Source organism: Aythya fuligula, chromosome 8 (assembly GCF_009819795.1).
Source record: "Aythya fuligula isolate bAytFul2 chromosome 8, bAytFul2.pri, whole genome shotgun sequence".
NCBI classification, from domain to species: Eukaryota; Metazoa; Chordata; class Aves; order Anseriformes; family Anatidae; genus Aythya; species Aythya fuligula.
In genome coordinates this window covers 31842771-31950261 of record NC_045566.1, presented here as the reverse complement: position 1 = coordinate 31950261, position 107491 = coordinate 31842771, and the positions used below count along the sequence as shown (strand labels likewise).

The 107491-nt window shown below is 40.7% G+C and overlaps 1 protein-coding gene across 8 annotated transcripts; it reads right to left on the bottom strand.

Moving 5' to 3' along the window:
- Nucleotides 1-24913: 24913 nt before the first annotated feature.
- On the bottom strand, nt 24914-103332 carry ZNF644 (zinc finger protein 644). 8 transcript variants are annotated; one of them, XM_032192437.1, is made up of 11 exons: nt 103254-103332; nt 88872-88991; nt 76076-76209; nt 55644-55699; nt 43068-43140; nt 40336-42385; nt 39354-39909; nt 38574-39179; nt 35798-35920; nt 28302-28404; nt 24914-27832 (listed from the first exon to the last, which is right to left on the bottom strand). In XM_032192437.1, the coding sequence occupies exons 6-11, from the start codon at nt 42352-42354 to the stop codon at nt 27640-27642; spliced, it is 3600 nt and encodes a 1199-aa protein (XP_032048328.1). In that variant the 5' UTR covers nt 42355-42385; nt 43068-43140; nt 55644-55699; nt 76076-76209; nt 88872-88991; nt 103254-103332; the 3' UTR covers nt 24914-27639. The 8 variants fall into 8 exon arrangements, with proteins under 8 accessions (XP_032048328.1, XP_032048329.1, XP_032048331.1 ...); XM_032192438.1 differs by having other exon boundaries at nt 76091-76209; XM_032192440.1 differs by lacking the exon at nt 76076-76209.
- Nucleotides 103333-107491: the final 4159 nt, after the last annotated feature.

The following is a 107491-nucleotide window of genomic DNA, read 5'->3' as shown; positions in this document are numbered from 1 at the left end:
AGGAGTTGCCGAAATCCATTACCTCGAGGCCGGGTTTGAGAAGGGGCTGACCCCGTCCTGCCACAGGGGACAGACAGCGGCAACCGTGTACTAGGACATAAATAAATAACCCCTAGCCCTAGGGGATCAACAGATGCACTGCCCTGAGCAACGCGCCCCGCGCCGTCCCGCCGCACGTCGGGTGGGTCACTGAGGGTCCTCGGCGGGCGGTTTCAGAGAAGGGCTTTGAAAACCGCGGGCACCGGGGCTAAGCCCAGCCACGGGCAGCGGGCAGGGGCTGGAGCGACGCTGCCGGGCGCCCCTGTGGCGAGGCCGGGCTGGTGCCGGCCTCTGCCAGCGTCAAGTGCGACGCCCGGCCGCAAGCAAGGGGGAGCCGCGGCGCTGCAGCAGGGCTTGGAGGCTCCAAAATCCGCGCCTAGCAATCCCGAGTGATGTAAGCAAGGAGAAGTTGTCACGAAAATCAGGCTCATCTCCCAAACGGCGGTTACTTGCCACAACAAACCAGCTGGGGCAGGAGCAAAATTGCCGCCTGAACGCCCCCAGACCGGGACCCTGCCTGCAGGCACCTGCCCCGCGTGCCCCGGGCTTCAGCAGGAAACGCCACGGACCCATAACGCCGGGGGTCGGGCAGGAGACGGACCGGCTCCCGGGGCCTTTGGGGACAGCTCCCCGGCCGCCCCGAGGAGCCCCTGCCGGTCCCCACCCCCCTCCGGTGCGTGAGCCCCCCGCCCGGGGCCGGCTTTGGGGCCGGCTTTGCGGGCAGATCTCCGGGGACAGCACCTGTCCGACGGTAGGGACGTTGCTAGCTCCTCTGATTTCCCTGTGACAGCTCCAGCGCTGCCGGAGCCGGGGAAAGCAGCAAAATTAACATCACCGCCTTGGCCCCCCGCTCCCAGACAGTGCCGAGCGTCGGCACTCCCGAGGAGCGAGCGTTTACTTTTACAGTGCCGGCACTTGAGGGATATTTACAACAAACCAGACCGGATTCCTAAGGACGTTTTCTCTTCGAGCTGCTTTTTAAATATAGCAGCGGGCAGCCCACTGCACGGCACCGCCTGCGCTCCGGTGCGGGCACGGAAATTCAAAGTCAGGCTGGAGACCAGAGAGACAAAGACAAAATGTTTGTTAAAATTAAAACCGAACATAGAGTATATAACATCTGCATCTGCAGTAAGGTCACCCGAGCAGCGAGGGAGCCCGTCTATTCTTATTTTCAAAGAGCTGTCTTTTCCACGGGGATGGTTGTTTACCTCCTGACCCATCGATAGCCTATTAATACAATTTAATTCTGCAGTTGTTCCTGTTTAAGGAGTGTTTGGAGTGAATTGTTTCTTTTGTTTACGATCAAACAAACGAGCCCTGGTAATCTTATGTTTTATCTCCCTAACATATGGAAAAGCTATTTATCCTAGCCAATCACAATAAAGTGAAGAAAACCCCATTTTATGGAAAGGTATATATCACAAGTTTGTTCATCATTAAAGATATGATTACCAGTGAAAACCCTCCGAAAGTGGCACATTTATGATTCCAGGAACAGATGGGGACATCCATTTTCCTTGCAAATACTTTTGAAATTGCTCTACTGGTAGCAGTATAAAAATGATATACAGATGCCAGTGCCAACGAAGGCAGGACAAGAGGTCCAGATTTACACAGTAAAAGCTTCACATGCGCTCTGTCAGCTTTGATTGATCTGCGCTATACCTCAGAAACTTGTTGACTGGTAAAGGGAACAGCGCAAATAATTCACCGCAACAAGCCAGATAATTCACCCAGCCAATCGGTCTGCTCCACTTCTCCTGGCGGTGACATACGAGTCCTCCTCCGCACAGAGATGCATCATTCTACAGCCTGGCAGCGCTCGGTGTCGCGGCGGGGGTGGGGGGAGGCAGGCAAGAAGAGAAAGAAAGGGGGGCAAGGGAAGGAAGGGAGGGAGAAAGAAAGGTGGGAGCAGCGTACACAAAAGGAAAGGCGAGACAAGGAGAAGTTGGGTTTGGGTAATGGGCACAGCCATCTACCTTTTCCATGCTGAGCCCAGGCAAAGCCATTCAGCCCCAGTGGTCATTATCATATTGATTAAGTTCATCAGAGAGCAATTTTGGGTTTAACGCCAGCGGATTGGGAAGGGGAGCAAATAATTATCTAAGAAAAGCACAACATTCTTACCGCAGGGACGTTTCCCTGTTCCAGTTCATTGAGGGAGTTGATTAAGTTTAAATGAAGCAGACACTGGATAAAAGTAAGGGTATTGACCACTGGGCAGCGCGGGCTGCGCTTGAAAAGGCCTGATACATGCAGAAAAGCAAGATTTGCTAAATGCTCTAATCTTCAATCAAATCTTACATCAATACAGACAAAGTTTGGTAATGAGAGATTCAATGAAGCATGCGGGAGAAAGAATTAATCCTCTTGGTCTAAACTGGGTTCAACTTTGAAGCCTGCTCCGAAGGAAAGACAGTTATCTAAATGCTAAATAAGAAACTTATTGTACTTTTCTTGGCATGCTAATCTTTTGTCTATTTCATCTCTATTATTTGTATGCTTATAGACGGCAGTTGTCATGGTGATTATATCAAGCCACTTGTGTGCGGATGACTGCGAGGAATCAGGGTCTCCCCGCAGCCCCAGGCACAGCGCGGCGGGGCCACCCTCCCGTTCCCCCCCGCCCCCCCCCGCGCTGCCGTGCGCGCCCGCGGAGTGCCGCGGCTGGAAGGGGGAAGCGGTCCCCATCGCCTGACAGCGCCTGGCCCCCCCTCTCCTCTTTTCCCCCAAGATAACCCAAACCGGAGCCCATCAAGAGGTGCATTTTTTTTTTTTTTTTTTTTTTTGAGCTTGCCTTGATAAGCTTTTGATGTCACAAATCAAACACTCGCCAGGAGGTAGATAATGGGGAGTGTGATCTCCTCCATTTGTACGCAGACAGCGCTTTGGCACCGGCGCTGCCTTGAACCGGCGTCAAACCCCGCGGATGGCTGGACCCCGTCGCCGTCCCCGGGCCCCGCCGCTCCCCGGGGCTGGGCAGCCCCCGCCGCGGGGAATTAAGATTCATGACATGCAAACAGCGAGGTGAGCGCGCACTGCAGCCGCGAAAGGGTCGGAGGGAAGGAGGAAAGCGGCGCGGGGGGTAAGGAGGGAGAGAGCGCATGGGACCGCTCTGCCGCGCCTGCTGGCAGGCACCGGAACCGGGACAGCCCCCGGGGGGCTCAGGCACCTTAATACCCCTTCCGGCCCCGGAGGACCGGCAGATCTGCGTGGGTGCAGCAAAAAGGGGGGTTTCCCCGGGCTCCCCCGCGATGCAGTCATTGGAGCGCACAAGGGTGGCACCCGAGCTTTTATGCGTTTACAAAAGTTGTCAAATTAATGCCGGATTAGGACTCCCTTCAGGATTTGTGGGCTCTTCAGAGGCTGGGAGCTGCCCCTACATCCCGTCAGTGCTTATGAAAAGCTTAAAAAGTATAAAAGGGGGAGTGATCTTGAGAGAAAGTAACATGCATAACTCTTATTAAATGAGCAGCGAGCGGGGCTGTGAACTTGAATAACTGTTTGAACTTTAATTGTTCATTAACAGGATTTGCCCCCGACTGTGAATGTTATTACTTCTCTTAAAAGCGAGGTGCAAATGCAAAGCTATAATGAAAGAGCCTGGCAAAAAGTTAAACGCCCAGTAATTACACCAGCCTCACTGAAAACTTAAAGTAACACAAAAGTGGAGACATCGAGGTCGGCTGCTGCTCTCCCCGGCCCGGGCAGCGGCGGCCGCGCACCCGCAGCACCCCCGGGACCTCGCTCGCTGAATGCGTTCGAACAGCTTGGAAACGACTTTAAAACATTACAAATAATAACAGAAATAATAATAATAATAAAGATAAAAAAGTGTACTTCTGTTTTCCTCGGTGGCGGAATTCTGCTTTATGCTTCTAACTGTTTTAAATTTTGAGTGAAACGCGGTGTCTGAAGTCTGATCTAATCTGCATGTTTGTATCCTAAACAGGGCACATTAGCTCCTCTCTCCCCCTTCACACCGACAGTAGATAAAACTCTGGAGAACCGGAATAAAACAAACTGCTACTCCTCTCAGAAAGTATATGACTTTGTACTGATGCGTTTGCCAGTTAGCTCCGCATCGACTGCCTTTTCATCTGTCATTCCTTTCCTGTTTTTGTCAACTGACTCTGTTTTTTTTTTTTTTTTTTTTTTTTTTTAATAGACTCACTTGTCATCTGCATCCTTCCTCAACAGGAACATGCAGCCAGGTCGCAATTAAATATACAGATACACGAGCTGTTAGCAAGACTTCACCCTCGTAGCCGAATCTGAAAGCAGCCGAGCCGGGGAAATGATGACCCTGTCACTTATTCTTCAGACTTAAAATGCGCCCAAACTCGCCGGCAGAGCCCGCGGCTCTCGCTCGGGGGCTCTCTTTTGTCGGCGCCCCTCGCCCTGCCAACGGCGGCTCCGGGGCTCTCCTCTTCCTCTTCTTCCTCCTCCGGCAGAGATGGGAAGGGGCGAACCTGACCGCAGCGCTTCACTGTCACCTTTCGGAGCAGAAGAAAAGCAAGACAGCGCTACGCAGAGTGCGAATGAAAACCCAGTGCCAGTCTCAAAGGCTCTCCTGCTCCTACAACAGTGTACTCAGGAAAGGGATCGTGCTGTCTTAACGTTACTAAGCTGAACTGTTTCACTTACAGAGCTGTAAATAAAGATATAGCTTATTTTATAGATCTAATTATTCAGTTTTTACAATTTTTTCATCAGGAAAAAAACATAGTATTGATACCCAGAAAAAAAAAAAAAAAAAAAAAACAACCTTACGTACAAAAAAAATTACTTACAAAGTAAATTAATTTCTTCAGCTACGTTTGTCCGTCCCAGCCTGGACCATCAGAACTGACACCCGAGGGGAGGTCTGCAGACAAGGAAGCTTCCTCAGTGTGAGCTGAGCAGCCACGAATGCAGCCTGGGCTTGACTAAGAATACAGGAGGAGAGAGCCAGGAAGGGGACAGCATTTTACCGATCAGAATGATTGTACCAACTAGATTTTCTAACACCACTAGGTCCAAAGACAGGAGCATCTTAGCCAAAAAAATACCTGGGACGACACAGTGCATCTCCTGCCAGAATCAGGGCACAACTCACACACCTGTATTCTGTGCCATGTTTGGGTGGCCTTCAGCTTCCACCCTGCTGAGACCCCCCCACCACAAAAGCTCTGCACAAGCACTAAGATGGTCTTAAGAGTGTGCCTACAGGAAAAAACCCAGCCTTCTAACCAGGCAGAAAAAAGCATCGCTGGCAAGGATTGCTAACTAATGGCACGTCCAAGTTGTGACTTGCTGGTAAATAGCGACAGTGGCCATAGGAGAGCCACGCTGTGGCTTTGGTCCTGCCAAGCCCTCACCCCAGTATCGACTGCTGCTTCTCCGGTGAGACCGACTGAAGCGGCTTTTTTGTAGGATCAGGGCAGCGACTGCTCCTGTTGTGTTAGGTTCCCCCCATCTAACCTCTGGAGATCGCTTTACAGCCCAAGGGAACCGAACGCAGCACAGATAAATAACACCGGGGGTCGGGCAGACACTGATTAAATTGTTGAACTTCACCAAGCGGACTCGATTAACCGCAGACTTGGCGCTGGATGTCACCTTCAGACGAGCACCACCAGCCTGCACGTTCCTGCCGTAGCCCCCTGCACGCCGGCGGGGGGGATAATAAAATGGAGCCTGACCGAGCGCTCCGGGCGCGGAGGCGACGGAGGCTGCTCGGAAAGAAGCCGGCTACTGAAAAGCAGTTGCCCCGAGTGTCTGTCAGCGTCAAAAAAAAGAGATTTTTAAAAGGCGAGGGGCACCCGGCCAGGCGGAGGGATGCTTTGCCACTGCGGCCCAGCGCCCTTACTTCCCAGGACATCCCGAATTCTGCTTTGGACACAGGCTGGCAGATCAGCCTTCTGTATTTGGGATGGCTCATTTCGTGCCACCCGAACTGCAGGCTGCAAGGGCTGTAACAGCCGTTCCGCAGGCTGCACCTCGCTGCTATTAGCTCTCCCCGACGGCAGGGCTGGCAAATACCGGCTGGCAGCGCCGGCGCCGCGGCTTGGAGCCACCCAAGGTGTGCGAGTCGGCGTATCCCGAAATGAGGACATAGACACTGCGCCGCGCGCCTGGTATTGAGTCGTGAAACAGTCAGGAGTTAAAGTCTTGATACAGTGGGGAAAAAAAAAAAAAAAAAAAAAAAAAAAAAAAACACTAGCTAGAGTTTTAAAGCCGAGAAGCCCTCAGGCTGTAGGGAAATCATCGCTGTTGATTTCAGCCGGAGCATCTGTATTTCGGTGACAGCAGGATCACACGCACAAAAACACAAAACAAGAAGTAAAACTGTTTCCTCTTCTGCAGATAAAATAAAATAAAGGCGATTTTGCAGCTTGCTAGGGAGGCGTTTGCATGCCACCGTCCTGCCGGCAGCGGCTTGCCGTGACGCGGCGGCTCCCGGGAGCGGGACCGGCCGGGGCGGGGAGCGGGCAGCGGCCGCGCGTGAGCGGCGCCCCCTGACGGCCATGGTGGGAACTGCGCCCGCCTCTGCCATGTCGGGGCCGGGGCCCGGCGGGACGGAGAGGGATGGATGGATGGATCGGACGGGACGGGAAGAGATAAGATGGGATGGTCCCGCCCCGCTCGCCGAATCCATAATCAAGACCCCAATTTTGTCATTTGGAAATACTAATTATCTAATCACACCACACTATGGAGCGTACTTGTCTGCCCAATTAGCTAGGACAATTATTAAAATGCGGCGGCCTAATTACGTCTCAATTTAATGCTGGCAAACCCGTGTATAGAGCAGTAATTAAAACCCTCTCCTTGCCTCTGCCTTTAGGGCAGGGGTTGATTAGGACCTGTCAGGGGCTGTGCTGAACCAAAGCAGTCAGGCGTATTGTGCAACATGACCCCACATTGTTAAGTGTGTCAACATATTAACCTGAATTCCCTTCAGCCCACATAATCACATTCAGTGGGAGGAAGAAAAGGGCTAAAACATGAAGCATTTTATTAAAAAAAAAAAAAATCTTTTTAATTAATGCTGTAAGAGATCTGACGCATTTTGAGCTACTAAGTGCTGCAAGTCATGTAAGACTGGTGCTTCTAATTACCAGCAAAGCAAGGTTTGCCCTTCTCTGGTAAAAATACTTCCCTCTCCTCTCATTTAAAGAAAATAATCTTTCTTTTGGGTAGTGTGTTTTTTAAAAGCCAGTTAGTTGGCTTCCAGTGATAAAGTTGATTACCAGGTTTTTGTTTGATGATGGAACACAAGTGAATATAGACATATGCGAGAATCAAACAGAAGACTTGAGGCATAAATAAAACGGCCAGGATTTAACACTTGAAAGAAGTTAATAAATTTGAAAATTAAAAATCATAATATTGGGATAATTTCTAAGTATTTATTTTTTGCTCAGCACTCAAGTTTGATAGGAAGTCAGTGTTGAAACACAGGCAGGCAAGAGGGAGCATGAGCCCCATGGTCACATGTGTGCCCACAACCTGGCTGTGCCCTGTGCTTGCAGCAGCCCAGGGCCTGGCCTCCCCTAGCCATGGCCACCTCAGGAAGGCCCCACTGGACATGGCAGTAGTGGTGTTCCTGTTAGGATGTCCTTTTTTGGCTTGAAACACACTGTGCCAAGGGATTGGCTCCTTCTTCTCCAGTTTGCAAGCTCTCTGACATTTGGGGCTACAGAAACAAATGTTGTTTCCCTGGAAAAGAGGTGGCCCCTTCTCCAACTGCATGTGCCCTACATCTTGGAAGTGGCCCCTTCTGAGTCTCCTCAGATGGTGAACTGAAGTGCAAATCTGTGTTCTGACTTGTTCTCGTGGCTGTCAGCGTGTTTTCCTCTTGTCAGCAGCAATTGACTGGTCAGGTTCACCCTTGTACAGCAACTGTAACAGCTCATTGACAGACCAGTGACCCAGCCAGACCCGATAATGGAAAACTATTGATTTCTGTGGGCTCAGCAGATCTAAAATGAATGCCCAGTATAATGTCATCAGCTGTTTCTGACTCTGATAGAAAGACAAAGTATCAAAGACGTGCTGCCTATTCTGACAAGTTGCTCACCAAAAAAAAAATAGTGCCCAGAAGCAAATAAAGTGTCCTTTCTCAGTTTCTCCCCCTAGCAAACGGGGACCACTCGGTGTCTGCGTCAAGGCTGAGGAACCATGGTCCAGGTGTGCTGGGGACACTGGCTGCCCTTTCCAGTGAGCAGACTGTGACAGCCCCTTCAGACTTCCAACACCTGCCATGGAAGAACAACCGTGTGGGCACATGGCACAGCAGCCCTCACCCACCTGCCCAACTGCAGAGAGCAGGGAACGCAAGAGCAGGAAGGCTGCCAGGGGACATGGTGCTGCTCCTGCCTCCAGCAAAGCCAAAGACTTGAACAAGCCCGCAGCGCCTGAGCTGCGTGCACCCCGCTCCCATGCCATAACAAATAAGGCATAGGTTTAGAAGGAAGTTAGATGGTAATAAGTTCTGCTAATAAAAATCTGATAGAGATCAACACTTAAAGATTTGTGGGATTGTAACAGCTATTTGATATAAGGATCACTGTATTTAAGTTCAGCTAGGAAGAGGAACCAGTATGGCATCCTTCTCAAAAAGTGTTTAACTCCAGGGGACAAGGAAGCTTGCCAAGTTACTTTTTGGCCCCAGGGAACCCCATCCCAGAGCAGTGGCCTGTCTTTCCCACACAGATCGTTCCATCTGGGTAAAACAGCAGCCACAGATGTCCCTTGCAGCTAACCAAGCTCAGATCACAGCAGTACTTAGCAGAGCACAAAGTCATCGGGACACTCACCAGCACATGGTGGAAAGTCTAAATGGAACGAGGATCAGACAGATGCTGGCATCCCGTGTGACACCGCTACCTGCTGAGGATGTTTCAATGAGCCCCAGAGCCCTTGAGTGGGGCCTGGAGCTTTCCAGAACTCAGCACCTTCCAGATTAATGAATCTTCCTATAAGGCATGGGAGGAAAAAGCTGAGATAGCCCTGCAGATGCCAGCACTCACTCAATGCAAGATCCCATACCAGTGGAGATTGGAACAGCTTTGTGATCCTGGCAAAAAACTCAAGTGGCCTTAGAGGAAGTGTTTAGATTAATTATGAACAAACAGTCCATTTTATTAAAAACACCACACACAGCCCTTCCTCTATGTGTTTTCACCTTTTGTAGCTTTTTGCTGTGTGGCTTCTCCGTGTGCATACTTTGCGCCCCTCTCCCCATTGCTTTGTCCACTGCAGGCAGACATGTCCTGCCCGTACCTCTGGCAGCCAGCATGGCACAGCGTTGTACCGTGCACACATGTCAGGGGAGTGCCTGCATGGATTACTTGAGCATGACCACAGCTGAACACATTTCAGTTTCTGCATACGTTCATTTCCTATGTACGTTGCACTGCACAGCCTAGGCTCCCTCTCCTCCAGCTCCTGAATCCACCCACCTCCACTCAAGCTTTTATTTCGTGTTCAGTTTCCATATGGTCCTCTCCAGCATCCCTCTTCACAGTGTCCCCTCAAGGCCTGGTCCTGAGGGGGTGAGCATGCTGCACCTGAGAAGCATTAAGCACAGCTGTGCAAATTACAGACTACCCTCTGGGTTTTTGCCTTTTTAATGATCATTTTGAATTAAATGAAATGTAAACTCTCACAGGTTTCTGTTTTGTTTTTTCCTCCCAAACAAAACCACAGCACATTTCCCATTAATGAGAACAAGGAATGGAAACCCTTCCTACCTCCCTCACAGGGGAGTGTTTCAGAGCATCAGTAGCTCAGGGTGATGCTCAAATCAGATTGTCATCTCTGGAGAGTCTCAGGTCAGTTCTCAGCTCCTCTTCCTGCCCATTTATTTTACCCCCAAATCTTGTGTTAAGCCAAGTGGAGCTAACACCTACAACTCTGCTCACTTCCTAAGCACAAAGAACATGTTCAGGCCCTTGGACAGCAAGCTCCTGAGGCAGGGATTATGCTCTGTAGTATTACTGTTGTCATATTTTCCCTGCTGTAATGTTCCGAGCACATTTATGTCATTTATAAAATAAATTTTGCAGACATATTGAAATCCACAATGGCACAAAGAAAGGAGTAATAAAAGTAACCATGTACATTTGCTTCTGACAACAATGTTGGCTGTGACAAGCCACTCCTAATCAGCAAATAAGTAACATAAATGAAATAGAGTTCTGAACACTTAAAAGAGTAGGGAAGCTGCCCACAGTCCCCTTCCATAGCATAGACTTTATGGCTGCGTTCAGCTCTTCACCACCTGAGCTCTGATCCCCCTGTCCTCAGCACACCTCTCCTCATTCCGGTGAGCACGCACAACTGATGCTTGGTAGCTTTATCGTCTGTTGGCTTGTCCAGCCACAAAAACAAAACAAAACAAAACAAAACAAAAAAAAAAAAACCCACACATCTCAACACAGCAAACCCCTGCAAGCACTTGCCAAAATTAGCCACTGGAAAACTTTTATCAAGTCCTTGTCTGTTCTGGCTGGTTCCTAACCACACCTCCAGAAGTGCTCAGTATGGGATCAGAAAGGCATAAAACATAAAAGGAACATAGATTTCCACATTTTTACTAAAGTCCTCCTGAATCAGTGTACATATATATGTATATATTCCATAGCATTCAGTATTTCAGTAGTGTTGAGGTGCCTCTGTCCAGCCCCTCCTGTTCTCAGGGATGAGCCTATCTGGCAGCCTCAGCCATACAGCCTCCCAAGGGAGGACAGAGCCCACCAGGCTGGGCTGAGGTTTTGTAGGCCGCTGTCATCTGACAAAGCCCATCCTGTGGTTTTTAACATTTACAAATAGCTCTGTGCAAATAATTGATTCTCCTGTAGAGAAACTGAATGAAACTAAAATAAGCAAAAGAAAATCCAAATTCAGATCAATCTGAAATAATTTCCAGTTTTTGTTGCTGAAATAAGACAACCTCTGTAAATTTTGTATCGAGGAAGGTGTTTTGTTTCAGCCAATATGTTGCATTTGGGGCACTTGCAATACGAAAAAAAAAAAATCACAAAGGAAACAAGAGCTTAGATGCACCACAGCTGCTGTCATTCCCCTTTTATCCACTAACCCAGTAATTAGGGCACTGACCCAGGATGTGGGAGATCCATGTTCAGTCCCCTCACCGCCTGAAGGGATGTGAACCTCCTTCTCTCACCCCAAGAGCATGACGGGGAGGAAGAGCAGCTTTCTTTTGTCTCCTGGTGACTCTACTCCCTGCTGGACAGGTGCTCGGGCATTGGCTGGGCCATGGCTGCAGCTCAGGGCCACAGCCTGCACAGGGACAGATGAAACCCCAGGACTTGCCTGCCCCCGAGCTTTTGCCCTGTGTCTGGGCGAGCGCTGCATGCTCCATGGCTCAGCAGATCACAAGAGTTGCAGTAGCACTACACCAAGGTGTTTCAGGTGAATTCCTAACCAGGTCCCAGATGCGGCTGTCAATCCTATAAGGCAAAACCTGAGTTCTCCTTCCTAGACATGTCATAATCCCAGGGCTTTTCCCTGGTAAAGGAACAATGTACCAAAACCAACTGTTCAGGTAAATATTATATTTCTCTAAATAAAATTTTCCCCCACTTTTCTAACCACACTTTGCTACAATTTTTGGTTATTCCCCAATTTTTTTTATAATATATTTCCTGTGATGTTTCAAAAGACTGATGCTAAGAAGAATTTCCTGTTGCACAGTTACTACTTTTACGTTATTGTTTTTTGTACCTTTTAAACATAATTAATTTTATAAGCAGCCTGCACTAGCCCAGGAACTAGCTATACAACACTGAGTACAGAAATGAAATCTCACATCACCAGCCTTATGCATGGTGGCTCTTCACACAGCAGTTCATGCACTTAATTTTCATAAATGAATGAAATCAACTGAAGTTCTTTTTTCTGAGTTAGGAAAATCTGCCACTGCAATGATACATTTTTTTTGTTAACTACAAAATTAATCATTTTAATAATTACTATTTAAAATTATTTTCTACAGAAAAGAAAGTCCTACTTTACACAATTCTTGCTCTTTTTTTTTTTCCCCCTAGATGGTAAACAAATTATCTGGAATTTTTTTTATAAGCAGACTTTGGTTGCTGAACAGAAGTCTATAATCTCACAGTATTTGTGAATCTTTTATCACAGCAGACCTCAGGGGACTCCCCAGGCAAGTGGCCACATGAAGTCACCACTGGAGAAGGGGATTCTCCCATCCAAGTGTGAGGAGGACTCCTTTATAACAAACATTAAAAACCACTCTACTTTCATCTTGTGTTAAGAGCCTCTAGCACAGCATATTTATGGTATAATAAAACAGGGCTTCGGGCCTTTTATTCTCATATGCCAGTAACATTATTCTCCTATCATGCTTACACTAAATTACATAGTGTACAGAACATGTATCTACCTTCTCACAGCTAATAGTTTCAAACACGGTAAATGCAATAAACCTTCTGATACTGTTATCACACAAGAATTAAATCATGGCACAAAACTGGCTGAAAATAGCCCCACGACAACATCCATGTCCCCTCAGAAACTGCTAACCCACCTCATCCTGGCACGCTGCTCATGCAGCCGGTTTGTTCTCACTCAGTGCAAACTACTACCACTCTGATTATTACAATTTATTCACATTATCAAGAAGAAACTTAAAATGAAGTGCCCAGTACCAAAAGATATACAGACACAAAACTTGGGGGTTTCCCTTTGCACAGGGCTGGTGCTGCGAAGAGGCAGAGCAGGCAGCTGGCAGGAGCAGGGTGCTGGTAAGTGCAGCAACCACAGAGCCAATTGGGTGCTCCAACAAAGGACAAACTGTCTCCACAAGTAACACTCTCTCTCCTTTACACCGATTTTAGGAAGGATCAGAAACTTCGTAGTTGCTAGATTTAGAACTGGAAGCACTGAATGAATGACTTGTTCTGGGGAATAACATGAATCACAATCCACCAAGGTAACCTTAGACCTTTATCTCAAAAGTAATAAACATCTGGGAATATTATACCCACTCAAGCCATTGAAAAAAGGCTACTGCAAATTATTTGTATTTCATGTGCATGTGTATTTTTCATTGTTTCATTTCATTTTTGTATCAACCAAAAATATACTAAATGATATAGAAAAAGTAACTGCCTTTCTTCTCACAGTATTTTTGTACAGGAAATTAAAAAAACACCCAACAAAACAAAACACGCAAAGTCTCATGCTACCTATGCTACCTGAAGAGTTATAAATGGCTTTTTTTTGTTTGTTACTGAAGGCTGACAGCAATTGCAACCAAACAACACAGGGGCCCACAGCAGCCCGGTGCCCCCATGACACAGGTGCTTGCAGCCCTGTGCAGTGAGGTTACACACCCAGACATAGGCCAACAGCCTCCTGTGCCTGGGCAGAGGCCCACAGCCTCACACACCTACCCTGCCTCACGGGCAGCACAGGAGTGGTGCAAAACCAGCATGGAGCTGGGTCTAGTTCCTGAATTGCCCTCCCGATCAGGCCAAGGACAGGAGCACTGAGAAGCAAAGAGCAGAGCCCCCAGCATCCCCTCTCAGTGACCAAGGAGTGCCCACAGTTGAAGTGAAGCATAAAACATTGGTGTTTTTATGGGTTAGTGAAAATTCCCTGCTAAGAACTCCCCTATTTCTAACACCATATGGGGCACTTTAAATTTAGTCTCACTTGGAGCACCAGATGCTCTAATTACATCATCCTGGTCTTTTATAAGGTGTATTAGATAAACAAATGTTTTTATCTGTAATAAGTATTATCTTTGATTGTATCCATGATGGTTTCATTGCAAGGTTCAAGACTCCTCTTCAGCAGGCCTATTTGATGTTTTTACACCACTGAAGAGCCTCAGCGAGGAATTCCTAGGATGCGTTCACTGGTATCTGTTTATGAAAAGGCCCAGACACAGAAGACCATGAACACTTTGTGCTCATCTGCTCCATAAATTTTTCTGTAAGGCTTATTGTAAAAAACAGTAAATGACTTACAGCTGGTCAGCTGTTGCTTTCCATTTTCACTATTCTTGGCGAGGCCAGGAAGGGGACCAGTAAAACCGCTGTATTGGACTTTCGGAGGGCTGACTTTGAACTGCTCAGGACACTGGTTGGTGGAGTCCCTTGGGAGGCGGTTCTGAAGGGCAGAGGGGTCCAGGAAGGCTGGGCGCTCTTCAAGAGGGAAGTCTTAATGGCGCAGGAACAGTCTGTTCCCACGTGCCCAAAGACGAGCTGGCGGGGAAGAAGACCGGCCTGGCTCAACAGAGAATTGTGGCTTGATCTTAGGAGGAAAAAGAGGGTTTATAAGCTTTGGAAAAGTGGGCAGGCCACTAAGGAGGACTTTAAAGAAGTAGCGAGGCTGTGCAGGGACAAAATTAGGAAGGCCAAAGCTCATCTGGAGCTCAATCTGGCTACTGCCGTTAAAGATAACAAAAAACGTTTCTATAAATACATCAACACAAAAAGGAGGACTAAGGAGAATCTCCATCCTTTACTGGATGCGGGGGGAAACTTAGTTACAAGAGATGAGGAAAAGGCGGAGGTGCTCAATGCCTTCTTTGCCTCAGTCTTTAGCAGCAATACCGGATGTTCTCTGGATACTCAGTACCCTGAGCTGGTGGAAGGGGATGGGGAGCAGGAAGTGGCCCTCATTATCCATGAAGAACTGGTTGGTGACCTGCTACATCACTTGGATGTGCACAAGTCGATGGGGCCGGATGGGATCCACCCAAGGGTACTGAGGGAACTGGCAGAGGAGCTGGCCAAGCCACTGTCCATCATTTATCAACAGTCCTGGCTATCAGGGGAGGTCCCAATCGACTGGCGGCTAGCAAACGTGACGCCCATCTACAAGAAGGGCCGGAGGGCAGACCCGGGAAACTACAGGCCTGTCAGTTTGACCTCAGTGCCAGGAAAGCTCATGGAGCAGATCCTCCTGAGAGTCATCATGCAGCACTTGAAGGGGAAGCAGGCGAACAGGCCCAGTCAGCATGGGTTTATGAAAGGCAGGTCATGCCTGACGAACCTGATCTCCTTCTATGACAGAGTGACGCGCTGGGTGGATGAGGGAAAGGCTGTGGATGTGGTCTACCTTGACTTCAGCAAGGCTTTTGACACCGTCTCCCACAGCATTCTCCTCAAGAAACTGGCTGCTCTTGGCTTGGACTGGCGCACGCTTCATTGGGTTAGAAACTGGCTGGATAGCCGGGCCCAAAGAGTCGTGGTGAATGGAGCCAAGTCCAGTTGGAGGCCAGTCACTAGTGGCGTCCCCCAGGGCTCGGTGCTGGGGCCGGTCCTCTTAAATATCTTCATCGATGATCTGGACGAGGGCATCGAGTGCACCCTCAGTAAGTTCGCAGATGACACCAAGTTAGGTGCGTGTGTCAATCTGCTTGAGGGTAGGAAAGCTCTGCAGGAGGATCTGGATAGGCTGCACCGATGGGCTGAGGTCAACTGCATGAAGTTCAACAAGGCCAAGTGCCGGGTCCTGCACCTGGGGCGCAATAACCCCAAGCAGAGCTACAGGCTGGGAGAGGAATGGTTGGAAAGCTGCCAGGCAGAGAAGGACCTGGGAGTGATGGTGGATAGTCAGCTGAATATGAGCCAGCAGTGTGCTCAGGTGGCCAAGAAGGCCAACGGCATCCTGGCTTGTATCAGGAACAGTGTGACCAGCAGGGCTAGGGAGGTGATCGTCCCCCTGTACTCAGTTCTGGTGAGGCCGCACCTCGAGTACTGTGTTCAGTTTTGGGCCCCTCGCTACAAGAAGGACATCGAGGTGCTTGAGCGGGTGCAGAGAAGGGCGACAAAGCTGGTGAGGGGCCTGGAGAACAAGTCCTACGAGGAGCGGCTGAGGGAGCTGGGCTTGTTCAGCCTGGAGAAGAGGAGGCTCAAGGGCGACCTTATCGCTCTTTTTAGGTACCTCAAGGGAGGCTGTAGCGAGGTGGGGGTTGGCCTGTTCTCCCACGTGCCTGGTGACAGGACGAGGGGGAATGGGCTTAAGTTGAGCCAGGGGAGTTTTAGGTTAGATGTTAGGAAGAACTTCTTCACTGAAAGGGTTGTGAGGCACTGGAACAGGCTGCCCAGGGAAGTGGTGGAGTCACCATCCCTGGAAGTCTTCAAAAGACGTTTAGATGTAGAGCTTAGGGATATGGTTTAGTGGAGGGCTGTTAGCATTAGGTTGGAGGTTGGACTCGATGACCTTGAGGTCTCTTCCAACCTAGAAAATTCTGTGATTCTGTGATTTTCACTGCAATTGTTGCTGAAGGTGCTGCAGGTACAGCCCCTATCTGCATCACCTGGTTTGATACAATTCCTGCCCAAATTTCAGTACTGCATTCAAATGACTGTATCTGCATCATCCTCAATGATTCACTTTCTCTAGTCATATACAGGTGCTGGAAAGGGTTTTCAGCTCTAAAATTCTCTTATTGCAATATCACATCAAAGAAGCTTTTCCCTTATTTCTGATGGCATTTTTATACTCTGCCTGGGACAATTAGAAATTCAGTAGCCTGGAGACTGATTATCCAGCACTAACAAATTTTCATATTATCTTTTTTGTTGTTGTTCTTAGATCGTTATGTGTTTTCTTGCCTCCCTCTATCACCTTGGAATGCAAAGAAAACTTTTGAAGAGTACTTCTCTACTAACTTTCTTTAAGAACAGCAGCACTGATACCCAACGGGATGAGTGGCTGTTCAGATGTGACTGAACTCCATACAGAAGTATAAGACATGAAGCCAAGTATCTCCATCAGCTGAAGCATCCCATTCTGACACAGCATTAGCTTTCTCATTTACTCCAAATCAGACACAGCAGAGCTTAATTCACTCACCTGATTCCTCTCAGGATGCTGCCCATTTCAGAGCTTTCATTATGCTTGAAAGCCAACTTATGAAAACAGTAAAACATACTTTAAGTGAAAAAGCACAAGCTAAAATTGGGATCATTTTCTGAGTAGCAGCAGCAGCACTGACACCCATTAAGCTCCAGCAACTTCCATGTTTGTTCCAGAACAATTCATTTCAAAAAGTGGATTTGGGACAAACAAAAGGAAGACAATTACAACAACATATCTTCTGCTCTGCCAACATCACCAGTCTCAGAGAATTTCAGGTCCTTGTGTTTGCTCTGCCTACTGTTCCATTAGCACGATGGATAAACCTCCAGCCCACGGCATGGGTGTCACAGAATCTTCTAGCCATTGATCCTGTTTGACTGATAACTTCCCGAACTTAGTCATCAGAACTTCTTTTGGGGCTGAGACCCATTGCCTTTAGGAACTTCACACGGAGAAAGTGTTCAGTGCCTCATTCCATGGTGGGCAGGAAATGTTCTCAGCATAAACAAGGCAAAAAGAGACAAGCAAGCAGAAGAAAACACAAGCACGATGCATTTGGCATGCACAACAATTTTCAGGGTCATGTCTTTCACAGCAGAGCTGATCTTTCTAGAGAGCTCCAGTGTTAGCTATTATCTACTTTAGTGACGCATTTGTCTCTTTTTAGTTGAGTGTTTTCTGCAGCTCTGGTACCTCATTTGCCTTTAAATTGTGTCTTCCATCTCTGTAGTTTGTCCTTTACGCAAGCAAACACCTGAAATCCATCTACTTTCTGAGAAAATATTTAATATTTGGTATTTCTGTAAAGTATCTAATTATTTGTTTACTTCACAGAATAATTTTGACCAACAAGAACTGTGTGGCCCAAATAAAGCCTTACAACTAGAGCCTATATCATGCCTGTGTATTTATGGCATGCAAGATAAAAAAATAAAATAAAAATAAAAAATGGTACTATCAGGAGAAAGAGGTGTAAGGGGAAAATCCCCATCAGCAGCCAAGGCAGCAGTTGAAAACAAAACAAAACAAAAGAACAGAGTGAAGTAACTGCAATCAATTCTCAAAGAAGTTACCTGCTGGAAAGTGCACATGGTGGTTTAGGCAGAGACTTCAGAAAAGGAGCTGCCATACACGCAGTTAGTGATGAGCTCTGCTCAAGAATCAGCAGAAGGAAAATAAATTCATTTTTCTTTAAAGAACAGCAATGCACACCCACGTGGATGCAATGGAGTAGTGGCCATCCTGCACATCCTTGGCATTGCTAGGCCATCAGCCCCATGGCCACACATTTTACCTATACTAACCTCGTTGCCTAAATGCAGCACTTCTGTGCAGCCCGTGCCACCCAGTCAGCACCTTATCCTCTGCACCTGTGAGCAACAAAAACGTATGGGGGACATTTATAGGCATGTGTCCAAAACCCCCTGTCTTTGTTTTTAGTCTCTTTTAAATGACATACTTCCACATGAGGTAAAATTAGGCCATATTCAGGCTTTTGTTATGAAAAGATGATGTGCCTACATTTAAGCAAATTTGGTAGGTCCCGCTGGGGGATGTGTCATTCACTGAGCCATGCTCCCCAGGCCTGAGCCAGATGGTTGATGCAGAAGCCTCTTACAGGAATACATCTCTATAGAGGATGATGGTGCACTGTACTTGGTGACCAGGCTGTCACTGAATGCAACTCCGTCACGGTATTTAAATCACATTAAAGCTTCCTTTTATTCCATACCCCCTTGTGATTTTGTCTCGGTACATTCTAATTACCAGCCTTGCTGCAGCACACGCATATTCCACTGCTCACTGTCCATCAGACTTTATGGGAAATTATTTTGCACAAACTCAATGAAAATATTGCAAAGACGGCTCTCTCCTTTTCACCTTGCTTTTCTCATTCTATAGCATAAACTGTTTTATATAGTTTTGGTGGGGAGAGAGACAGCAAAATATTCATGTTTACATTAATTTTTAGAACCTGCAGATACACGTGTTAAGCCTTCCCAAAGTACTGGTTAATCGCTTTTTCTGTTTGCTTACTTAATAGCCAATCTTGACATATCAACATATTTTTCTGAAAGATGCCAGATGTCAGCTGTGTCTGTTTTTCAGAAATGCTACATTTCACATTCCTTATTCTCCAGCTATTAACTTCCCCAACAGACCATGTTAGAGGAGATGCACTTCTCTAATTTCTGATGTCTTGTACCATCTTTCTCTGAGCTGCATTTTCAGCAGCAGGCACAGTTTCTTCCTCTTGCCCAATACTCCCCAGCACTGACCAGGTCAGAGGCCATGTGGACTTTAATGATACCCTAACAGAGGAAGGCCCAGGACCTGGGCATCACTCAGCACCTCCACAGCAGCACCCTGCCATTTAGCCCCAGCTTTGCCATTTTCGATTTTCTAATTACAGCACCAACCTTACTTAAATGGGGATTTTGTACTATCTTGATTCTAAACCATGGCAAAATAGCCATGTGGTGAAAGCCTCTGTTCATGCTCTCTATCTCATTTGACCCAGCTCCTAGGCACAGGGCAGGAGACCGGTCCCATTCCCCATGCAGGCCAAGCCCAGCTCTGGGTAGGGAGGTCCTTCAGATCCATACCTCAAAGCTAGGCCCAAGGCCTCACCTTTGCAAGTCTGCCTGGAGTAAATGCAGACTTTCAATGGAGACCCTCCTAGAAAAAAATACACAACTTCCCTTGGGCAAGAGGGAGGGACTGTCAGAGACAGTCCAGGCATGGAAAGTCTAATGAAAGCAGGGAAAATGCTCAGATTTCTCTGGTGATAAATGAGCTGACGGAGACAGCAGTGATCGCTAGCACTGACTGCAGGCAGCTCGTGCTGCATCTGATTCAATTTTCAGGAACTGCTCAATTTGTTACTTTGATCCAAAAACAATCCGGGTTTTCCCTCCATGCTCAGCAACAGTAACTGGTACTGTGTACCATCACGCAGCTTCCTCAGCACAGTGCACAGCACACATTATAGCAGGGGCAACTGAAAACCAGGCCTTCCCCTTCTCCCCACACTGCATTAAATTATGCTCCAGGTGCTACGTCTTGCAGGAAATTACAGTAACCTGCAGGTTGCTGATTTTGTTTGCTGTTAACAGGGTGTGTGTGTGTGTGCTGCTCCTCAGATACTTCTGGCACATTTTTACATGTAAATCTGAAACCTCAGTTAAATTTCCTAAGAACTTCATGATATATATACTGCATTCATCATTTACTAAGAAAGGGTCTGAAATTTTTAATCTTGAATGTGTTTTCCCAGCTTTTAATACCTATCCCTGTTTCCCTTTGCTCACAGAAACTAACCAGCTGCTTGTTCACAAGAACCATTCAAGCAAATGCTCCATTTTCTAAATACTTCAATGTTTTCAGAAAGGCTGTCAGAAATAAATAAATACATAAATAAAATTGGATTATTGCTCTGTGTAATTTCCCTTCCAAAGTCACTTCAAAATCTAAACACCTCCCCCCCCCCCCAGCTAGTCTCTCCATGTACAATATATCAGAAATCAGACCACTAGATATGTCTTTAAGAATACTAAGCAATACTCTGGATGTACTCACACTGATATAGCTCGTAGGACTTTCTCTAAAAAAGCTTCAGCAGTGATAGCCAGTAGTAAAATCCTAAAGAACAAGACAGACGAAAGGTGGAGAAAAAAAAAATCAAATGTGGACATAAACAAAAATTTAAGAAAAGGAAAACAGAACCAGCCAGTAATGAAGATAACACAGTCAGGTGAGCAGCCCAGTGAAACGCACATAAGTATCATCCCCAGATGGGAACCCAGGCCTGAGGGCAAAGAAATGAATTTTGGCTCCTGGATGAACACTTCCACTCTGAGTTAGGAATCTTCGTTTCTGTATTCTTGGCCAGCTGAAGTCAGAAGGCACTGGTTTTAGTAGCAGAGGCTATTTTAGTTAGAAGGACAGGGTATAAAATGAGTGATGTTAAATAGTAAAGAGGAGAGAGGGTTATTTTTTTTTTTTTAGATGATGAATGGTAAACCCTGCAAGAGCAAAATCTGGAAGATTAAGATTTCAGTACCAAGTTTGTGACTGAGGCTGTACGTGGGAAGAGCAGCTCATGCTCACCCACACCACCAAGTGTCTGTGGATTTATAAACAGCACTTAAACAGCAACAGCAAACATACTCCAGATGGCAAAGGGCATGGGTGGCCTTCCAACACAAGAACTTGGATTTAAAGCCACTTTTCCCTGTCACTGCCTATTTAAGAGTCTGGAGTTAAAATTTATTCCTTGGATGCTGTAGCAAGGCTAACACATGTCCTAACCACCTCTGTGCCAGGAATACAAAGCACACCCCTGAAGACTGAGAGGCACGAGAAATGCAGCCATCAGCTGGATTTTGGAGACTGTCAACTGTGCATCAACCTGAGGTTTGGACTGTCTTTCCCTGCTTGCGATTTCTATTTCAACGTTCTTTTTTTCCTGCTTCTTTATCCAAATAAGGTTATTTTCTTTCTCCTACTTACACACAATTGTTTTTTTCATGGAAGACACAGATGAAAGAATTACTTCTTGTCAGCAAGATTACTACCTGGCTGACATGCAGTTCCTTATTTGGTTAAAACACAGGTTAATCGTGGTAGCTCGCATGCTGTTTTATCAATCACTGCCTTGCTGGAGCTGTCTCCAAGAGCACAATGGCATTCAGTGCTTCAGCGTTTGTTGCTACAGCAGTGGTGATGAATTTGGATGGCTTTCAGAGAGCTACAAGCATGATTCACAGCTGCTGCTGACTTAGATATACATAAGCAAATGTCTAAGCATGAAAAGGTTTGGAGTTTCTAATAAACAGATTCTGTGAAGTGGCAGACTACTGATACATAGAGGAACAGTCAGCAGAAAAATAACAAGCGTGTTTCATGTTGCAGGTCTCTGACAAAAGTGGAGTGATTATCATCATCATCACTGAACACACAAGCCTGAACTCTTGTGAGTTAAAAGTGAACTTCTAGGTGAAAATATAGGAGACAAATCTCCCCAGTGCTGCCATTTATACAAGGTGAGATGTACAAATATTTAGGAGGTCACGAGAAGGCTCCAGCCCCCCAGCTCCCCCGTGCAGTTGCTCAGGTGTAGGTGAGGGTTCTGTGCTGTTACTGCTTGTTTCTTGGGTTTTAAATTTGGAAAAAAAAAATGCACGGAGCCTGCCTGCCTGAGAAAAGCCTGTCTCTCAGGGCTTTTCAAAGAAACTGCTTTCACCACAAGAGCATTCCTACGAGGATGCACTTATTCTTTTTTTTTTTTTTTTTTTTTTTAATTTCTAGATGAATTAATAGCACATCAGTCCAGACAACAAATGCAAGCCATATTCCTAAGTAGTGCCACACTGCGCAGACCCACCTGCCCCATGTTCTGGCCCCGCAGAGCTGTCTGGGCTGGTGAAGCCAGCCAGAGGGGATACCCTGAAGGACAGGGCCACAGCCATACCACTGCACCCACACCAGCCACTTAGACCACACTTTCTTTCTACTTGTTAAGCCTAAGTTTTACAAAAAGGTTGATGCTGACTTACACTGCAATAGGGGAACGGGACACTAAAACTAGGATTTTTTTTCTTTTTGAACAACAGGTTGTCAGCCTATTGCCCACCTAGAGATGAGAACAAGCAATGCTAGGTTATTAATCCTTGAAACCCACTCTCCAGCTCTTTAAAAAAAGGAGGGGGAAGGGGAAGGTGGCTAAATGTGGTCAACTTCTACATTTTTGGTGTGGTGTGTACGTACATACGGTTGTGGTATGGCAATTAATCCTTCCATGGTACAGCTGAGGCTGAGAAGAAATGGAGAGGGCCCAGGGGCACACCAGAGGCGCTGACAGGGTTTTTCAGTGTATGCTGGGTCTAGGCCTCTCCAGAAACCTCCAGGCAAACTGATGCTGTAAGGGATACAGCAACAGCTTTAACCTGGGAAAGAAGGTATCAGCAAAACTAGAGGATACAAAACAAGATCTAGGGGGGCTATTTGCAGATGATAGCCATAGTTACTCATGAAATGATGAATTCAGCTTCAGACCTGGGCACCTGGCTCTGGTGATGTTCCCTACAACCCTCAGATCTCAGTCTACAACCCTGGCATGTAAACACCACCTCTCTCCCTCCCTCACCTGTTTGCATTTTTAGAAGGCCACGAGCATTAAGCCTTGACATTTGACCCATCCAGCAAAGCAGATCCAGGTAAGAGTGAAAGCCCTCAATCTAGCTGAAGCATGCTGTGTGGCTCACCTCAGGACAAGAAGAACACCAAGAAGCCTGCATTGTTAAAAAGGAACATTTTATTGCAAGATATTACAGACCTGGCACTACAGCCAAATTTTTTCCATTACATTGAAATTGCTACCCATATATCAGGCAACAGCACCTACAAAGCATGGCAGATTGAAATATCTGAACTCATCCTTTTAAAATAAATTCTGACCTAAACAGAAGCTTTTTAAAACACAAACCAAAACAAATTCAAGACTATATAAACCGACTTTTGAAATATGAAACTGGTGTTTTAGTATCTGGGACACTAACCATTGTGATAAAAAGTAAAGTTTGTTAATGGTATTACTTAAGAGATGAGGCTCCTTTCACAGCCCTTTTGATTTAGTGAAAAACAAGTATTTGTTATTCATTGATAATTTTTCCACATATTTTCCACCATTTTTTTTTTTCTTGCAGATTTTCTAAATCGGGTAGATTTAATGAATGAATAACCCTTTTAAAGTATTACTGACATGCAGGATAAACTTGAATGGGCCCAGAAAAAGCATTCATTTCAAAATAGCTTTGTAGGAACAGTCTCATTAAGCTGACATCTCCAAGCTTCAGATGTATGCACATCCTCTGAGCCTCAGGTCATGATTCACATTCTTCCTGTGATGCACTTACCTCTGAGACCTTGGTGGTTTTCCTGAGCATGACTGAAAAGGTAGGACTTTAAGCAGGCACATAGCTCAAACATGAAAAGTCTGGCCAAGGACATAAATCCCAACTGTCAAAATCCCTGTCTGTTGCACATTAGGTGCTCTCACTCCCAAGTAGTGTTATTGTCTTCTCTATGCTTTTTCTCCCATCAGGAAGAATCATCAGCTTAACCCTGACACCACTGAGGGGTAAGGTGAACCCCAAACAAGTAACTTTCATCTGCAGGCAGAGCTGGACTGCCTCAGCTTGTGGGTGCAGACCACCTAAAAGGAGTCACACACTCCGTATGAAGCAGCGCGTAGCAAACAGGACTGAATGCCTAGTGATGTTTTACTATCCACCTGCCTCCATATCCAGTTTTCCGTGCATACAGCCTAGCCACACTACCATTTGGCAGGTACTCCAAAATCACATTTCCAAAGTCCTACAAAGCTCTTTTAAACGAATGAAATGGTACTGGGATTAGAATATACAGGCAGTCATCTTACGAAGTGTGGGATTGGACTTTTACAGTTTCCTGGCTTAAGCATTCTGAAAATTTTCATAATTTTCCAGAGGCTGTTACTTGAAAGAGCTTTACCAGAAGGTATATTAGGTACTGGAAGAGAAGTGCAACTCCAGAACCATGGAAGATTGTGATAAGGAACCAAAACCAACTGAACAACCACAAAATCACTAAACCACTGCAGTCTTTAGTCTGAAGCAATACAGCCAAGGTGAGCAAAGGCACACTCATGCTTGTATGTGCAATTACAGAAGTCCAGCTCTTTAGCACAGACTGCCATAGACTCTCTATAGCCTAGCTGTAAAACCAAGACAGTAAGACCCAGTTATTGATTCCAAGGTATATGTGTGCCACACACATCTCAAAACATGAGATCTGTACAATAAAGTGACTGGCTTAATCAACTCTCTCCTCTACCCACTTAATTAGAACCTTCCTAATTCTGTTAAGGTGGGTTTATCTTCTAACAACAAAAGATGTGCATTTCCAAGCAATAGAAACCAAGAAAACAAATAGTCCCCCTTGAAGTCTAGAAGCTAAAGAAAAAGCTTAAAGTGGCTTTTTTTTTTTTTTTTTTTTTTTTTAATATCATTCAGTCCATATCAGCTAAATATGCAATTAATTTAATGATCAGAGGACTTCTAGGACTTCTCTCTATGTATTTCAAACTCTATTGGCAAGGTCCTGATGCAAGCAGGGCAGGAGCATTAACAAAAACCACACAGCTAACTACCTGGGCAGCTCCAATGATCACACTGAGAAAACCTGCCACTGAAAACAGCTGCTCCTAACCTAAGAGCATCATTTTAGAAACTAGCCAGGACCAGAGCTTCCTGCTTTTCAGGCACAACTTTACATTTTTGGTGTTACGACAAAATAGTTCACTATTGGGGCTTAAATAATTAAATAAAATTAACTAGGTTTACTATTATAAACCTAGTTTAATTCTTTTGCTACTGCTTTTGCTACTGTTTAATTCTTTTGCTACTGCTAAATTTTGCATGGTATGGCTTTGCCTTATAAACATTCTTAACATTAGATATAATTTGCACTTAATTGATTTTTTCATGTTAAACAGACATAGAATATGGTGCTCACAGGCACCTTTTTTGGTGATGAGTAAACAACCACTCTATTAAAGCACTATAAACTTTCAAGATGATCTGATCACTTCCCTCTATTCTCTGCTTTAACAACATGTTGCTGTAAATCTTCCAACTTTCACAGCATATTATAAAAAAAGTCCACAATCATCCACAAATTTAGAATTTTTTTACTTAGACTGTATACACATAATTCATCTGCAATACACTTCAACATTCTAGTTATCTTTCCTGAAATCTCAAACGTAATTTTATCCCCAGCCTTTAGATGTACTGATGTGTGCTTTCTGATTAAACAACAGTAGGAATACATTTGGACAATAATGCTTATGTTACCTGCAGGAACTTTCACAGTAAAACACCTGATAGCACTAATTTAATAATAACCTTAATAGATACTGGATGCCCTTGTCTCAGAACGCCATCCTGCACAACTGTTTATTTTTCTCATCTATTTTATCAGAATGTTAACAAGCCTTGTGTGTTAACCGCACACACACAGGAAGACAGACATTTATTCATATTTTCCACCAACCAAATGTAATATGTCTGAACACATCATTTTATTGCAAGTAAATGTATTTTTACTTAAGATCATGTGAGCATTTTAATCTCGTCAAGACAAATCAGTTTCACAAACTTAATTCACACAAAGCAAATAAACGCTTCACATTATAGACACGTAGATTTTCTTTAAACCTTTTTATTTAGAGATTTTTTCTGGTAAGGAGATATACCATAGGAAAGCAATTTCACTGGCAGTGAGGTATGTATATACTCTACCAAAATACTCCTCTTGTTTTAACTGCTTTTAACTTTATTTACATATAAAGAAAATATCAATGCATATCCTTGGCTTAACTACAGTATTAGTTACCCTATATGAGTAAAATGAAATGTTACTTGCATACAAAATTGATTTGTAGAGGAATCTGACTTATGATTTAAACAAAAATCGTTTTCTGAAGACAGCTTGAATGAACAAACACAATTCAGCATGACCAAGACACCTGCACCATATTTCCATCCTCACAGCACATTTATTTCAGTAATTCTGTAAGTAGGTCCTTAGCATGAGCATAGTGTTACAGTTTTCATACATATAATCACATCCAAAACAAGCTCTAAAATTTAAGTTGTAAACATTCTCTTCATATGTAGAAACATTTCCATCTGTGTTCAAATTTTCTAAAATGATCAATCTTTTAAACAGAATTATAAATGAAAAAGTCTACTCTAACCATGTAGTGAGCGATGCTTACTAGTACATTTCTACAGTGTTAAATAAAATAGTAGAGAGGCAAACTTCTGTAAGCATGTCAGACCTTAAGTAAATCATCATAAAGAAACAAACTTGTTAACAAGATGCTTTGTAATAAAGAAAGTTGGATTGAATCTACTATGATACAAAAACATAAGGGTAAATACCATCTTTGTTGACAAGTAGGAGGTAGCATGGATGCACCACTTTGTTGTCAGTGAGAAATGCAACTGAAGTAAAGAATATTTCCTTACCACAAATTTCCAGTATTATGTACATATTTATCTTAGAAATTTGTTTAAACAAGTTTCCCTCCACTTTTTAGTACAAAAAGCCTCATGTGATTTAAAAAAAACACTTACACACCTAGATAGAAGAGTACTAATTGCCCTATTTGAATGAAACAGTCTCTTGAACTATGAAGTACATGGTATTTAATGCCCTAATTTGAGTAAATTGTATTAGCAGTTCTTGGTATTATACAAAACACTACATACATACAAACAAAATATAATAATATCTTATTTTACTATGTAATTCTTTTTGGAATAAACAGAGCCTTGATTTGGGTAACACTGCAGAGAACATGTTTTTTTTGTTTTTATTAAAATCTGTCTTAAGTACCCATGTGCAACGATTTAAAAATGGCTGCCATACATGTAATGGTCTTGTATTGATAGTGAACACAGTAACTGACAAAAACATAATAAACCTTAAAAACACATCTTCCACCCTATATAAAATATAAAGACTACTTACTGTAACTGTTAAGTATTCAATTTATTTTGATGTTACTGTAATCCACTTCCTCTATTTTTGTCTTTAGGATTTATAAACATAATTTAGTGTAACAACTTATTTAAAAAAATGACGAAGTATTTCAAATTTACATCCAATTCAAATTTAAAATGTTTCCTTGTTCTATGATGCTGCTTCTGCCATCAGTAAAGAAAATGAAGTTTCAGTAATTGAAGCAGGTTTTTTAAGTAGCGATGTGACTTCAACCATGCCAGCTCCAGTCCGTGGAAGATTTGCGTTGACAATGTGTCGCTGCAAGTGCTTTATCCAGTCTTCTTGAACAGACAAAGGTCCTCGAAAGACCAGACCACAAAACCTACACAAATATTAAAATTATTCCATCAAGATATATCTAGCATTACTGAAAAATTACGGTCTTAATTTTTCTCAAAGTCTGCTTCTACATATTTTAGCCAAAAACTAGTAATTGTGTCCACTTATAGTAATCGCGAACACAAAACATCATGGTTCACACAACTTATACTCTTACATTCGTAACACTAGCAATAGTAATCTGTTCCTCTTAGGGTTTCTTTTGAAGAACAGAATACTACTTTAACATGACCAGTATGATTTTAGCTAGAGAAACAGGAGTTGGCAATCTAACAACTAAGCATGACTGATTCAAATCCTTTTCTAAATTAATGAAAATAATCACCTACTTTCCCTCCCCCCCTTATTCAATTTAATCACAAACACAGTACATGACAATCTTAAATATTCCTATAACTAAGATTAGTAAGCTCTTCAAAACATTTTATTTCCATTAAAATAACCCTATGTACCTGCATCTGAGTATGTAAACTTCATCAGCACTATGAGGTAATGGCAGCATTTTTTTCTTGCTTCCAGATCTTGACCTTGACTTCTTTTGCTTACAGTCTAAAGCTAAGAAGAGAGAAATTTCCACATATGAAAGTGATATTTCAGTCAGTGTTGAACAGAGATATTCAATATGTATCCCCCTAAAGAAGTGGTGAAAAGGTATCTACCTCCTTGTTATTGTACATTTAATTATAACAATTACAAAGCAATTATTGTGTGCTCTAAAAAAAATTACTGGTGAAACATCTGACATATTTGAAAAAAAAAAAAAAAAAAAACACACTGCACTTGCTCTTTTAAAGACTAGATAATTGACATTCAGCATTAAACTGTTGTCTTAGTACCAGCAGGCACCTACTAACTTATTGTGGAATTGCACAGAAACAAAGTACCATTGGAAATATCCTTTCATTCATAAAACACTGTCAAAATCCTGGAATTTGTTTTGCAATTCAAATAACATCGTAAGACCATTCATGCACAACCAGGCTGCACCTTCACAAAGTTGTAGCTTTCAGGTAACACAATCAAGAATTTCTAGTTTGAACAGAACACTTGTCATTTGTTTTCAACGAAGAAAAATAAAGTTTGTCTTTTTATATACTATACTAAGAATTTCAAACGAAGCTTCCTCCTCACTCCTCCCTGAACTCTAAAGCACCTTGTAAAAACTATTTATTGATCCTTTTCAGATGGAGATGGCATTAGAACAATCAACAGGGATGTCAAGGCCGTTCTTTAAATTCAGTCTGTTTGAAACATTATTTGGCAGTAACGTGTATGAACAGGAAGCACGAAGCACATAGAAAACAGTTTCAATTAGCATTAAGGTCTGCCTATACCTCCCATAAACAGATGCATCAGGAATCTGTACCAAAACCTGGAGATTCTAGGAAGCTGCCAGTTGGGGGATGAGGGGATTAAACTGCATTAATACTGTTATGGTGAAAACAGCTGATAAAGATCAAGAAAGACAAGAAGTTTGGGACTGCTCAAACTGAGAAGTGGATCTAGACACACTCTACTCCAAAACACAAGACATTGATGCTAAAACTACACAGAAACATGAAGGACAGTAACAAGGGGTATTGATACAAAAAAAAAAAATGTATGCTCTGCTACTAAGACATATTAACAGTAATATACAAAAGTTTTTAAACTTGTCTAAGTTTTGGCTCACATAACAGAACCACTAAGCATCCTGAAGCATAAGACATCGTCTGTGGGGCATAACATGGTGATTCGAAGAAATATGTCTTGATTGCATCCTTCATTTTTCTTATCTCCACCTAATGAGTACCTCTCAAACATGGCTTTAGCCCTGTAGCCAAACTTTGAACTTCTAAACATAGCAATCATTTTCCACTTCCAACTGCAGATTCAAGATTCTTACGGTACCTTGAAAAATTAGAATGATTTCTGGGGGCTTGAAGGAACCAGAGAACTAGCCAGACTGCAAACAAGTAGAAAGCAGACACCAATCTAAAGAAAATTCCTTCAGATCCCAGACAAAGCCATCATTATGAAGATGATCCTCAACAGTGTTTTTTTCCTGACAGTACCAAGGAAAGCAGTCTCAATACAAAGCCAGTAACTGAGATAGAGAAATGGCCAAGATAACTTCTGAAGAATTCAACAGGTAAGGCATTCTTACCGTTTTCATGCTCTCACCAAATGATATCCTTCATACAATTTGGAAGGAAAAAAGCTAACTATCTTTAAAAGCTTTAGGAATTACCTAAAGTAGTATTAATATTTCACATACTGCAACACCAGTAACATCACCAGAAATGTAAGCAGACAAAATACTGAAACCTAGACACCATTTCTCTGAAGAGAATTACTTGTATAAGCGAAGACTTAAAGCACTTGCTATAGCAAAAGCTTTGCTACTTCTGATTTTGCAGAACATCAGTGGTAGGTAGGAAACAAAGTCATGGTCTTATCTGAATGCAAACACATCCAAGTTGCACTTGATGTCTGTTAGCTGATTTCAGTTGATACAAATGAGTAAACCAAACAGTAGACAGCAGACTCCTTCTAGAGAAGCCCACAAGTACTTGAAACAAGAACTAGCTCATTTCCTTCATACTGGCAAATTTAAGACATTCATTCCCATCGAGAATTTTGATGCTGCTCACACGTATCCCAAGCATTTTCAGAGAGTCTTCTTATTAGACCTTTTTTAGTTTTCTGTAACAGAATCCTGAATAGTTTCAAACATTGGTCTAAAAATTTTGGGTAGACCTGTGCGGTGCCAGGAGTTGGACTTGATGATCCTTATAGGTCCCTTCCAACTTGGGATATTCTATGATTCTATGATTGGTATAACCTTCTAGGAAAAAAAAACAAACAAACTCTGAACAACTATGTAATCAAATTGACAGCAACACAGATAAACAGAAACTATCATAATATATCAACATAGGTAGTTTCTACTTCCTTGAAAAGTACATTTTTCCCAAGAACAATATGAAAACAAAGCAAAAAAACTACAGACATCTTCTCTAAGCCATTTGCCACAGATGCTCTAGATAGAGAAATCAAAAAACAATGAGCAGAAAATAACATGAGACATCAAGAAAAAGTCAGATTACTTGAAGAATGCACTGAGTGATTTAGACAAGATTGGAAGCAGAACATTTGCCCAGCAAGAAGCAGTTACAAAATATAAATACAAAAAATACCAAACCTGTGTTCTGCAAGGGTTATTTTTTGTTCCCTTTGTCTTTTGACCTAGTGAATATATTTCTTTACGTTTTAGGGAGCACAAAACAACACATTTTGAAGTTATTCCACTGAAGCAGAAAGGTGAGGAAAAAGTATAAGCTCTGGGTAAAGTTTATTGAAACTGTATTTCCAATACCAGTTATCAAAGATTTGTATTGTCTTTGGTAATACATATCTTTTGACTGCCACATTAATTCCACTTTTGTTCATCCAGACAACAAGTTTAAATGAAATTACATGGTCACACTTGCTTATACACTCTTTTGGAACAATGCTTACAGATGTTTGCAAGCATGAAATAAGGCTTACCATTGTATCACCCATAACAAAGCATAGCCAGCTTCTGACCAAAGCTCTTCCTATGCCATTAGTGTAACAACAGATAACCTCAACAAAAAGTTTTTACCACATTCAGGAAGAGACCAAAGACAAATTGCAAAATGCTCTTGCAAAATGCATGGATATTCAGACCACACTTGCAGCAAACTTCCAGAGACAGGCAGGAACTACCTATCCTATTGCCTACTTTGTGGCTAACACAGCTCCCAGGACTATCGTCCTGCATTCTCCATAAAGGCCCAGTTCTCTTTACAGGTCTCCTTCCTTCACATTTGTCCACCTGCTGCTTCCAAAAGCTTTTTGCAAACAACAAGTTATACCGCTTCATCAAAACTCTGATACAACGTTGACAGTGAGAAACAACTCATTTAAAACTGAAGATAATGAAACTTTGGAGTAAACTAAAGGCACTCGTGTTCAATTTGAAATCACACTGTTTAGAAAAACATGCTACATAAAAAAGGCTGTGTATAAAAAACTACTGCATCTGTGATAGCTTATCAAGACCTTAGAAACAGATGGAGATATGAGGCTACACTGAGCGTGCCCAGAAAAATATGAATTACTGAAGTCACAGTAAGAGGTCCTTCATCCCATGACATTTAATCTGAGCTTCAAAACCAAACCTTATCTATGCTACCTTATACTCTCCACTTCTTAATATCCCTTGAAGTAAAACACCTTTCATTTCAGGTAGACTGAACTTAGGTCCTTATTAAGGCTTAATTACTTCTGTCATAGTGGACGTAAGCTAACACAAGTTGAATAATTGCATACATAAATGGGTCTAATTAACCATTTGAAAACACAGCCAATTAAAAAATAAAAAATATTTCTTGCATATTTTTTCATTAATTCGTCAAATTCAATCATTTTCTGTTTTGTTTCATCATTACTAAAGAGTAAAATGCAACTAAAAGACATTCTTTTTTAAAAAAAACATATGTATGTGTTGTATATTTATTTATTTTTTTAACTCCAGTAACGTGGTCTCTGAAAGACTTTATATGATGCTACCAAATTAGCCTGCTGTGTGGGCTGATCAGGTGTAATTGCAACAGCACAGAATGAAGACATACAAAGACAGCAGATCTCAGATCTCCACTATGGTTGCACATGCTTCTCCAGAAGATTCCCTGAAGCTACAATTTTGCCAATGCAGTATTAGAATATTTGGAAATGTTGTGGCCACAGGAATCACTGCTTCAGTCACACTACTGGCTCAAAGGTCAGACTCCTTCACTGTATATTATTGTTCTCTCCCAAACTTCTGAAAAAAGTTTGTTTCTACAGAAACAAAGACTGAAGAAGAAGAGAGTGATGATTCCCAGAAGATGACAGCTAGTAAGAAGTGATTTAGTATGTGAGAAGAGTAAAAGAGAAGATGTAAAAAGCCAAGGTGTGAGACAGAATCAGGAGACTTCAGGGAGGAAATACAAGTCTGGAAAGAAAAAAAAGGAAGGAAGCTGGATATCCAACTGCACCAAGAAGGGCAAGATGCATTTTGAAAATTTTGCACAGGTCTGATACTCTAGAGATAATCATAAGAAAGAAGTCAGTCTGACACATGCTCTGAGAAATACAAATGGGTGGTTACTCATCAAATCAGTTATAAAAGGAAATTAGCATCTATTCAAAATAAGAGATTAAGCCATTACATTGTTCAAAATTGGACACCGTAACAAAAAAATATTGTTCTAGTCAAGACATCCAAAGACCAGTATGTAATCACTAATCAAAAGCCAGTAACCATACAAATCAATCTAGTCAGGTTTTTGCTGTATGTTGGATAGGCACAAACTACTAACAAACACTAATCTTGAACTTCTTAGCCAACAGCCTAGAAGGTTCCACTTTTTTTTTTTTGAGTTTATTCTTAAAAGTTTATTATGCAACTATTTCTATTATGTAACTAAAAATGTCAAGTTGCATTCAGAAAAAAAAAATGCTAACATTCAACTAAATGCAATTGAAATACTGATTCTGAAGAAGCAGGGCATCTGCTAGAAAGGCAGTATGGTAACAGTCAATATTGAAAACATGCAAACAAAATGAAAAATTGGAGTATAAGACTAGCACATATGCTAATGTGGCCCTGGAACAACTCTCACTTTGGTGACTCATATAGATTGCTGTATTTCTCTAGCACCTAAACAGCTTCCCTAACAATTATTAAATCATGAAAGAACTGCAACATTCATGTTTACAAACAATTTTTAAACTACAGCCAGAAACAGAGATAAACATTAAGCCAACGCAATTCCTTTACAGTACTTCTGTTTGCTTTAGAAGATTTAAGAAAGGCTTTGTGAAAACAGGAAAAAGTAACCTGTATAAGTGTAATCTCACTGTATCCGTAGAGGTTCCAAACTGAAGTCAGCTCTAAATTGCTCTCAACGACAACCATTTTTAATTTAAAAAAAAAAAAAAAAAGTGATCTCCCCAAGCACAACACTCATAGCAAAACTTAAAAGTAGTGTATGCTAGTGAAATCTTGCATTTAAGATATTCTCCTAAAAAAAAACAAAAAACACTATAAAGTGGAGTATCAGATAAAACCACTGCCTAAAAGTATATTTTCTGATCTATCAGACACGCATTGAGCTTACTCAAATGAAAAGTCATGGAGCAAACTGTCAAATTTACAAACTTTGTGAAGTTACAGAAGTTTTAACAGTAATGACTAAATGAACAGATGTATATTGGTTGCATAATATTACAGATCTGACAGGTCTCCCCTTAAGACACCTATATCAGTAAAATGCCTTCATATGCATGGCACAGGCTATTTATCTAGCTCAGGTCTAGCTTCTGAGATCAAAAGTATGTTTGTTGGTTTTATTTTTTAAGTTCCGTTTCTAACCTCATTTTAAACAAACTTCTATATCCAATGATAAAACAACACCCAGAACTTTTAAGTTCTTTTTAAGAAAGCATCAACTGCTCTGAGGAGTATGCCACTACTAAGCTAGCTGAATGTTTCTTAACAAAACAAAACAAAAAAAACACCACACAACACAAAACGAAACACCTTCAAAGCACCTTTACAAGCTACATTCACATTTCCTACTTAGCAAAAAAGAAGCTGAGGTACAAGGATCTTGTCCAGGATCCAGTCTCTGTGTACTATCCTCTTTGCCACAATGCCTCCCTCCATTTAATAACTGTTAATTTTGATGTGCAATTTATATATAAGGTTACTGAAAAATATTTCACTGGTAGGTATATAAGCAAAATAACTTACCACAGGGCTAATCAAAGCATCAAATCACAGCAGTGTTAAAATGAAGTCCACTATCATCGTCTTTCTATTGTGTAAATATGAAAACTTTCAGAATCACTAACTAAAAGCATATACTCCAACAAAATGGATGTTATTACATTTACTGTTTTCATTCTACTAAATCTACTTTGTTACAGCATTAACTTAGCATAACAAGATCAGGCATTGACTGGCTCAATGCATAAATATATTTAAATATTTCTTTTAGGCTTCTGCAGAGAAAGCCTGAAACTACTTTTTGTTACTATATGTAGCATAATGAATTATGTCTACAGATAAAAAAAAGTAATGATATATTTTTTCCAGCATTATGTAAATCTGTGTTTGTTGACACAGAAAACTAATGGTTGCCCATTTCAAACTTTGTATCTTTAAGTTTTCCTCACTATATTCCATCTCTGCTCCTGAACTTGCTGCTGACCATAAAAAGTCCCACTAATCTTAGCAATACTCCAAGTAAACTCAGGAATTTGCCTACAGCCAAGAAAACTGAAGGTCTCTGGAAAAGTCAAAATATGTAATTTCAATATAAGCATTGTATTAATAAAAAAAGCATTAATAGTAGTGCCAAATGATGTACTACACTCACTCCATTGTCAGTCACTCCATAACTGGTTTGTCAGCCAAACAAAAAATGAAACCAGCTACATATATTATGTTGTTAGAAATACACAAGCTGGAAAACTATTTGTTTCTCCTATTTTAGCTACAGTACTCTTAGTAATTATATGTAATATAATTGCTTTTTTTTTGTTTATTTTTTGAGGTACTTATAAACACTTTGTTAAATGCCCAACTAGCTGGTTTTGAAGTTGTGGTATTGTGGGAGAATGGATTTATGTGAACATCTCTTGGTTTTGCTTACATACCTTAAGTGTTGGATCCAAAATGAGTAAGAATGAAAATCAGACATGAGAGTGGACAACAGCAACATACCTTTGTTTAAAAGTTGCTGAAGTTTTAGGGCAAATAATTTTTTTATTTATTTATTTTTAAACCAACGGAAGCTTCAAAATTATTTGGAATTAACAAATGCTTTTGTCCAGTCTGATGAAGAAAATGCATCATAGACAGACTTGCTTTTACATCTGTAACAAAACATACCTGTCCCAGTCAAAAGTCCAGCACTCTTCTTTCGTGCATAAGCGCGTAAGTGGTTGGACAGGCTAACAGCACTTGTAAACGTCGTATTGCAATGCACACACGTTCTAAGCTTCACAGGCATACCTATCATTCAAAAGAAAACTATAATCCAGTTCTCTCTTCAAAAAAATGAAATTCTCAAAGCGTTGTAAAAAGTTTTCTGTAATAAAGATGGTTTAAAATATATTCACTGCATTGATGCAATTGTTTAGTATATTAGAAGGATTGAAGTTAACCATTATTAGTTTTCCATGTAGTGCTTTAAGCCAAACCTTGTTATTTGAACAGAAAGAAGGCAACTTGAACCCCCTAGGCTACTCTGCATTTAATACCTAATATGAAATTCCTACAGATCTCCACGTTATGAAGCTCTATTCCCAAAATAAAACCCTACAGTTTGAATAGCACAGTTCTGTTCAGAAATTTCAGAGCTTGCAACATTTCCAATAAAGAGAATTTTAAAAGTATAGTTGACAAAGTGGTAATTAAAACCCATAAGACTAAAAGGCTCAACACTAAATTAGGCTGCTGCTGAAGGCTTAGAGAGAGGTGGTAAAACACATCACTGAACAGCTGTTAAACAAAACATTTTGTTCAGTGCATTTTCTATTCATTACTTTAGATGCGCAATCAATAATGAAAGTTAATGATTTGAAGTTTTTTGCTAAAATCTCTGTGCTAAATAAATAATCAACAAAGCAACATGCTACTTATCACAGGAAAACAGTGAAAGTGAAATAATACTGAACTCCTCACTTACCAGACAAAGAAACCATTATAGCTTCTCCCTTGCTCAACTTTACCATCATGTTCTCCATTTATTTTACCCAAGATACAGTGTTTTGGTCAACTAATGTTTCCAGTTCTCTGCTGATAAATCATTAAAAGAACAACAACAAAAAAAAGCTGTATCTATCCAACTGGAAAGCCTCAGTTTACAGGAAAGGAAGAATCCTATTCTCCAGCAGCCCACAGAAGACATGCTGTTTTTTCAGGCAAGTTACAGAAGAAGAGTATCTGGTTGGTAAAAACAAAAACAAAAAAAAAAAAAAAAAAAAAAAAACAAAAAAAAAAAAAACAAAAAAAAAAAACAAAAAAAAGCCACAACTTTTTCACTCTAAAACCAGGATTAAAAAGATTTGCCTTTTTAAGAAAAACTAAAGTATTTCAACTTGATGTTAAATATTTTCTCATTAACTCAACTGGCACAGTGCATTTGTTAGTTGTCAAATTCCATTACCTCAGCCACAGATAATTATAGGTCCCCATTCATAGCTGTTAGTATTATGCAAGCGCATGTTTGTTTTTACCTGGTTGTTCATCACAACCAAACAGGTTCTATACCTAGTATTCAGCAGTAAATATTAAACAGAAAGCAATACACAGTGTCAGATTTGGCAAGCTACTCCTTTAGCATTGTTTTTCAAATAATTAAGCCTGTCAAAGACACACTTCCTTTATTAAACAACCTCCTGTCTTAAAGGACAACCATATACATCCAGAAGACATTAAAGGTAATTCTGTTCTGCCTCTGTCATTTTAGAAAGCCACCTTTGTTAAGAAATTGATTGCCACACTTTCATAGCCCCCTAAAAGAACTTCTGAGCACGCTGGACTTGTTGCTGTTATTTCTTTAAAGGAAGACGAGAGTATATGTGAAAAAGTACTACGCAGTGCCAGTTTTACTAACCTACATTGAGTAATAACAAGAAAACCAAAAGAACTGAAAAAGTCATGGGTATAAAACTAAGATCTTACTCCTCAGTTTAAAGAATCCTGCAGCATTATAAGGTGTTGTCCAAATAAGAAATATATAAATGCAAGCTCTACATACACATTAAAAAGGATCCTGCACGAATTCCTCAAGACTAGAAATAGCTCTGACAATTAAAAACATTCTAAAAAAACCGAACATATTAGTATAGATTGTCTAGAAAGTCAATTATAGAATTGTTTCATTAGCACAATCCTCAGCGGATGGGGACACCTTTGTCCATATCAGTCAGGGGCTGAATATTAGAACACTGCTGACTACAGCTGCTTTCCATCAAAGCTTAAACTAGCACACATCTTCACTCAGGATAGACAGGCCCTAAGCAAGCATGAGTTTCCCCCAGCAGCCACGATTTTAAACCAAACAAGAATTAATCTATGGTGCAAGAGTCTGTTTGCCTAAGACATCAAAATTAGTCAATAGATATTAATCAGCTTAAAATATTATGTGCTTAAAATGTCATTAACAATTCTGTCGGTTTGAACAAATGCCGCTTTGCACAAGTCTCGAACATTTAAATGAAACAGCTTGCAAACCAGCAGTTTTAAAGCCCAGAAACAGGGTCCAAGCCCAAACACTTCAGAACTGTTAAGTCTGCCAAATACCTCAACTTATTGGTGGTCTAGGATGTGTCTTCTTCCTTACTGAGATTCGTTTTGTGCCCACTTTGGATTGGTAAACTCAAACATATGCAGAAAAGGAGCTACATTCCATGCAAAAAAAAAAAACAAAAAACAAAAAACAAACAAACAAAAAAAACAACCCTCAGTGCTGCTGAATATTCACTTAAGAAAAAACATGCAAGAAAAATTTGCTGTGCTACCTCTCATGGTCAGCATCCTCTGGAAATGAAATAATCAAATGAACAGAATCCCCCTACAAAGTACTGTGTACTTGTATGTTTTCTGTGAATTAATGCGTTCTTTGGAAATGTTGTCAAGACAGCGAGAAACATCATCTTACCTGACTGCATAGTCAAGTCCATTTTTTGTGGCTGATACATCAATGGACTGTCTTCATTTAATGGAAGAACACATTTCTGAACAAACCTCTTTCTCGCAGTTTGATTATGAATCTTTTGAGGAGAAATATCAGGATTCCTTTCTTCTCCTAACCTTTTATTTTTCAGAAGTTCTATCAGTGTAAGTGACTGATTTTTTTTTTCATCTTGTAGTACTGCTTTTGTTTCATCACATTCATTTAGGAAACTCAGCCCTTCTTCCTCCGATGCAGACACAGATGTATCTTCAGTCTTTAGGCCATTATGGTATGCTTCAAGAGGTATAACATTCTGAGATAAGAAGTCATCATTTGATGCAAATTTCTGAGCAACAAACGGTCTGGGAATAATGCGGCGACTATTCAAAGCCTTTAGAATTTTTTCATACTTCTCTTCGTTTTGCATCATCTCATTCAGAACACAGATCGGAGACTTGTGAGCATCCCACTTGGTTTTGCCAAGCCTCTTCAGGTGTCCGCGCACATGATTTGACAATCCAATTTTAGTATCAAACCAGCCTCCACAGAGCTGACACGTATGCTCAGAGGAAGTTTCAGATTTCTCAATTGCTATAAAGAAAATAATTTTCATGTATTTTGACAATTATGTACTGTTAAATATTACTACGGCAAATCATAAGAACAGGCTTTACAACAAAATGAAGCAAGTCTTGTTTATTGTTCAACTTAGCATCTTTGTCCCCTCTAATTTACACCCAAATTAAAAAAAAAAGAAACACATACCTTTTCTAACACGCTTAACAGGAGTTCCTGTTCCAGTTCTTTTAAAATGTTGCATTTTGTCACTCGTTGCTATCTGTTCTGGTGAAACAACATGACGGGCTTCGTAGCTCAATCCAGCTCTGTGAAGATGCCCTCTGACATGATTGGACAATCCAACACCTGTTTCAAAGGTTGCTGGGCAGTATGGGCAGGACTTCTTTTCAAGCGACAAATCAGTCCAATGGAAAACTGAATTATGTTTTGGCAATGCTGATCCTACATTTTCTAAATTCTGAGGATCATGCAGCTCACGGAAGAAGTTACTACCCTCAGCATCTTCATAATATTCAAAATAAAAGCCATCATTCTGCTCATAACTAAGCGAAGATTTATCAACAGCTTCATGATCTTCTATTTTACCTTTGAATATAGGGAATAGGCTTACATGCTCCTGATTAATATCACTGTAAGATTCATCCTCCACAGAGTGTGTAGTGTAATCACATAGTTCAACATTATCCCATGAACTTTCATCCTCCGTTTCATAGCTGTCTTTTTTTTCAGCAGAGTTAAGTTTCTGTAAAACAACAACAGTCATTTTATGCAGAAAATCTGGATAGCAATCCAAATCATTTCCTGTAACAGAGCCTTCCCTCTTGGATTCTTTAACCACTCTTTTTACAGCTACATGCCTATGACCTTTATAGCCTTTTGCCCTTTTGCTATCAAGATTATTTGAATCCATGACAAAACAATTATTATGGGGACTTCTACGTAAAGAACTGACACAGTTGGACTCTTCCTTTTTTAAATGCAAAGGATAAGAGTCACTAGATTTTTTAATCATCCCGTAGTTTTCATATTTGTGTCTATATAAATAATTATTGCTTGTTTTGACACTAGCTTTCTGCTTTGCTGCTTGATGAAAATATTTAGGTTTCTGGTCAATGCTATTTCTAATCAAAAAGGTCTTGTTTGTAGAATTTAGATTGCACACACTTACAGATGACTGTGAAACGCTTTTCCGGGCCTTCTGTATCCTGTAGGGTCTCTTGTGAAGTTTGGTGAAGTTACTGGACTGTGAAGTAGAGCCAAAAGATCTTTTTACATCCTGTTTTAAAACTGAGTTCTTCGGAAATGTAGAAGATTGTTTCATCAACTGTTTTGTCCTGCTACCAAAATCTAAAGATTCTTCTATAATGCTGCCTTTCCTCTTTTCTAGTCTAAGATGGCTACGAAAGGGATCGATGCAAGATGTTGGATGCAGGTATTCCATGTGTTTTTTTAAAATGCTTCTAGCCGAAGTTGTAAATGGACACATCTTACACATGTACGTTGCTGACTTTTTTGAGGATCCTAAATATGGATCTTTCATGGATGCCTTTTTCTGTGATTTCCTCTGGGACATGTCACTACCAATAATGGAACATTTGACTACTGCTCCATGAGCAATCCCTCGATGGCATTCAAGTTCATTTTCTGTCACAGCCATGAAATTGCATTCCTCACAGCAATAGTATCTTTTATCTTTTTCATGGGTCTTTGCATGCTGCACAAATGTTTTGGGACAATTAGTACCAAATACACATTGGGGACACTGTAACCGTGCACTCCTACCCTCATCCTGAAGTTCTTTAAGCTCACGGATTTCTTCCATCAGTTTCTGCCTTCTTTCCTGGTGAATTATCATATGTTTGAGAAGTGAATTACGATCTCGAAATGTCCTTCCACATTCCCTACATGCATAGGGCCTCGGGACATTGAGATGTCGGAAATGGCTGTTCCCATCTAAATGGTACATCATGTGCCTATGCAGATGTTTTTTCTCCCTAAAATTCACATTGCACTTTGTACAGGGATAAAATGATGGTTCATCAGTACTGAAAGTAGATGGTGATTCAGAATCATTCTGTTCACATTTATTTTTTAAAGTATTGGAAAGAAAAGTGCTAGTGTGAACAGGAGAAGCATCTTCTGCACAGCTACCAGTGGGACTATAAATGAGTTGTTGGATAGCATCAACAGCTTCCAGCTCTTCATCTGTGGATTCAGGCTTTACTTTATTCAATGAATATTTTTGTGGTTCTACCATTTGTAGCTCTTCATTCTGTTCTAAGAAGTCAACACTTAGAAGTTTTGATTTACTAGGAATATAACCTGTATCACCAAAACAGTCTTCAGTATAGCGTGTTATTTTACTAACGTCCATTTTTCTTTTTCTCTTTTTTTCTAAACCTACTTTACAGTGAATTGGAGACTTCTCTATTGTTTCTTCATTTGTCATAAGAAACTGTATAAACTCTTTCTGTGGATCCCAGCTGGGATCACATGTCGATCTGAAACCACCTGTACCTGAGGAAATGCCTGTTAATGTATCAACACAATCATCTTTTACCAGTAAATTTTTATCATCCTCACAAACTTCTACTTGGCCTACTAAAGTGCTATCTACACTATTACCTACTGATTTCTGTGAATCACAACCAATTGAAGCAGAGGTAGGTAGATTTTTAATGGAATGAGTCATGTTCTTAGCATGTGCTACATCAGGTAACAAAAATAAAACTTGGTGCTGATTTGATTTTTGTGTTGTACTCTTTGCAGGCAGCTGAAGGTCTTGAACCACTGTCAAAGTTGAGCAGGAATCTGTATGATGACCTACAGGCTGTCCAGTGGTTAATGAAACACTGCCTTTATTCATAATGGAAGTCTTGGTTGAGGTGGAGTGTGAAACTGGTCCATTAACAGCAGTTCCTCTAGACAAGATAAAGTTTTCACTAGAAACAGTAGGAGCACCAGTGTGTATAAATAGAGAAGTCTGGCCTCCACTTAAGGCTTTTTCAGATAAGTCCCTTGATAGCTCCTCAGGCAGAGTCAGTGTATTGTTCTTCTGAAATGACGTGTCACTCTCTTGTGATTTAGGAATGCCACCTTCTTCCTCAGATATGAAATTATCACCACACAGAATTTCTTCTTCTTCTTTAGCACCAGTGACTTCAGTATTTATCTCTAAGTCATCCATGTTGCTGGTCTGTCCATTAAGCACATTTAGACTGAAGCAAAAAAAAAAAAAAAAAAGAATCAGGCAATCACAGAAATAAAGTGTCAATTTTAATTTACAATATTTTCCAGGAACAGCCTTCTTCACACTGCAATCAGAAAAAAAATAAGTTTTGAATAAGAACATGCATTTTTAACAAGTTTAAGATATTCAAGACATGTTTAAAATTTATAAATGAAGCAATCAAAAACTATGCATTTTTTTGCTATGCTACATTACCTACAAAAATACAAAACACCTACAAGCAAGATGGGAAAAAAATGTGATTAACAAAAACTGAGCATTCTACATGCGCAGTAACATGAACCCAGAGTTTATCTTTAGTTGCCTTCTAGAGGCAAAACAAGTTAGCAGTAAAAGCTATCCAGATATCTGCTAGTTATTTCAGTGACTTTTTTTTAAACCATACTTCCATTTAGCACCTAGGAAATAAACTAATTTTTTCGTATCTCAAGGTATCACTTTTTTCAATTTGTTTGTATACAACTGACATGATGATACACACAAGCTTGTAGAGTGTTTACTTTGGTATTAATTGAGAAAACACATAACAAGCCCAATTTTGAACATATGATTACTGATGGAAACGACAAAGAATCTAGAGTTAATCAAATTAGAGTTGTGCTAAAAGGAGTCATTACCTAGACTCTTTGAATTAAAATGTTATAACTCACAACAAATATCCATGGCTCCCTGCAATGGTCCTTTATTGAAATCAAGGAAGACCATGCTTGACATCCTTTTTTCCTAAAGATAGAAAACAAGCTGATTAAAGGATACCATTTTCATTTTTTTACATCACACATCAAAATGAGTTTAGAATTTCAATTCAACATCATGACAGTTATCCATACAATTCAAAGCTAGCTATCACTTAATGGAAATTCTCTGCTACTGCTTTTGTTTCAAATCAGCAAAAAGACAAAAATAAAATAATTTCATCTTCTAAAAGTTTGTAAGAAACAAACCTTAATATGCCATGACTTTTTTTTTTTACTTTTTTTTTTTTTTTAAACTGTTTAGAAGAAAAATAAGCTGTATTTGGAGTACAAATATAATGGAAAAAACTTACTGCAAGAAGTTAAAACATTATTTTCTTTGCTACCCAATTACTGAATTACCCAATTTAGAAATATGGTTTTATTCTATGCCAGCTATGTAATAAATATTTAATATACGAGAAACAACACTATTTTATTACGTTAGTTATAACATGCCCTTATGCAAATGTTCTACTAGAAAGGCCACATATTCAGCTTCCCATTTCTTAGACTTCTGAATTTCTTCGCTGTTTTCAGATGGGTCAGTTTCTACCACAAAGAAGACCTCTATTAAGATCATATTCAGAGCTTTCACTATAAAATGGTGATAATGCACCACACAGCAGGTGTCTTTACATCACATACACAAGTTGGAAATTGGCAGTGCAAGCCTGCACTAAAAATCAGTAAAGCGAAATTTACAGGAGGGAAAGCTCCAAGAATACACAACTACTCCAGTAATTTTATCACTGAGTAAATGTAAGCTTCATATAATATTAGCAATGGAGTATAAAAATGTTCACAAAAAAATTAGAAGCAATATAGTAAAGTCAGTTTTGCCTGCAAGATAGTGCATTTTCCCTGTTTTGCTACTGCAGAAGTAGACAAACGTATGCTCAGTCAATTTGAGAGCCTATATTAGCTTTTCTCAACAGGAAGCAATGTCGCTAACGAAGTGGTAAATTCAGTGTTAATGAGTGGCTTCACTGTTACCACCTGTGAGGTAAAATCTTCCATGTTCCAAGTTCCACCCATCTGTTCTGGTGTTAGGGGTTCAGAGGAAGAACAGACGCTTCCCATTTAAAGCAACCTCATTGGTACCCCCTGAACAGCAGGGAGGCAAACTGAGAACATCGTGCCTGCTTGGAGATTGCAACCCTCATTATCAGAATGGCTCCTGAAAACTTTTCACAGGTTCATGTGATGAAGACAAAATCATGTTGCTCCACATACAAAAAAACATATGTTGACTTTAAATATTAGTGTTAAAGCTTGAGCTAAAATAAGGTGGATAGGGCACCACACAACCACCTCAAACTTGAGAGTCCCTTCAAAACTATCCTGAACAAGAAACATTACATCGTGCAATCATAAGAGACTCATTTCCATATTGTGTATTTATGGTGATTGTGAACTATTCCATATGGATCTGATTAGAAGACTTCTATGGTAATACAGCTGTCCCTACAGATTTCAGGCTTTGAATTAAGCCTGAAATGCTTATCATATTGATAATATCACTGTTACATTTTAATCATTTTCTGCTAATTATCTTCTCTCCCCGCCCCCCCCCCCCCCAGCTACCAGAGTGGTACAATTCACTATTATACACCCAGGACAAACGCGAAGAAGTTCTAACAGTGTGGTCCTAAAGAAAACATACAAAAAATATTGTTAAGTAACATTAATAAGTAACATTAATTTAGAGCATTGTGATAACAGTGAGCCACATGCAATACAAGTGCAGAAAATTACTCCGTGGCAATGATTCCACACAATACCATCATTTTTGAGGAAATCATTAACTTGTATCACATTCAGGAAGCCTACCACCCATACTGAAACACTACCTAAACGTGAACATATTGGGAGGAAAAAAAAAAAAGCAGAAAGAAAATCAAAGCTACTAGCTACTAGCATTTAATCAAGGCTATACAATATTCTTTGCATATTTCCATCACTGTTTTGTAAGTATTGTTTTCTATACCACATCACAGATGCACACAATATTAATTCTCTTGAAATGCATGGTAAATAAATCCTTAATGTAGTTGAAAAAATAAACTTCAAGTTTAAACTTGAAATTTAGTATTGCAAATAGTGTTTGTTATAACTGTATGGTGTTTGCCCTGGTGAGTTACATAGTGCTTACATTGGAGATAAGTACAGAAGAGCAATGCTCAAAAAGCCTAGCCTACATAAACATGCACAATTCAAGGCTCATACTATTGAAACACTTTACCTAAAAGGCCAAATTCTATTCAATTATTTTAGCTAAACCTGGAATCACTGTCACACAGTAAACAGTTATTTTTAATTTACATGATACATTGTTTATTATAGCGGAATTATTTCATACTCAAGAGTAAAACCCAACCAATTATTTAGCCAACTTCCACCCTGACTTAATTAACTACTTTTCAATTTACATATTAATTTTTAAAAATACTGTTTTTCTTCATAAAATATCAGTTTCAAATAATAATGAGTTCTGCAGATATGACTGCCTGTGGCCAGATACCCTAAGCATTAAAAAAGTGTAAGGTCAGATCTGTCTTCAAGATGACAGATCATTTAAATGCCTTAAGCTAATCTTATTGTCTCAAAAATCTTGAACATCAGTATTTTTGCAAACTATCAGCACTTGCTATAACACCTTTACTACACTACATCTTGAGGTTACTACAGAAAAAATGAGGTGATAATTGCATATTAACATAATTATTCGGTAATCCCTCTCAGCAAGCTTCCCAGGTCACTCAGTAATTCAGATTAGATGCAACCTTCTTGTCATCAGATCTATGCTGTCCACTTTCTGTTCATTAATAATTCTTTTTGATAGGAACGTACTTAATTCCACTGTTCTATGTACATTATTAACTGTATTTATTAAAAGTAGGTTCATGACATTTCCAGGTTCCTGTTTCATAATGACAACCTTTGCGATGTAGTAGTGTCACACACCAAATTTTATGCCTTTATGCAATACTAGTTCATTAAAGCTTACACTCCAACACTGTGCTGTCGCCTACTAGCAGTTATAGCTAGATGTTTGTCAATTTCTGTTACAAAAAAAAAAAAAACAACACCTTATGTTATGCAGATTTACAACAGATTTGAGAGCACACAGGAGGTGAAAAATTAAGATGGAAAAAATTGACTGAGTTTGTGAAAAGCATGAAGTGTGTTTATGTATTTTGATACCAAGTTTCATAGTCACAGTGACTATTAAATGGCACAAAAACTTAAAACCCATCTCCCAAATAGACTGAATTTACTCAGCCTAATTAAATGAACTAAAGAAACAAATTATTTCAACAGTGTTGTAATGAAGGCGAAAAGCTCTGTTTGTCCTGTGCCAAGTAATTTGTCATAAATGAAGTTCTTTAAGCAGATATGTGAATAACCAGGGCACTCGCGATTATTAAAGAGATAGGAAAGGTGTTTCATGCTTGCACTGATTCCATTTAATTTATTTCTTCAAGACTTTGCTATGTAAAGAGAGAAAACTAACATACCTCATCTCTTTATCCACAAGCATTCCTGTAATAAAGCTTTTTCAAATGACAGAAGATACAAAAAATGATGGAACCAGTCACAGATTTTTGAGCAAGAAGCGGCAGACCTGAGAGCTTGTACGTTGTGGCACCAGACAGAAGCAGAAGCTCCTTCCGTTTTGCCTAATTTGCAGTCTATTCCTATATTAACTTAGTTATGATCCATGTCACACATTCTGTCAAAAGTGAAATGTTTAAGAACCTTTGGAAAATGAAGGATTATGCAGAGTAAGTTTTACCCAGGTCAACTGAAGGAGTGGGGTGAGAAATCCAAAACCCTTGCCTCTCAAATAACTAAGTGTATTAGTATAAACTAGCTGCACCTTCAGGGAAAAGTAATCTTTTTGGAGAGCATCTTTTTACGTGGGCAGATAGTGACAAGACAAGGGAGAATGGCTTTAAACTAAAAGAGGGGAAATTTAGATGAAAAGTTAGAAGGAAATTTTTCACGCAGAGGGTGGCGAGGCACTGGAACAGGTTGCCCAAAGAAGCTGTGATGTCCCATCCCTGGAGGTGTTCAAGGCTGGGCTGGATGAGGCCCTGGGCAACCTGGTCTGGTGGCAGGTGTCCATGCCCAAGGCAGGGGTTGGAACTGGGTGGTCTTGTAGTTTCAATCTAACCCAAGCCATTCTATGATCTCACTTAGTGAATATCTGGACAATATTTTTGCCTCTTCCATACAGTAATTCACACTCTTCATACCTACTGAGTTTTGGGTGTTATCTAACAAGATCAATATCCAAAGCTAGTATGATTATGGTATTGTAATAGTTAGAAAAATACATATTACTAGTTTCCCTCTTTATCTAAAAGCTATCTTGATCCACCCTCAGATGGAAATAGAGCTATAAAGCCTGACAACCAAAGGTCAAGTCAGTGACTCACCTTGCCTTTCTCCAGCATGTTCGCAAATTAAATTGTTGAAAATACATTCCATTCTCCACAGCACAGGTGGATTATTCTTAGATTTCCTTACTTAACTTTGAAACCTACAAATTCATCTGAACACTTCTGGAACTTAACTTCTGCAGCTAACATAGGGCTAGTTTAGTATGCACAGCACTTATAAATGCTGCCCTCCCACACCTACTCTACACGCAAGCATATGATTATTAATCTAACTAGTCTGAGCAGTTCCACTGAAAATTAAGCTTTTCTGATTCCAATGTTTACATGAAAACATAAACATCATAAAGTTCCCATAGCTAACGAGACTCCTGTATTAGGTAATTTTCAAAGCAGCAAGAAAATACTCCAATGCAAAACTAAGAATACAAAAGTTGCCACCATCCACAGTAATGACAATACTACAACCTATTATGCATTTTAATATTTATTTTTAAACTGCACAAATTGCTCCCAATTCCTTAAAAAAGGTAGGAACAAGAAATTATGTAAACCAAGATGTAAAATTCAAAATGAAATTCACCAAGATGTCATATTGCTGTGGAAAAAGTTGACCAAAGAGAAATTTACAATTATACAGGAGTAAATTACACAAAGTTCTCTCCAGGAGCTTGCAAAAGATCAACATAACTGAAGAAAGATAACTGTCATTGCTCAGGAATGGAAGATTCCCCACCAGCTTTTAATAGCTAGACAGCCTTACCACAAACAACAGGTTTCCTGCATAGCCTGTGAGTCAAACTCAAAACTGCTACTTTGTGTGGAAGTCTCAGATTTGAGGCAGATATGTTAATTCTAATTCCTACAGTAGCACTGCAAGTCTTAACACTACAACTACCATTTACCTCTCTTGTTGACTACCAGAATGTACAGAGATTAAAACTGATCTCAAACAGTTTTCTGTATTTTTTAATACTGACTCAGTTTGAAACCAATCCAACTAATTAATTTCTCATCTGGTCACACATTGCCTTAGATTTCTAAAGCTATTTCTACTCTAAAACACATGCAACCAACCTCAGTTCAAAGTCTGACATTAATGTCAAACAAAAATACTGCTTCAAGGTATCAGGCGGAAAAAAAATGAAATTATAAGATTTTACCTGTATTGCAAAAAATCCAAAACATGATACAAAATAATCAGAAAGAAATAATTAGTTTCTTAGGAGTAATTTACTAGTTTTTAGAATTCAGAATCTTCTAAACAGTCAACACAAAGACATTAAAGTCTACAAAATCTTTAGGAAATAAAATGCAACCAAGGCAAAAGAACTTTCTTCATGATGAGAAACTATCAAGTTCAGATCTTTAAGGAAAAGTGGGCTGGTATTCCACTAAACCATCACCCTACAAAAAACCTGTCTATTCATTATACTCAGGAACATCACACTAATTTTCGTAACACTCATTTACATGAAACTCTGTTACTAGTGAAACTTCTTCAAAAACTGTGTATAAAACAGAAAAAAAATGTTTCTTTAAAAATGTCAGGCTTTTAGAAACTTGATTTCTGGTCTAGAATGTGTAAGAGTAATATTTAACATCTCATATCTGCAAGGCAACAGTTTACAACTGAAGCACGACTGTCTTACAATTCAAAAAACATATCATTGCTGCCACCAACCATTCTCATTCTTATTTCTTGAATATTGATTTGCTTGGGCTGCGTTTGGAGGACTGCTGCCAGCATGCTGAGGGAGGTGATCCTTCCCCTTTACTCTGCACTGGTGAAGCCGCACCTGGAGTCCTACATCCAGTTCTGGGCTCCCCAGTACAAGAGACATGGAGCTACCAGAGAGAGTCCCCTTGAAGGGCCACTAATTTGATTAAGAGATTGGGGCATCTCGTATGAGGAGAAGGCTGACGGACTGTTTACCCTAGAAAATAATACGTGATCAGTATGGGATGTCACCCACGTGTGCAAACATCCGAAGGGAGGCAGAACTGCACTTTCTTCAGTGGTGTCCAGTGACAGAAAAAGAGGCAAACAAGCACATGAGTTTCCACTTGAAAATAAGGAATTTGGTTTTTTATTTTTATTTATTTATTTATTTTTAACTGCAAGGGTGACTGGCAGAGGTTGCCCAGAAAGTCTCCACCCTTGGAGATATTCAAAAGCCTTCCAGATGTGGTCCTAGGCAAGCTGCTCTAGGTGACCCTGCTTAAGCAGAAAGGTTGGACAAGACCTGTAGAGGTCCCTACCAACCTCAACTATTCTGTAATTCCGTTTGAGTACATTTTTTCCACAGAGTATCCCAATTCTCACTTACCTTACTCCCCATTAAGAGTGCTACTTACATTCAGACTATCTGCTTTTATCATTTATTGTAAAATATCAGAAATATAAGCATAAGTATCTTAATTAAAAGAAGTTTCTGAACACTACCTTTAGATTTTCCATTCTGACAGTTTAAGAAATCAACAACAAAAAATCAGGTACGTAGGAGAAGTGCATTTTCTCTACCCCACGCTAGGTAGAACATATCCACAGCAAAACCCTAATTCTATGTCCCTCACCTCCAGTGTTCCTGTTTTCCAGAGTTCTCTCTCACTAAATAAAGCAATAATATTATTCTGAAATTTATAAACCTGCATTTTCTAAGTTCCTCACCATTTTTTATTAATATTTCTACTATTCAGGACTTTCTACAACCGTTACAATTACTTTTCCATAGGATGAATCCCCTCTTCTAGGCCACAATTTGCTTTGATGTCTTTTTGATATATCACACCTCAGAGAGGCCTAAGGACGCCAGATTCTCAGTGTCAGCTTTTCAGGCGATACAAGAAAAGTATTTCCTCATCATCCAGCCCATTGCCATCAGTAATGCACTTTTGTAACTGTAGTCACAGTGAGTGAGAAATTTCCTAAACAATGTGTTTAGGAAAGTACATGCTTTCTTATGGGCTCTAGTGCTATCACTACAGTACGCATGAGAGGGAAAAAAATAAATAATACAAAAAGAAAAGGAAAGACCTGCTGTCATTGCAGAAGATTTTGGCTTGCAGAGAAGAGAAAGTTGTCTCAACATGTAGCCATATACTGTCAAATTACTTTGCTGTATGTTGGAATTATGCTTTTCTTAGCAGCAAAGCCAATTTAAATGACTCCTGCCTTCCTCTACTCCTCCACATTTCTTCTTTCAGTTTATCAACAATTTCATTACCTAGCTTAAAAGGCTGGCATATACACTGCTGAATCAGCACAACTGACAGGCAACAACTAAGAGTAAGGGCACAAACTTTTCCTAGCTTTGTTGACAGAAAAATCTAATGGAGAATCCTTTCCTAAAACTTGCATCAATGAAAAGTGAAAATGCAGAGAATTGCAGAAGGCAAAAAAGTAAGTTTTGTCAGTCCCATATTTACCTGCAAAAGGCATTATGAGGAACGCTACTATGAAGAAATTTTATGCTCTAAAATTACTTGAAGTATACTATTCGAAGTAAAATGCTAGAAATAAATGCTACAATAATTCAACTCGGGAACATTAGGTATTACAATTTCTGAGAATACTACTGATGTAAGAAATTACCTTAAATTACGTTTTAGACATTATAGCTAGATTTTCCACAAACACATACAAAGACAAATCCTTTCATTAGGTTAAACATGAAGCATTTTCATTTCTAAAACTCATCGCTGACTTTTATAAAATTCAAAACAAACCTACTCTCCTTTAAACCATAGTTCTGCAGATTCAAAGCCAGTTTATTTGTTCAGACAGAAGTCATTCTTAAGCCAAGTACTGCCACCAAGTGGTGATGAAATTTCATATGCAAATCTAATGATTCCCCAAATGCAGAGCTCACAGAACTAAAAATGTTTTCCCCAGTGCCAAGTAAGTGACTGATGGTGTACTAAGAAAAAGACTTAAAACTAATCAGTCAAAGCAGAACTGCATATTTTTCATAGTGAATCAAAAACCGACTTTTAATTTAAAACAAAGTTTTTTCCTACATTTAGGCACTTTTGGTCAGACACCTTTTGTGAGCAATGGAGAAAAAAGCTTTCTTCCACTACAAATCCAATACACATAAGCCAAATGACTCTAATAATTAGCTGTTTTCCATAACTCTGTGCAAACCCCCAGTGATTACAACTATATGGCCACAGAAGTCTTGTTTTCAGGGTACTCTCAAATTTCAGAGAAAGTCAAATTCAGTAACTGAAGCAGCTCCACCTGCCCCGACTTTTAGCATAGAAACATCCAGCATTTTATTTGCACAAGCTTTACCCTTTGTTAATAGAAAGAGAACACAGACAGCCAATTTTAATTTAACTATTCTGAGGAATATTTCTCAAATTCATTAAGTTTGTATTGTTATCTGCACAAGTTATTCCTGAGGTGTTATACCCAAAGATCATTGATGAGAACACTGCACAACAACAACATGATGCCACATAACAGACTTACAGTACAACGCTCTTAAAAGACATTAAAAGAGTTGAGCTCAATTTTATTGGCATATATCTTAAAATATTACACACCATTCAACTTTGGGGAAAATTCCAACTTTATTTCCCATTACACTGAAAAAAAAAGTGGTAATTGTTTTTTTCCAGCATGTTCTGAGACCTATTTAGCAATTTCTCAAGTGTTTTTTCTCTTATATCCATTTTACTGCACACATTTTAATAGCATCACAAGTTCTAGAATTTTATCTTCTGCTGACATAGAGACTTACCCTTTAAAGCATACTATCTTTCCCAATTACAAAAATACTTCTTCCTCAAATAAACACTCTGCTTTTACTCATTTGCTTTAGAACTTCAGTGTAATGAATGACATTTAGTGACTCATAACTAGGCAAACCGCTTCTAATCAACCTCTGTATTCTTTCAGTGATCAAAGGTTAAGAAGCTAGCGAGATGGTAAGCAACAGTGCAAAGAAAGCCCAAAAACTCTCTTGTGCTTTTTTAGATTAAGATGAAAATATTCTGTCCACTTGGAGACTGTTATCATCCTTACTTGCAAATGTATGAAATTGAGTTTTTAGGAGACCTGCAGCTGTATAATATTGAACTTACACTTCCAACTAATAAGAAATGTAAGTCAGTCCCCTAATAATTGTTTTGTTTTTGTTTTATTGTAAGTAATTTATGGCAGAAAACAAGTCTTCATAGTAACTGAGACAATCTGAACAGTAACATAAATTGTGTAAGATTCCTGCCTGAACCAAAGCAAAATAAATCAGGCATGCCTTATCCTGTGCCTCTAAATATAACCTATCCTTCAACACCTGTGGTAGTATTATTCATTTATTACATTTTCTGCTTTTAGGTAAAGCAATATTAAATACGTTCAAGACAGCTTCTGGAAACAAGTGTGGTTTTGCATGGGGTCTCAATTGGTTAAAACTTATCCTAACTCTACAACCAATTATAGAAAAATTCAGCACAATTATCTATCCTCTGTAAACTTTCCTGTTACATAAAAGTAACCCATTATACTGTTAACACACTGAGACAGATTATTGTTCTTAACTTTCACCCATATTTAAAAGAAGATAGGTTTTCCAAGTTCCAGATTGTGTCTTTTGAGCTTCACTGGAGGACCTAAGAACAGAGACTACAGTGACCCCAATAAGGGACATGCACTGTTTGTAAATAGTATCGTACACTTGTGTATTTTTAACTGACAACAGGTTTTTTGATTTCCAGAAGTCAGGTCATCTTACTATCTACATTTGCAATTAGGAAAACAAGTGATTGCAATTAAAGCAAAAAACTCTAAATTCATTATTCACATAAAGAAAACGTTCAGTCATTAGGAAATGCCTTCTTGTAAAGTATACAAGATGTTTGAGTGAATCATTAAGAGACTTTTTCATCTAGTGCTTTAAGTGACATAAGCTTACGCGAAAGGCCAAGCCTGCACTGAATTGTGTGAGTTAAGTTCATTGTTTAGAAGTCTACAAGACACTGCAGTGTCTACACTATTGAGTGGAGACAGAAGACACACAGTTGATAAGTACAGGCTGTTTGTTAAAATCTTTCAGAGTTGTCCTTGCCGCCATTCTCTGAATCTTCTTCAGCTCTATGTTGCTTTTCAGTCACAGGACTAAACTAGCACCAAGCTTCGATACAGTTTGTTCATACCATACATAGCACAGCATTGCAAATTCAGATAAATGGATATTTGTTTTTTGGTTTGTTCCCTTATAATATGTAGCATTTTCATTGATTTATTGACTATTCAATTGTCATTTTCATAGTTCCATCAGAACCACAAGATCTCCTTCAATCAATAACAGTATTGATCAAATGTCATTATACTGTTTGCATATATTCTTTCACATTTTTCTGTCCTCTTGCTGTATATGCAAGAATACATACAGGCTTTCTCCTCAGAGAACAGCTTAATTCTATTGTACATAGCTAACCACAATTAAGATGAAAGGTCTTTGGAATTTCATTCAGAAGACTGATTTCACACTCAAAGAACACAATCAGTTACTTTCATGTTGCAGACTTCTCAACTAACTTTCTGTATTTAAACCAACAAGATACCACATAAATTAAAGGGAAAATGTAAGCTAAGTACTGAAAGCATCAGAATACACAATGACCAATTTAAACCTTACTGTGAAATCACATCACCTGCCTAGCTAGGATTCTTTTGTTTTAAGCCCAACCTCAGATAAAGAAATTTACTTCCTTTTGCAGAGTTACATTTATTTCTTTTCTCAAAGCAGCACATTCTATAAACCTGCAGTGTCAGTCAAAGGCATAAAATATTCCTCTACACATAAGTATATGCACACTACAGCAGTATAGCTTGCTTTTAATTCTTTGTAGTTCAGAAGACAATTCATAATTTAAGTCCTGAATCAGTTACACATTATACAAAGAAAAAAAAAAATAAAAGAATTGTTTTCAATTCCTCACAAAGTATTCTGTTAAAAATCAACATTTTACAGTTGACAGTAGTAGCTCTAAAAGTCCTAGCAGAGCAGAAAATACCAACAAAGCAGGTCATGCCAATTTTAAAATGCACATACTACATTTTTTTAAAAGCTGTAGTAAGTCTAATATTAGAAATGAAATACAAACTCACTTGAGCAAATGGGACTTCCCTCTCACTTCTTCAGAATACAAAGTCACCATGAGCAGCTAAATTCTAAGATAACATACCAGTCAAGAGCAAGCAGAAAACTTGAGAATCCAGCTCTTATTTGCTAAGGAAGCCTGCATACCCAGTTCCATCAAGACCCATGTCTACATTAATGAGAATTTACTTTGCATTCTTACCTAAAGACGCTCATGAAAGAATCAGGCTAAAACAGATGAAACCAAATTGCTCTTAAAAGTGTTTAATGTAATTTAATGGAGAAAGATTAGTTTTTATAGTCCAAAGTATTCCCAAAGTAGAACACTAAGCAACATGAAGAGAAGCAAAATCTGTGTTTAGCTAAGTTCCATATCAAAATAATTATTGTAATAGCGGGGTGTGGACAATAAGTGTTGAAGTAACAGATTTTTTTGTTTCCCTGACTGCTGACAGCTTGCAACTGCAAATGGACACCCAGATTCCACAGTAAGCCTTCATATGCTTTGTCTTACAAATAGCTCCCAAAAGAGCTAAGGGCAGGATAGGGATTTTTTTTTTATTTTATTTTAATAATTTGCTGTTTGGTAGCTGGTCAGATTTATCACAGTTATTTATTAATAGTGTAAGTGTTTTGACAATGCAACATACATTTTCAGTTCTTAGAAACCAGGTAGGTAGTATGCAGGAAACAAAATTAATCTCAAGTACTCATAATTCTGCCTCTCGATAACTAACAGAATGCCATGATAGCTTTTTGACTATAATAGTTTGCAGGAAAAATGTCATGATAATTTTAAGTACTGGGGAAGGGGGTGTTCCTGTTTTTGTATCATAACACTGTACACATAAATCACAGTAATCCAGATACAAGTTGCAATACAATTCATTTTTTCAATGACTTTTTGTCCTCAGTGTTTAGCTGTATGTCTAACGGACCCAAGGAATCCAGGGAAAAAAAAAAAATCTACTCACCTTTGTTTGTTTTATTTGTACTAAGCTGTGAGATCCACTTCCGCATTAAAACAAACCTGCAAAGTAAAACAAAAATTTACTGCACAGCTGTCATTGTTTTCTGCTTGTGTTCTATAACACCAGCCAAGAAAAGCAAAACAAGAAATTCCTACCCACAGATGAATTCTACCAGTTTTGTCTCAGGTTGGAATATCAAAATTCTAGTGTATTTCTGTCAAATAAGCATGATTTTCAAATAACAAACGTTGTTTCTAATCTACCAAGAAACCATATCAAGTATACGTATGCTATTAAAGTAAGTGGGCAGAAAAGGGGGAAAAAAGTCGCATTACAAGAAAAGTTCTCCTGCATCCTCTGCCAGTGCCTTCACACTCAGCTATCTTATTTTCACCAAATGGGGAATGAAGCACAGAGAGGAAAATGGCTACAAACAAAAACAATTTTCTAACCTTCTTAGTAAAAACTATCAGCATATCTGGAATTAAGTGTTGGGACAGTTTTAATACCAGGCCTCACCAACTCCTTGCTTTTCCTAGGAAAAAGTTGTGTTAACTATCATTTTAAGGTTAGCCGTCCCATTTAAAAATCTTAAACTACTTTGCCTTCATGAAGGCTGATTAATGTCAGATTAAACATTCTATTTTCAGTTTTGCTTATGGATCTTCAAAATAACTACACAAGGAAACTTTTCACTTTCTAGTTGGAGGCATCAAGCTAAATGACCTCTGGAAGATGCTCTGAAAGTCACTGAAGTTGCACCAGATTTGGGTACAGAACTGGTTTATTACCAAAGACAACCAGCATTCAGCTTCCCAGCAGAGGTTATTCGTATATAGACTAAACCCATGTATCTATCACCAGAATTAACTCCGGAAGAGATACGTATCCTCACATACTACCTAAAGATTCCTCTCCTAAATTTGTCAGTTTTTTGAATCTGAGTTCCCCAGACAGCCTGTCTCAAAGCCACCCATCTAAATTACACAGGCAACATAGTTTTCATGGTTCCTGACTCAACTGCAGACCAAATCTTTGCATCGAAGGACTGAGCCCAGACAACCGAAGGCGACAACTGCAGTAATCCAGCAGGCTGTAACACTTTTTTCATGGAATACCTTATTCTGGACCTAGCAGTTCGGACTGTTGCATGAAACCAAAAGCCTTAGCCTACATAATCTGGAAAGCATCTACTCCTTAGATAAAGCTTAAACACAGGTATTCTCAAATGTAGTACTCTTTGTTCACAGGGAGCTTACAAAGCACTTCAGGGGAAAAAAAAAAAAAAAAAAAGTGGGGTTACCCTTTATTTACATCTGGCACAGAAGCAACGAGAAGGGAAGACAGAAGATGGACCATCATAATTAGGATATTGTCCAGCTGAAGGGAAGGTGACATAAATTTCACCATGAGACTATCAACAAGCAAACTGCTGAAGGACCAAAGGGCTGGCCACCGCAGCCCTGCATTACAATTCTGCAGGGCCCTTTGAAGTTTATCTCCCCCTTTAGGGATTTCAAAACCTCTGGTGTTCAAAGATTCACCCCACGGGAGACGCTACCTGCAGGGGCATGCAAGCATTTCAGTGCAGGCAATGCAACCCACAGTGAGACACACCGACCTTAGCCCACACTACTGACAGCATCATGACTCGCACTGTTCAAAGTGGCCGAACCCACACTACTTAACCAACACTCACCCCTCAAAGTCCTAATGCTGTGAAGGAGAATTCCTCTCACTCCAGCACAAACAATCAAATCTTAACACCTACTATTCATTTCAAGAGTGTTGACACTTGAAATAACCGAGCACCTGAAATTCTCTCCCAGTAGATCCAAGAGAGGTACTTCTCCAAGACTCCTCAGGGAAAGGCAAAGATTTCAAAATCACAAATGCTTTGCCTCTGATTTTTCCTGTCTTAATTCTCATTATCAGGAAAAGAAGTGGAAATGAAAGTGGCTCTCCCTCACCAGGTACTAAAGCAAGCATCACAGGGGACTGGGAAGCCAGTAAGAAATGCAGTTACAGTGCACTCACCTCGAGGCGTGACACAAGGGAAAAGTGGCCCACAGCAGTAAAAGGACCGCTACAAAAATGTTATGCTTCTGACCACTGACACACAGCTAGCCTGTTCTCCAGCAGAGAACAGCAAGTAGGAAGAAAACTGCAAAGGCAGAGATGGGCAACACCTCACAGGTACCCCCAGTGATATTAAAGGGACACGGACTCGAAGTGTCTAAAAGTACAAGCATTTCTCATCAAACAATAAATATGAAATAAGGCTGGTTTGTGGGCAGGGATTTCGCTTTGCCCAGTGGAAAAAAAAAAAAAAAGCAGCATATCAATGATACTTCTTTTCATACAACATTGGAAAAAGGCCAAAGCAGGCACAATTTCTCCAGTTTATACGCAATGACTAAGTCACATACGTGGATATTGCTCAAAGGTAGAAGCACAGTCATGTGCACGCTACAGAAAGAGAGAAAAGGATTCTCAAAAAGCATCTGAGGAGTAAGCTAAAAATATGCAGGCTGTAAATTAATTGTTGATGATTACAACACACCAGTTAATAAAATGAAATCTTTCTGACCAGCTGGAGATCAGCTCCAAAAGCTTCCATTATACTGCTTTTCCAAGTATACAACAGTTATAGTTGCTACCCCCAAATTCAGGTTCATTAACAACAGTTAACTACTTTCCCATCTATACAAACAGCAGAGAACACTTCATCCATGACTCGTATCAAGGTCACAGCCATTCACAATAAAAGGTTTACATGATGACAAATAATCTGAGTTCAGACATGAGGTACTTCACAAAACTTGTTCAACTACCCCTTTGGTCATTACCACCACATTTTATTTTTAAGACTAAATTTGCTTTTGTTCACCTCTTATTCAAGTTATTAGGGTCCTGCTTGCAATAATAAAATATCTCCTAAATCATGCCCTTCTCTGTGGAGAAGTGTTTGAGAAACATAAGAACGCAAAGGTGTACAATGAAAAAATAAAATTTGCAGTAATCCTGCTAAGGGTTCTGATGCGTTTTTCTACCATTTAGTCCTTATCTGTAATACAAAAATTATTTCCTAACAGATCTGTAACAACGGATACTTCTACATCTATCCAGGGAAAGACCCTTATCTATCTCTAACCACCACCTTCTCCTGGAAAGGTTGCAGTCAGGAACATAAGGACATAAGGTGTTTTTGTTTTGTTTTGCTGTTTCTTTAAAGTAAGGAGTTACAATGTAATATAAAACTTGCTTTTGCCTCCATAGCTGCTTTTGATTTGAGGGGAAGGAAGGAAGACAAAAAAACAAGGGCTAGAATAAAATGTAAAAACTTCTTTTGTTAGTGTAAGATGCAAAAACCACAAAACCAATATAAGAACAATATAACAGTATTAAAATGCAAAAACACAGCACAACACTTGCAGCTGTAGTCTTCACTTCAAGTACTTACTGAGATTAACGTGACTTCATTAGTTGGTTGAGAGTGACATTTACCTTTATTAGGACACTGATGTCCCAGCAATAAGATCTGCTAAATTCAAAGGTGGTGGAGAGATTTGACAGGAGAAAGGATTGAAATTTCCTTCTAATATCTGATACAGCTCTGGAAATCTTTTATAATCTTACAGAAGTCTAACAAACCTAACAAGGCAGAAAAAAAAGCTAACAGAAAGCAGAGGTTACAAAAAGCCCAGGAGCTGCTCCAGTTAACATCTCACCCACAACTACCAAGGATAAAATAATTTCAGAAGAGGACTGAAAAAGGAAAAACCTAGCTGACAGTAGTCTCTTTCAAATCAGTTACTATAGCTGAATACTCACTGAATACAAACCCAGACCTCCATTTTATCAACAAGTAGCGAGGAATAACCTCATCTGTACAAAATGTAGCTTCAGCTCTCTGCTAGCAGAAGTGGTTTTAATGCATTTTGATTTCTATTGAAAAGTATAAACCTAACTTAACATTCAGTACCGACAAATATATAGAACTAACATTCAGTGTATGCTAAACAAACACCTTGAATTTGAACATGAGATTCTTCTCTAAAGCCACAAAACTAATTCCCTTTGACAATTTGCAAGCGTTATCTGAACCTGTACTACACCAATCAAATGAATTATAAATGCCACATATTTTACCAAAAAGTTAAATTTGCAAAGGAAAAAATCACAGTTCTTGCAATAGTTATTGCAAAGTGTTATTTACATGCAGGTACCCTACTGCAGTCATAATTATCCAGACGTATAATTAATCATAAACTTAACACTTCACAACCTACATGGAGACAAAATTTAAGTCCTTTTATTGGAGATGCTTCTGCCTTCAAAGAGTCTTCACTGAATAAAGAAAGCAACAAAACAAGGGACTGAGAAGACTGCCTCCTGCATTTTCAATCTCATGCTAGATTTTGAGTTATATCTGAAAAAATAGTTCAAAGAAGCTACAGTTCTTCAGTTATCTATTCACCACAGTAAAACGCAGAGGCACAGTTCCCAAAGCTGTGGTGAGGCTTTCACATGGAACTGCTGAAATCTTTCATTTTCCTATTCACAGGAAGTTTTGCTTTTTTACAACACCCCATATGGGACGGCGAAGCACTTCAAGGAAAAGTACGACAGCATAGGAGATGAACACATCCGATCATCTGAAGCTGTTTCAGTCCAAACAAGATGATTACAAGTAGATGAACGCAACACCAATAGGATTATCACAGTGGAGAAAAAAAAAAAAAAGTAGTCAGAGAGAATAACTTGATAAAACACAAGTTTGTTTTTTTTTTTTAAATCAACTTATCAATCAAGTCAAATGACAAATTTAATTATTATTTCAAAAATGTCTATTACTTAGATGAAAAAAATGGAAAAGCCCTTGGAGGGAAAAACATTCTAGGTAGGCTGGGGTTTGGACTAATAGAACAGCCGTTAGTTAAAAAGGTTGCTTTTCATCTCCATCTCTAAACAGATATAGAAGTAAGCATGTAGATGTATACACAACAGGCACACAATCGAGATGGAAAGACATCTACAGAGAAACAAGAGGATATGAACAAAAAGCAGAAATATTGAAGAGCTGTTTGCTTTGAGCATGTATCATCCAGCAAGCAAATATATAACAATCAACATACAAATGAAAGCATCATAAAAGTACTAAATTCAAGTATCAGTTTAAAGATAGAGTTCTGAAAACATTTAGAACTTCCAGACTTTAAGAAATAATATTAATATAGCATCTATGAAGGGTACTTATCAATGCTGTTTCCCCACCAAATAAGCTGTAATATTCTAAATACTGTTGATATTCAATGTTTACAGTCCATCAATATTCAACTAAATTAAATGGCATCCTCATGCCATAACTAAAAATGATAGTTAACAGAACATAAGCAATAAGCTATAGAGAAATAATTCACCTTCTTTCTACATCATTTCTTTACCAGTTTAAAGTACTGGTCAATATTGCACTTGCATGATAAACACCTGCAAGTTTTCAGTCATCCTGCAGCCTATTTATCTTGACCACATGAACTAGCTCATGGTTCCCTGCAGTTACATACCTTAACGATAACCGCTTCTCTCAAATAGGATTCTCTCAAGAAAAGTCTAAAGCAGGGTGACAATGCATCTCCATTTCACTTCAAACTACTGACACAGTACACAACCTTGGCATCATCCTTGACACTGAACACTTCTCTTTTCATTAGACTATCTCTTCAATCTCTTTATCTCTTCAATAAGTTACCTGTGCAGTAACTGCCTCAGCCTTTTAGCTATGGAATTCCTCTCTCCTCCAGCCTGAATTACAATGTGTTCCTTCACTGTATCACCACATATGCTTTATATACAGCACTCCAAAATACAGCAACATACCTCCCGACCATGAGCACTGCATGAATGTGCTCCAGAAAATAGATAGAGTTACAAGAGATCTTGTGTACTTCACAGAAGCTGGTCATGGTTCCTTCAGAATTTCTAGTCTAGGTTTGCGTACTTAAGTTTCTCAGCTGAAGTAAGTTTTCAGAAATTCAAAACAGAAAGTTTTTTCACTACAGTACTTTTTCCTGAAGATAGTCTTTCAACACCTGAGGCAGCACCTTCCACTTGCTCATTTTAATAAAATATCTTGTTCCACTTCAAAGTTCATTTTCAGAGTAGCCAACTGTACTGTTGTTGCATGTTTGTAGTGTCATCCTCTCTTCTACAAAGCCCACTGAATTTTGATAAAACAAAAAAGGAAGCAAAGCTGAGTGTAAGAGTCAAAAAGTTTTCACAGTTGTGTACATCCCCTTTCATATATCATGAAGCAACAACATTCCATTGTCCAAATGATTAAAAAAAAAAAAAAATATTATGCATTTTCCTACAGTCACGAAAGATGTAATTTATGTATTTGGCACAAGTTTGAGATGCAGTAAATAAGGCAGGAGGATTCTGCTGAAATGAGTCAGAAGATTGTTTTGTACAAGATTGTGAAGATGTGAAATAGATTCTAAGATAAAAATAATAAGCATGTACATTCAAAGTAAATAAAGCATATACAGTACTTAAGAAATACCATGCTTTAAGTACAGATACTCGCATTCCAAGCCTTAGGCAACCAGATACTAAGGGCCCTCTCAACTTCTTACCAATGACCACTGAGTAATCTTTGAGAAGTCCCCTTAATACAGAACTGTTACCAGCTCCATCTCTACTGAATGACTTGGGTGCTTTTTCAGTCAGGATATCTGACAGAACTTCTCAAGAAATTTAAAGCACTGCAGAAAAGTGGAACTGCTATAGGTATACAAGACATACCACACATATGGGACTTTGATGAAGAATAGACAGTTTATTCTCAGCCTATACCCACCCCCAAGCCTGCCACCTGTGGAATCCTGCCACACACAAAAATTCATCATTTAGTCTTCACACATCCCCTTCCTGACTGACCTCTTCATTATACCCCTTCTGAAATTCTTCAGCATCACCGTGTTCTTCACAATTAATGAAAAAAGGCAAAAAGTTCATTCCAGAATACATACATTTACATCCCCATGCAAGGAAGTATAATCCAGATAGCTGCATGCATATCACTCTTACATACACCCCTTTCTTATTTTTAAATTTTCAAACAAGATGTAGGTTCTCTCTCTTTTTAAAGTTTAGATCAAAATACAAAACTGTTTAAAAAAAAAAGATTTGCTAAAAAAAAAACAACAAAAAAAAACCAAAACAACACATTAAGGGCTTAATTTCTGGAAAACAGAATTACATTGACACATACCAAATAATTTGCAAAATAGCATTAGTTTTCTTTTAAAATGATTACCGAAAGAGATCACTTACAGTACTTCTTTTTTCCCCTGCAAGTTGCTTTTATAAAGACAAAGCTATTACTAAAATTTAAAACCATTAAGTAATTTATTTTTGTAGAAAACAATTTTTATAATTATTTACTAGAAATTAGTATTTCCAGTAAATTGATTAATATTCTAAAACAAGAAGCTTGATGATATCCATTAATATTTAAGTGGATTTAAATCTCTGTTTCCAGTAAGGACTCTTTAACCTAAAAGAAGTATCTTATGCAACGTATCTAACAGTAGATGAAAGCAGCATATTAATAGTCAAGCCATGTTGTTACTGTAGCAACACTGATTTTGGGAAGCCATTTTCTCTTCAGCTTTAACACACTTCCATCACCAACAGTTCTTGCTACAATCTCTGTTTAAATCCCACAGCGGTAAATTGCTTAAGTTTTCTCTCTGGCTACATACTTTAGGATACCTCCCTCTAGACTATATTCTTTAGTCAAGTGTACTTACCTAACAGCATTCTCTAACGCTGTACTCTACATGATTTCAGCTTACACTAATGAAATCATAACAGTATGGCAATGCACTTTTAGAACAAGTGAATTTCAGAGACTAAGCGGTTTACAGCACAATGGTAAAGAAGAAGAGCAATGTAATTAATTACTTCAACCTTCAGGCTATGAGAACACAGTCCAGTACACAATTACTCAAGTAGCAGAGTGTATCCTTGGTCATTACACTAAGAGCAGTCACAGAAAAACCCTCAGATCAGAGATGACAAAATCAAAGCAGGTGCTGTAGCCAAAAGCAATTTCTTAGTAGATTCACATCTCCCTGGATTTTCTGTTAGAAAACTCATCTGAAACAAAAATAGCATGCACATTCATTTCCAAGTCCTCCTCTACACTTTTGCAGTCTTAAAAATGACAGCACCTTAAGCACTTTCCTTGCTTTCTTGCAATGCCATTTTTAGAAAGGGCAGAGCCTAAAATCCTACAGCTCAAAATCAGTGATAAATTACACTATTTTCACAGAAACATAGAACTGTTTAGGTTGGGAAGGACCTTAACTCCACCTAATTCCAACCCCATGCCATGGGCAGGGATACCTCCCGCCAGACCAGGCTGCTCAGAGCCCCATCCAGCCGTTGCCTTGAACACCTCCAGGGATAGGGCATCCACAGCCTCTCTGGGCAGCCTGTACCAGTGCCTCACCACCATCTGAGTGAAGAATTTCTTCCAAATATCTAATCTAGAACTATTCTTTTTTAACTTAAAGCCATTACTTCTTGTCCTATCCCTATCACTCATGTCCCTCCCCAGCTTTCCTTTAGGTCCCCTGTAGGTACTGGAAAGCGGCTATAAGGTCTCACTGGAGCCTTCTCTTCTCCAGGCTGAACAACCCCAGCTCCCTCAGCCTCTTTTAATAAGAGAGGTGTTCCGGCCCTCTGAAAAAAAAAAATATATATAATTTTTCCATTACAGTTTGAAAGCAAGAAGTTGTGTGAGGGTAATAATAAGAAAGTGAAATACACTCCATTCATTGCAGCAACGAAAGGAAAGATAACAGAAAAGATTAAACTAGAATTTCTGAAAGTTGCCTGCAGGAAATCAACCTGCAAGTACCTCAACTAAACAGGATCCTACATCCAGATGCATTTCCTCACGAGCTAGTTGTACTTCAATGCATGGCTATCTTAGGATCATGAGCTGTAACGCCCATCAATGTCTGGTGAGGCAGCATTTCTGACACTTCTCATAGACCACAACAGGAAAGGGAATCTCATGTTCACAGCCTTAGAGGAAGCGTATATTCCACGTACGTGAACCTGCAAAGTCTAAGAAAAAAAATTCTGAAGATTTCATGCACTTAGATTTCCATAAACATTTGTAAAACTGTGCTTATAAACTAATAAACAAATATCCTGCATACAAGGGCATAAACTTGAAATGTAGATAGGCTTATGTTGACCAGTCAGTAAGTTAGTATGGCTGAGATATTTTATTCTGATATCCCTACGATGGTAACCTCCAGCAGAGGACAGAAAAGACACTGGAGTATTAGCATCTTTAAACACCACAGTTAATTCCCAGTCTGCTCATCAGAGGGCTAAGCTGTCACTATAATGAATGTCCCAGGAAGAAGAAAACTACATAATCACTTAAGATATCTATCTATGCCAGTACCAGCATTCTTCCTACAATAGTTTTGTCCATATAAAATACACATACAAAAATTTGCTTTATACAATTAAATTCAACTACTGTTTTTCAGATTTGAAAAGAAGCTGTAAAATACTTTTGTTTCTAATTGGGTTTGTATACATTCTATTCCTTGTGATGTATGAAAGACTTCTTTGAAGAGTTGCACACAGGTACCAGTAATGTAAAGCTGCTTCTTCATTTTGCAGGAGCCTGCTTTATGAAGGCAGCAGGCTGCTTTGGGTGATAGGGTCAAGATGCGTCTCCCCAGAAGTGTTCAAACCCAGGCTGGATGGGACCTTGAGCAACCTGATTTAATGGAAGGTGTCTCTCCCCAACCATGGTGATGGGGTGGACTAGAAGGTATATTTAAGTTGCCTTCCAACCCAAACCATTCTAGGATTGTATAGTAGGCATTGAATTTTTTTTTTTTTGTTGTTAAGTAAAAACCCATTCCCCACTGAGCTACTCAATGTTCACTCTTGGTTTGGTAGCACTTTAAGCTTCTGACATTGTCTATCATATGGAAATGCTTCTCTCTTTGAACATATGCCCTTTAAATGTTTGTGGACTTTGTTTCACTGTTCACTTCCTTTTGCTTAGTCAGAACCTGGGCAAAAGTTTTCTATCTTCAAATAGTATTTGAAATAATTTTAAATTGCTTGAATTATTTGAAATAATTCTTCCAAATACACAATAGCCAATGGACAATCTCAATCTTTCCAATGTGTAAAATAAAATATTTTTAGTAATAAAATATCTGAGATTTCAGTTGTAAGCATGTAGTGTTTCATGTGCAGACATCTTCTTTCATTTGCATACACAGAGTATACTGCTTTTTTACTGCCTTGTCACACCTGCAGAAATAGATCTTCTGGCCGCGTTTCCACTACCTAGCAGTAACGCAGACCAGTCAATAAGCTGAGGCAGGACCTACAGGTTCTAACAAATCTATTTAAGGTCACAACATTCATGGCATACCACAAAACAGAAACCCCATTACACTGCAAGTGTTCAGTGACTTCATCTCCACCTCCTTAGCTGTTCCATTTGGCCACGTGACACACATTGCCACTTGTATGAAATATCGTACTCATGATAAAAGTGCTGATGTATCCATCACATGATGGATTACAGCAACGAATACCTTTGTTCTGGCTTTAGGAAAACATCCTCCTGGTACGCCCTCAAAGCAGCTGTGAGACTTTCAGAAGAGGCGACAGCAAAAAGGAAGCCACGCTGGTTATCCTGATGTGTGCATACCCTGTCCACTGGCTGTAGTTAGGCGTCTGATCTAGTTGTGGCTTTACAGTACACTGGGTTGTCAAATACACACATACCACAACGCTGTAAGTTCAGTTTTCCTGACCAAAACAGATTTTCCAAGCAAACTTTATAAAGCAGCCCAAGAAACAGAACAGACGTGAAATATATTCCCTAAGCCTACTTCACACACTTGACACTGGGTTACAGGAAGACTGCAGAAGAACAGGACCTGAACCAGCTAAAAAATAATTCAAAAATCATTAAGTCATTTGTATAAAATCAAGAGTATGAAATAAATACCCGCACATTTGGCACACGCCACACACACAACCACTCCATTTCAAAACTGAAGACATTATGTCTGAATGGCTAGATTCACTAAAGAAAATCTAAAGAACAAGTAAAACAGAAACTGAAAGAAGTTAACAACAAAGAACAGGCCAGCTTTCCCAGTATTACACTTCAGAATACCCTAACTAAAGCTATTCCCTGACTGTATTTAAACCTAGCAGAAAGTTGCTGGGAATTCATAATGTTTAGAGGAAAACAACATGACATTTGCCTTTACTTTTTTTTTTTTTTTTTTTTTTTTGGAGTTACAGGTTTCATAAATACTCAGATTTGTACTGAAATCAAGACTAAAGAAAGGGAAGGATTTTTTTTTTTTTCATTTTACCATTTTTTTTAAATTAGTTGAGTTGCCCTATTAAGAACAAAGTGTGAACTCTGAATTAAAAAGTATTGGTAACAAAAGGTTAAGCTTCATAGTTGAACTTCAATATTTATATATTCTCATAAATAAGCTGTTGATTAACATCATACTTCTTTGATTTTCACTTCTGAATGCCAAAATCTCCTTTACAATCAAAAAGAAATGCAAATGAATCAATAGTGATAGAAAACATTAAGAAAAAGGACAACCTTAAGCATATTGGAAAAAATACACTTTTTCCTGCTGAAAACGGCTTTCCAGAAGATGACTTTTTTTTTTTTTTTTAATGAAGTTAAGATAAAACTGTTTGAAGGAATGAAAGTGAAGTCACAGGCAGATTATTTTGAATAAAATCACCCTGGGCCCTAGCATTAATAGTTATTTGGAAGTTGGAAGCGGGATTTGTTTTAAGATCATAGAAACCACAACACAAGGAATCACTTCTCCTCCTTTGTTATGTTCTCATCCCTTGACAAGAAGTAGGCACCAGCATTCTTCAGAACCAGCTTACTAGATGGACCTAAGGCCACGTCAATTTGAAATGCATTAAATAGAATTTCTTTTAAAAGAGCCCAACATCCTAAACACCAAAACGATCATGTAAAAGGAATTGAACAAAAACACTTTTCTATAAATGTCTTGGCAGACAAAAGAACAACTCCCTATTAACACTCCAAAATGGTATAAAGAAGTTATCAGAGGGGGTACTGCAGTACTTGGCCTGCAGACATATAAATTCATTCTTCTAATTCCTTAGTGCATACTACTGGATTTCTGAAGAGACCACAGAACCTGGATGTCTTCCCAATTTTCCTAAATGACAATAAATTACCCTAGACATAGCCTTAATTTAGAACTTCATATCTTGTTCTGCAACACAACACTCTTACATTCAAAAGTAATAAAATAAGATTAAAATAGTTCATCTCTATGTGAAAATATTTGCATAGATAGGCAAAGGAACACACACAACTTCTGCAGTGATTACAAAATAATTAACATCTAAATAATTTTTGACATAAAGACTTGTTATACTACCTCTTGTATATCTTCTTCTCTGTTCACCTCTGCTACAACTTCAGTGGACTCAAAAACGTAAGCTAAATTAACAAGATTTTAAATAACTAAACTCCCAAACCGACCCATCTCAAGTCAAACAAACCTTACAGAATCCTCAATCAAGAGAAGAGATGCAGAAAACAAAAGGGGAACTACAGCTCTCAATTCCTACTACCCTGTCAAACATTTAAAGAACCATCTGTGTTGAAAGATGACCTCTTTCAAGAAGGCTGCAATAATTTTTTTTCCTCTCTACAGGATCAAAATCGGAGAGCTCTCTGTATTTTAGACATTTCTAAAAAATAATTATTGCTGTATGTGTATGGTATTTTTGGAAATGGTAGGACACTTCAGCTATATAGTAACTCAAGTGGTTTCTCCCCAGCATCACTTCTATTTTTGGTTCTTTTCCTTGTGCAGAAGTAATCCCTGTTAACGCACATGACTGGTACAATGGTAAAAAAAAAAAAAAAATAAATAAAAATAGTAAAATAGCAGTCTTTCAAAGTAGAGTGGCAGGCCTGGTAAACAATTTTTTTCTGTACAAGCTGTTCCTCTCCAGTCCTTATCCACACCAGGAAAGGAGATGGACTTTTCTAATCCTCCAGCACTTTCTGCCACAGGTATAGCAGTGAGAATCACCATGAGCTTAACCAGTAAGTCTTGCCACCTAGGGAGTTTGGGAACAGGGACTCGTAATTTACAGGAACATGGCACTGAATACTTGTGATGCACTTTATCTTAAAAAACTACCAAAAGAAAACATCTGTGAGAATCTTTGCTAAAGCCACTCATCAACACCTTCCCATCATAACATGTGTCACTGCTACCCAATACAGTCAAGGCTTTATAAGGACACGGAAAATGACAAACGCTATCCCAAAGTTAACAAGTCAGACAAAACAAACCTTCTGAGGTTTCTCCAATGCAAAGATATAGGAAGAATATGCAACATGCTGTCTCTACAGTCTTCGTTTCATGTACTACACAAGCAACCTTTCCACCTCAGTTTCACCAGCATTTCAGCTTGCATATGAGAAGCAAACTCTCCTGCCTCCCATTCTACAATTGCTCCAAAGCTTCCAAGTTTTTCCTTCACAGCTAATTGAGGTTAATTCACTAGTATCACATGCCCCCCCAACTTACCCTCCCACCTTTTCCCCAGAAGAAAATTGCCACAACATAATTTTTTCCTTAGTTATTAAGTACCTGAGTAGGGGGCACTAATTTCTACTTTGTTTTCAACTTCACAGAAGATGAAAAACTGTTTTTCTAGTTACTTCAGAGTTGTAACCATCATCATTATTTTTATGCACTGCAGTTGCTTTCACTAGATGCAACAGTTTCTCAGTTTTTAAAATGTTGCTCAAGAACAGAATAGATTAAGTGATGTCACTGATGCCTATTGGCATTTTCAAATTCCACATATAGATCCAGTAATAACAACAATAATAAAGGAGCCAGGAACTAAGCAGAAAAGGACGGAGTACCCACTTCACTGTGGGCGAGAACTGAGCGAAAGCAGCTGCGAAACTGTCACTTCCCACTCACTGCGATAGCACAAACAACCCCGATTTTCTCACAGAAGATACACTCATAACTATAGCATTAAAACAACAAAGCCCAGCACTTCTGTGTGAAGAAACAAGGTTATTTGTATCAGAACTTCTCAAGCAAAGGCTGTCCTCCCTTGAAAATATAGTTTCTAATATCAAGTCAGCTTATAGCAACAAAATAAAATGCTTTCGGAGCACAGAATCTAGTCTCAGGTTCCCTAAGATCATGCAGAAAAACTGTTGGCAAACAAAACAATCATAAATACAATAAACTCTTCAGTAACCTACAATCACTTTTTTGGTGGTTGGGAACCTAATTTAAGGGTCTACATTTTATAAAATTCCTACCCCCTTTTGATTGAAAAAATATAAATTTTTAATGTTAGTTTAACAACAGATGCGGTCTCTGAAACTCTACAGCCACAAAGCTGTGGGTTTATGCCTACATATGAAGATGAAGAAAGACACCAGCAATAAGTATTATAAACATTAAGTGCTTTTGCAAAAAGAGAAAGCCAAGAATTACTTCAAATCGGTAACGCTCCTAGAAAAGCTGAGTAGAATCAGAAACAAACAGCAGATATACTCAGAGGCCTGCTGCTCATGAAGGAAAAAAAAAAAAGTTGAAAAAGAAAAAAAAAAAGGCATCCTACAAACCAGAATGCTCTAGGAAGAAGAGCAAAACCAAAACCAGACAAAACCAAGCACACCAACTAGCACCCAGCACCCCAGGGACTGCAGCAGACAAGAACCAGACACCTGGCCACAACTTCTTACCAGCAGGAGCACAGCAGCTTCACAAGTGCTATGCTTTATAAGCAGCCATCAGTAAGAGTTTTCCAAAAGCAGCCCCCCAACCTCCTCTGCAGGCCTTTGCTGAAGGGAAACCTCAATGAGAAAGCCCAGCGCTGTCCCAGTCAGGAAGCCGACCTAGGAAGGTAGGTGGGATAAAGCACAATTCATGCTACCAGTGTGCCAGATGTTACTCAGTGAAGGAGCAGGTTGGACAGATTCAGTTACTACTCTTCAACGTTACAATGATCTGATCACATCCTAAGGACCTCTGCACTATTCACTCAAGCAAAAAAAGGACATGTAGAAGTAAAAGGTTGTAAATAAAGATAATCTATACAAGACCTGTAACATGCATCTTGCTTTGTTTGTGTTCTACCACTTACTTGTGGGAAGCACTCTCCCAGGGCAGAGCTAGCAGCCAGCCCAGGGAACCTGAGAGTTGCAATGATCGCAGTTCCAGTCTTCAGCTACAAGAGGACAAATCAATATAGCACCTGTTTCCCAGGATGCATCCTTCTCCCTTACAGCTGCTTTGTGAAGACTGAAACATTAAAGGCAGGCAAAAACCAACAAACAAAACAAAAATAACCTTCAAATACTCATAAAATAACAACCCTTTATAAAAAAAAATCTGATGGCAAATACCAGACCGTAACTTTTTTTTTATTTATTATTTTTCACTCAAAAAACAGTAGGCCCTTAAATCCAAAGTTTTTGTAAGTATGGTACGTCCCTAACTTGCAATGTCAAGCCTACTGAAGTTACTGCACACTAACAACAGGCCTACTATATTCCCAAACCCAGCAACCTGACCTTTGTTCTGATTTGAGCACAGACTGCATCCTTTGGATTAAGTTTCAAGAAATACTAAATTTCTAAATAAGCCACCATCCTTCAACTAGTTACATGTGAGATGAAGCACTCAGTACCAATCAATACATGCCAACTAGAGATTTACCTTTTCCAATAGCTGGGCTGAGTCACAGTAAGAACAGTAGTTTCCCTACCAACATTACCACAAGTGCATCAATTGGAGGGAGAGCTTTCTGTGTTACCAAACTGGCCAAGAAATGACCAGTTAATATTTAGCATAACAAAATGCACCCGAAAAATGCATACTCACTGTTAAGCCACTCTCTCTCCCCCCCCCCTTAACTTCATTGGCAGCATAAGGGCATTGCTGCAATAGTTCATCAACCTAACAGCTGCTGTGTACAGTTAACAGTGGCAGGAACGCAGCACAACAAGGAGATACTATTATTTGGGTTATTTGCTTACTTTTAAATTAAAGAAAGCTTGCTCTCTTTCAATGAACCAACACCATTTATGAGTAAATACAATATCATTAAGAGTAGACTTTATACCAAGATTAAATACTCATTACATTGCACACTAGGTAACATGACTGATCCTGTGACTACCAGGCTACAACAAAAAAAACACATGTAAGTCCATGCAAACTCATTACATGGTCTTTCTTGACAGACAGCTGTGATTTGATCATCAAATTGCATGTTCTCTAACACTATTATTGCATTTGGCTTCATTTTGGTCATTTCAGTAATGAGGGAAATCACTGCAACTATTTCACATCCTCACACATCAAAAAGAAGCCCTTTCTGCAGCTTGGTGAACAATATGGCCGTGACTCTTATACCATCACTGCTTGTGTGAATTCTCTGCTACTAGCTGACAGAAGTTTAGGTTTAGACAACACGCTGTATACAGGCATAAAAAGCTATTTTTTTAATTAAGCATAAAAATGATGTCTTTTTCAGGATGGTACAAACTGTGGGGATTCCCTTAACCCATACAGACCGGTGTTATCTTTATGCATATGAACCAGAATGACCAACATACACAATTTCCTTGGGTAACTTTAAATCTTTTCCCAGTAGCTATACCAAGTTTACATCTACATTCAACAAAGCAACAAGGAAAAACACTTCACTATCAAAAACCTGCTGATATTTAGTGCACTCAAGGATAAGTGCATTCTGAGAGAAGAAAGACTTGTTTGGGTTTATTTTACCACTAATTTCTTCACACAATGAAGTTGTGTGAACACTAATTTCAGGTGAAGGAATCATGCTTTGGAGGCTCTGCCAATTTAAACCAGTCTAAAAGTCAATTAAATTGAGTGCAATCTCGTTCAGATATAACCTAATTTTATTAAATGATCTTTTCCCCAGTCTCTTAATATATAGTACAGAATATCAAAATGTAGAGCACAGAGGGAACCAGTTCAATTTGGCTTAAAATAACTATATCATCAGAGTAGTGCATTTGGCATTGAAATGATACAATAAAAAAAAAAAAAAAAAAAAAACAACACAAAACGAACACACCTTAACAGGTAGTCCTGTAACAGCTGCATCACTTCAACTTTGTTGAACACAAAACGTTGTTTTAAGCTATAAAAATGTAAAAAGAAGGTGATGATCCCAACTAGCCAAATCAACAAGGCCTGTCAGCAACTGCTCAAAGGACTTTCATTCAAACCAACCTCAGGGGAAACCGCAAAAGAAGTGGCATGGCTACTCTGCCTTTTTCCAATTTTAAGTTCTGAGATCTTTTGCAAGTTGGTAAAAAAAACAACTGAAAGCGTTCCAAGTTAATAGGTGTGTGTGAGCATGCATGCGCTTTATTATTACTAAGAATTTTATTTCCTTTTCAGTTGTTTTCTCCAGAAGTGCCTTCAAAAGGCTTGAATGAAAACGTTTGTGCATTTGTAGGTTCTGCTAATGTGTGCAAGGATAGGCACAAACTATTGATTCCAACAGAAATTCCACTGACAACCAAGTGTCCATATTCAGCCTTCACTGTTATTTTAAAGTGGAAGGCATTGCCACTATTGTTTAACATCCTGTTTATTCAATTGCTGATACTCCTATTTCAATCAGTTGTTGCTCTAATAATTAACCTTACAAGGATGCTTCAAGTCATCAGTGCCTTTTCTTCTTACTAGCCATGTCACCCATTGAGATTTCAAGACTGGAGTAACCTCTTTTAGCATTCACTGGTAAACTTTCATACACATTTTCCTGGGCATATACCTTCAAGTGGTACTCATTATAGAATAGATGCTGGATTTCAGGAAAAAAAAAAAAAAATATGTTGAAGTAATACACCTTTGTCCTGAATTTGTTAAATTTGTTAAAAAAAAAAAAACGATCATTTTGAATATGACAATATACCATACAGATCAAAGAAAAAAAAGAGTTCTCTCTATAAACAAGAAAAGTTGGTGACAGTAACTGTGAAATCAACTCCTCCCCCCCAACTCCTTTTCCCTGCAGAGCTTTTTTTTTTTTTTGTATTAAAACAAAACAACAAACCTCTGCTTGAACAAGTGCTAGATGTTGGAAGACAGTACTTTGAGGGTTCCCTCCTCTGGTTATAATTCATGTATAACTCTGCACCACATCCCTCCGCAGTTACGTTAGACAGGTTTGCAACATTAGCTTAGATTATAAATCAATGTAATAGGATTGTCACACTACACTGCTCCTCTATGTGCTCTACTTAAGCTCCTCTCCCAAAAGGAAATCACAGAATTTTCTCTGCATCTAAGTGACCCACTAAAAGCTTCTCAGGACCTGTTTCACTTTGTCTAATCAGTTCATTTATTCTGCCCTCAAGTCATCTGCCTTACACAAGTCAGGTAGCAAAGAATTTTATATAGGAGAATCACATCCAGTTGTCAAAACTCCCAAGTACCTCTTATATGTGAAAATTCTTCCATTAAAGACTTGTTTTATAATTTGAATGAAAAAATATTTAACAGCTTTTATAAAGAAAATGTATTGCGCAAACTTGTCAGTAACAGGTAAAATTCTGCGGTGGAATTCCAGAGATGCTTATCGGCCTCTTGGAGTGTTTGTCGCATGTGTTAATTCATTAATCTACACAACACGAAACAGCTTCTTCCTCTAAAATCTGGTGTACATTCATTCCCCATATGCATCTCAAAGAGAAGTTCCATGACACAATCTTCATAATTAAACTATGTGCTAGAAAGGACGGGGGGGTCAGAATATCACTGCAAATGAGATCTTGCTTAAAGGGCCAGAGTTGTACAGCACGAACAGAAGCCTATTTTGATATACCATGCTTACATTCCACTGCCTCCGTGACTTGTCAATTTACAGCCCGCGTTACCCACTTCCAACAGAGTAAAGGCTGCACATAAAGGAAGGAAGAAAACTTGGTAGATCGCAGACGGCTCAAACCGACGCCGATCACCGCACACAAACTTTGCGAGGCCCGTCGGCCCCCGAGGCAGACGGCAGCACAGCCGCACGACCCGAACGCCGCCGCCATACCCCAGGGCCCGCACCCGGGGCAGGCGGCGGGCCTGGAGCCCCCAGCCCTTCGCAGCGGTGCCGGGCGGCTCCGAGGCCGGAGGGAAGGGACCGGCCGAGGAAAGCGGAACCCAGGCGACCCGGAGCGCCCCGGCCGTGCCACTCGGTCTCAAGCCGGGCGGAGCCCCCCAGGGTGACCCCGGGCCCCGCCAAGCCGCCGGCGGCCTCCTACCGTGGCCGTGCTGCGGGCGGTCGGCCCGGCTGCGGTTACCTGGTCCCCGCGGCCCCCGCTGCGTGCGGCCGGGCCCCGGCGTCCATCCCCGCGCCCCGCCGAGGCGGCCCGGAGCTGCCCCGCTCCTCCGCGCCTGGCAATGGCGGCGGCCGCGCCGCCTCCCCCCAGCTCCGCGCTCACTGGCTGCGCCGCTTCATGTGACCGAGCGGGGCCCTCCCGGCGCAGCCCTTTGTGTCCGGGGCACCGGGGAGGCCGCCCGCCGGCCGGCTCGGGGCAGGGGGGCGGCTCGGCGCCCACGGAGGCCGCGGGGCCGGCGGGGAGCACAGCGGCCGCCCCCTCCCCGCCCGCCTCTCCCCGCGCCGCTGCCCCGACCCCTCACTCACCGCGGCGCAGGCGGCAGCGGCGGCGCAGCAGGTCGGAGGCGGCCGCCATGTTCTCGCTGCGGCAGGGTGGAGGAGAGCCGCGCGCCAACCGCCGCGCGGCCCCGCTCCGCCCGCGCCCCCCCCCCACGCTGGCCGGGGGGGGGCGAGAGGAGGGGGAGGGCGGGAGGGGCGGGGGAGGGCGCGTAGGAAAGAAGCCTAGCGGGAACTCACGGGCTCGCCGGGCTGTGCGTCACGCCGGGGTTACGTCCTGCGCGCGCCGTCATGACGTCATCGCGCAAGCTTCCCGACCTCCCCCCCGCGTACACACACGCGCGCGCGCGCGCACCCACCGAGCCGCACACGCGTCCGGAGGGTGGGGGGCCGCAGCGCGCATGCGTGCGGTGTTCCCGCGCCGCCGCTGCCCAACCCCCTCTCGCTGCCGGGCGGGGGGCGGCAGGGGACGCGCGGCCCTTCCCGCCCCGTTAACGCCGCTCCCTCGACGCCGCTAGGGCCGCGCGCGTTGGCCCCGCGGGGCCGGTGCCGGCAGCGCCGTGCGAGCAGTTGGGGGCTGCCCCCGCAGGCACTCAAAGAGCCCTCCCCGAAAGGGGAGTACAGCGCGCCCCGGCGCAGCCGCCCCTTACCTGCGTCAGGCTTACCAGGCTCGGGAGGTCGGAGCGTGTGCTGCCTCGCGGTGCCTTTCCCACAGAAAGCAGAAAAGTAGGTCAAACGCTGAGGGAGCCGCACAAAGGAGGCAGAGTCCTGCAACAAGCAGCGTCTGGCAAAAGATGTGACAGGGCAGCGTGAGGCGGGAGCATGAAACCCGAACGAAGCAGCAACGCGAGGGGAGAGGAGAGCCACGGGGCAGTCTGTCCTTCCCGAGGGAACAAGTAGGACAGGACCCTAAGAAAGCAGCACTTGGTGCCAATTTTCCTTCAGATTGATGGTTCTGCTGGCAAACCCCGACTCAAAAGGGCAGGGCTTCAAGCGAGACAAGTAAATTGGTGAATTAGAGACTGCTTCGATAAATTTGTAAATTAGACTTTTCCTGCAGATTTGCTAGGCCCAAAAGATTTCACACTAGAGTGAGGAGTTGATAAGGCAACTTCAGAGGTGTGAGCGGCTGTTGCTGAGAGCTCATGAAGACTTGAGAAGAGGAAAAGGAAACACATAGCACATATAATTCAAAGGGGAGCATAGGTAGAGCCTGGAACTGCCAATCATTCCAGCCTCCATTCCCAGGAAAGTACTGTAGGAATAGAAATGTTGGTTTTGCAGAGTAACATTGTTTAGAAGGAAGGAATGTGGTACTGAGATATGCTTACAGTGATAAGAAAGCTTAAGCAGGTGACCTTGTAAAATGCAGACAACCAGACTCCTTAGGACAATTAGGTGAAAATCACAGTATTAAGTCAAGACAGATAAGTGAAGAAACATTACCACTTCAAACAGTAAAAATGGCAAAAGGAAACTGAAATTTGACAGGCCAGCTACTGAAGGCCATGCATTGTTTGTGAAGCATCAGATAGATTGTGAACCTGGATTACCCACTCAGTGGGGAAACAGGGGAGGGTCCTGTCATCAAAAAGTATATAAACTGTGTTTTGGAACTAGCAGATGCGCTCTCCTGCTTGCGGGGCACCCGCCATTGCAATCGCAAATAAATTACTACTTCACTGGGATCCTCGCCTGAGCCTAAGTTATTGGCTACGGAGTGTTTCTCACAGTACTGAAGCAAATAATCACACATCTTTAAGTATATGGTAGCTAATGAAGTGGTAAGTTACAGCCAACGTGGATTTGCCAATAAAATCATATCAAGCCAAACTCTGAAATGACTGCAGTGGTGCAAAACTGCTCAAAAAGCAATGCTTTACTTTGAAAAATAGCAGAATATAGCAAATATGGTTCCTTAGGCCTGGATATGTCCTGGGTCTGGTACCAAGTCTCTAATTACATGAATGATGGGGCACACTTTACATTGATCGGATTTGTTGGCAATACCAAACTGGGGCAGCTGGAGGAGAACCGAATAGCAGGGCAAAAATAGAACTCAAAATGTTCTTGATAAACTGGTTGCAGAAATAGGATGTAATTTAATAAATGCACATGCCAGTTTCTACATTTAAGTAGGAAGATAACTGCACAATTACAAGACTAGGAATAGATAAATAAATACCAGGTCTTTAGAACAGGGACTGGGGATCACAGTAGATCACAAACTGAATGTGTGTCAACAATGTCACGCTGTTGTGAAAAAAGCCACAGTACAGGGAGGTGTGTAAACAGAACTGTTATATCTAGGATGTACGAAGAATTTATCCTCATATTTAACACTGGTAAAGCCTTGCCTGGAATACTGTGTTCAGTATTAGTGCTCTGCCTTTCAAGAAAAATATGTCTTTTAAAATAGACCAATAGAAGAGAGTCAATGAAATAAACAAACAAAAACAACAACAAAAAAACAGGAATTTCAAAAGATGTGACACTAACTGAAAATAGGAATGATTAAGATTTCCTAGTCTAGAGGAGAGAGGACCATAGGAAGAAAAATACATTGTTCACTAAATCCACCCAGGAGAAGACAAAAAGTAGCAGTTTCAAACTGTACTGAAAGAAATTTAGGTTAGACATTAGGAAAAGTTTTACTATGGTATGAATAAATAAAACTGCTGTATATTCTCTGGAGGGTTCTGGAAACTTCATTCCCATTTTTTAAGGCTGAGTTAAAAGATCAGAAGCATTGGACTCTGCTGTGAAGTAATGAAGACACACCAGGCAGGCAGTCAAATTTTTTTTCAGTATCATTTTCCATAACAGCAATTACTATCCAGGTATCTGTTCTGCTCTTTTTTTTTTTTTAATAGAAATCCCAGAGACATTTAAAATTTAATGTGTTGGTGTGATCTTATGCGCAGGTGTAGATATCCCCTTTGGAAGTCTTTGTCATATTGAATTCTGTGTGGCAACATATGTCGCATGCTCAGATATTTTGCTAATTTACAAACTTTATATAATGCTACAAATCCCACATTTACAAATAATGTGTTTGTTAGTACTCATGTAACTAGTGTGAATTAAGACTTTTGCCCTTGCTTTCTCTCTCTCTTCCCCCCTCCCCATAGTAACAGATGGTTCTTTCCCCAGAATCCGTTAAACTTTGGGGTTTCTCCGGAGCTTGCCAGTTAGAAGGCAGCATGAACAGTTTATATTATGGGACTGGGACCTACCAAACTCATCTCATTAGTAATGATTCAAAGGCCATTAAATAGGACAATTTTTAATCTCCACTGAGTTCGACTGAATTCAAACTGATAGCCCACAGGCAAAAGGCTATGAATTTCATTAACAGTACCCTGAAGCACTTAGTCCCCTAATGAGTGCTAATGTTACTCTTCTGAGAACTAAGCTTGTTTTCTGAAAAGATAAATTTATGAAATCAAGTTCTGATATTTTGGAGCTTGTATGTATGGTTTTCCTCTGCTCTTAAACAAAAGAAACATTATCATCTCACACAATCAACAGATTTCTTCTAAGAGTCTTGGTAATATGTTCTCCAGGCTAACAAAAATGCAAACAAAAACATGGAAAAGCAAATATTAATACTACCTCTCCATTTCATGCTAAAAATATATACATATATTTTTAATACCAATTATTTTAATGTAATCACACTCACTTATATTTTTAAGCAGTAGTAATTCCTCCTTCAATTCTGTGACAAATAATTGAAAGAAAATACCAAAGTCTATGAAAGTAGTAACATACAGAAGAAGATGCAGTGTTGTACTATAACAAGTAAAATGGATAGCGTAAGGAAAGCTGAACTTTAATTCTACTGCTGCCAAATCTCCCAATTTTATTAAGGGCTTAAAGATATTTAGCATTTTATTTAGTACCTCAACTTATTACTTGACCTAAAATTCCCAGTTCTATAAACAGGACTGAACTCTATAAAAATACATATGATTCACACATTGTGGATACAGATTCAGTGTGAATTCATGGAGGCCATAACTGCAACATTTCATCAAAATGGCAGTGTGCTAAAATGATTAAGACTATGTCCAGTCATGTCACAACCCTTGTTTTGATTTCTGATTATGCCAGCTTTGACGCGTACACTTTAATATGTGAAAAGTGGTAGATTATCTTAAACATTGCATGCTAGGTTAAAACAAGTTGAGAAATATATAACAAAAAAAATCAGTCTAATTTTGGGTGACAGAAAAAGGCTCCATTGAGGCCCTCCAAGATCAGTGAAAGAATGTGCACAACAAATAAAGGACCGTAAAATATAACTTGAAATTTAAGAACCATACTGCACAGTTGGCTTTTTATTTCCATGAATTCTGTCTGTGAACCTGTATTATTCCTCCACTGATGCAGACAAGGCCTAATAACGTTTAAAACAGCAACTGAAAACCTCTTGAGAAAAGGTTGCTACCTAGTTCTGCTTGGTCTTCAAAATGGTTTTATAAAGCTTATACCAAAGCAGGCTCTTTCATGTTAGCAGCAAAATATGATTAATTGAAACCAATTTGGAAACTGTTTTTTCATATAAACATTTTTGTAGATGATACTACAGAGGGAGAGTTGGAGCAGGTCTAAACTGAAGCGTTTTGAATGAAAGATCGCAAATGCCTCCTTGCAACACACACAGCAAAATCCCAAATGCCTGGAGGGAAAAACTTTTTAATGATAATTTCTTACATTTATATAGCACCTTTTATTCCCTGGGACCCCAAGCACTTCATTAACTCTATGCAAAAAAGTAAAAAGATTCACCATGGAAATGTAGCCACTATATGCATCACTCTGAAAATTTCATTTTCAGTTGAAACATTTCTTTCAATATCAAAATACTGTCGTTATCCTGTACATAAGAACAAAAACAAAATCAGAGAAAATATTAGATTACATAGTTTTGAGACATAGAACAATTTAAGCCTGTATGATTTGCAAATAACAATGCACTTATGTAATGGATACATTGCGTTAATCCCATTTCCCCTCTCCATTTCTACTTCTATCTCATCTTCATACTGTCACCTTTAGTAGAAAATTTTGTCTTCTGTAACATTCCAAAATGGGAATGACCCTTGATGTCAGAATTTCAGACAAAAATTGGGTTTATAGGAAAAAGTAGCATCTTTTATTAAATTCACTACTGTGAAGTGAAAAAGTAGAAGAGTTTTGGAGTACTTGAGACCTAGTGCCTTTTTTTTTTTTTTTTTTTTTATAGCTAAGATGGATGTTTTAAAAAAGCATGCTACCTCTACTTATAAGGTTTTTCTTGTCATCATTTGTAGACCCTTAGAATCACAAAAACAAGCCCCCAGAAACATCATGTGAAAGATCTGTGTGTTACTGCTCACCTTACCACAGAGTTTTTCTTTTCATCCTACAGAGATGTTTCCAATTTCTTGGCCTTTCTTACAACGATACCATTTCACCAATATCAACAAATTTAGGAACTCAATATACTGGTCATTTTTACAGAGTAATTAGCATATTTCTACTGAAATTTTGAAGAACTAAAAGCAGAATTAATTACAGCAGTTTGGTTTACCTCAACACTGTAAAAATTGAAAGGGGAAAAATGACAACTTTTGTTTTTTGTTTGAGCTGTTGATTCATGTTCCGTTGGCTTGCTTGTTACACAGGCTCTTTTGAAATACAGTTGTCAAAGAGGACTGTCTAGTCTTTTTCAGACGGAAACAAATCTATTTTATTCAGAATATAAATTTATTCTCTGCTATTAATAAAGATATTTTAATATATATTTTTTTTTTGTCAGTATCAATTAAACTTTTAAAATTACCTGTAAAACAGTAAGAGGGCAGTAAGAATGTATAGGTGAAGTTATATGTCACTACAGCCTTTGACTCTCCGAACAGTAATTCCAAGATAAGGTTAGTCCTGAAGTACAATACTCTGCAACAGAAGGATATTTGGAAACGCTTTCTGGGGAAGTAGTTTTACTTGCCACTATGAATTGCCTTTAGAACCCTCATACTGTTTTAAATCTCTCACCTAGGAAAATATTTTCAAGTTAAATTAATACAGACAACTGCCACTTTGTTTTCATTTTTCTAGGTTTCTGTCCATGGGCAGTAGCTGGAAAATACAGTATCTGTTGCTCAGACCTGCTCCTGTTGGCTAAGACTATTCCAGCAATTACAGAACAGCTTCTGTCACAAGGACACCAGCTATGTATCCAGCCTCCCACAGTTGCCTCCTCTTTTGAGTCTTGCCAGTAAGAAGTGTTATTGTCATCTCTCACTGATCAGAGAGGAGCAGCTGCTGGGACAACACTGTCTGCCTGGCACACAAGGCTCCATTCTTCCCTGCTCCTCAGGTACCACTGTAATAAACATTATTAATTAGAAAATCCTAGATTAATTATCAATAGACCAAATTAACCATGGTTTTTATGCTTATTTACTTTTATCTTGCGTTATTCTAATCCATCACACATTAAAAAGGAGATAGTTAATCCTACATCTTTGTTCCCTTCAGGAGGAGCTGACACCTCTTTTCTCATGTCTGAGTTACTGAGCTCAAGTCTCATACAATTCAAAGATCACAAGAAGGTAGATTAGAGCAGGAAAATACCACCATATATTATAGCACTCACCTTCTTGAAAATAACAATGTATTGCCTTGGAGGGTTGCCATTTGCATCATGCAGGAAGTATTAATATAAGAAAATATGCTATGAGCAACAAAACTAACAGATTTCTTCCTGAGTCTGCTGACTGAATTATAATTTAGTGAGAGAGGAAGAAAGCTGCAGCAGCAAACTGGCCTTCAGCAGATGATGGAAAGGACCGAGATATAATAGGTATAAATAATCATAGTTTTGCTTAACCCAGTCTGATGATTCAGTTCACATTATACTCCTGAAATAGCTCACAGAGAAGACAGAGTAATTTCAAGTTCTCTCTCTCAATTGTCACACCAGTAACCTTAACATACCCCTGCAGAGGAAGGGGCATTAGAGTCCAGCTCCTATCACTACCAACCTGATCTTCGACATGACCACCCTATGCTAACAAAGAATTGCCTATGAGAATGAAATTGCACTGGGCCTGTAGGGTGACATGTTCTGGTCTTCCAGTTGTGTCACGCCCCACCTCTGGGACTGGCATTAGGGGCACACCTATGACTAGGACACATACTGGAGTCCTGAGCAATTTTAATGTGGGGAGTTAGTAACAATGACCCTTTTAGCCATGCTTCATCTCCAAATTTGTATTTGTGACTTCTACATATTCCAGTGAAGGACCCAGGTTGCACCACACAGGGAAAGCCGCTTCCCTCAGCTGATCACTATTTCAACACCCCTACAAGGGGATAAAAGTTTTTGCAGCCAACCCCCACCATTTCTGTACTTCAAGGTCACCTGGCCATACAGAAGTAAGGACAATGGTCCAAGTGAAGACATTTTTAACAGAAAATGTAGCCTTTAGAAGGAAGTGCTCTATGTTGAAAAATGAAAAAGAACAGGATCTCTCAGTTGTGGTTGGCATTGCCAGGGTGTCACTACATACTAGGCAGGATTTCAAACCGCCTTCTTTTCCCCACAGCTTTCTATTGTTCTGCCCTGCAGCTCCTGCATAGTAATTGTGAATTCTTGCATTAAGTCAGATGGACATACACCCTCTTGTCCTTATGCTTGACACAAACATTCACGTCAATCTTTGTTATCATCCGTTTGTAGAGCTCCAGAGGTTTATGCATGGGAAGACATAATAACATTACTTAAAGGAGAAGTAAAGAAACAAAAAAGCACTTTATTACTCTTAATCTAAAAGTACCAATGAGCTTATTTTGTCTTTAGATAAGATCACAGCAGCAGAAAGTGTGTTTGATATGCCATACCTTCTGTTTGTTTCTTAATTGTAAGGAGTTTGGTTTTGATCAAGACAATGAATTATGAATATAGCTGAGTTTTCTAACATCAGAGATAAAGCTTAAAAAAACTACAAAAGCTTTTTTAGAGTATAGTGTACTGTATAGGTACGTGTATATCTTCAGGGCATGAAAACAGACATCTTTGCAATTGAATCTTGAAAAGGAGGGAAAAATATATGAAACTGTGATAGTTTCTGACAGGCTTAGAGTTAACATCCAATTTTGAAAAATTATTTATCAGATTTTGTGGTTGCACAGTATCAGTATATAGCATGGTAGGTTTGTATATCTCATATCTCATTTTGACCACTGGAATATAAAGTCTCCTCTTGTAGAATAAAATTAATGTCAAAAAAGAAAAGAGCAAGTTAAAACCTAGGGTTATTACTATGAGAGATTTGTTACTCAGGAACTTTTTTTCTTTCCAATCTCCCTGCCAGTCCCTCGCTATACAAAGAAAGGAGAAACATCTCCTTGTTTCTCAGCTCGGCTACATCCTTTACCCCTCATCTGCCAGAAAGTATCTTCAGTGCAATGATCAAAGCTATATTAAAACTTTTGCTTCTCTCTTGTTCATCCAGTATTTCCAGATCATATCCTGCATGTACTCTCAGATGAATTATTTGTTCAGCAGTTCACTTGCTATTATCCCTTTCGAGAAATATTATCTTAGGTATGGGATTTGCAGGCAGATCTTATAGTATAATATTGCTGCTTTTAGTATGAAGCTCATAGGAACATAAAACTTCTAATTATAAGCTCAGTGAAATAGCTGCAAAGACTTTAATGAACTTTCAGAAAGGCTCAAAGAAAGAAAATTCCAATACTAATTTCCTAGTAATAGAAATCTACATATTTAAAATAACTGTAAAATAATTATTTTGGTATCTTGGAATGCAACCTGAGTAGAGGTTTCTCAAACAAAAGAATGAAGAAACTTAGAGGAACAGTCATGCTCACTTTTAAAATTTGTCCCAGTTTCACATTTCTTGGCTTTGGATTCCAATGATGTGTTCAAAGCTCAGTGTGCGGAAATGAGCTCAGGTAAGGCTTTGGAAGTGTATTTTTAGCTAGAGCATGCAGACAGTTCATAGAGTGAAAATGTGCTACCTGTAACAGCAGAATAGTCAGTAGAGTAGTTCCATTTGGGGAATTGCAGCAAAAGAAGCTATGTCTGAATGTTGTCAGGAATCTCTGAAATGATATTAAAATTAAAATCTCTGAAAGTATGTTAAAATTCCTCCGTAAGAATTTATATGTGAACGATCATTCAAATATACCTTCAGCTTTGAGTAGCAATGTTCATATTCTGCTTTAAAACAGAATTGTTTTTACTTGCTCTACTCAAGGGAATCTAATTTTGAATCATTACAAGAGCCAATGAGGTAACAGCAATTTAAAATTTCATGTAGACATCTTAACCAGCAGGTCCTTTAAGCCAATCAGTGTAAGAGTGAGAGTATTTTAAAAGTATCCCATTTATGAGTAAGCGATAACCATGTCTTTGTCACATTCTACCAATTACACATTCTAAAAGAGGTTGGTATCATCACATTTCTGATAGTACATTAGGAAGCACAGCTTTTCACAGTGGCACATGCTGGGGAAAACAGTGTTTATTAGGATTATTTTAAGACAATGGGTACTCACTAAGCATGAATTGTATATGATCACTTTCATCATTCACATTACAGTTTATCTTATCCCTTATAAAGAGATTGAGATCATACTGAGAGCTCATTTTAGTCTTAGATACTGGCTGGCAGGAGCTAACTGAATTCAACTCTCAAGCCTGAGGAAGGCAAGCAGTAGCCTACAGCACACAGCACTCCCAATCTGCAGCAGGACAGCGCAAAGGGCAGTTGTGGCCAGCAAGGGTTTTGGGGAATGCTGACTGCCTGTCCTTTTAGAAGTTTCATCTGGTAGGCTGAGGAAAACTAGTAATGCCTAACAAAGTTTGCACTGATCAAGCAGCTCTCCAGCGGGCTGTGAACACCATCTGAGAGGACAGTGCTTTTGTTGCTTAGGGCCCCCCAACAGATGACAGTGGTTCTCCACAGAAGTTCAGGAGGCTGATCCCAGATGCTAGCAAGAGGGAAGGGCTGGAAATGGCGGTGAACCTCCAACACATGGAGCCACCATTTCTAAGCCCAGGCACCTAGGAAAATTGGAATTTTCTTTCATTGAAAGAAAGAAAATATATATATATTTTTTTTCTTGTTGAAAGCTCAGGAACTTTTATGTTCCTCCTGCTGAAAAGGGTCACTGTAAGTACAGCTTGGGCAGAACAGCCAGTTAAAGAGTCCTTGAATGCAGAGGAGATGGGAGTCAAGGCAGCAACACAGGGGCTGCCCCTACATACCATGAGAGGGCTCTAGCTCTTTGTCACATCTGCATGGCACAGCAAGTGAGGCACATCTGCCCCACAATGCTAACAGAATTCCATGTAAGGCCACTTGAGTACTCACATGATATTAGCAGATTTCCACCACATACAACCCACAACCTACACATTCCCTACCTTTATATATATAAAAAAAAAACCCTCACAGATCACCATCCTTCTGGTCTCACTGCAGCAACCCATTGTGAAGAGCTGCCATTCCTGAGGCTGGGGAATGCTGGGCAAGAGCGTAGGAGGCCCTACAAAGGCAGGGAGAGAAGTAAAGCCCATGCACCAACACAAAGCTAGTCAGCATCGACATATCATGCTGTGTAAAATAACCCCCACGGTTAGCAAAAGCACTAAGAATGCCTCAGGTGCTGCTCCCTCACACACCAAGAGCATGCCTGCACTGCCACAGGCTGTCCTCGCTGAAATCACATTTGGCTCTACACACACATCACCAGTACCTTCTGGGACAGCACGGAGGTCACTTCAAAGTGAGCAGCTGCAGGAACACCGAGTATTTTCTAGTATTTCTCCTCAGCCCAGCACTGATGCTGAGGGCAGTCACAGGTGTGGGGAAGGGCATGAGAAGAGGTGGTTCTGGATAGGGAAATGGTGAACCAAGCCCAGCTTGCTGGCTGGGAGAGCAGGGCTCCTGCTCAAACAATCATCAGGAGTACTTGGTTTGCCTGTTAGTCCAGTCTTTGCATGCAGGCAGCATCTGACATATTTGAGGATATGCCACATGCGCTTGTTGAGTCTGTACCTGTGGAGAGATAAGCAGAGCCTGAAGACCATATTCCTACCTATGCTTCACCCTCCCTGGGATAGCCAGCACCTCTGTGGCCTCTCAGTAAATTCTCGGACAACCTACTCAGGCCTTACCTACGCTTCAGAAACAGACTCTGTAGTGCCCTCCTTTTTGCAGACAATGCAGAGAAAGGGGTCACGCTTCCTTCTGGGTAAGAACATTGTTGCTCCTCTTCTGGGTTAATAGAAGCAAGAAAAGCTCATCTTGTAGCTGTGGCTTCTTAAGTGTGGGGGAAGACTGTCTATGAGGTGGCCAAAGTGCTTGCAGGTGGTAGCCCAGGGCCAGGTGGAGAAGGCTGGGTGGGGGAGGCACAGAGGACATGTCACTGCAGACAAGAGGGCTGCATGGGCAGATGGTGCTAAGCAGGTCTGAGCAGGTAGGGCATGCTTGCAGGTGCAGAGCTGCAGTACAGGTGCCAGGCCATATGGCTCTGTTGAACACATATGAGGGTGCTCCAGGGAGAAGCACTGAGGAGTGGCGGTAGTCCAGACCATACCTGGGAGATAGGGGGGCAACAGAGAAGGTTTCTGAAGAATGTCCCCCCAACATCCTAGCTGGGACACTCTCAGGGAGCCCCAGAAGGCATACAATGGACAGGCAATAAAGCCTTAATGGCAGCACAGGAGCACTTCTACTGGGCAGAAGGTCGTAGCTGGCTAGCTGGCCTCCCTGTGCCTGCCAGTTCTTCTGCTCCAAGTCGGATGAGGACACTTCACTTGCAGGGCAGCTGAATGAACAAATTCCATTTCCCAGTAGGAACAGGAAAATTAAACAGCTTGAGGAGTTCCCACTGCTTATTTGGAAATGTCTTGTGAGTGATTAACTCACATCCTAACCATGTGAGCCTTTCTTCCAAAGGTCATACAATTTTCAAAAGCATGCCTTTGATGAAGTGAGTGAAAAAAATCTCAAATCCCATATTAATTTAGAAATTACAATTATTATTTTTTTTTATTTTTTTTACAATGGGCTAAGAAGAAACTATATAAGTAGGAACTATCATGAAAGAGCTTATAGAAAGAATCCAATTCATTTATTTATTTATTTTACTTCAATGGAACTACATGTGTACAGGGGCTCATTTTGTCCAGATTTAATCCTTCTCTTTTGGGCCTGGGAGACTTGCAGAAGAAGAGCCTGGACCTCTTTTCACTTTGTTTTACAGGAATATTATTTTGATTATCATTCTACTACTATTTAAAAACCCTAGAAGTTCCTGCAGCTGTTTGGTCATATAATAACAGACAGGCTCTAATTTCTCATGCATGGTACCCAGCATGGTGCATCAGAGAAAAGGCCCCAAACCTGCTCCTGAATTCTAATAAATGTGTGTGTCACTTTGTAGGAGATCAGACTCCTGTTCAAATTCTGCGAAGTCTACAGAACAACAGTTGCCAAATGACAAAACCTATCAGAAGAAAGAGAGTAAAAAGGCATGTCTTTGTTTCAGAACTTCACGGCTTCAGTACTGGCAAGAGAAATGACAACGTTTCCAAAATAAAGCCAGTTATCCACTGTAACTGCTATTAAATATAAACAAGGACATAAAAATAGAGATGTTGGAAGCCAGGATAAGAACATTTGAAACAGTAGCTATGTATACAATGACAGTTTTGTTAGCATTGCCTGCTCCTGGGGCTGTGCAGCACCACCAGCTGTGACCGCACAGGGAACAGAGGCAGGAACCTCTAGGGCCTCCAGCACCCAACCAGCCAGGGGCAGCCCCAGGTCAGGTGGTTGTGCAGTGATGCTGCAGCCTGGTGGAAGCAGTAGCAGGACTGCAAAGACAAGCATCTTGCTCCCCTTCACTGTTGTGCAGGAGACATGCTATGCAAGGAAGCAGCAAGACTGCTTTTGCTGCCATTTGCCCCAGTAACTCCCCTCATCTTATCTGATGCAAGCAAGCTAAATTCACAACAGCAGCCCAGTTGTTTTAAATGCTCACAACCAGAGAAGAATGGATTAGATCTATTATGTTGCTGTGGCGGTAAGACAATACATGCTAGCATCCTAAACCAGATAAAATAACTTGGAAGATAATATAAAAGTGAGAACTTAATGGGCATCAGTTAGTCTCTTAAAAATATCACTATTTTCCTTGCATAGAGACAGCTGTTGAATAAATGCACTGCTCAGCACTGATCATCCATGTGACATGGTAGATGAACATGGCATTTTCCTAAGTAAGAATTATGCTCTTGCTTGTACACAAAATTGCATCCATTTAATTTAATGAGTAAAGAAATGGATGTAGCACAGCCAATACACAGACAAAATTCAGGGGGTAAAATAACATTACATGCATCTAGCCAAGACTTACAATTTTAGCAGCCTTGTGTTCAGTCCAAGCACAACATAAAATGATTGAGCTCCTAGATGTGAGGAAGAAGAGAAAGAAGACTGATCCACAACCTGTGGAGTCCGTGCTGGTCTTTCGGAGCTGTGAAAAGAAAACAAAAAGGATTGTTCATCTGCAGAATTGCACTTAACTGCTATGTGAGATGTAGTCATTATTGGACTACTCCATGTGAGACGTGGTCATTATTGGACTACTCCTGGTGTTTCAGTTAAACAAAAGAAATATGCTAAAGTAATTAACAGATGTCATTAAACTACTGTGGTGTTGAACACATATTGCACTTAAAAATAATGAATGGAGGTAGTCCAGACCATACCTGAGAGGTAGGGGGGCAACTCATTATTTGGGTTGACAATTCATTATTTAAGGTTTTATGGTAATACCTCCATGGTAAATATTTCTACAAATTCTGATGTCAGGAGTAGGGAGAAGAAGTCTGCACATTACAAACGTCCACAAAACCAAAGAGTTGTCAAAACAAAATGAGCTATAAAAGTAATATTATTAAGGCGACGTCACTCTCATTAAACACCTAATGATGCCACAGGCACATTAGTAGGGAAGTGCTCATGAGGATCACAAAGAATTAGGAGAAAATAAATAAATAAATAAAAATCCTACCCCTAAAACCGCTTGCCAAGCTGTTTGTTAATTCTGCTGCAGGCAGTTTCTTGAAAAAGATGGATACGTGAGTGGAAACAGTCAGTGGCTATTAGATGCTGATGATGGAGAGGGCAAACAGAACAATTTATGCTAGAGATTAAGGGCTGCATTTTGCTTTCAGTTATGTCTCATGTCTCAACATTTCATAGTGTTTAAATTAGTGTTTAAATGAATTTGTTACATAAGGCATTTATTCTGTCTACGCTGCTCAGCAGCCATATTCTGCTTTCTGGTATGGACTGTCTTGGGAAAGTTGCCAAGCTGTGACAGAGCAGTGCATAAAAGGAAATCATGCTCATGTGCTGGGCGTGGGGAAAGCTGCAGGTGAACAGATCCAGTGCAGCAATGTATATACAGGCTCCTGTCTCAAAAACTCAGGGTTTAAATGAAATGGGAGCCAGTACACTTTTACAAAAAAATGCACAGGGCACTAGATGCACTAGAGACCCCAAACCATCTCATTCATTTGCTCCAGGGAATGTATGAGCACAGTGCAATAGGATTGCTCAGGGCTGCACAGGCTGCCACCTTAGCAGATCAGAAGAACAAACAAGTATTTCCTCTTAAAATGCTGGAAAAGCCCCATGCAGCTTTGGAGGCCATTCCTGACAGATGCTGAACATCTCCTTTACACTTGCAATGGATCTGGAGCTTTTAATTAAAGACAGAGAGAAATGAGGGTGGACCCAGACTCTTATGGGAGTAAGCTACCACCTACCTGCCAGGACCTGCCCAAAAGACCAGGCTCTTCCTACAGAATTCGGTGAATGCCCTCATTGTTTCTGATATTCATTATTCTATTTATTAATATCCAAGCTCTAAGGTAGTTGTTGCCGTTTCATCTCTAGACCTCAAAGTGCTTTACAAAGGAGATTATTATCAACAAAGGCACACAGACATCTACATTTGGGCTTTGGCACATAAAGAGCATCTCAGTTCACCAACACAGTAGATTTGCCAATTGAATCATAGAATCATAGAATATCCCAAGTTGGAAGGGACCCACAAGGATCATCAAGTCCAACTCCTGGCACCACACAGGTCAACCCAAAAATTCAGGCCATGTGACTATGTGCACAGTCCGAACAATTCTTAAACTCCAACACGTTTGAGCTTTACTCTAGCCACCTGCCCTGGAAACAACCTCCAGATCTTAAGGGGGGTTGGGGGAGCCTTTTCAGCGGAAGTTCAGTGACACCAACATATACAGAGCATTAGGCAGTCCTGCACAACACACCTGGCTGAAAGGGCTCTCAAGGAGACTCTCATCTTGAAGTCTACAAGATGAACACTGGGGCAACCTCTGGGCACTGCTATATCAGACCAGGATTTGTCACCATGAGCTATATCTGTTGATTAAAGCAGCTAGCACTTTTAACTGCTCCATACCTGAAGACAAGATTTACCATCCTTTTGCCATCTTCAATTGTTATAGTAAAAGACAGGTGAGAAAATGTGCTTGGGCTGACATTTTTTTGGCAGTTTTGCACTGCACACAGACTAGGATTTTTCATCTTAATGACCTGCAGCTGAAACAGATGTTTTGCTTTAGTGTTTTAAAAGCACTTCACAGAACTTAACACTAATTTATTCTTTCACAGTGCAGAAAAAAAAGATGTTTGATATCGTTACTCACATAACAGAACAATGTGAAAAATAGAAACAGATGTTTCTCGTTTAAGCATGAATAAGAAGGAAGTGAAAGAAAAAAGATGATACAGAGGTAATGATTAAGAGAAATGTGAGGGCTTGGTTAATTCAAGACAATTTCTTATGGATCTCCAGTCAGTCCTGAAAGATCTTTCTAACAACTTGGTCCCTGATTCAGAAAGCACGTGAAAGTGCTTAACTCCAGCTGTCGATGTTGTCTCACTCGCTTCATTGATAGTATTTTTAAAGCTGAATAGCCAAATGAATGTTTTATAGTTAGCAGTTGAGGATGGAGGGATCAACAGCGTTGTTCCTGTAGATAGTAAAGCACTGACTCTTCATAAACTACAGACACCAAAATTTGAATATCAGCACAGAAATAAAGTCAAACTGAAAATCCTTTGCTTCTTGAAACCAGAAAGGTTTGTTTTTACTGCAGCACAGACAATGCATCATGAGACCCTGCAGCAGCAAGCAGGGCCCCGTTACATGCTCCCTGCCAAGAGACCCAAATCCCCCAGGGCGGCGGTGCCCAGCAGCTGGGCCCTGCTCCTCTGGCACTAGCCTCTCACCTCCTCCTGTCCCCAGCAGGAGAGCTCCTGCTCCAGCTGCAGGGCCCCTCCGAGTAGACACCTTTAGGAGACCTCCATTGACTCCGCATTCACTGCAGAAAAGCAACCCCTTCCCAGTCCTGATTGTTTTGTGTCCGGCAGGATTCAGTTGCAGTCTGAAGAACACACCTTTCACTGTTGGTGCGACTTTTTGTCTAAAATTCCTATGGCAGGTGAAGGATCCAAGCATGCCAATGCAGACCATTGGGCTTAGAAAAAAATTGTCCCCCTCCTTACTTCTTTCCCTCCTTTCCTCCTTCCCTTCCTTTGAAGTGGAGCCTAGGCCCAGAGCCTCCCCAGGGCTCGCCTGGCAGAAGGCAGGGACAGCCAGGAGAGAGCTGCGGGATCTAACCTCCCCCCCGCGTCCCCCCAGGAGAATCCTTCCAGCGATTTCAGCACACCAAGCGCCAGCTCAGTTTTCACTCTTTGTTACCCCTGAGAAACTGACGCTGTCTCCAGCCTCACAGAATTATTTTTGGTCCATCTACACCAGCACATTCCACCCTTTCCAGGGCAACCTGCCCCAACCAGCCTTGCAGAAGTGTAGCTACTCCTGGTGTTCCCAAAAAGGAGGAATGGCAAAAGAAATGTTCAGATTCTTTATGGATTAAAGCACTGTTAAAAAAAAAAAATAATCCCTTTGTTTCCAGACTGTACTAACCTATTAGGAACCATTGGATAGAAATACAGAGCAGTATATAAGTTCTTTTACAAAGGAATACTTAGAAGGAAAAATTGAAAACTAAGATTCAAATTCTTGTTTGTGTTGTAAAGAAATGTTCCAATTCTAGGAAATTGTCACCTTCCACTCACTGTTTGTAATATTAAAATAATGTTTCTGAAATTTTCACTGATTTCAGCACAGTTGCTGAGAGAGATTTGGCCCTGTGTGCAGTCCACAGACTGTGTATGCAGAATTAATAATCTCGCTAACATTACTATGTGCAAGTGCTCCTAGGATGTAAAGAGATTTGTATTTCAGATTAATATTTTACAGGAATTTTGTGTGTACATGATAAATGAATAAATGGAGAGACACAAGGGGACATGCAGAACACGTGCTTCAAGTGTGAGAACCGCATTAATTCTTAAATGTTTGCAATGGCCACAAGATGATTAAGGAACAAAAAGATTTATAATTGTAATTACATAGGAGGAGAGAGTAAGAGAAGAAAAATGAGAGATCAAGGCAGCTATTTCATGTTACAGTTTCTCCAGCTGCAGAGCTGGCTTGAGATGTTCTTCAAAGCCTCTGGCCCCCATCCTGTATATGCCATGTGCCTTCCCCTGGCTGCAGATTACCATCCCTCCAATTCTGCCAATTCAACCGTTTGCATGTTCGAGCTCTTAACCAGCTCTTAATCACAACGCAGAGTCACACCCTTAGTCTGCTTGGTCTCTCACTCATTTTCAGCTGCTATGTAACAAGAGGCAATACCAGATCTCAGCACTGATACAGTGCTGTGATATGAAACGGGCACAGAAGGGAGACTGAGAGCAGGTCTCAGAGCTGGGGTTTGAAGGTTTGGAGAGATCACTGTTTCCCCGCTGCTTCAGATCCTGGGTCACCCCCTTCCCCACCTTTCCAGTCATCCTTGTTCCATTGAAGTTATATTGCTACTCTGGAATGGCACAAAGCTCTCTCATGCTTCAACTATAAAAAAAATATAATATTGTATTTGTCCAAAAACCTACATAAGTAAAAGAAGATCCCTGAGGGAATATTATTAACTGCCTGCTACTTATCATTGATGGTTATTCTCTGAGACAACTCTCCTGTTTAATCTTTATGCTCTCAACAATAACCCTCTCTCTTTTTGATCAAGTGTTTAATTTTCTTGAAAGATTTTCTCTGACTTTAGTCATTATTGAAAGGGATTTTAATTTTACCCCAACTCTTTAATGGCTAAATCTTGCATATCCACTATTTCAGATAGGGGTATTTCAGTTATTCTAAGTAAATAGTTCAAGGATTTGGTCTTGATAGGTAGCTGGAAAATTTCAAATCAAAACAAAATTGAAATTGCACTTTCTGTTCCACTCCAGAATAGAATTTTTAGTCTCCCTGAGTGACCTGTCAGTGCATTGGAATAAGAAATGGATACTGATAGCCTGCTACAGAGCATACTCCTGTGTCAGGGAGTTTTGTCAGCATGAGTGTCAGCCCTTTATGTGAAATCAGTAAGCTGGTTATTTCATCTGCAGCTGATCAAAGATAAACAAGATAAAAAAGACAAAGGGAAGCAGTGATGTAGAATGCATTCTTACTTTCCTAGTCTCCACAGGCAGTATTATCACCAAATTTCCTCTAATTGTTTACAGTAGAACTTTAAAGAAAAGCAATGGAGAAAAAATAAAGAAAAAGCCAGCTGAGGTTCAGAGAGCAAAGCCCAGAAACCTTTGAAGCCTGCTTGCTTTCCCTTCCCACGAGCATCTTCAATTCTTGCCCATAGACACTGTAGCTCTGCAGCCCAGTCGAAGACCAGGTTATGAGTAAATATCTAATAATATTTAGGAGAGCCCCCTTAGGAGATCCCAAACTGTTCTGGAGCCAGTAAAATATTAGGTTGGGCCCTTGAATTTGTCGACTCTATTCCATGCTCCCAATAGTGGCTTACTGTCTTTGCTTGCCCTGTCTGAAAGGGCATGTGTGAAATCACAGAGCCTTGATCTGCTCTCTCTGTGCTCTGTTCTGCTGTGTGCCGTTCCCAGAGACCCAAGTTCAAAATGAGAGCTCAGCATGTCCTCCTTGCAGGTTGAAGGAAGATGGTCCTTCATTCATCTTTAACGCTCCTTTTCTACTATAATCCATCTTCACAGGTACCCTCTTGGCATGGAATCACTCACAGGATGAAATCAGAGAGGTGCCAAGAGCTGCACAGGGCACAGCTACTCCGTGACCGGGAACTCCAGTGAGGAAAAGACTTGAGTGAAAGCGAGTAGGGCCAAACACACAGCAGACATGAGGGTATGTAGATCTAAATCTCTACAACAAACTCTTTTTTTTTCCCATCTGTAAAAATGGCATTGAAACACTACCCTATTTCTCAAGAAAGTTATTAGGGATAATAAAATAATTGACGCTTATATAATACCATATTATCACAAAAATTGTTTCCCTAAACCAACATACTTTCAAATATTTCAGTTGAAGGCAAATTAATTTCACAAACAGGTACAATACAGACTATAAATGAGGGCTAGTAACTTCAAGATGATCTCCTTAAGATGAATCCAATATTGCAAAGTCCTTCAGAATATGTTTTACTTCCCCTGTTGCATTTCTTTTGAGGCAGTTGGACTCAGCAGCCCCATTTGCTTTCTCAGCATTCAATGCCAGAGTACACAAGCTGTACAGGTGGAAAGAACACAGCAAGAGAGATATGTAATCACCAACGAATAGGAGCAACAGACTTAAAAAGAGCAAGATTCTCACAGCAGGTCAGCTGAAGTGGCAGCTGTGTGTTTCTGGGCTAGTACCAAGTGTCCACCACCACCTTGCAAGAGCCTTGTGACTTTAGATTTTATCTCCACTGACTGAAATAGATAAATATTTCTAACAGTACTGCTGCTTCTCAGAAAGCATCAGTTCAGCCCCAGCATAGGACAAACTTTTTCCAACACTATTTTTCGAATCTCCAAGGGTCAAACAAGAGACGTGTGGAGAATATTTCTGTGCTGCCCTTCACAGTTGCATTCAGATCTTCCCTGCTTAATGAGCCATGGGCAGTTGCTCTGAAACAGAGGACATTAACAGTTCAGAAAAAATAAACCCTTGCAGATTAATCACCTGGCTTCCTCGTGGGCCCAATTCCAATCAGCAGACAGTGTGAAAGCAAAATATCACCACATACACTGTCTGACTGATAAGCACGTTAGCTGATAGCTATGCCTGGCTTTGACAAGCATGTAGTATATGTGTCCTATTCCATTGTTCATTTCAAATAAATAACAGAGGACTCCAAATGTCACTATATTCACAAAAATTGACAACTGTTTAGCCATCATGATTCTCTTTGCATTCCCCTTTCTCTGTGCCAGTGAAATAATGTCTATTTCATACTTCTTGACTTTTAAAGTGAATGTTTTATTGCTTTCTAAACAGCAGTAAACTGCGGTTTAAACAGTAAATGTGATGGACCCAGAAGGGTCCACCACACAATAATCCTTGTACAGACAAGAATCTTGATTCACCTTGAGAACTACACTTTGCTAGAATCTGGCCACTAATGGTTCTGCTCCTTGGTAAACCACTAGTAGCTTTATTTTTGCTTAACCCATCCATTCCATCTTAGTACAAATGTGGTAGTATGAAAAAGAAACAGGATTAAAAGTTGGCCAAAGGAATGGCAAACCCTTTGCCTAACCCTAAACATAGCAGAGGCGGGACACAGTACTTAATTCTCTAGAAACACAGAGAAAGGAAACAGCGAAACAAGTTGTGCTGTTACCACAATCTGCCCCATCGCACAGCAGGCAACTTAGAAAACACAGATGGGATATGGCAGTAAACAGTTAAACAGACTTGAACTGCTCCAGTTTATGTATCAGCAATAACTGCCTCATCACCATAACCCAACTCTTTTCCCCTGTCTGCTCCAGCCTTCCGTGGTTTAGGAGACTTTTTGAACAGTGATTCTATCATGAAATGAAGTAACTACCAGCTCTACCTTTTATAGAATCATAGAATCATAGAATATCCTGAGTTGGAAGGGACCCTTAAGGATCATCAAGTCCAACTCTTGACACCGCACAGGTCTACCCAAAAGTTCAGACCATGTGACTAAGTGCACAGTCCAATCTCTTCTTAAATTCAGACAGGCTCGGTGCAGTGACCACTTCCCTGGGGAGCCTGTTCCAGTGTGCAACCACCCTCTCTGTGAAGAACCTCCTCCTGATGTCAAGCCTAAATTTCCCCTGCCTCAGCTTAACCCCGTTCCCGCGGGTCCTGTCACTGGTGTTAATGGAGAAAAGGTCTCCTGCCTCTCGACACCCCCTTACGAGGAAGTTGTAGACTGTGATGAGGTCTCCCCTCAGCCTCCTCTTCTCCAGGCTGAACAGGCCCAGTGACCTCAGCCGTTCTTCGTACGTCTTCCCCTCCAGGCCTTTCACCATCTTCGTAGCCCTCCTCTGGACACTCTCCAACAGTTTCCTGTCCTTTTTATACTGGTGTGCAGTTCTGGGCACCAAGTACTCGAGGTGAGGCCTCATTTCTTACTCACCTTCAGTCTATTGTTGGGTCAAATCTCAGTCCCCCTGAACTCATTTAGCATACTAGCAAGGAAGGGTGAACACTCATCCTCATTTCTTCCCCTCACAATCTACCAGCTCGTTTCCCAATGTCTCCATTGTTATAGCCTGTAGAGGCTACAGGAGCATGCTGCTTTGATTGCCTCTACCTTATCCTTCCAACAGGTCATGCAGGTCAGTGGCATACCTGGAATAAACTGGCACTGTTATTTCAATTGTCAGTCATGCTTCAGCTGGAAGGCAGAGTCCCGTTAGCAGGGAGACTGAAGTGCTGTAGAGCAAAGCAGAGGACAGTAGCCTCTTCGATGGCAACTGTGCGCTTCAGCTCCTGCCTGTTAACAGGTATCCACGGGCACTGCTGTTCCCCTGGCTCTGTTTCCCTTTGATTGTTTTGCGTTGCTATTGGAACACTTCAGTAAACAGGGCCCCTGTGACCATGCACCACAGGCTAGATCCTCCACAGATTAAAAGCCAAAAAAAAAAGACAAGGTGTTTTTCCTGAGATGAGGGTTTGGCCCTTTATTCTTAATATTTCTCTGCCACCAAGCAGGGCCTCATCAGGCAAGATGCTGAGCGCACTGGGTCTAAGACCAAGTGAACGGAGTACACACAGCACCACAGATTCCTAGAAAAGGTCCTTTACAAAGAACAAGCTGGAGTTACCAGATGAGCTGCATGTGGACTCCCCATAAATACAACAGAGCTTCAAACTGGACTTCTTTGTAGAATTCCAGCCTGTGCTGGAGTCACAAGCTCTCAATCTGTGCACATTAATTCCTCACTTCTTTGTAGAGGCAAAAACACTGCTGAGAGGGATGCAAACATATTTGCTTTATGATGACGCATAAAGACTCTGCCTGGATTCTCCCAAACAAGCTTTTCCTTCGCTTTAGTGGCATGCGAACAGTGCACACTGCATGTTTTAAATGGGATTCGAGTCACTTTTTTCATTGCTACTAGAGCAGGTACTGCTGGAGATAAAAGCAACTGTCTCAGAAGAGCAGGTATGACATCTGGTACATAGCACCAAAAATAAATCTTTAACTTCTTCTCTTACCTGCCAAACCTGCCCCAAGGAAATAAACCTGGGAAATATTACAAATGCACACTGCTCTCTGATTTCAAAGGAAGAACTGACCTATTTTTTCTTTGCCCATTTTAAACATTTCCTATGACAAAGTCAGTTTGCTAAAACAATAGGTTATGTTTGGAGTAACCCAAATCATGACAGAAAACTACATGTATATGACAAAGCCAAGTGGCCTGATGTTTGCACAGGAGGTAATTTGCACTGTTAACGCTATTTATAGAGCAGCAGCACCTTGGGCAACCAGTCAAGCTCAGCACACGTACTTGGTAGGCACTATACAAACGTGAAATCTGATGGTCTCTTCCCTGCAGTGCACTCATACTTGGGATTTATGAAGACTGATTGTGTCAGTCACCATGCAATTTGGGAGCGGTCCTTTGCAGAATTATTTTCTCTGGTCATATTTGCGTAATAAATATTTTCCACATCCATTCAATAGTCTACCTGGCTTATAAGATGGGAGATTTGTGTATTGGCGGAGGTGACCTACTTAAATCAGGAACAATTAAAGACCCGCTTCCTATTTACAGGCTTGACTAAGGAACCACACATACGCAAAAAAATATCAAACAAGAAATCAGGAAATGTTTCTCAGTGCTACATTTCTGGTCATATGGGAGGGTCTATAGGGGGGATCAAAAAAGGCAGTGCTTGTGATTCTTTATTAGCAATGTAAATAGGACACATTTGGAGGCTGTCACCATCCCAATCACTCATCTGCTTTTATTAGTCTTCGTTCTTTATTCTTATTGTCTTTGGTTTTCAGCGCTTGTTGTTAAGGTTACTTATGCTATAGGCATCTGTTTAGCATACTCTGTATGAAAATGCAAATGGAGATGAAAAACAGTAAAATAAATATATGCAGTTTCCATATCACATATATATTTGACTGTAGCATGTCAAATACAAAAGAATTGTTTATCACTTCGAAAGTCTGCTCGTTTGTTACATGCATTTCTTTTTTACCAGCAGATGGCAGCTTACCATTATTTTAAATGGGTTCCTTTGTTAATATCTGATATTTTTAAGTTCTATGTGGTTTGTAAAAAGCCTTGAGCCCATCTCAAAGGTAATCTTTAATTCAATTTCCTTGTGCATCATCCACTCTAGAAAAAGTAATCTGGACTGAGATATCATTTCAGTTTACAACCCTGCTGTTGACTGAAGCTAAACATTATCTATAGAGTTACCTGACAGCAAGTTCAGCCAGCACCAGCAGGCATTATCCAGCCTCAAACATTCACTGCTGCTACCAGCCCCCTGAGGTCCACTTCACACTCCCTGACTCCCATCTGCACTGGGGGAATTGCAGACAACGTAATTAATACCAGTAGCAGTACACACATAAAGGATGTGACTGTACAAAGGGGCCCGTGGTTTATGTACCTCTGTGTCACTTGGGCACTGTCTGAATTTTAGATAACAAAGAGTTAAAACTATTGTCGTGGCAGCAGGGAGCTGCCTCCAGCACTTCAGCAAGGAGGACCATGGGCACAGGGAATCTGTGCCAGGAGACACAGCCTGCAGGGTGCTTCCAGAAACCCTGCTGCTGCCCAGGACCACCCCCTAACCCAGTCAGAGGCACAACTACAAGACGATCCTGACTGGTCTTGCACAGGGCTGACAACAAGCGCTTTCCTGGTGAAAATTTCCAGCTGTGAATGCAAATAAAATGAAGGGATAGGTCTGTCAGTCACACGCTGCTTTAACATGGGCACCTATTTACCCTGGGCATTGCCTGACAGCCCTCACAGACACAGTATTACCAACCACATCCTACAAGCAGGCACTGGGGAGAGACTAATGCACCAGAAGCCTCATTCTCCACTGAAACTGTGGCAACACTGCTCAGTCTGTGTGAGCGCAACTCCCCCCGCCTCCTGCCCCAACGACTCCCTCCTCCGTGTCAATACCAGCATTCAGGCCAGCCCGATGAGGCTGGATTTGTTCCTCCTCCAACTCTGCAACCCACCACAGCACACAACTGCTCCTTTTGACAGCATCAGACACAGAGATTTTTAGAGGATTGAAGCAATCACACGGACCCCAGCTTCTTGCAGGAAAATGGCAAAGGAAGAGCAGAACTCCTCTCACCTTACACAACAGACACACCAGCCCAGCCTTTTGTGATGTGATGGTATGTCAGGCACATAGCCACTTCTGCCAGCTCTTCAGCCACTGAGCACGATGGTGGGTTGAAACAGGCTGCAGAGAGAACAGGAGTGGGAGGTAGGAAAGGGCTTCCCTCACCTGCCCACAGGCTGGGGACAGACTGGTTTTGTGGGATTTTGTTCCTTTGTTTTTTCATTTTGCTTGCATGGCAAACTGCCCTTTCCCTAGGGCTGCACAGGTCCTCTCAAGTCCTGCAACTTTTGAATTTATGTGTTCCTTGTATTCTCACGCTGAAGTGGCAAACAGGTTACAATATAGAGTTGGTTTTGCACCTGTTAAACAACTAAACAAATCTAAAAGTTCCTAAACAGCTACTAGTACTGCTACACATCAGCCTGTGGGCTATCTTGGGAATGCAGGAGGGTTTTTTTGTAAGCAGTCCCACTTAGCCTCTTTCTAATGATTTGCAGAGGGAGCGAGAAATTCACCAGTGCTAGTAAATTAGAAGCTGAAAACAAGTGCCTAGATGCATTATACAAATGGAGAAAGAAAGGTGAAAAACATGGGGAGGAGAAAGGAAACGTGACATTATTTGGGAAAATCAGGAGCCCCTTACACTGCAGGGAGTAATAGGACACACATGTCCATGATACCAGGCACAGGCTGACCGGGGAAAGGGCCAGGAGAAGCGCCCACACTTCTGTGCCACTGGATCCTTTCACAAGATGGCCCCCATACAGATGGGGCTGGATCCACCTCAAAACCTACAAGGAGGAGCAACAGGATGGCAAACAGGAAAGGAAACTGCACTTTGAATATCACAAGAAACCACTGACACCAAGATGAATGATGTGCTGCCAAAAAGTTCATCATCTGGGACTTTTAAAGCTAGGCTGAACAAAATACTCAAAGATGTGCCAAGAGAGACAGCTCAGCACTATCAGGACTGACTAACAGGCTAATTCTGAAGATTCATGAAGATGCAGAACACTGGGTACCCATCATGAGGTCTGCATAGGCAGAGCTGTGCTTGTAAAATAAGACTGATAAAATTCCATCAGTCTTTTGTAGGAATAAAGAGCAAATGCATGTATCACACAATGACTTTTAAGCCTTTCATAGTTCCTGAGACAATCATACAAGCAGAAAAAACATCAGTCAACCTCTTTTCCATGTGCAACTACATAGACAAGAAGGTGTCCAAGTGAACCTGAAACCATCCTATTAACTTCTGTTTCCAGCTGGGAATTACATTAAGTAATATTCAAAATAGATTTAACATCAGTTATTACTCTGTTTGATTATTGCATTTCTAGGATAATGGATTTCAAAATTGTATTTTCCAGTTGATGATTAAAGAGCTACTTCTAGGCTTCCTACCTTCTTTAATAAAGTAAGATTCAATCTAGTCTCAAAAGTTGAACATTAATATAAAGGAGATTTGTTGTCATCTTAGTAAGCGTTAGCAGTAATCATTTAGCATTCCAATTACTTTCCCACCTAAATCTCATCTACTCACTTAGAGAAGCAAACTGGATTTCTTATACACGTCACCTTTATCTTGCAGGCACTCAGGGATATGTCCCAGTGTTGGACCTCAGCTTTTCTGCTCTGCCTGGCAGAGTGAAAGCAGGTTTGCGCCTGAGGGCAGAAGGAGGGCAGCTCTTCACGCCTGTGACACACAGGTACCCCCAGACCTGAGCAGCCTGCTCCCTCTCAGGGGAGGCGGTTGTGTTCAGGGGAAAACACAGCTGGCTCACTGCATGGTCGATGTAAAAATAGCACCTAGGAGCCACATTTGATGCTGCAGTGTGTAGCCAGCATTGGAAAGCAACACACTTTCTTCCAGAGTGCAAGACAAGCAGGGATCCTTTTAACTGTCTGATCATGCACATCAGCAAGCAGTGGAAGTCCATTTAGCTAGCCTTGCACTTCTTCTATGCACATCATCACCTTTATGTTGCAGGGAAAGTCCCAGCACTTGCCTATGACTATAGCGTAGTCCCCAGAAAGAGGGGCCGGGGGAAGGAGGAACAGAAGACATATCTCTTAGCAACGTGCAGAGCCGGGCCCTCTCAATTTCCCCTTGTAGAGCTGAGGTTAGCTCCTGGCCTTGCTGCTGGTGAAAGCCAAGGGAAAATCCCACATCCTGATGAGAGTCTGAATCAAAACTATGCTCCATGGATTTTTTCTGGCATAGAGTGTTGCTTTATCTCAAAGTTGACCTTGCTAAAATGCGAGTTCTGATCACCACATGATACAGGACAGAGAATCTCTTAATTTACCCAGAATCTGCCTCTAGGCCAAGAGCACTCAGCCTCTTCATAATCTGCACTATGTCATATTAAAAGTTAAATCAACAGCACGACTCAACCTAGGTTTGCCACTCTCCAAACGTGCACTGCATAGGGAGGAAGGAAGAGTTGCAATCTGAGCCTAAAAGCCAGGGTATGCATTTCCTCCCCACCACCATCTTTCCCCCGGCTTTATGCCAAAAGCAGAGCAGCAACCAGGTGACCTTATCTGCTATCAGCACCTTCTGTTTTTCTGTGTTTCCTATCAGAACACAGAGAAACCATGATGCTGAACAACTACAGAAGCTCACTTTGCACCAAATTTTCCACCTCCCTTGTGAGGCACCGTGCCAAACTCTTTGCCACTTGAGTGATATGAAAAGCAGATGAAGGCTGATCAAAAACTGCAGTTTTGCCCATGATATGCAGCGAATGTATAATTAGAAATTAATATTTATAGACTATGTTCCTCTATCATAATTTTTCTGCCACAAAGTATCGCTACAATGTCACTTAGAAGACTAGAAGGGTTGAGGAGAAGTCTCTGAGTGGAGAAAAATGGCAAGAACAGAAGCAGATCAGAGCCTCACCGTACTTGGCTCTAATGGGACAGTGGCCTGCAGGACAGGGACAGAGCAGCCCAAGGGCAGGAGAGCTTCAGGACGTTAAGTACCTGGTGGCTGAGAGCTGGTGCAGCTGCAGCAACCAAGACAGGTTTGTCTTCATCTGCTGTGAGCAGGGCTGTGGGCTCCTTCCCGGTGGAGGCGGACGTGGGCCAGGTCACGTGCAGCTGTGTCCCTGGAGTCTGGCTTCCTGCAGCATGCTCTGCAGAGGGCAGCAGCTCAGGAGCTGAAGCTAGTGAAAACAACTCAGCCTCTCTCACGTCACATGTCTTACTGCATGTCCCTGCACAAGAGCTCTGCCTTTGCCTGTTGTTTTTTGGGTAAAGTCCTAGGCATGAGCCTGGCACCAAATAAAAAAAAATAAAAAAGAGCTTCTAAATAACTGGATGCTTTAAAATATTTGTACAATAGTGTGTGTATCAAATCTGAGAATTTGAGAATTAAATGTATGGCAGAAGTTCACGATTTGACTGTGTGAAGGAGGCCACATCATATCAGAAGCCAATCTATGACTAAAATCAGGAACAAAACAAGACCTGGTCACCTACAGAATGGAGAACACCCTCAAGTGAAGCAAAGAGATGAAACAAAAAGAACGATTTGTGTCAAATACCGTTTAGCTCCTGGCAGCACATAAACTCCAAAAGGCCAAATTTGCTTTTGTGGCAACTTTTCTCTGACTAAGAACTTGGTGTTTTAGTCCAGCATCTGAGGAGATCTTTTGGACAAGCTTCATGCTTTTACATGTACATACTCTGCAATTCTACTTGGCTGGAGTGTTGGACAAATGCAAGACTAATTCTCCATCCAAGACTCATCTACTGTGGAACGTATGATAGAGCAAGTATACGCTGGCTAGGTCATTGGGTTCTATAAAGTACAAGTGTGGCAAGGGTTACAAACAAAAGAAATTGCAGGACGTTATGGAGTTTCATTTACAGCTTGTTTATTGAAAGTAAGGATACTTACCCTGGAGTAAATTTTGCTCAACGAAACTCAAAGTTTAAGTAAATGCAAATAGCCTACCATGAAAATGTGAAAAATAAACAAAATTTAATTTAATTTGAGCACCCAAGCAAGTCATTTGCAAGTCTTTTTAATGTTTAGGAAGAAGGCTTAGTTCAGTCTCTACAAATGGTTTTACTTACTTCTGTTACTTTCCATCTCTTGAGGATAATCTACTCCTAATAAGGACAATTGCTTAGATTTATTACCCCACTGAGGTCTCATTAAAGATCTAACAAAAATCCTATTTAAATGAAAGGACAATAGAATCTTTAAAGTCAGTGTAGAGTTTAATTAAAACCTGAAACAGCATCCATGTCTTCATGCGTAAGAAAAGCAAAAACAGATTTCAAAGCTGTTAAACTACATGTAATTGGCATAAACTATCCATTGAGCCAAAGTTAAAAAAAAAAAACGTAGGTTATCGCATGAAATTTGGAGTCTATTAATAAATAACAAACCTGATAGAAGTGCACGGCACCACTTTTTTGCATGCATTTTTTAATTTCCCTAATTTGCTACGCATATCTTAGAGCAAACATGAGACATACTAGCTGTTAAGTTGAACATATCCAAAAGGGACAAAAAAAGAGGCTGACTGAAATCAATCCATTAACATGCACCAGTATTTAAAAACGTTTCACGTTCCCAAAGAGAGCATGTAAACTGCAGCAATCTCAGTGCAAAACTGCTGTTATCTGTGTTCCCATGTAGTCATTATTCACACATAGGAGTATACAGTTCCTACAGTGCATTTTTTATGCATTAATTCTTTAAAACCCCAAATCACTGACATAAATACACAAGGGGGACCTCCCTTTCAAAATTTAGCATTTTATGAACTCTGGAAGGGAACGTGAAGATAAATGCCAGTCTGACACAGCTCTCCTGTAGGGGCCTGTGAAGCCCTCTGCAACTGCAGGCACACCAGAGCCTCCCTGGGCCAAGAGCCCCCAGCAGCCCCTCGGCCCACAGCTGCAGCGCCATACTCAGCAGGATCCGCACAGGACAGAGCCATGTCTTCCAAATCTCCCTTCCCCCTGCCACCATGCAACTGGGGCTGCACGTGTGAGGAAGGGAGGTCAGCCCAACAGCTGCTATGGGCATGCAATGTCCGTCTCAGGAGGTAATAAATTCTGAGGGAAAAAAAAAAAAAAAAAAAAAAAAAAAAAAAAAAGTTCATTTGCTTATTTCTGCATTAAATAAAAGCCACTTTTGCTTCTCTGCTTTTCCAAGCGATGAAGGCCGATCGGCTGAGCAGGGACGGCACACGGACGGGCTGTGCTGAGGAGGCCCAGACAGGGGCGGCAAGAACAGCACCGCACGGGCAGCAGCGGGGAGCCGCAGCCCGAGGCGGGCCGTGAGTCCCTGCCGGGCAGCCCGGCGCCGCCTGCACGACCCGGCCCCTGCGAGTCTGCCCAGCGCTACCGGCACCGTGCGCAGGACACGGCCCCGCCGTCACCATGGCGGCTGCTGAGCCCGCCCCGCGGGACAGAGGCAAGATGGCGCCCGCTCCGCCCGTCTCGATGGCGACGGCCGCGGAAAGGGGGCGCAAGGAAATGGCGCCAGAGCCCGGCGGCCTGCGCAGGGCCCGGCCCCGCGGAGGGCCCCGAAGCGCAGCCCGGGGACAGCGCCGCCCTTCTGCCAGCCCGGCAAGGCCGCCTCGGCCCCGGGAGCTGCCTTCGTGGCAGTTTTAAACCCAGTCGCGCCTCTTAACGCCCGTTCGTACGCCTGGCTTAAGTAAAACAAACCAAACGCCAGCTCTTCCCGCGTACAGCTTTCTCAAGGCAGGCGAGTGATCTGCAGTGCACCTCCGGCTGGGGCGTGTTGGTGTAGCAAGGGGAGATGCCCAACGTGAGGCTGCTGTGGAAGCCGCATTAACAGGGCATGCAGCGCTCTTTTTAAATAAATGTGGTCTGAAGCCTTGTGTCAGAGGCTTTCGGAGATGTTTACAGCTGTTAGCCAGTACTTGGAATTATTACCAATTCCAGATAGTGGTAGAGAGCTCATTTCCCAGTGCATGCTCCTAGCAACTGACAATGTAAAGTTCATGCTAGTCTTTTTGCAGCTCTTTCACCAGAGACACAAACCCAGTGCTATTTCAAGGCCACATGTAAAGCTGCAAAGCTGTGATGAGATCTTGGAGCATCCCAAGCACTTTCAACTTTTCATGAGGCTACCACACAGGACTACATCTTAGTAAGTTGTTACTAAGACAGAAATAAAAAACACAATTGAAAAGACATTAATAGCTGCCAATGGCAATTCCAAGCAAGATTTAGGATCTCTATTTTACTAGCATTGTGTTGTTCACTTGTCATATGCGTGAGCTTTAGTCTGCTTTGCTTTTTGCACACATCCACTTCTTCCTAGTAAGAACAGCACTGATAAGAGACAAGCTTCCTAAAGGGCTGGAGACAGTGTATAATCAGTCACCGGTTTTAGGTAATTTCACAGAACAACCCTACAGAACAACTGTGTTGGCGCAACAGCTGGGGTGGCACAAGGCAGGAGCAGCACTCAGCCTCAAGTAGTGCCAGCCAGTTTTTCTGCTGGAACACATTTAACACAGAATTACACTCTCAGTGAGTACTTTCATTATTGGCTAGGTTCCAGTTTCTTCATGAGCATGTTCCAGTCACACTAACTTCTAAAAATAGCTGGCCGGTCAGCACAGTCTTGTCTAGCAATAGAAACCATGGCTTCTTAACTGCATCTGCATTATGTTTGTCCACAGCAGAGAAAGGGCAAAATACAAGCAATGAGGGTGAAGAATGCCCATAACTTAGCATGTCTGCATTGCTCCAGAAGCCTCAGTACTCAGATGGTTCCTAAAGCTGTGCCTCTGGAGGTGGCAATATGTTGCCTGATAGTTTTTGTTTTCTTTTCTTTTTTAAGTTATGAGATGAATTGAATTAAAAGTCTTAGACCAGATGCTCCTCTCCACAATAAAAGTTATGGGACAGGTTTCTTCATAAAAATAACCTGTGGGAGTCTTCCTTAACAATCTTACCTGATCTGCCCGTGCCTTCAGGGGAGCTGATTGATTCTCTTGAGCTGCTCTGCGGAGGCTGACACTCAACATGTGGCTGCTCTGAGTGCTTGCCTTGATCCACAACCTATATCAGAGTATTTCCATGTCTGACAGCCGCCTTACGTATAGCCACACTCACAAGTTTTCCAGTGAATACTTATAATGTAGCTTCAGCAGCTGACACTGTATCAGCCTAGCACTCCCAGAACATATAAAGGATATGGAGGAGTATGAAGAAGTGCTTTACTT

Bases quoted from the DNA above. Each gene is read 5' to 3' on its own strand.
- ZNF644 (XM_032192437.1), bottom strand. From the start codon at position 42,354: ATGGATGACTTAGAGATAAATACTGAAGTCACTGGTGCTAAAGAAGAA. The intron at 39,910-40,335 runs GTAAGTGTGTGC...GTTGTTTTACAG, and splicing joins AAAGCGTTTCACAGTCATCT to AAACTTAACTCTGCTGAAAA. The intron at 28,405-35,797 runs GTATGTTTTGTT...CTCTCTTCTTAG, and splicing joins TGGACTTTTGACTGGGACAG to CTTTAGACTGTAAGCAAAAG.